Here is a 140,216-nt window from a genome sequence, read left to right on the forward strand (position 1 = left end):
AACGATTGACATGTTCAAAAGTGGATTGATGTTCCTCTCCAGTGAATAATGTAAATTCTGGCATTTTAAAACCTCTTGGATATGGTATAGTATCCATCCAATCAGGATATGGTTTTCTATAAACGTTTGGGAGGTATCCCATATCATGGCCATATCCCCTCATTACAGGGTCCACTACTAACTGATTTTGCACTTGACCCACGACAGGCGCAGGAGCTACAACATAATTAGGTGGCAATGGCTGATTCAAATTTTGATGAGGCAATTGGTAGAATGGCTGCTGTGGTAACTGTGGCTATTGTTGAGGTGGTGGGTGCATTGGCTGTGGTACGTTGTGAGCAATCATGTGTGGGTTGGCTGGCGGGTTTAACTGTGCTGATAATGGTTGCTGGATTACATTTGGACCCATAGGGGGTGGAAAATGCTGATTTACGTTAGGCGCCACAGGCTGGGGTGCCTGACGTGGTGGTTGGACGTTTATCTATTGGATCTGTTCTTGCCCCCTAGGCAAGGGTGTTGCAAGATTCTGAACATCTAGGACTACAGGTGGAGGATTTACTTGGATCACAGGGGGACCATGCACCTGAGTGACCTGATGTCCTCTTTAGAAGTTTTCATCGATCATCGACTGTCGAGCAATTCCTCCATTTGGGTCCACGTTAGCATGAGGTAATCCCTCGATGGGTGCTATTGGCAAAGCTTCTCCCCTTGGTAATATTCGAATGGGTGGGATCAGAGATATACTTTGCATCATTGTTCCAAACTGTATTGCAGGACCCCCTGATACTGAAGAAAGTCCTGTTCTCAATTGGGTCGGTGTGATGGACCCTCCATGTTGACCTTGCGTGTATTCATGATAAGTGTTAATAATCAAAGGCCTAACCACTTCAGTCATATGCCTTACCACATAATCAGCGAACTCGTTCTGAGTTTCTTCAATAATCCGCCTCATGGTAGAAAGTGCAACTGGTGTGAGCTCAGTTTGCCTTCTATCTTTAACATGCTGCCTCGATATATATATGACCTCCTCTCGAGATTGGTTAGCAACCTCGGTATGAAGAAGTTGAGCGGACGATGTCTCAGCACGGGCATTATCTTCCGCCATCGATGCAGCTTGCTCGTCAGTAGTATTATCCGAGTTGGTTCTACTCCGGGTGCGTGGCATATCACTCTCTCTACTTAACTCAATAGTGGTCTTACCGGGCGTGCCAAAATGATGTTTCGCCGGCTTTTTACTCCGTCGAAAATCTTTCACCGAACGCTACGTTTCGGATTTTATTAGAGGAGACCAGGGTCTTGAGTCAAGCTTGGACAGAGAATGCAAATGCGTTTGTTAGTCCCAATTTAGATCTTACACCCTGACTCGATATGATACCCAACTCGACAATACTAACAATGAAACGACAACTTGCAAATACCGAGACTAAGCTATGTCGGAATCTAATCAACGACACAGCTAATATGCGGTATTACTATTTAAGGTACGCCAGAATCTAATCAATGACGTAACTTGAGAGAATATAACTGGAATCTAATCAACAGCTATATTCCAAGCACAACGCTGGAATTTCATCGACGACGTTGAACTAATAGCACAACATTAGAATTTAATCAACAATGTTGAACCTGATAAAGACTCTTACCGGAATTGAATCTACGACGCAGAATCTGAAAATTATAGCTAAAACTACTCCTAATGTGCTAAAAGTAAAGCTTGATAAAAGATATGTTGTGTTGTTTGCGAAAGGTCCTTTCTTCGTTGGAAATCCTTGAGTATTTATAGAGCAGTTTGATAACTGTTGACCGCACTTCTCCTTGAAAGTCGTTTTCCACTTCCTTACGTTTCGCGTTTTAACCGCTTCCTGATTTATCGATGTTGCTTACGCTCCTTGTGCATCACGTAGTAGCTAATTTTCTTCCACGTGTCTCTTTATTTCTTCCTTGATCTTCACGCCCACGGTCATATCTTTACCTTTTGACACGTGTAAATGAATTTTCCGCCACATATTACCACGATTCCGTGCAAAGCTCGTGATCTTGGATTCGTTGACGTCACGTGCAAAGCTCGTGATCTTGGATTCGTTGACTTCACGTGCAAAGCTTGTGGTCTTGGATTTGTCGACGTTACGTGTAAAACTAGTGATTTTGGATTCGTCGACGTCACGCGCAAGGCTCGTGATCTTGAACTCGTCGATGTCACGTGCAAGGCTCGTGATTTTGAACTTGTCGACAATTACCTTACGTCTTCTTAACGCCTCTGGGCCTGACTTGCGGCCTTTTTGGATTTTCGCTATGTGGGCCGTACTTTATATCTTTTTTAACTTGTAAACGGCCCACTCTCACCAGGGATAATTTTGGGTGTCAACACCTTCATGTCGGTATGTTCTGGTCTCCCTTTCATGCACAAATAGGCTATGCATTGGACCCGCTTTCTTTTCCATACTTGCCAACAATTGTTGACGTTAATTACCAACCTTTTTCGAGTTACTTGCCGAATTTTTAGCTAATGCTGTTGCCAACTAGTAAGAAGTCGACGGCTCCCATATCGAATTGCCACCGTTCTTTGAGTAGCCAACTAATTTTCCAACTTGCCAACATTGTCGAAGTTACTTACCAACTTAGCTGGGTCAGTAACCCTACTTGTTTGAGATACTGACCAACTTTTTAACCCAATGATGTTACCAACTAGTTTGAAATTAGCTACACTAGTTTCAAATCGCCGACATTATTTCCGCTACTTACCAACTATTTTTTCCAACTTGCAAACTTTTGTTGAAGTTACTTACCAACGTTAATTACTTGAGTTACCTTACTAACTTTCTTTGGTTTCTTACTAACATTTTTGCCCATTATGTCGACAACTAGATTTAAGTTTAACAACTTCAATTTCATATTGCCTTGCCAACTATTTTTCCAACTTGCCAACGTATGTTAAATTACTTATCCGATTACTTCCGTTACTAATCGAGTTTTTTTAGTTATTTGCTTAATTTTTCAATACCAACTAATTTGAAATTAGCGACTCTAGTTATAGATTGCCAACATTGAGCCTACGGATTGGTTCATTAAACTAAAAAGAGGAGGAGTTTTGCTCCAATGTACTCTTGCTTAAACGAATTCATATTTCATGGTGGGCTAGCGAAACAGCCGCCGCGACGCTGAGAAACAAACCCCACGGTTGTGAAACAGCAGCTGCAGCTGAGACTCGGCTGTAGTGGCAAAGGTTCTGCTGCAACGGCTGAATCTCTTCTGCCCGAAAATTGCGTATGAATAGGCTCTCGATCCACCTCTTTTGCTCAGGTATTCTCTCTATGTTCATATTATCGTGGAATAAAGGTCACAAACTCAAGCCGAACAAAGTCGGAGGAGGAAACTATAAACAATCGGATTGAGGCAAGGCAGTTCCAAGAAGCTATTCTTAAGATAGTTATTTCCTGTTACGATGCAAACGCTTCAGCAGAAATACTACTTTGAGCATACAATGCCTCGCATGACCACCTAATGTATATCAATGTGTTCTTCAACAATGGATTCGGACCCAATGAACAAGATAAAAATTTTATAGCATTGAGGAAAAGAAGAAGAGTGACCCAAGAGGAATTTCCTCGACACTTTTTCCATCTTCTCTGAATCTATTTACAGACTCAAATAACGAAAGACTGTGGATTCGGAAGCTTGCGTCTCTTCAGTTGAAACTTGAAAAGTTGCGTGAACATGGACCGATGAGATTAAACTCGTTCAGCCAATTGTCTCTTTCAAACTCCACCATTCCAATAAAGGACCATTTCATTTTGTCAAAGCTGATCAAATTGTCCGGTGACCAATCAACGGTCGTGTGGCCGACGACTTCTTTCTATATGATATATTTTAAGCTACCTTTTGTTTATGAAGGAATACATATTAGAAAGGGAAAATGACACAAATAGTCCCTTCACTTTTAATTTGTTCAATGTAGTCTCTGAACTTTAACTCGATGTACAATCTGATCACTGTACTTTTAATTTGTTTAGTGTAGTTCCTGGACTTTTTGTGACATTCCGAATTTCGGCCCATTTTTGGGATTTATAAAACGTGTAATTCGTCAGTGTGCTTATAGTAAAATCTCGTCCGGGAACTGATCACTCTCGGTTATTGTTTTTAAAATTGAGATTTGGCTATAATCGCACTCGATCGAATATTGCCGTTATTTAGAGCCTGAACTTTGGTGTCAAATTTCTCGGAGTTTCGTGACGAATTTAATTGGACGGTGTCGATATTATTATGGCCAGCGTCAATATTGCCCGGGATAATTGAAAAGTGAAATTCGGACCGGGTGCGGATTTGGACTAGTAGACCTCCCTCATAGTGTGTTTTAGTTATTATCTTTTGGCCTTTTTCCTAATTTATAATTAGGATTTTTTGTGGGCCATTGGATCGTTTTCGGATTTGAACGAGGATCGTCGGCTCGCACTCAAGTGCGTTTGACTTCCTCTCTCTGCTCTCTCTTCTCTCTCTCTCCTCTCCTCTCCTTCTTTCCCGCTGCCCCACGCTGCCCCCACGTTGTTTCACTCCTTTTTCCGCTGACTTTCTCCACTTTCTCATGTGATTTCTGCTTCTGCTTTGCTGACCACTGACCACGCTGCTGCTGCCCATGATGCTTCACATGGCTGCCGCCGACTTCTTCTTCCTTCTCTTCTTTTCTTTTTGTTTTGTTGCCGCCGCTTGCTTGCTTCTTCGGCTTCGCTTCCTCCGGCTTTTCCGCTTCCCATTCCGGCCAACCATACCAGCTGCTCGTCAACCACCTCAGCCTCGCCTTCTCAGCCGCCGGAGAGATGCCGGAGCCGTAGACCGCAGCTGCTGCTGTGGCTGAATGTGGCTGTTTATGGCTGAGTGTGGTGGCTGATTTGCGGTGCAAACGTGGGCTAAATTGTGGCGGTTCAAGTGCCGTTTTGTGTGATGATTTGTGGGACTGATTGGTGCTCGAAGTGGGGCTTAAATGTGTGATAGTTCGTGTGTGAATTAATGTTCGATTAGTGGCAATTTGCATTGGTTGTTCGTTGTTGAAGCGAGTGTGTTTGAGTGGCGGTTTGACTTGTGATTTTTCCCCATGTGTGATTTTATGCCTAAATTGCGTTGGACGTGCTGTGTTGGGGGCCAGGTTCGATGGCCTATCCAGGCCTTTGTGCGCTCGATTTAGTATGGTGCATTTTGTGGAAATTGTGGTGGATTGGATGTAAGAACGGACTTGAGACGTGTTGACGGTGGTCCGTAGAATGAAAGTTAATGGACTTGAGACGTGTTGACGGTGGTCCGTGAAAGGAAAGTTAGACCTGGGACGTGTTGACGGCGGTCATTGGAAATTGATTGAATTGTGCGGCTTGTGTGCCTGTGAGAATGGACTTGAGACGTGTTGAAGGTGGTCCGTGAAAGGAAAATTAGACCTGAGGCGTGTTTACGCGGGTCATGAGAAAGAAAGAAATGTCCTGAGGCGTGGTTACGCGGGACGGAGCCCGGATTGATCGGAGGGCTGACCTAAGGCGTGTTTACGCGGGTCGTGAGAAATTGTGAAATGTCCAGTGAGGGACAGAGCCCGGATTGATCGGAGGGCTGGCCTGAGGCGTGTTGATGCGGGTCGTGGAAAGTTGGCTGGACACGCATGCGAATTGTGCTTGGTTGAATTGGGTGAATGTGCGTGTATGTGGCGCTCGAGTGGTTGTGTTATGATCGTGAGCTATTATTGCATTATTGTGAATTAACTAACGTGTAGAGGTGACGTGTGGATTGAGGCGAGGTAAGTGCGTGGATGTGAATTTTGTACGTTACTTGTTAGATTGCATGTAAGACTTGTCTGGGTACGCATTGGCCTAGGTAGGGTTTAGGATGTTGCTTATTGAGACTCGTTCTCATGGTTATTATATAACCATTTCAAACCCCCGACTCCGGCCATGAATGGTCCATCACAGCGTTTTGGGATCCTGAGGAAGAGCCGATGGAGCAAGATCCCGAAGATGAGCCCATGGAGTTGGTGGACCCTTTTTGTATAGCTAGGCTAACCTACCCGACCACTTGCCCCTTTTTGATGATGGTGGTTTTAACCCTAGTGGCCTTTGTATGTAAGGTTGGATTTTGTAAGTACGTGCCGTTAAATGAAGTGTGTGGTTTATTTGTTCAAGTGTTCTACTACCCTTAGTCTTTAATCTTGTCTGGGTGCTTTTAATCGTTTCCGCTTACGCTTTATGTTTTGATGTTCGCGTGGGTCGGCGACGAGCCCTGGTACGTCGCATTCGAAATATGCCCACGGAGGGATGTCGCAAGCCCATTGGGGTTCGGGGCGTGACATTCCCGTTGATTTGGTATGAGAGCAAGGTTAGCTTGATCCAAGTTGGTTGAAGCCTGGAGTGATAAGGAGCGATGACTTTGGGGTAGTCAGTTAGGGTGACTCGGGTGCCATGCGTACCCCAGACTGTTTGATTGTGATTGCTGAGTGATGTTATGCAATAACGTGTGAGGTGCAGATGCGTCAGGACTTGAGGTAAGTGCACGAACCTTGTTGGTTGTGATTGAGTGATGTTGTGATTGGCTGCCTGCTTAGTGAATTGTTGTGTGATTCACTGCCTAGGGCTTTAGACTGATATAGTTGGCCTAGGTCTTTAATTCCCGAGGGGAATTATAGCAGGTAAGTGAGTGATGTGAACTCTGTGAGTATGAGTAGCCGAGGAAGAGGTTGAGGTCGAGGTCGAGGTCGTGTAGGTCCGCAAGTTGGAGTTGCAGAGGATCCCAGAGTAGATGGAATTCCAAGGGCACTCAAGGAAGTTGAAATTTTAATGAGAATGATGAGAACCAAGGTTAAGGGTAAGTTAATGCAGTCAGACAGATGCAATAACTGGTTGAGTAATTTTTGAAATAGAAACCCCCGAAGTTTGTTGGGAAAAATGACCCCGATGCTACATCACTTTGGATATAAGAGTTGGAAAAAGGCTTTGAAGTATTGAGGTGCTTTGGTCGAGGCTTTCAATGGGAAATACTTTTCGGAGAGTGCGCGAGAACAGAAAAAAACAGAGTTTCTTCGGCTTCGCTAAAATTGGATGTTAGTTGATCAGTACGAGGTCAAGTTTGTAAGGTTGTCTAAGTACGCACCAAGGATGATCAAGGACCATGTGGATAGGACAAGGAGGTTCCGGGATGGATTGAAACCGGAACTCCACAGTCAGTTAGTACTCTTGAGTCTTAAGATATTACAATGAGCTGTATGAGAGGGCTCGATGGATGAAATGGATATGAGTAAAAGGGCTACCACTTCTGGATCGTGGTACGCGCCGGTTAGGGACAATAGCAACTTGGGAAGAAGTCTATAACAGAGAATATGAGACTTGTCCCTTCGGTAAGGAAGAACTTTGGAAAGCCGAACTACTATTCCAATGCCGCATATCGGTCTTGTGGGAAGAGACATAGGAATGGCTATTGCCAAGGTAGAAGTGGAGCATGTTGTGGATGTGGACAGCAAGGTCACCAAGTGAGAAATTGCTAAACCGACAGGTTAGACCACTGATGCAATCGCAGCGACCGCAGGTAGGACATTAAGCGAGAGCTGCCCCGAAGATTAATCAGAATCGGCTAAGGACGTAAGGAAAAGTGTATGTTGTGGCCGAGAAGGAAGCGAAGGATGTGCCTTGAAAGTCTAGATGCGTTATGAGATGATATTGGGTGCAATAGGAGATGATTTTGAAGTTATCGCTTGAGTGGTCATGAAAGACTTATAATCAATTTTATGGTGAATAGGTGCAATCGGTTTAAGGATTTATGGACTACTGATGATATAATTGGACGGGTTTGGAAGGATGAGTGTTGCTTGGAAATTTCAGATTTTGTAAAGAACCGATGTGATTTGTTTTTGGGAGACTGTTGGATTGAAATTGGATGGATTGAGCTTTGTCTTTGAGGTATAGAAAGATAATTATTTTGTGGCTGACTAGTTGGTTGAGGAACAAGGCTAAAGGACATAGCCGAGGTGTGTAATCTTCCCAATGTCTTTCCCCAGGAATTGCCGGGACTGCCACCTGATAGAGAAGTAGAGTTTGTGATTGAGTTAGCCCCAGGAACAGAACCGATCTTAAAAGCGCCCTATAGGATGTCGATGTCTGAATTGAAGGAATTGAAGGTCCAAATGCAGGAGTTGCTAGATAAAGGCTTTATCCACCTGAGTGCGTCTCCAATGGGAGCACTGGTGTTATTCGTGAGAAAGAAAGATGGATTCTTGAGGTTGTGCATAGACTACAGACAGTAAAACTAGGTGACCATTAAGAATAAGTACCCACTACCAAGGATAGATGATCTGTTTGATCAGTTGCAAGGAGCATCGATATTTTCAAAAATCGACTTGAGGATGGGGTACCATCAATTGAGGATTAAGAAAGAGGATATACCAAAAACGGCATTCAGGACAAGATATGGGCACTATGAGTTTACGGTAATGCCATTTGGATTGACTAATGCCCCGACAGCTTTTATGGATTTGATGAATAGGGTATTCAAGGAATTTCTGGATCAGTTTGTAATCGTGTTCATAGACGATATCCTAGTATATTCGAAGTGTTCCGCCGAGCACGAGATACATTTGGAAAAAGTTTTACGGACCCTAAGGGAACATGCGCTCTACGCTAAGTTCAGCAATTGTGAATTCTGGCTCCATCGAGTGGCATTCTTAGGACATGTGATATCCGGAGAAGGAATTGCAGTGGACCCGGCGAAGATTGAAGCCGTCACGAATTGGCCGAGACCGACAACAGTAACCGAGGTTCGGAGCTTCTTGGGTCTAGCAGGGTATTACAGATGCTTCGTGGAAAGGTTTTCGGCATTAGCGATGCCGTTGACGCGATTACTAAAGAAAGAAACGAGATTTGAATGGACGGATAAGTGCGAAAGGAGTTTCCAGGAGCTAAAACAGAGGCTAACGACCACGCCAGTGTTGACAATCTCGTCAGGTCCGGGAGGATATGAGATTTATAGTGATGCATCGCTAAAAGGATTGGGATGTGTGCTAATGCAACACGGAAGAGTAGTGGCATACGCATCGCGACAATTGAGACCGCACGAGCTGAATTATCCGACTCACGACTTGGAATTGGCCGCGATTATATTTGCCCTTAAGATTTGGAGACGCTACTTGTGTGGGGAGAAGTTTTAGATTTATACGGACCATCAAAGTTTAAAGTACTTGTTCTCCCAAAAGGAATTGAACATGAGACAGCGTCATTGGATGGAACTCCTTAAGGACCATGACTGCGAGATTATGTATCATCCCGGAAGAGCTAATAAAGTAGCGGATGCATTGAGCCGGAAATCGAGCATCGCACATATGATGGTCAAGGAGTGGACTCTATTGGAGGGAGTTCGAGATTCGGAATTTAAGTTTGAAGTGAGTCATGTCTCGAGCCTGCTTGCAGCATTGAGGATTGAACCTAAAATCCAGATTAAGATGAAGGTTTTACAATCGACGGACCCGGAGATTCAGAAGATTCTGAAAATGGATGTCACAAAAAGGAAATCGGATTTCCAGGTGTTCGAGGATGGGATTTTGAAATTCCGTGGACGGTTGTGTGTGCCTGATGATGCAGAGCTTAAGGGGGAGATTTTGTCAGAAGCTCACTATAGCAATTACAGTATTCACCCGGGTAGTATGAAGATATATCAGAACTTACGGCAGCGTTATTGGTGGAACAGCATGAAAGTGGATGTAGCCAAGCACGTGGCCAAGTGTTTAACATGTCAGCAAGTGAAGGCACAACATTGCAAGCCGGGTGGAATGTTGCAGCCATTGGAAATCCCCGAGTGGAAGTGGGAACACATCACGATGGACTTTGTAATGATATTACCGAGGAGCCAGAAGGGTCACGATTCGATTTGGGTGGTAGTCGACCGATTGACAAAGTCAGCACATTTTCTGCCGGTGCGAAAGGACTTCGCCTTGGAAAGGTATGTCGAGATTTACGTGCGACAAATAGTCCGTCTTCACGGAGTGCCAGTGATGATTACCTCATATCGTGATCCTAAATTCACTGCCGGTTTTTGGAAAAGTCTTTATACGGCATTAGGAACGAAGTTACAGTTTAGCATGGCCTATCACCCCCAAACGGATGGCCAGTCTGAGAGGACAATTCAGACTTTGAAGATATGTTACGGGCATGTGTATTGGATTTTAAAGGTAGTTGAGAGGAATAGTTGCATTTGGTTGAATTTGCCTACAACAATAGCTACCAGCAGAGTATCAGAATGGCACCATTTGAAGCGCTATATGGCAGAGCTTGCAGAATACCAGTTTGTTGGGACAAAGTTGGTGAGAGGAGCATCACGGGTCCCGAGTTAGTTCAGCAGTCAGTCGAAACGGTCAAGGTGATTCGGGATAGGCTTAAGACCGCTCAAAGCCGCCAAAAGAATTATGCAGACCGGAGACGTAGGCCTTTGGAATTTCAAGTGGGGGACCACGTTTTCCTCAAGGTGTCGCCGATGAGAGGATTGTCACGGTTTGGCAAGAAAGGAAAGTTGAGCCCGAGGTACGTGGGTCCATTTGAGGTCTTAGAGAGAATTGGCACCTTAGCTTATCGTCTCGCACTACCGCCGAATTTATCCCAAGTGCACAGTATGTTCCACGTGTCTATGCTAAAGAAATATGAATCGGACCCGACCCACGTGCTAAATTATGAAGAAATAGACGTGGACGATAGAGTGTCGTACGTGGAAAAGCCAGTAAGGATCGAGGACAGAATGGAACGAGTGTTGCGGAACAAGACGATTCCGATGGTCAAGGTGATTTGGGAGCACCATGGAACCGAAGGTGCGACGTGGGAAAGCGAAGAGTTGATGCGACACCAATACCCCCATTTGTTTGAATAGTTGGGTTAGATTGTAAATTTCGATGACGAAATTTTTTTAAGGGGGAAGAGTTGTGACATTCCGAATTTCGGCCCATTTTTGGGATTTATAAAACGTGTAATTCGTCAGTGTGCTTATAGTAAAATTTCGCTCGGGAACTGAACACTCTCGGTTATTGTTTTTAAAATTGAGATTTCACTATAATCGCACTCGATCGAATTTGGCCGTTATTTAGAGCCCGAACTTTGGTGTCAAATTTCTCGGAGTTTCGTGATGAATTTAATTGGACGGTGTCGATATTATTGTGGCCAGCGTCAATATTGCCCAGGATAAGTGAAAAGTGAAATTTGGACCAGGTGCGGATTTGGACTAGTAGCCCTCCCTCATGGTGTGTTTTGGTTATTATCTTTTGGCCTTTTTCCTAATTTATAATTAAGATTTTTCGTGGGCCATTGGATCGTTTTCGGATTTGAACGAGGATCGTCGGATCGCACTCAAGTGCGTTTGACTTCCTCTCTCTTCTCTCTCTCTCCTCTCCTTCTTTACCGCTGCCCCCACGTTGTTCACTCCTTTTTCCGCTGACTTTCTCCACTTTCTCACGTGATTTCTGCTTCTGCTTTGCTGACCACTGGCCATGCTGCTGCTGCCCATGCCTCTACTGCTGCTGCCCATGATGCTTCACGTGGCTGCTGCTTCCTTCTGCTGACTTCTTCTTCCTTCTCTTCTTTTCTTTGCTGTTTTGTTGCTGCTGCTGCTTGCTTCTTCGGCTTCTGCTTCCTCTGGCTTTTGCTGCTTCCCATTCCGGCCAACCATACCAGCTGCTCGTCAACCACCTCATCCTCGCCTTCCCAGCCGCCGGAGAGATGCCGGAGCCGTAGACCGCAGCTGCTGCTCCTCGCGCCAAACACCCCACCGAGACGCTTTCTCCCCCCTTTTCCCTCTCGCCATCACCACCACTCGGCCATCACCACCACCCACGATCAGCCTCACAACATCACCGACCACCTGAGCTGCCATCCGCTGTCCGCCCTCGCCGTTGCTTCGCCGGAGTAGCCGTTGCCGTGCCGAGGCTCTCTATTGCACCCGTTGTTCGGTTTTCTTGCTTAGGCTAAGAGTAAGTGCTCCCTAAGCCTTGGTTAGGATAATGGGTTACTAATGGACATGTTTAGGGGTGGATTAAGGCTGTGGATAGTTAGTTTAGTGGCTGGTTGTGCTTGGTTTGCTTGGTGGTGCTTGTTGGTTGATTTCCGGTAGGGTTGCTGCTGCGTCGCTGGCCTTTGCTATTTTCTCTGTGACTGTTGTGGGCCGAATTTGTGAAAGTGTTCTCCATGAAAGTTGTTCATAACATCTTGAAGTATGACATAATTTAATTTGAGAATTTTTGGAAATCATTGGAGGCCATTCGGAAGTCCATCTTTGGACCGAAATTAGTTTGCCGGAAACACTGTTCCTTGACCTTTGGGTCTGTTCGAATTTTTATAAATTTTTCCAGACCCATTTTCAAAATACTTCCTTCACAAAACTTGTTGGGGACATTTTTTTCTATGACATAAAAAAATTTCAAAGCTTTCTAAGGAGATTTGGTTACTGCTTGAAAATGTGTTTTGAAAGCCGGATAGCCTGTCCGAACGAAATATTTTATGTCCGATTTTGGGTGACAAAAAGAGGTGGTTCTAGACAGAAATGGGTTTTGTGTTCTGCATGAAAAATGTTCATCAAGATGTCTTCTATGACATATCCGAAATTCATAATTTTTGGAGTTGAATTACTATTTATTTTAAAAGGGATTCCAGAACTGTGCGCTGGCCCAGAATTGCTCCGAATCTGTGTATTCGGTTTTCCCTTGTTCTTTGTGGCTGAATGTGGCTGTTTATGGCTGAGTGTGGTGGCTGATTTGTGGTGCAAAAGTGGGCTAAATTGTGGCGGTTCAAGTGCCGTTTTGTGTGATGATTTGTGGGACTGATTGGTGCTCGAAGTGGGGCTTAAATGTGTGATAGTTCGTGTGTGAAGTAATGTTCAATTAGTGGCAATTTGCATTGGTTGTTCGTTGTTGAAGCGAGTGTGTTTGAGTGGCGGTTTGACTTTTGATTTTTCCCCATGTGTGATTTTATGCCTAAATTGCGTTGGGCGTGCTGTGTTGGGGGCCAGGTTCGATGGCCTATCCAGGCCTTTGTGCGCTCGATTTAGTATGGTGCATTTTGTGGAAATTGTGGTGGATTGGATGTAAGAACGAACTTGAGACGTGTTGACGGTGGTCCGTAGAATGAAAGTTAACGGACTTGAGACGTGTTGACGGTGGTCCGTGAAAGGAAAGTTAGACCTGGGACGTGTTGACGGCGGTCATTGGAAATTGATTGAATTGTGTAGCTTGTATGCCTGTGAGAACGGACTTGAGACGTGTTGACGGTGGTCCGTGAAAGGAAAATTAGACCTGAGGCGTGTTTACGCGGGTTATGGGAAAGAAAGAAATGTCCTGAGGCGTGGTTACTCGAGACGGAGCCCGGATTGATCGAAAGGCTGACCTTAGGCGTGTTTACGCGGGTCGTGAGAAATTGTGAAATGTCCAGTGAGGGACAGAGCCCGGATTGATCAGAGGGCTAGCCTGAGGCGTGTTGATGCGGGTCGTGGAAAGTTGGCTGGACACGCATGCGAATTGTGCTTGGTTGAATTGGGTGAATGTGCATGTATGTGACGCTCGAGTGGTTGTGTTATGATCATGAGCTATTATTGCATTATTGTGAATTAACTAACGTGTAGAGGTGACGTGTGGATTGAGGCGAGGTAAGTGCGTGGATGTGAATTTTGTACGTTACTTGTTAGATTGCATGTAAGACTTGTCTGGGTACGCATTGGCCTAGGTAGGGTTTAGGGTGTTGCTTATTGAGACTCGTTCTCATGGTTATTATATAACCATTTCAGACCCCCGACTCCGATCATGAATGGTCTGTCACAGCGTTTTGGGATCCCGAGGAAGAGCCGATGGAGCAAGATCCCGAAGATGAGCCCATGGAGTTGGTGGACCCTTTTTGTATAGCTAGGCTAACCTACCCGACGACTTGCCCCTTTTTGATGATGGTGGTTTTAACCCTAGTGGCCTTTGTATGTAAGGTTGGATTTTGTAAGTACGTGCCGTTGAATGAAGTATGTGATTTATTTGTTCAAGTTTTCTACTACCCTTGATCTTTAATCTTGTCTGGGTGCTTTTAATCGTTTCCGCTTGCGCTTTATGTTTTGATGTTCGCGTGGGTCGGCGATGAGTCCTGGGACGTCGCATTCGAAATACGACCACGGAGGAATGTCGCGGGCTCGGTGGGGTCCGGGGCGTGACACTTTTGATATATGTTTAATTTAGTCCCTGAACTATATGAAAATATTCAATACAGTCTCTGAACTTAAATTGAAGAAAAAATATTAAAAAATTCAAAAAATTAATAAAAATTGTCCACGTCAACGCCGGTCGTTAGCGATTTCCAGCCTAAATTAGCTCGATGGACTGAATTGGTACAAATATAAAAAGATTTAGGACTAAATTAGTCTAATTGAAAGGTTTAGGACTAAATTGATACCAATGCAATTGGTTTAGAACTTTTTTTGTACTTTTCCCATTATTTTTTAGCTTTCAAACACAGTACTTTCAATTTCCCTAGTTGTAGCTTTCAGATCCGCGTCGTCGTTTAAATTCCAGTGTGTATCTTTATCCCTATATCGCATCGTTGATTAAATTCTGGCGTGATAATTTGGTGTAGTTTGACCCTGTCGTCGATTAAATTCAGCAGAGTTTGTTTACATTTGTACCTACTGTACTTTAGGAGCTTTGTCATCGATTAAATTCCAACACATTTCAAGTTCGTATAGTTTCGATCAAAGTGAAGTTGTTGGTTCCATAGTTTGCTTGAATACCTCATATTCGGAATCACCACAGAACCCGGTCTCATTTTTTAAAAAACCTGAAGAACGACTTTCGGTAAAAGATATTTCGTTGCGGGAACCGATTCCAATGAACAAAGGTAAGACATTGTATTGTTTCTACTCTTAACGGAGTCAAATAGTACAATAGGTGAAATATATGTACCTGACTGTCTATTCTGAATTTATAACATAGCCTGGAGTCAGAAATTGTATTTCTACTTTCAGAAAACTACTCACTACCTATCAAAAGATTATGCTCAAGAAGTCCAAATTGATTTGAAGAAAAGACTCCAAGAGAAAGAGATGATTCCTCCATATCCAGTACTATGTCAATTAAAGATGTGGAAAAGCCAAGGTTATCGAGAACAGCCAATGTCATAGTTGAATCTTGAATGTCCAGTCATCTCAGTTCTTTGTTTTTGGCAGATATATGCCTCGAAAAGATTGTGATAGATTGTTAAGAAGCTACAAGGCAAGATGATTAACCTAGGATATGCCAGAAGATGTCAATAGAAAAAAATCAGAACTTTACCGATGATAAATTTCTCCAATTATTTTTGATCTGTTTTAATAATGAATTCGCAAGATAGACTAAATAGCTAATTAACCTAAAAAAATGAATAAGACATGGAAGGGAGAATCATTGAGTCAGAAGGAAATCAGGGGTTGGAACAAAGGAGCAAATCAGGCTTGGATCCAAGTAATAGTAAAGCAGCCGAAAGACATTATCGAGAGATAAAGCTTTAATGAAGATTTTCTACTATGCTTTTGTGCTCTCTGCTTTGGCCAACGAAAACGTCATTTCATGCCCACCCCAACCCCGCCCCACTGTCCTTTTGGTGCTATTACAAGTCAGGTTATCAGTGGGAGGAGAATCCAACTTTAAGCAATGAGCATCCACTATGTCTTCAAAATGTTAAGAAAAAGACAATGAGGTCGTGAATGGTTTCGTCGGAAAATCGTCTTAAGGTGTGAACTTGGAGCGAAATCCGTTCCAAAAGTAGAAATCATTTATCACTCGTTGTCGTTTGTGGAAGCATGATGATAGTAATACGAGAAAATGGTAATACAAACTAGCTCATACAAACACACTATTTACAGGCAACTTTCTCTTTTTCTGTCTATTTGTGAAGCTCTCTCAGCTTGCATTCCAAGGCTTTCCGATGCCCTATTTACAGGCACCAATCTACCGCTCAATTGGAGACTATGGCTCCTCCACTTACAGCTACATGAGGGCAATGTGCAGCCAATATTCTTGAACAGACATTCATATGTTCAACCACAAAGTCTGAAGCCCACAAATTTTGAAGAAACACAACGCTTAAACATTAGGAACCTTAGCTTCATGTTTTACTTCAAGAGCTCCTCATCTTCATTTTCTTGTGAAAGCATTTATTCTATGTCTACCTACTATTAGCCTTACCGTTTGCTACACGTTAGCCTAGTCTGCCTAGATAAGTAGAAGTCGATTTCTAAGAAATGTTTCGGTGGAAGACAAGAATTCCGATAAATAATTCAATGTAAAGAATCCCACCCACTTCGTGCAAAAGACTTGAATTGGAGGAATAAAGACAACTTTAGGCCGAAGATTCCGTGAACGTACTGATTGAAGTGGTTGCTTTGAGCTTTTCTCCTTTTTCTTTTCAACGCCTAAAGGCAACCAGCGTGTTTGCTCCCATTGACATTAAACAAAGGCAGATGTTCATGGCCTTTGGAGACTCGGAAAGGGAGTGGTAAGGACGGATGAGAAAAATGATTGACGAAGGCTTTTTTAGTAACGATGGCGATTGTTGTCTCTGTCATATCCCCAATATAGTTAGGAAGTTGGAACGGTTGATGGAACGGAACTTGTTATGCGCAGGCATTATGATAAGTTGTCTAATTTAAAAAATCTCGAGACCAATAGTACTGGGAATATATGGGCCAAAGATTAACGAAGAGAAGTAACAACATGAGTGTCCGATAACTAAATTAATTATTCTTAGTTATTTACTAAAGTTCGCAAGTTAATAAAACGCAAATTGTTGATGCGCTTGCACAACGAAAGAAAGCACGACTTCTTAGAGATTAGAAATAAGCTAAAATTAAATATGTCTCGTGATCTAAAGTAGATGCAAGGAATCTATGTTATTAGATAAATGTAAAGTGTTGCTCCAAAGCACTTTTAATGGATGGTTCACATGGGACGCTCTCCATGAGTGACATTTATCTCAACTTTCTATTGAAAAATATATTTTCTTTTTATTTTCTCACTTTAATGGAACTAAATATTTTTCCATTTTAGTTCAAGGTGCATATAATTACTTTCAATATTACGAAAATCTCTTGTTCTCATGACGATCAACTATACTTCCTCTAGAGTAATCATTTCATCTAATCTATTTCACAAGTCTTTTTCCCGTGCATCGCACGGGTCTATAGGCTACGATAATGGTAATTAATTATTATAGCTGCAATATAGCTATTACGATCTTTTCTTTCTTTTATTTCCTTGATTTCAGACACAATATTAATATCGTGGCCAAAAAGGACAACAATTTAAACGTTAAATGATCCTCCCATACTTAGCATGTTACTGACTAAATTGCTGGTTCGTAAATGATAAAATCAGCTAATGTCGGCAAGGACTAAGCACTTTGCCAAGTCCAAGTCAACTAGCCACTTTATTTCTCCAATTGCATCGTTTATGCAAGTTCATCGTAAGTGCCAGGTCGAGGGATCATGCTTTTCCTACTGCTTTCCCTTCTTCCTCTTACCAGCGACGCTATAACTGGGGCGCAAAGTTAGCCATTTAATCATTTCTTACTCAAAAACTATCCATAATAGTCGAGTCTCAGAGACAGGGAGAGAGACATAGAGAGGGCACTGCGATGGAAAATCATTGCTCGAGGCAACAACTCAAGCGAGTTGAATACACTGAAGCTTCGAGTCCGACCATGTCGAAGCGACTAAGACACGAAGAATCGTTTGAATTACAGTCGGAGGAGTGCGAGAGCGAACTGCCTCTTCTTCTTCCTTCTTCGGACTCGATGGAGAAGATCAATGTGCTGTCGGAGTCCGGGGAGAGTTCTGGGCCATCTGCTTCATCCACCTCTGTAATTGGAAATAATTACTATGTATTCTTGAGTTTTAGAGGCCCTGATACTCGCAATGGCTTCGTCGATCACCTCTACCACAGGCTCAAAGATGTGGGCCTAAGGTTCCAGCCAAACTTTGTGTTCAGAGATGATAACGACCTCCCCTTGGGCGACGACATTGCTGTAAATCTTATCAGTGCAATCACGCACTCAAAGGTTTCAATCCCAGTCATCTCCCAAAATTATGCTTCGAGCGAATGGTGCCTCCGCGAGCTCATTCGTATAATGGAGTGCAAGGAAAGCAGAGGACAAATGGTCTTGCCCGTGCTTTACAAGGTGAAGCCCAAGGATGTGCAACACCTAGGGGGTAGCTTTGGAGAGGCCTTCCGATCCCAGGAGCATCTTTTTGATGAGGAGGTCAAGCAACAAGGGAAGGAAGCGCTCAGAAAAGCAGCTTACTCTAGAGTATTCGAATCAGAGAAATATGCTAATGGGTACTAAGTTTACCTTCTTTTAGCCGATTTCTTGTTGGAAGATGAGTATTTATTCATCATCCTTAATTCTTGTTTTGTGGAGCCACTATTAAGTTCTCATGTTTTGTGTTGTGTTGCGTTGACAGGCGTGAAGCAGAATTAGTAAGTGAACTTGTAGAAATCGCAATGCGCGTGTGACATCCTGAAAATTTGGTTCATTTGGGATTTGTAAAATACTGAGTTTTATGAATGTACTCGTAATTAATTTTCGCCCGGAACTGATCATTCCTGGGATACTAACCATTAGGGAAAGGCTAACTGGAGATCTAAATTCGTACAACGAAGAGAAAATTCGATCGTGAATTGACTTTCGACCATAAAATCGCAGAGGTGACATTTTGAGCCACTGTTGGCCGATCCAAGGATAGTCAGGGGTCAGTACGCCACTGTCAGAGTAGTGGATCGCGGGTGATTATGCTGGACCACGAAATGAATTGACGAGCGATCCTGAACTTATACCAAACGATCGTGCCCCTCGGATCTAGTGATTGATCCTCGCGATTTAAATGACAACCGAAATCGTCACGAACCGAACGAACTTGCACGTGACTCGATTTATTATCAGTCACGGGTCAAATATGCGAATTTCCCCAACAAGCCGCCCGTTAGTTTGAGAAACGCTCGAGTTACGTTTAATAAAATTTAATTATTTAATTGAGCCCAAATTGGACATCGGAAAATTAGGAAGTCACAACGGGACGTTAGGACGATGTTGCGGTTGGAACGTGTAATTTTGGATTGTCCCGATTGCTTCAGAAAAATTCGAAAAGACACTAAGAATTTCACCCCTAAGAATTTCTAAAGGGCTAGTTTTATGGAGCAAGGGCATTTTGGTAATTTTGCCCCAAAAATTTGGAAAAGACACTTTTGTCCTTGGACTTCTTGAGAAATTCCAAGATTACCCTTGGATATTTTGGATGAGATTCGATCTGGGCCGTCGGTTTCAAGATAAGATCGAATCTGGGCCGTCGGATGAAAAGTAGAGAGAAGGGCATTTTGGTCATTTGGCAAAAAGTTGGTCAAAACTTGATTTTTAAGCCAAGACCTCTCTCTCTCTCTCCTCATTTCCTCTCTCTCTCATCTCACGGCATCTCTCTCCCTCTCCCTCACCCACCGAACCAGCTCCCTCCCCTCGCCGAGCAGCCGCACACCGGTCACCGCCCGACCGGATTGCCACCGCCGCTTGCCGTCGCCACCGCCGAGCCGCGCCGCCGCGCCGATCGCACCCGTTTCACTCTAGCCGCGTGAGTCTAGAGTCGGGTAAGTCGCAATCTAACCCTTGCCTAGGACATCAGGTATTGTCAGACTCGTTTAGACGCGATTTAGGGTAGTTAGGGGTTGATTAGGGTGTTGATCGTGGTTGTTGGTGGCTGATCATGGCTGTTAGTGGCTGTTGCGTGTTGGATTAGACGTCTGGGAATGAGTTTCGGTGGTTGAAATTCGGTAGAAACCAATTCGGGTTTGAATCCTTGAGGTTTGGTGTGATTCTCGGATTCGTGACTACTGTACCTGTCCGGTTTGCTATTTTTGTAGAGAATTTTGTGGGCCGAATTTGAGAAAGTTTATTCATAAAAGTTGCTCCTAACATCTTGAAGTATGACAGATTTTAATTTGAGAATTTTTGGAAATCATCGGAGGCCATTCGAAAGTCCATCTTTGGACCGAAATTAGTGTGCTGGAAACACTGTTCCTCCGACCTTCGGGTCTGTTCGAATTTTTATAAATTTTTCGAGACCCATTTTCAAAATACTTCCTTCACAAAAATTGTTGAGGACATTTGTGACTATGACATATAAAAATTTCAAGACTTTCCAAAGTGATTTGGGTACTAGATGAAATGCATTTTTATGGTCAGGTGGCCTGACCGGACGGGTTGATTTTCATCCGACTACAAGTGACAAAAAGAGGTGATTACAGTTGGAACTGGGTTTTGAGTTCTTCATGAAAAATGTTTATCAAGATGTTTTACGCAACATATACAAATTTCAGAATTTTTGGAGTTTGTTTACTATTTATTTGAATGGGATTTCGGTCACTGTGTAAACTGCTCAATTTTACCCCGATTCTTTGAATGTTCGTTTTTATGAGCGGAATGGCGGGGGTGTCGGGGTTGAATAATTGCTGCCTCGTGACCAGAATTTATGCTTGAATATGTGTTAGATGAGTCGATTTGAGGATGAAATGAGGATGTTTCGAGGCTGGGGTGAGACTGAATAGAGTGTCGGATGTTGTGGGATGGAATTGGCGAGCTTAGGGCTCGATTTAAGGACAAATGGTGTCGGTTTGGTGTGTGGTAGTACGGCTGGATTGTGGTGTTTAATATGCTTGGAAATGTCGAATTTATACCTATGAACGTGGCTGTGTTTGTGGGCCCATGAGTGGCCTTGTGTGTTTATTGAACCGTGATTTGATAGATTGAAATGTGCTTTGTTATGCGCACGCTTGGGCCAGACTGAATTAATTGCTAAATTGGCCATGTCAAATGCTTAGTGAGCATGAATTGTGTGTGAATTGGTGCGTGCACAAGCCACGTGTGATTTGCCAATTGAATGTGGCAAATGATTGTTGAGCATGTGCATGAATAAGAGAGTGAATGTGGTGTGGCATGTGCGATTGTGGGAATTGTGCCGTCCTGAGGCGTGTACTTCAACGCGGGACGATGCCCGGTATTACCGGAAGACTGCCAGCCTGAGGCGTGTACTTCAACGCGGGTTGCGCAGTAGGTGGTAGATGTTGAGCCTAAGGCGTGTACTGTAACGCGGGCAAGAGACATAGCCTGAGGCGTGTACTGTAACGCGGGCTAAGGAGTGTTGTGAAAATGAGACGGTTGTTTATGCCGTAGGTGGTAGATGTTGAGCCTGAGGCGTGTACGGTAACGCGGGCAAGAGACATAGCCTGAGGCGTGTACTGTAACGCGGGCCCTGAAGTGTTGTGATAAGTTAGTCGCAGTGAACCTGAGGCGTGTACTGTAACGCGGGTCACTGACGAGAGTTGTGGAAAAATATGTGATGAAACGGGAACAAATGCATGAAATATCATTAGAACATGCATGTGAGTGGAATAATGCTATTGTAAGACTAATGTGCATGTTGCGTGTATTGAGAATCCGGTAAGTACGATTGCATGGACGTTGTTTGTGTATTGCTTGATTCGATGTCTGGACTTGTCTGGAATACGTGGTAGCCTAGGTAAGGTTTAGGTTGTGAACTTATTGAGAAGTGTCTCATGGTTGTTTCAACCAAACCATTTCAGAGCACCCGCCCGAGCCATGAACCTTCCGCCGCCGTCGCAGCGTTTTGGAACTGTTATGCACTCTGATCATGATTTGGTAGAATTCTCGATCGAGATGGAGGCCGATTCGGAGTCGACGGATGAACACGTGCCTGATGAGGATTCGGATGAGGATTCCGAAAAAAGTGAGTCAGAGTGGACGCCATCTAGAGGGCGTAGGGATTAGTTTTGGAGCTGAGGAAGAGTTTGGAAGTGTCCCATTTTGGTGTAGCGTTACCCAGGCTACTAATCTTTTGTGATAACGGTGGTTTGCAGTTTAGTAGTCCAATGTGCATATTTTGCTTTGTGGTTTGTAAATTGGCGGTTGTGGCATACATTTATGTTGTAAATGGATATTGTGCTTAATTTGAGGTATAGTATAAGATTTGGTGGTTTGGCAATTTATTCTCCCTAGTACCCCAGGTAAATTATTGTTTGGGTGTTTGATGTTTCCGCCGCGATTAACTCTGATGGGTTAATTTGGGTCGGCGACGTTTCCTGGGATGTCGCACTAATTCGACCGAAGAGGGATGTCGCGTGCTCGATGGGGTTCGGGGTGTGACATCGCGAGCGGCAAAGAGATTTTCAACCAAGACTTCCCATGAACTTGGTTGGAATTGATGATCATGTGGCTAAGGTTATGAAATTGGCAGACACCGCTCACCCCGACACTCGAATTATTGGGATTTATGGGATGGGTGGCATTGGTAAGACAACTCTGGCTACGATCATTTATAACAAACTTTTTGACAAATTTAAGTGTCACTGCTTTCTCAAGGATATTAGAGAAACGATTAATCGCAAGGGTATTGAGCATGTGCAATCTCGACTTATCTCAGATATACTAAAAAAAAATTACCATCGAGTACCTGATTCTGATATAGGAATTCAAACAATCCAGTCCAATTGTACACAAAACAAGGTACTTATTCTTATTGACGATGTAGATAGACAAGACCACCTCGATAATTTGATTGGAGGTTGTAGTTTCATGTCAGGAAGTAGGATCATCGTTACATATCGAGATAAGGCCCTCTTGAAGTCTAAATATGAGTATGAACTCAAAGAAATGAATTGTGAAGACTCTTTGCTTCTGTTTAGCAAATATGCATTTGAAGGGAAACCACCTCCAAAAGAACTCGCGACTTTTTCTTGCGAAATTGTTGCCACCACAGGAGGGCTTCCCTTAGCTCTCATGGTTATAGGTTCACTTCTCAAAGGAGAAGAAGATCAAAGACTATGGAGAGAAATGCTGAAGAAATTGACGAAGGCACATAATATTACAGTACAACAAAAGTTGAGGATAAGTTACGATGCGTTAGAACCTAAAGAACAACAAATCTTTCTAGACATAGCATGTCTTTTTATTGGAACTGACAGGAGATTTGCCATGTACCTGTGGGATGATCTTGAATTTTACCCACTATTGGCATTGGCAAAAATGACTCAACGTCTGCTAATAAAATACGATGATAACAATAAGTTGAGAATGCATGATCAATTAAGAGATCTGGGTAGAGCTATCACCCGTCCAGCGGAGAAGAAGCCTTGGGAATGTAGCAGACTATGGGACGAGGAAGCCATGACAGTTCTAGGACGCAAGGTAACAATTATGTCTACTTTTGGCATGTTCTCTAATGGTAGTCCTCCATATTGTTATTGTTATTGTTATTGTTCTTTTTCTCTAGATCTTTGACTATTCTCAACATGTTTGAAAAATTTATTTATTTAAATATTATTCAAGTAAGATAATATCGTAAAACACTATAAAATGCATAAAAGTTTTGTATAATTTTATGCCGATTGTTTGTAATTTTCAACCGAACAACAAAATCTTTACAGTTGATCATTACTTTGTTGTCTTTCGTTCTATCTTCCCAAAATATATCAGCAATTTAGTTTTAAAGAACAGAGATGTGAGGATAAATACATGGGCTAGTAAATGTTAGAAAAGAATAAAGAACTACATGTTTAACTCAGATATCTACTTGATTCTTTTTTCTTTTTTACTAAAATGCATCTGCTTAATACATGAATCACATATAATATACCATTTTCACTCTTGAAATTTTACTTTTGTATCTTACATGCGATAGTCTCGTTATCCAAGAATCGAATACATCATTCAATCTTTAATTTCCAAAAGTTAATACGTGCAATTTGCACAGTCGGGAAAGTTCTACTTTATGGCGAAAAAAGAAACATTTCAGTTAAATTCTTTGCCCCTAATTATAATTGGCTTTCGACTTAAGGCTTTGAAGTAATTAGATCTTACGTAGTCATTTTATATTTATGAATTTTTCTTTTACAATTTGTTGTTTAGAATTTCTTGTGCATGTTCCCAATGGAAATGCATGTACTTATACATAATATATTTGAGAAAAGTGTCAAAAAAGTCCTAAACCTTTTGCATTTGTGCCAATTTAGTCCTAAACCTTTTTTTGGTGTCAATTTAGTCATAAACCTTTTGCATTTGTGCTAATTCAGTCCTAAACCTTTTGCATTTGTGCTAATTCAGTCCTAAACCTTTGTTTGGTGCCAATTCAGTCATAAAATTTTTGCATTTGTGCTAATTCAGTCCTAAACTTTTTGCGTTGGTGCTAATTCAGTTCTTCCAGCTAATAGCTATTCACGCGTCGAAGGACTAAATTGCCACCAATACAAAAGGTTTAGGACTAAATTGGCATCAATGCAAAAGGTTTAGCACTGAATTGACACCAAAAAAATGTTTAAGACTAAATTGGCACAAATGCAAAAGGTTTAGGATTGAAGTGACACCAATGCAAAAGGTTTAGAATTGAATTGGCACAAAAAAAAAAGGTTTAGGACTAAATTGGCACCAATGCAAAAGGTTTAGGACTAAATTGGCACCAAAAAAATGTTTAGGACTAAATTGGCACTAATACAAAAGGTTTAGGACTTTTTTGACACTTTTCCCCGATATATTTGGTGGAGGGAATACTTGGTAGTAATGCTACGTATGTTACAAATTTAATTTCAGAGCATTCAATTAACATATAGACTATAATATATTGGGCCAGATGTTAAAATCATTTTATTGTAGAAAACCCATTTATGGTAGAAAACGACCTTACAAAAATCAATAAGCATATCTGTCAAAAAGATCGCTTTTATATAGATAATAATATATTAAAGATTATAGATGTGCATAGTTAAATTTGTAAGTTAATTGATAAACAATTTTTATAACTTCTATTTAATAAGTGATGGAAACATTATAAATCAATAATATATAAGAGAAAAACAAATAAAGTTCATAATTGGCGAGTTTAGATTTATTGACTTACATATTAAATTGCATCCAAATTAATAAGTAAGGCAAATTGATGTTGATATTCCGACCAAAAATTTTTTTGATGTTGATATATTGTTCTAGAAACATTAGGGTAGAGTAAATGAGATGATTAAGTTTTTTTCCAATCAATATAAAGTAATGTGTCTAATGAATGTTATGAGAAGTGGGAGGGAATAGAGCTTTGTAATAATGTTGCTCAACCATAAACTTCTATTCTACCCAACTTTATACATACACATATATATCCTAGACTTTTTGTACTTTTTTTTTATATAGGAATTTTACATGTATATCATCAAAATTTGTGGCATACAAGTGAAAAGTGACATATTATATAATGATGTAATTAGAAAAAGATCACATATATTTTTTTCCTATAATAAGTGTAGAGAAAATGCATTGGCCAATATAACATGCGGGCAGATACTACTAACAAAAGGAGGTTGGGTGGTATGCTATTGCTAGTTTAATGACATTTTATTCATGTCAAGATTGGGGAATGCCTTGTGGTGATATTTACAACCCTCAATATCATGTAGGAGGAAAATGAATATATTGAGGCCCTACGTCTGGACGAAAATGGCTCAAGCAAGTTCATGAAGCAAGAGAGCTTTAAAAGATTGCCTAACCTAAAGTTCCTGCATGTGAGTGCAGCGGATTTTGCTGGAGATTTTAAGGAATCAATTTCCGAATTAAGATGGCTAAAGTGGGAGAGATGTCCTGACTCTTTTGAGGCGACCAATGTTCATTTGGAGAAATTACTGTTACTTGATTTATCAGGTGGTAATATTCGTCATGATTGGGGAGGATGGAGTTCAATCAAGGTAAAGACGAGAAACTTACTCTTTTGTTAATTTGATGATAAATCATTCTATTTCCAACAGCTAATTTGGGAACATGTTTCTTTCTCATAGATGGGGAGGTTGAAAGTTCTCAATCTTTCATGGTGCTTAGATCTAAAGAGAACACCTAATCTCTCTGGGTTTAAAAGTTTAGAAATGCTAATCCTGGAAAGTTGTGAGAATTTGGAGGAAATCGACCCTTCCATTGGAGATGTCAAGTGCCTCATTGCCTTGAACTTGAGGTACTGTGGGAGTCTCAAGAAGTTACCTGCACAACTGGGAGAAGTGAAGGGCCTTGTTTCTTTGGACTTGTGGGCATGTGAGAATCTCCAAGAGCTACCCGGCGAAATGGGCACATTGGAAGAACTGAAGGAACTTAAAATAGGCTGGACTGCTATAAAGGAAATTCCTCCATGTCAATTGGAAGAAGCTGGAGATGCTTGATGTAACATCCTGAATTTTGACCCGTTACCGGGACCAATGAAGTGTATGTTAATGCTCGTTTGATTTTAGTAAGTCGCGCCTAAACCTAAATTAGGTCTTCGGGTATCAACGGGTAATTTCGGACAAAATCAGTATGGAATTAGGTGCGGAATGGTATGAATAGGGAGTGGAAATTTTATGGCGGGCCTTAGGAATTAATTCGGGTAATATTTATTGGAAATTCAGAAAATTAGGGGCTGCGAATTACTGTTCATATGCCTCGAATCACTGTTCACTGGCTGTAGATTACTGTTCACCGAGCTGTGATGGTCCGATTGGGACACAAGTTGAATTTTTGGAGCCAGTATTTTATGGCGAGAAAGTTCTGTGAAGGATCGGAATTAATCCGACGCCGTTTGGTGGGAGAAAAATGAGAATTTACGGTTTTGCCTCTCCAAACTTTTGGACTTATTTTCGAAGGTTTAAAGGATGATTTTTAAGGATCCGACACCGTATTATGCTGGCCATGCATATATAGGACCGGTATGGCCAAAAATTGGAATTTCGGTTCGGGATCGAAAAATTACGAAAATGCCCCTACGGCCATTTTGGCTAATTCCGAATTTTGGTCAAAATTTTGGGGTTAACCAAGGTTAATTAGGCTAAACCAGGTCTGGTCAGCCTTTGGTTAGGGGCAAATGACCATTCTACCCTTGAATTATTGGATGAGTATGAATCATGACAATTGGATCAAGGGCAAAAGTGTCCAAAGGCCTAGGATCTTGACATGTGGAATCCACTAGCTCAAATTTGACCCATTTTGACCAGCCCTTTCTCTCTCTCTTCAGTCACTCACGCCAGCTTTCTCTCTCTCTCCCGTCCCCCCCCCCCCTTGAATGCCGTTCTTCCTCCTCCGTTCCTCTTCCGTTTCTGCTCAGCCAGCTACTGTTCACGCCGGAGCAAGCCACACCGCCGGAGCTGCTGGCCGTCTGACCACCACCGTCGCCCCAGCTGACCAGCACCGCCTCACCCTTCCTTTCTTTTCCCTTTTCTGTTCAGCCGAGTAACATCGTCGTTCCCGTCGTCGCCGTGACCGCCGGCTTGCATCCGGGACGCCGCCGTCGATCCTTACCGCGCGTCGGTGATCGACCGCCCGTTCTCGTCGTCCCGAGTCATTAATAGGCGAGTATAAATCCCTAAACCCTTAATTAGTCTAATTGTGCATTTTTAGGGGTTAATTAGGCCTAATTGGGGTTTAATTAGGCTTAATTGTGTGTGGGGTGATTTGTATAGGTCATTAGGACCTAATGAGATAGTTTAATGGTGGATTAAGGCCTAAACAGCCCCCTGTTCTGGTACTGTTCATTGAATACCGAATTTGTGCATATTTGTATAAGTTTTGCACAAATTGAATTCAATGATTCAAGGCTTGGAATTAAATAATTAAGGTGTTAATTAGGCTCATTTGAGGCTTAATTAGGTGTATTTGGTGGCTGGATGTTTAGGGTAAGTGATTAGGCCCTAATGAGATGGTTTAAAGGTGGTTTAGTACCTAAATGTGAATTTTTCCTGGTACTGTTCATGGGGCTCCGAAATTGTGTAAAATTGTCTAAGTGTGGCACTAATTAAGTTCAAGTACTAATGACTTGGAAGTGAACATTTTGGGGACTAATTAGGCTTATTTGAATCTTAATTAAGTGTATTTGGTTGTTGGGTGATTGGGGTTTGAGATTAGAGCCTAATGAGGGTGTTTAATTGTGGTTTAGTGGACAAAATGTGTCCTCCCCTGGTACTGTTCATTCAGTACCGAATTTGTGCAAAATTGTACAAGTTGAGTATTTAGTTGATTCATTGATTAATGGCAAGAATTTAGGCACTTGAAGGGGTCGATGGGGACTTGAATAAATTCTATTGAATGACCCCGAAATGGTGAGAACGACTATCGAGATTGATTTGCCCAAGGCGGGCCTTTAGCGCATTGAGTTACTTTGGAAAGAATGTGCGGAAATGAGTGTTGAACTTATTGAACTAGAGGAGTGATAAATTGATGGTGCCGAGGGTGTGTTAAATTCATTGGCTTGGTAAATAAATGTGTTCGGCATGTTGGCTTGGGTATTGGCATGAATTTCCGAGTATACAATTTGTATGTCATGTTGTGATTGATTGGAATTGAGTGCAACAATGTGCATACCTGAGATTTACTCAACTGTGGCCTTCGGGTCGGGCCTTCGGGTCGAGCCTTCGGGTCGGGATAAACTGTGGCCTTCGGGTCGGGCCTTCGGGTCGGGAGAAACTGTGGCCTTTGGGTCGGGCCTTCGGGTCGGGAGAAACTGTGGCCTTCGGGTCGGGAGAAACTGTGGTCTTCGGATCGGGCCTTCGGGTCGGGAGAAACTGTGGCCTTCGGGTCGGGAGAAACTGTGGCCTTCGGGTCGGGCCTTCGGGTCGGGATAAACTGTGGCCTTCGGGTCGGGAGAAACTGTGGCCTTCGGGTCGGGCCTTCGGGTCGGGAGAAACTGTGGCCTTCGGGTCGGTATAACTGCACGTGATTTGCGTTAATGTCAAATGCCTAACCTGCAGGGCTATGAGATAATGTATTGGGCTGTGAGCTCGGGTGAAATTATGTTGATGTGCTGGTTCATTGATTTATGTGTTTTATTTACCCTCTGGAGGTGCACTTTAGCCTAGTTTAGGATTAGGGGTTTTGTACTTGCTGAGTTTTATCTCACGGTTGTTGGAAAACCGATATTTCAGACCCCCGGCAGTAAAGATGGCGGAGCCGCTCGTGCGTTTTGGGATTTCCCACTTCATCGAGAAGACCATGTCGGTTCATCCAGTAGGAGAGGGGAATATGTACATTAGGTATTATACTTTAGTATGGGCTATATCTTTTTGACTGAAGCCCAGCTTAGTTCAGCTTAGTACCCTGGCCACTGATCCTTTTTGTTGCCCGTGGCCGCGACTCGTTTTTGTTGTGGCTCTTTGTAAATGGATATTGTATAAGCTTCTAAATGTTTATAAAAGAGTAAAGTTGTTTTTATTTAGTGATCGTTTATGTGCGGCTATCCTTGGTCCCTGTAAATTCTGTATGGGTGATATATATTTACTTATATATCGTTCTTCCGCATGTGACGTGATCTCTGTGTTGGGTTTTGGGTCGGTGGCGTAACCTGGGAGCGTCGCACTACTATTTCGACCTATAAGCGGGATGCTCATGCTTCGTGGGGTACGGGGCGTGACACTTGAAGCCTACGGCTGCAAATCATTGGTTGGACTTCCCGACTCAATTAGCCATCTGGAAAATTTGTTGACCCTTGACTTGAGACGTTGCTGCAGGTTATATAAACTCCCAGAGAACATCGGATCCCTTGTGAAATTGCAGCGCCTGTCACTAGGCGGAAAGAGTTATCCATATGGTATTGACGATGGCCGAGTTTTTTATTATCTCAATCATATCCCCAATTCAATTGGAAAGTTGGAATGGTTGACTGAATTGAACTTATCGGATATTGGCATTCGGGAATTACCTAAATCCATTGGGAATTTGAAAAACTTGAAAATTTTGAATATTTCAGGAAGTCAAGATTTGAGAAATTTACCTAGCACTATTAGCAAGTTGGGAAAACTTGAAGAATTACATGCCTCACGCTGCGGAAGTCTGGGAGGGGAAATTCCGATAGATGGGTTGTATTCACTGAAGATCCTTCAATTGTATAGGACTCGGGTTTCTGGCTTCCCCCACACACTTGATGAGCTCTCTCGTCTTGAAAGACTTGATTTAGAGGGTTGCGAGATGCTTCAATCACTGCCGCAAGGCATCAGTAAGTTGTCTTCTCTGCAATACCTTCAGTTAACTCATTGTGACAAACTTCAATTGTTGCCAGAGCTTCCTTCCTATTTGACAGTCCTGGGAGTCACCTGTCAGCATCACACAGTGCCTCAACTTTCTCACCTAATCCATCTAAAAGAGCTCACTGTTGAGGATTGCCGATTGCTGGAATCCGTGCCAGAGCTTCCCTCAGGAATAATGAAGCTTCGTGTCTGCAGGTGTGATAAGTTGAAAGAGTTGCCAACTTTGTCAAGTTTGGAATTCTTGTCGGAATTAGTTCTCGAAAAGTGCCGTGAGCTGACAGAAATCAAGGGTCTGGAAGCATTAAAGTCCTTAGCAAAACTAAATGTATCTGGATGCAGTAAGTTATCAAACCTTGACGGCCTTGAACGTCTCAAATCTTTGATACTTGAATATGGGTTGGTTCTCTGAGTCAGATGCTCCACTAGTGAATGATGATCTAGTTCAAGTTCGAGGCCTTGACAGATTGAAAAATTTGGAAGAGCTGTATATAGGGGGCTGTCAATCCCTTATAAGACCAGACCTTTTGCAATTAACACATCTGAAGCGATTAATCTTTAGCGACTGTCACAATCTAGTCGAAATTAAAGGCCTTGAGAGATTAACAAATTTGGAAGAATTGGATATCCATGGGTGCAGATCCATTGAAACATTACCAGACCTCTCGTGCTTTGATAACCTGAAAAGATTGTCGATTGGGTATTGTTGGAAGCTTCGTGATGTTCAGGGCTTGGAGAAAGTCGCATATGTGCAAACATGGTAAAGTGAGGGATTCAACAGCAAGGCCTCAGCAAATTGCCCAGTTCTGTTTAATCTCGAAGATTTAATGGAATGATGGGAGTCATTTTCGCATGAACTTGTCGAGATCACAGAGCTCCATGAAACAAGCCGTCTATTCTTCCAGCTATCGAAGGAAATTCTTGGGCTATTAGGCTGCTTGTCTCCTGAACACTGTATTACTAGTCTTCCCTTTATTTGAATTAAATTATTCTCCACATATAAACGTTATTTATTTGCCTTTATGTAAATTGTATAGCTCTACCTACAGCATAAGTTGAATTATTTCATCTTAGCAGCTAAGGTATGGAGCAGTGAATAGATACATGAGCAACACCATTGTTTTCGAGCACACGGGGAAAACATTTGTGACTGCAGAGAATTACATGCCTCAAGAAGTAGATATCTCCACGTTGGAAGCTCGTGGCAATTGGAACTTCGATAAAGATTGGAATCAACCTTTCACTAATCACCCAATGGTTCGATCTTTCAATATGTACAGTATGCCCTGACATTTATATGACTGATCTAATTTCATTGATTTGCAAATCATAATGTTCTACGACAGAAAGCGCCTGTATCGGGGGAGCTGGTCAACATGGGAATTAATGATGGGAGACCTTACTGTGTTATGGGCGTTATATCTGGTAATTTGCTTTATCTTGATTTCATGACATTGTCGCATTCTGCAATAAGCATTAAGGATAACACTATTGAGTCTTGAGATTGGTAAATTGCTTCAGCTGATGGGAAGAAACTCAATCATAAAGTTGATCTCGAGTTCGATCGGAGTGTTCTCAGCCATGAAATTGGTGTCATACATAGGTGAGCACTCTGATTTGGAAACATCAGACGGCAAGGATAGGGGTGATGCCACATTATGGAGACGCGAGTTCAGTCCGATGGTTTTATGTAGAATCAAGCTGCGCTGCCCATTTCACATATTCACCTGCTTTGAGGATGGTTATGAGGTATACGTTTCCTAGAAGCCTAATTTTTTAAGGTTAAAAATCTATTAGACTAGGCCTCAACTTGAATTATATTGCCGGACAAAGCAAGTTGTGGTGAGAGGATGCAGAGCTCCTACATCGGTGTCTCTGTGTCCCGATCAGGGTACGAACAAGTTGGATTGGTTCTCGAGAGGATTCGACTTCAGAGAACTGGTGGATGCAAATGCTAACAAACATGGAGATTGAACATGGAAACTAGGGAAGTTCAGGAGTCAAATCTTACGGGCACCGAATTCTCTATGGAGTTCCCTTTTATAAATGCCAATTGGACTAGCATGCGTAACAAGTATGGTTATGCTCAAGTCAATAATTGAATGTGGTAATGCAATGCCAATCAACTCTCTAGTGCATGTTCACTTGCCCAAAGTAACGCATAAGATCGGTTTCCTATTGCTAATGCATCACTTGTTTGATTCAGGAATGGCAAAATATGGCTGTCTGACTCTGACGTATTAGTGAAAGTTTTTCGAGTCATTCTAATTATCCATTGTACATGTCGAAATGTACCTTACTGCGGCCTTGAATTAGAGAGAGGATATCACGAGAACTTGACGAAGGTCAAGTACCATAATTTTGAAAAGCACAGCATCAGCAGTGGGTGTGTTTTTGTCCCTAAGACAGACGGTGCCGGAGAGGACAGTGGTTGGATTGTCTCTTGGGTACATAATGAAGAAACAGATGTGTCCCAGGTTAAGTTTAAGAGTTTCCATACAATAATCACGTAGCTTTGCCTACCAGTAATGACGATCCATATGGTTTTGAGATTGTGAAATTTGCAGGTTCACGTGATTGATGCAAAGAAGTTTGAAGGTGAGCCGGTGGCCAAAATCACTCTACCTCAAAGGGTACCATGAATGGATGATTGGGACACCAGATCTCATGTACAAAACATGGTAGTAGGCCTTACTTTTCTCATCAGATAATAGGTTTTTGGCCTTTAGTATGTGTTGTTTTTTCTAACTTTCTGAGTTTGGTTTTGTGCTAGCATTTCCTGCTTATCAGTGACCGCGTCCGCTCTGGAAAAGTAGAGAGTTAAAAGACTGGCTACCTCGAACCGCATCGCTCTTTAAGCTACTGTACCCTATAAAAGTCACGCAAGTGTTAGCATGGTATCGGATGTTTGAGCCATTAAGACTATATAGGCCTCTATCCACCAACTCTACTATAACGCCGTTGGCTGGATTTTGCCTACTCATCAGGTTCTAGAGAGCAGAGGTGGACGTTGTAATTGCTTTGTGAGAGTTTTGGTGTCAAGACAACTCTGGAAAGATGGAGCTTCCTCACTGGCACATTACGGCATGATTAATCAGTACAAATCTATTCAGTGGATAACAAGTTGATCTCATGATGTAGCATTGATTTGCAAGAGCTGTTGATGCCTTTATTAGTGATAGTCTTTCAGTTTGTTGAAGCAGCTATTTGAATTGATGCAATTTATGAAGGTTGCAATCCCGTTATTATTGTTCTGGACAGTTAAGGCAGCTTGAGACTCTGCAATTATATTCTTCCATCTCCTGATTTGTTGAAGGATTGACACTTGACAGCAATTTTCTTATGAACTTGAGGAAAATATCAACCATAACCACGTGATTCTTTACGCGGAAGATAGAACATCGTAACATTAGAAACAGAGGGCCTATATGCGTTGTTTCAAGATTTGGCTTAAACTAAGTCCATATTCAACGATTTGAAATTCTTTTGTTTTAGAGAGAATGTATTTTGATAGCTAGTATAGTTGCTGACTGGATGCCAAAAAGCTGTATGTCATCGATTCAAATGTCTTTCCTTGTCGCCTTTATGATAGAATCAAACTCGTTCGCCCTAATCATGAGATTGTTAGCATTTGTTAATTAAGTACAAAGTATAGACTAGAATGTTCAATTCGCATTATTTGGCGGTCTAAATTTGTATGCGGATCTTGGATTTTGAATTCTAATGCCACTTTAAGTTACTTGTTTCTGCAATTAAAATTGAACTCCAGAGTCAGTGTCCATTACTCTCCAATTCTATAGGAAAGGAAAACAGAGGCACTTTACAGTTTTCTTTTTTCTTTTTCCCATTTGTTTCAACAGAACAACCGAAATAGACAAACAGCAGGAAGAAAAAAAAATCGAAGAAGAAAGGGTTGATCACGAAGTGAGTGAAGGGATCCGAGTTGATATATCCGTCGAACGTGGACAGAGATTCAGGGCTTGTGGAGGTATCTCCCGGCAAGCAAAGCAGCTTCCATGACGACAGAGAGGACGTCGACGACATCCTCGACTTGGCATTTGCTTCCTTTAAACGTTCGGCCTTGCAAGTTCTTGAAGTTGGCCAAGCAGTTCAGTAAGTTTTGGCTGCACTCCTGGCTCAAATAGTCATCTGCACAACAACCCGCCCCGTCTCAGTGTCACGACTTCGATATGTCCATGTGGGCGATACAACCCAATCAATAAAAACAATCAAATTAAACGATCACATGATATGATTTCTTCATCATTGTCGTCGCTTAGTACACTTGACAAGCCAAAATATCTGTGTAAGTTATTGTCCCGGACCGTTCCATGAGAAAGAGACAATCTAGATATGCACATTCTGTTATAAAAGCAAATGTTGATATCATTGCCAACATCAGTGCATTTGCTCCCCCACAGTCTCCTTCCCCAAACCTCAGAACAGTTATTAAAGTTGGCTTATGAATGAAGTGATGTTTAGTGAACTTGTGGAACAACAGAGGCTTTGCAGGCACATTAATTTTACTCACAGACGTTTTCACCGCACTTGACTTGGGTGTGTCTTCGTTCTTTTGACCCATTAGTCCGTCGCACCGTTTTCTCTATATCCACTCCGTAATATACTTTTTCAGGAACGTGAATCCATGCATGTATAGACGTGTAAAGCCATTGTTCACAGGTGAAAAATGCTTCCACATTCATCCGCACAAAATGTCCATGCAAATGCTCCGGCCAGTGACTAATCATATCTATCGATTCGACAAAGAACAAGCTGAAAAAACCGATGTGCAAAACTCACTGTTTTTGGCTTGAACGCAGGCGTCGTGTTTCATGCAGCAGGCGTCGAGGCCGTCGCAGGGTTTCTCCCCCGGACATCCGCTGTACAGGAGCCCACAATACTTGCCATATCTCAGAAATGGAGGCACTGTGTCATTTTCAGTGATAATTCTTTTATTGCTCAATACTAATTAATCAACCACACACAAAAAAAGCTCCAAAATTAATCGACAATCCTTCATCGCATTATGCACAAAAAAAACTGATTTTCTTTTTCTAGAGAAGAGCAAGCAACGCTAGATACCTGAGCAGAACTCGGATTCGCATTTCCTGCTGCATTCTTTGCCCTGCCAAATCATCCATTCACGTAAGAACCAATGTGGGGTTTCCTCCTCTTTTCTTCGTTTTTCGATAGCCTCAAATCAGGGTGGTAAGAAAGATTCGAACTTACGACGGAAACTCCGGTGTCTGTGGCCTGGACACCGACATTGAGGGCGCGGACGGCGGGGATGCCAGAAAAACAGAGGACGAACAGTGGAATAAGAGTTATGACAGGAGCTAACTTCGATGGCTGCGGGCTAACCATCGTCGTGGCCGGCCTGAGAGAAGCAAGCACTTAGACTGCGGAGCTTCGTTTTTAGCTTCAGGGCACTGATTCACAGAGAATAGAGAGAGAGAAAGAGAGAGAGAGAGAGTTCGGTGAAGAAAGAGAGAGCTGTGCGTCTTTTGTCGTGTTACGGCTCGTGACGTTCTTTTGGAGCCTTGTTCACACTTGCAGAGCCAGGTTGGCTGCGTAAGATATAGAAACACGATCACAGAGTCTTGTTGTTGTCGGTGCTTGCTCCAACCGGGAACCTGTTGTGGCCGGTCTTCGGCTCTTCGCTTCTGAGTAAATTGGATTTTAAGCTTGAAACTATCAAATTGTCCTAAAAGTTTAACCGTGGAGGCAAACAAAAGTCTTCAGAACCTCCTACTCTAATATCATGTAAGATTTAATGACGCTATTGCTAACGGTTCTAAAAGCTGAAGTTGTTAAATGAAGGCACGATTTAGTACTTAATAATTTTATGTGGTGGCCACAGATCTCAGAGATGGGGGGACACAGATATGCTACGCCACCCTTGCCACCATCGGCGAGGGCGACCGATGCTTCCTTCCCTCTTGCTCTCTATCTCTCTTTTGATGACCTCAGCTGCATGACTTAGCTAAGGCCCAAAGGGCACTTCTTTTTTTTTGCTTTCTGGTAAATTTTTAAAAAACTATTCCAATTTCATACGACTATAAAAAAAAACTGTATGTAAAAAAAAACTACATATGAATTTATGTATCAACATTTCCATTCTGTGAAAGATTCACAAATTTTGAATTAAAAAAAAACTTAAAGTACATAAGTTGTAAAACTTAATTAAGCATAAAATTAAAAGTGAAAATCATTTCGGACGCTTCCTAAATTTCAGTATTCAAATTAATAGCTCGTAGTTAAAAGTGAAAACCTCAGCTGGCCAAACCAAAGAGGTGAAAAAGGAAAAGAAAGGAAAAACTTTTTAGAGAGCAAGAAGCTAGCAAGTTTCCGGTAACACATGTGATTTCAAAGGCCACGTGTTTCTTTATCATGGAAAGCGCACACAAGCGAGTGTTAAAATTGATTTTGACTAGCATTTCTCGTGTGGATATTTCTCATGTAGATCTAGATATTAATGGAATAATGTCGGGTTGGTGGCGGGTCTCATCTCGTGAACATGGCTTTTGAACCGACGCAATACACAAAAAGCAGAGGAAACAGAGGACCATCCGAGGTGCTTCGTAGATTCTTTAGCAACATCCGTTTTTAATACCCTCTGAATTTCCTGTTGGTGACCGCCGTGATTATAGAAATTGTATAGATCATCCTTCAGACTTTTTGACTTTCAGTTTATGGACAAGATCTGAGGTAAGATCAGCAGATGGATAATAAAGAAAGATCAGTTGATTGACCAAGATGAAGGTATTTTGAGCTGTTTTTGTGGAGTGTTTGGAAATTTTGGCTCTTCTAGGGAAGAAAAAGAGAGTAAAAAGCTGGCGAGGTGGACCTGTCTAGGTGTGCCGAAACTGGGCCTGGACATCGCCTAACCGGGGCATGATCAAGTGATAATCGCTTTGGTGCAATACTGAGTTGATCTCACGATACAGATGCTCTTTTGTAGTAGTCTCTTCTATTGGATCGCAGATCGTTCTCGTACCAAATAACTACCCGCTAATTTGCTCCTTTGAGTTCTTTAATGATGATGATTTACGTTTGAGGATGCATCGCGGAAAACTGAAATGACATTTTTCACACCATTCTTTTCGCAAATGGCTCAGTCTTGCTGATTAGTGTTTCTGTTCTTGAAGCAGCTATTTAGCATTAATTCAGCTTATGGAAGTTGTGAGTGTTGTTCACCTTACTTTGACATGTCAGTCAGCTTGAGACTGTGGATGTATATGCATCTGATTCCCAATTTGTCAAGGCATTGCAGCAATTTATTTAAGGTAGATCGGCCATGATTGCAATTTTTCCTCCTTCTGAAGATTGAGATCTTCCAAGCCTAGGCGCGTTTCAAGCAATTGCATAACATCAGCTGATCGTTGTCCGATAATCTTTATTCTGATCCTACAACTTCTGCAGCTACTGCTAAGCCCGAAACAACGCAACTTATTTTGTTGTTATTGAAAGTAGATGTTAGCAGCCTTTCGATTTCATAGTTAAAATCCATATATTGTGGAATGGATCAAATGACTTGCCGCAGCAATTAGAACTTGATTTTCCGCTTCAATTTAGTTCTGTGTGTTTACCTGATCGTGAAATCGTTACTATTTATTTATCGAGTAAAGAAGGTCATGCTTAAAGAGAGAGAAGCAACGGATTTATCTGTATCTATCCTGGACCCGGAGCATCTCAGATGTACACAGGTACAAAATTATGTCAATGAACGAAAAAATTGCAATGCCAATTTTGGTGAGAGCCAGTCTGACAAGTTAACTAATACGAATCCCAGGAATACCTGCAAGTAAGAAGCCACGAACAAATTAGCCAGAGGAAAACAATGCTCGAAGCTTGTAGAGCCTGTGATTTTCTGTCATGTACCTGGACCGAGCCAAGAATGTAAATCAGCGAAAACCGCCGACCATGTATTAGGATGTCTTCCAACATGGCGAAGGGTATCGTGAGGGAGGCACCTAGCGATGCCACAAGAGGAGTGGTCCAAACAACACCGAGCGCCCTATTCATAATTTACAAGTCCCACTAATCAGATTCAAGAAGGTAGAAATCATCATTCGTCAAGGTTTAGCCTCTGAACTAACCAGAAATAATCAGAGAGGAAACTTCCGACGAAGCAGTTGGCAAGAACAACTCCCCCCATGGCCGCAGACTGAGGAAAGGCAAATTTGGGCTCTATGTCTAGAGCAATGAGAGGCCAAACTGAAAAAATCCAAGCATAAAAATTAGTTAAGACACCATTGTTGAAGAACAGAAAGTACTCGGTTTCATTGCCACCGATTCTGATTTTGAAAATCATTATATGCATCAGCACATCATCATGCGAAAAAACTTGCGTTCATTAGGAAGCTCAAATTAGGGGATTGCTCTTACCAAGCCACCAAAGCGCGAGAAGCGAGAATAGTCCAATACAACCGAATAACTTTTGCATGTCCACCCTTTCTCCTTCTTCTCCAGCGTACTTTTTGAGAAGCACTGAAATTTTTCATATAGTTAACGATAGCTGCTACATCTCTGTTGAAAATTTCAACTGAAAGAGAATTTATTTTGAAGAAAAAGCAAATGCTGTACCAGCAAATAATCCATCAGTTGCAGCCGAGAGAATTGCGAAAAGATTTCCTAGAAGAGAGTAGGTTCTGTTGTTGAAGGAACAGATTGAACACAAAAGAAGACTTCATTAGTTGCTGGTGAGTAATTTCAATCAATACACCTAATAAAGTATGAATTAAGAGAAATGAAAGCGGAACCCATAGAAGAATTAAATATGCAGATGATAATAGGCAAGGATTACACATTTGTTTCATCATAACATCAACTTGATTTGAGTTCCAGAAGAACTCTCACAAGAATGCTCGATCTCTAATAGGAAACGAGTAGAATGAAACAAAATTATGAAGTCAAATGAATTTGGAAAACAAAGACTACATACACAGTTGTGTTGGATTGTGATTGATTGGTACTTGAAGTCTTCCCTAGTGTAGTCATGGCGACTCCGGCTATACTGATAAAGACCGAGATTGCTTTTACTACACTTATGGAGTCCTGTCCTAGAAATGCACCAATCAGAAGGGTGAAAAGTCCTGATGTCGAGAACAATATCGTAGTGCTGGCAACGCTTGTTCGTGCGAGTGCAGCATTCATGAAATACTGCAAACAATAATAACACCCTTCAATACTGTGCTATATCTAAAGAAAGTGCAATTTTATCTCGGTATTCAACATCATTGCTCATTAAGACTGTCATGGTTTTTAGATGATGCAGATCATAAAAAGATCATAGTAAGACCAGACGTTGCAATCAATTGATTCCAGTAGAGGGTGATAGATGAGTGCCAATATTATGTGAAATATGCTGAGAAAAGACATGATTTTGTATTGGTAGATTAGTACTTCTCTTGTAGGCCCCACAATGATACTTAAACCAACTTGAGAAGCTGTGCATATTACATGCTTTGTATCAGAAAATAAATGATCAGACACATGAAAGTGAAGTTGCAGTAAAGGATTTTAACCATAAAAACAAAATGTTCTCTCACCTCAGACACAAACCAAATAGGCGCAAGGATGCAGGCGACTTTGAGAATTTGCTTGCTGTACAACTTCTCCTCTTGTTCCACAATGTCATCATCTTTTGCTTCCAAAACAAAGGCCTTTCCTTCTTCAAGTAAATGAAGTTCTTTGCCTGTTGAATCCACCACAGTCAGCTTTTCTTGATTTTCCATTTCAAGATTACCCTGCTTCCCATTATTTTTGCCAGGAGAATCTGGACCTGCACAGATTGCATCGACTGTCTCCACACTATCACCACTTTCACTAGTGTGGGATTTTAGGGACTTCAGTAACCAGTCTTTGAAGAATGCTATGGGAAGATAGAACACCAAGAGCGAAGTCCCGAGATAGGTCACTGCGAATGGGTGCTCATAGTCCTCGAAAACACCCTGTTACACAAGTTGATATGTTAAGCTGGTAAAAGTCATTGCGACAGAGGAACTGATGTTCTACGAATTCATAAATTTTTCTCAGCAGGGAAAGAAAATTAAATTGCTACCTAATAGGATCCGCAATCGAAACAAGATAGAATAGGAACACACGGTTCACCGATTAAACAATGTAAATAACTAGGATCACCAAATGAAAACTCTGAAAACAACATCAAGGTGTCTCACTTATTTGGGCTCTGATTAATAACTCATTTGTTAAATGGATAGCACATGATGAAACCTGTACGAGGATAACGAACCACGCATGCTGAGTTGGCTCAATTTGGATGTATATTCTCATATTAAGGGATGCTTAGCAATGTGGAAAGATAAGGACACGGAAAATTATCTGATCAACTTTCCTCGCACCCAGAACTTCTAAACCATTAGGTAAGCTCCTGGATTTATACATTTACAAGATCAACATGCATTTTGATTCTTGACCAAATTAGCATATCTGTCCACTTTTTCTTAAAGGTTGAGCATGTTTTGCTGATTTTTATATTCGTAGTGGTGCGCCTGTGTAATCCCACTCAACCCACAGATCTACATCCCTTGATTGGAGGATTACGCGACACAAAAACATCCTCAAAAGGTTCAGCTGCACCCAGAAAAAGAAAGCTCGCCATAACTCAAGAAAGATTGAAGCCTTATCTACTTTTCTTTTTCTTCTTCTTCTCTTTACCCAAAGGAATGCTAGAATGAATTTTGCACAAACAGAGAGAGAAAGACTAACCTGAGTGACTTCTGCAGAAGTGACCCACATGATCACAACAGTGATGATGAGAATCAACCCACCTTTGTATCTCCAACTCATTTTTGACAATATTTGACAGGTATGAGTTTACTAGCAAAGAAGAACAAAGAAGACAGAACTTGCAAAAAGAATAGAAAACGATTAAGAGCAGAGAGAGTGAAGTGCCGGTGGGTGCTGGGATGGTAACGGTGGAGGGGAAAGATGTTGCTGAGGTTGCATGCGATGGGTACTTATAGAAGAAAAAATTGGAACCTATGCATGAACTGCCAAATTGAAATAAGTAAACTATTATCATTATTGAGACTATTGATCACCTTGCGGATGAATTAGATAGTTTCAGTTGTCTACTTCCGCCGACTGAGTCAACCTCGTCTGCTCCTTCCTCCGAGTTGCCACAGAGTCTACTACACTCGGGCCCACACCGCGTTTCCCAACTCTACCTGTCTCATGCCTAGCTGTGACACTAAACAGTTTCGCCCCATTGGTAAAACGACCGAGCTTTTGCAGCTTGATTTTACGGCTAACCATCCGAGGTTCCTACTCATTCCCTTCTTCGCGTACCCTCTTGAGGTCGTGTTATGATTAAGCGCTTATGGAGATCGAATATTTCGGTTTTTCGATTAGTGAAAACAATTATCGAAGCTCAGAGCATGTGTGGTTATTTAATCCTTAAAAGATATTAGTCATCCATTGAAGTAAAGTACTTCTTATCTAGCTTGACATCACCATTTTTAATAAATAAAAAAGATGACAAGTTGCGAAACGAGTGTGTTTTACTTAATCGAGTAATTAGTTGTTGTAATTCTCTGTTTATTCTTTACATTTGTCGAAAAATCCCTGTTCTTCTGCTTAGTGATTGCGATTTTACCCAATGTCATTATATTAAAAGCTCATAAAAAAAGTTACCTTAAAGTTAAAGCATTGTTACCATGGGTTGGTGGATACAGAACTGCCAAAGCTTACAAATGGAATGACATCCTTCCTGACGATCAGTCCATGGTTTGCATCAAATCTAATAACTGCCAAGGCTTTTTTTTTTTTTAATTTATCTCTTTTGGTTCACCAGAGGTGTAAACGAATGGACAAATTTCAGTTCATTTTGCCTTTGACTTCTTGGAGTTCTTCCAGAAACGCTCCCCCCTAAATGAAAATTCACTTTCTTATTTTTTTTCTGGCGAGATCTAGGTCCATATAATTTGGCTGAACAAGTTTGTGTATCAGATCCTTTTTAATGACAAAGTTTCAAAAAAGCACACATCCATATGTAACGATCAAACTCGTTTCACGAAAGTTAAATTTTAAATTGAGTACTTGATATAATCACACAAGACGATGACCAATTAAGGTATGTGTTAACTAATATATCACCTAATAGGGTCCCTCTCACTCGATGTGAGATTTTGGAATAGTAGAAACCCTCCATAATTAAAAACTAATGTCCTCATAAGTCTTCACCCCTATCCTTCAACGATACATTTCTTCTCTTCTCTCTCCACCTCATCCGAACCGTTTTTCCATGGCGATCCCTCGTCTCCTCAACCTCGTTGGATCATATATGAGCTTAGTCCATCCACGAACCACACAACCGAAGCTAAAAAGGGGTTCTATTTTGAGGAAAATTACCAAAAAAGTCTTAAACATATTACAATTGTGCAAATTCAGTAATAAACTTTTTTTTTTGTCAATTGAGTACTAAACATTTAGCAATTGTGCCAATTCAGTCCATCCGGTCAATTTTGGCTAGCCAGCAATGATGTGAACACCAGCCGTCCACTGACGCTGAAGTGAATAATTTTTATTAATATTTTTTGAATTTTTATTTTTATTTTCTTTTTTCCTTTTTTTTCTTTCTTTTTTTCTTCTTTCCTTCCATCTTCCTCCAGCCAATTGCTAGACCTCGGCAACTGACCAGAGGAGAGGCCGACCAGAGGCGAGGTCAACCTCACCGGCCAATGGCAAGGCCAACCTCGCCCAACCATTCCAGATCTAGTGAGGCTTGGCCTCACCCTGGCTAGGCGAGGCCAACCTCGTTGTCGCTAGGCAAGGTCGAACCTTGCCAGATCTGGGCTCCTCCAGAGATAGTGAGGCAACCTCGACGGCCTCGCCTCTGGCCAGTCGCCGGTCGTCAACCAACTAGAGGTAGAAGGAATTGAAGAAGAACAAAAAAAGAAAGAGAAAGAAAATAAATAAATAAAAAATTCAGAAAAATATTAAAATATTATTTAAAAATTCTCACATCAGCGCCGGTGACGCCTCGTGCCGTGCGGAACGTTTGGCGTCCACATTATCGCCGGCCAGTCAAAATTGGGCGGATGAACTAAATTGGCATAATTGTATAAGGTTTAAAACTCAATTGGTCAAAAAAAGATTTAGGATTGAATTGGGACAATTATAATAGGTTTAGGATTTTTTTGGTAATTTTTCCTCCTATTTTGATACCATTTATAATGATCCAGACTCGTTTTTCACATGGTCCATTTCTCCGAAAGACTTGTTAACATAGAGTCCCACCGGCAAATCGACATCCTTTTCTTACTCCTACTAGCAAATATCATTTAATTTCAGGACGGCTGCAGACGAGTTATTGTATTTTTTTTTTTTTCTGTCTTTCATGGGAGGTTAGAAAAGGGGAGAGAAAGAACCAAAAGAACAAGAAGTGGAGGAAGCCACGCCCGCCGAGGGGACCAACATGTGACCCCAACAAGAATCTGGAAATTGTAGGACGGAGGATTTTCCTTGTTCCTACGGGAGTCTCAAAAGAACTTTTTGGCTGTTTCAACTCGTACAGCACCCCCCGAGTCAAAAACAGTTGTGAACTCATTCAGTAGCCCGAGTTTCGGCTCCCCCCTTATGTCATTGCATCCGTCAGGAGTCAACTGTGAGTCGTACATGCATCTTCTTTCACACTGCATCTTCAAAAGGCAATTAGCATGATATAATAATAATAATCGAGCACTAACCTGTTTTTATCCGATCGTCTTTTGTTTTTCGTTGTGGAGGGTCTTTTTCCATCATTTTCTCCCCCTTCACATTGACCTAATCTTGAAAGCCGTGTTGCCCATCATCATAATTCACCCAATCAGTTTCTTTCTCGGTCATCGAGGTGCCTATCTATGTAATTTCTGTCAATGTGCCTAATGGGAAGCAATCTGCTATCTGATTTTTGTCACAAATTCCGGCGAAAAGATGAGTGATAATTATTAAACCAAACGGAAATAACACAAAAGACAAAAAGAAATTGACAACAGTAAGGCTTGAAGAGACACATTTACTTCTTTTATTTTTGGCCAGATAGCGATATGTATAATTGATCGGTGTGCTTGACATTATAGATCAGTGTGATCATGCCAACCCCACATGCTAAGCCATACAAAAAGAAAAAGAATTCATTAAGCAGACCTAGAGAATTAGATGCCCGCATATTTCTCTGCGTCTTGGCAAAAGCCCAAGTATTGGAAAACTAATTCTAGGAGTTTGCTCAATAATCAAGTGTTTGAATAGGAGTCCTAAACCTAGAGAACGCGGCTATACTTTGACCTATGTACTTAAACAATTTCCTATATGTCTTCTTTCTGAAGTTGTCCAAGTTTTGTCGGAGCATGTGTCTGTGGAGGTAGATTCGATTACTAGTAATACCTCAGATTGGATCGAGTACTGGCCAACTCACCTTGGGTACCTCAGCATCAGCATCAGCATCAGCAGAACAAAGTATAAGAGAGAAGAAGGAGATAACTTTGTTAGGTCCATTGAATCCAATTATTTTTTAGTAGTTGCTATTAAAACACAAACCCTAAAGCCAAACACTAGCAAGTTTAATCAAATCGTAGCATTCTTTTGTTGACCACTATATAATAGGGAAGATCGAACAATTTCGAAATACATTGTACATTGCCATATCATATGCGTGTGTCCGCTCGATTTATGAAACGAAACGAAATGAATGCGTATATTATTACATTGCTCATGGTAAAATCACTACAACCAAAAAATCCTAATGCAACAAATTTTTCGGTGACAAGATTAACTTCCGTCGCCTTAGGTTACCAAGAGCAACACAATACAGTATTTGTGGCCTTATCGTCCAACCAAAGGTGACAATTCATTAAGTTTTTTTTTTTGGTAAAGTAAGATGTATTTATACTTTTAACGCACCAAGTACAAAGAAAGGACGTCGTACTCAAAAACCTCGTACCCTAGGGAACAAGGATGGTGTTCTCACGGGTACAAGGTGTACGATTGAGAAAAGAAAAAAACCGCAAGGGCGGAACAAGGAGGCCGAACACTCCGGCTAAAGCAAGCTATACAACTGCTAAGCAAATACTATGAATCAAAAATGGAGGCAGAGATGCCCCAGTTTGCTTGAACTCTCCGGTTGCGGGGACTATCTTCGACGGGTTTAAAGGATAAACCTCTATCTCTCGTCACCTTAATAAGATGGTTGCGGATGGCCGGTATATTGAGTGGCTTGCTCCTAAAAAGGATATCATTTCTTACCGTCCAAATAATTAAGTTTGTTGCGGTGACAAATCATTAAGTTCGTCACCTTAGGATCAATCAAAGGTGACAATCAAAATTTTGTTGCCTTAAGTCAAACTAAAATGACAAACTTTGTACCTTTGTTGCCATTGATTCAATCAAAAGTGGGATAATTTTGAACCAACGGTGACATATATGAAATTTTGTCATCTTAGGTTAGACCTAAACAACAAAATCATGGTTTTGTTGCCTTATGTTAGGTTAAGCGACAAAATTCGAACTTGGTCGCCATTTAGGAGGGCAAATTTTGAACCTACGGTGATAAAAGTAAAATTTCATCGCCTTAAGGTAGAACTAAAGTGACAAAATCATTTTGTTCGTCGTCTTCGACTATGACCTAAGGCCACAAACTGAGTGTCTTTCTCCTTTGGTCGATCTAAGGCGACAAACTTTAGCATTTATCGCTTTTGGTTTACCCTGAGAAGTTTTCACCACCTTTGAGCATACCTAAAATGACAAAAGTTAGTTTCATCGCCGTTAACAGTAATTTAAGATGACAAACTATTCAATTTGTCGCCTTTGGTGTACCCTAAGGTACTTTTGTCACCGTTAGAATACTCTAAGGGGTTAATAACACAAAAAATCCCAAATTATATATTTATGACAAATTCACCTTAATTAATTTTTTGACCACAAAAAACCCAAAACTGGTACACATGTGATAAATTTACCCTCCGTTAGTTTCTGTTAAATTTTACCTTCAAATTGTTGAGTTGGATGACACGCGACAGTTGACGAGTGTACCAGTTTGGGGTTTTACCCTCCGTTTGTTACAGGCATACCAATTTGTGATTTTTCGTGTTATTAATCTAATTTAACGAAATTAACGAAGGGTAAATTTGCCACAAATGTACCAGTTTGGGGTTTAGAGGTCAAAAATTTAGTTTGAGATAAATTTATCACAGGTAAATCAGTTTGGGGTTTTTTATGGTCAATATTAGTTTATGGTAAATTTGTCACAGGTGTACCAGTTTGAGATTTTTCGTGCTATCAAACCTACTCTAAGGCAATAAGGTTGAGTTTTTCTTTGTCGCGTTTGGTCGAAATGTCAAAGATTTTTTTTTTTTGAACAGGGCACAAAATAGTATCAAATTTTTCATATGTAGGAGATATAAGTAGTAATTAATCGTGCTTATTATCACAGACAATTATTTTATACTAATACATAGGTTGCAAAAGAAATTGAATATTCATTTCTACTTTGTCAACTAATATGATACATGTTGTATCATTAGTAAAATGTAAATTTTATGTAGTATGATTGGATTTATTACAAGTGTTATTAAATATAGTTTAACTAATTATATTTATACATAAGTATAGCTGGAATATCTATTAATTCGTGTCATAAAAACTACTGGTAAATTTTCAACAACGAGAAGTCAAACAAATTAGTTTTCAAGTTATTTGGAAACCAAGGCAATCAATTGCATAAACTTTTTATCTATTGATTTGATAAAATTCTTTTCACTAGACTTGCAAGTTGATTATGAGCTTCAAATATCTCTTCACACTAGCTAATATGTTAGCCATTGACGTTGGCTAACAGTATCGGATAAAGAGGGATGAATAGGTAATTTCAATAAACTTGACAAAACATTGCGGAATTAAAAGAGTCAAGTTTGATTTAAACATAATATTGGATATGAGCAATACGTTGATATACATAGGAACATGTTATATCGGTTAGTACAGTGCGCTTCTATCAAACAATAATGAATATAAGCAAAGAGATAGAGAACGATGCACCCCGGAGTTTTATAATGGTTCAGCTTAGTGTAAGCTTACGTCCACTCTCCCAGACTAGCAGCCTATTAACTAGATTCCACTAGCAATCTTTGAGTAGTTACAATAGTATATGCCGCTTATACTCAAGCACTTCTTCCCAAAGCTGGTGCGGCTTATACCCAAGCAGATAGATCTCACTATCACACATCTAAGCATAAACTATAATACTGACGCATTTCTTGAGAGATTCCAATTCAGTATGCTCAAAAAGACAACATAAGAATGTAAAGCTTTCTCTGTATTTGGATTGGTTGTCACTCTAGATCTCTTGTCATTTTCGGCGTCTTGTTGATATCATTTTATACTCCTTAGCATCTAATATTCCCGTTGTATAATCTTGATGAGAATCAATCTCCAAGCTATCCGTGGGATAATTGTTGAGCAAATTAATTTAGCCGTTGAAGTCAATCAATTTGAGTTCCCGTAAATTTGGTTGCCCATGCAATCAAATTTTCTGTTTCCAATAATAAAGTAGGTCGAACTAAGAAAAGCAATTTGTCTTCAGAATGATTGTCAATCAATTAAGATATCACTCGTAATTAATCTTCCACGTAGAAAGTTTTTGAGACTGATGTTCAATCAATTTCTTCTAAAATGAGAATCCGCACCAGATTACTAGCTGTCAAATAATAAAATGAAATAACTTATCTTGGGATATTTTTCTATGAGCACGTGACAGGGTTGTTGTCCAAGGTAATGCAGTCGCTTTGCTTATATTAGTTGTCCCCAGTTACATATGGTTTCCCAGTGATATTAGACTCCTGCTAATATCAAAGTTGTGGTGATATTGGTCTCCAGTTATATCAGGTTTCTCGATTATATCTAACTGTGTCTCATCAGGTACTTCGAGTACAATGGTGATGTAGATTCTTTAGATAGTTCACTTTGGTATCTCCGAGTCTTTGTGAGCTTCCCATTCTTTTAGACTTGTTCACCTTATAATTTAGGTCCTTCCAGCTATCTCGAATCTTTTCACTTCGTACTTCTAAGTTCCTTATATACGGATATTACCTGAGACATAAACAACGCTTTCATTTATCAAGCTTGTAAGAAATAATAAATTGTTTTATCAACTTCAAAATATATTATGAGATTTTCTCGATAGCCATCACATTTCCTATTTTCTTATACATACATCTGTCTAGTATATTAATTAACTATTTTACTATAAGAAAATGAATCGTACTTGCCATTAGGGTCACGAAGCTTCGGTGTGAAGAATAAACTTATATGATTACAGCAGAAAAAGGGTCATATGGGAAACATCTGGGGTAGGGCTTATTACGCATTCTCACCCTCCTGTCTCTTTCCCTTTTTCTTTTTACCAGTAGTGTTTTTTGTCCTCGCTTGTGATTGTTTGCTTTATTTTATTGGAAGGTGTTTTGGATTTGTAAGGCTATAAGGAGGATCTCTATGAAGATGCTGAATTCTGGATCTCTTGCGTCAAGCCGGATCAAGAACACGAGTCAAACATCCGTTCCCACCCAGCGGCATCAACTAGGAAGCACGCTAAGACTGAACACGTCAATTCTATCATTAAATATAGAAGAGAACTCAAAAACCGAGATCTCCATGGCATTTGTCGATGGTATACACGAGCAAATTCAAAAACCGAGATCTCCATGGTATTTATCAATGGTTGCAATTGATCCGATCTTCAACGGGCTACTTTGAGACATGCAGATCGACTTAACTCTAGTCATTTCGATGAAATTGTCACCAATTGAGAGTACAAATAGAGTACATCTTATATGCCTTCGTGGGGGTAATTGCAGCTCGATCATGGATAGTGCGAATCTATCTTGTGGCGGTAGCCAATTTTTCAGCTCTTGATCCTCGGATATCTATACAAGATCAAGAAAACCCTCCTCGCATTCATTCGAGAAATTAATTTACATAGAGAACATTATTTACATAACTCTCCAGGAAATTTAATTGGGGAAGCTTTGAGAACAACCCTCACAACACATTCTAGGAGTTTCAATAAGGTCCATTTTACATGGACCAACGCGAACATTGGATCACATGGACCAAAACTTCGATGCCGCTCTTTGTGGGCCTCAAGAGTTGGGACTGACTCGGACTGATACCGCTCAGGCCCCGATTAAATCAATTTGCCGAACATGTTCAGATCGCCAATCGGTTCGGATTGAATCAGTTTCTTGTCGGATTGCACCAGCTGGTTCGAGAATCGCCCATTCTCCGGTTGCTTGTGGATTTTGATTGGAGAAGCTGGTACCTTTGTGTTGCTGGGAGGATTTTCAGTTACCATTTGGTTAGTCTGAAGCTAAGTGCAAGAAAGCTCTTCATTGCTTATACTTTGATTGAAGTCATGGCATCTTTGGTTCTATCTTTGCTAATTGTTTTTTTTTTTTGGGTAAGGCTATCTTTGCTAATTGTTAACGCCCCTATAATGATACAATGTTTCTTTTTATGTTAGTGCTCTGCTTAATTGTCGATATGGAGTTTGCTTGGTTCTCTAAAAGGGTTTTTCTATATTTTTGGTTTTTTGCTGGTGATTTTTTTCTTACCTTTTGACAAATTGTGCATCAATATGCTTTCCATTATCAGCTCCTCTGATGCAGTCAAAGTATTGACTGTCTATTGCTTTTCATTTTAATTCACTGCAGCAAGGATGAAGAGTGTGAGGGATTGGGTTTTTTCGCAGTTGTTGACCAATTCATTGTCCTCATCAAGGCCATTGTCTGTTAGAAACAGCTTTATCAACGAGGCAACAAATGAGGGGCTTCATGAACAAGGTATTGAACTGTCAATTTATCGACCTGGGCATGGAAATTGGTACTTAAATAACTGTTGGGACTGGCCAAAAGGAAAGAAGAAAGATAGTCCAGCTCTCTTTTAATGTTTGCACATAGCAACACCGAGTAGATTATACTTGAATTCATTTTCATAGCTTGTTTGATTATATTAATTGGAACATATGTTCCTTATTCTCTGAATAATATGCTCAAAAGCGGATTATTATGTCAAGCACTGGGCATTGAAGAGAGTCTAAAACTGATTTTTGCATTTTCACTTTAGTGCAGTGCTTGTTGTCCATCTTCTTTTCTGCCCTTAGTTTGAATTGTAGATTTAGATATCGAACTTAACATGGCCCGCCCAAAGAGTTTCTGAATTTTTCGTCATGGAGTGTTCTATCGTGGTATAAAAGTGGATGGAGACGAAATACCAAAAGGGAGGGAAAAACATGTATTATGTGATATATAGAGTTTGTGCAATTCCGAAAGTAAATGCTATAAAGTAAGAGGACTAGTGATGTGCACTTGACATGATATACTCATTGTAGGAAGGAAGGACTGCAAGATTAGTACGGCTTTCTTCGATACTAAGTGGGGTAGACTGAAGCATAAGATTGTGTTAAGTATTGTGGCATCTTTTGAATGTATATAACAGAATCTATACTTGCCCATGTCTTGTTTTGAGTGTAGATGACTCTCTCCCAGTTGATATTCCTGAGTCGCGGTCTTCGACAGGTTAGATATTTGTTTGTTTTTGTAGTAGACTACTTTACTATCTCCATTCCCAGTTTCCACTGTGATATGGAACTCATAATCAAGTACTGGAAGTCAATATGCGCACCTTACGGGTTACCTTCTTTCTGCGCATTTTCATGTCAAGCATCCGTGAGGGTTACGGTAGGATTAGATCCAGCATGTTGACCACAGCATCATAAAAATAGCAGGCTGCTAGCAAGCCCTTTCTTGTGAAGAGATAGCATGGCCAAACTTGACTTTTTTGCTTCATGAAAGGGGAAATCAAGACTCATCTTGCTTTTTATGCTTTCTCAGCCCCTGCAGATTCTCAGGAAGAGTGTCTCAAGCTTCAATTAATCAATCAGCTTCCTCTAATGGAACACTAGAGAGTCAGCATTATCCCTCTCAACATCAAGGTCTGGTCGAAAATTGTTCCCAATCTCACTCTAGCTCTGATAGAGGAAATTCGAATCCTGTGTCTAAGATCGACAATCTTCATATCAAGTTTTTGCGGATTCTCCAAAGGCTTGGGCATCAACAGGACAACCTTTTGGCGGCAAAGTTCTTGTATCGGGCTTGACTAGCAACCTTGATTCAATCCGGGGAAGCAGATCCGAAAGTGTTGAAGCGTATGCATGGTAAGGCAAGAGCACAAGCAGCACAGATAGAGGCTGCTGGTGTGCCTGAATTAGATTTTTCGTTTAAGGTAGTGCAACAATAAACTCAATTTTTTATCAGACAAAGGCAGTCACTAATGCATTTCAACCAGCCACGGATTCCATCAGAGAGGTTACTGGCACTGTCAGTGGGATGAAAATAACTTTTGTTGATACTCCTGGTCTTTTTCCTTCTACTGTGAACATGAGAAGAAACGGGAAGATTTTGCTCTCTGTGAAGAAGTATATCAGAAAGTCACCACCAGATATTGTTTTGTTCTTTCAACGCCTCGATCTTATCAACATAAATTACAGTGACTTCCCTCTTCTGAAGCTTCTTAGCGAAGTTTTTGGCAATGCAATTTGGTTCAGACACAATCCTTGTTATCACATCCTTCCTGTTCCCTCCCAGGAGAACCAAATGATTATCCGACCAAGGATTAAACAGTCAGATTCTAAGACCAAATAAAGGGTGCATTTGTTTCACGAAAAATGAGTGATTTGAAAAATATTTTTCGAAAAAATGATTGCTTATATTATTTAGAAAAATTAGTCAACGGAAAATGTTTTCATAATCGATAACAATCTATACCTTGCTATTTTCGTGAGCGATGAAAAAAATTTCCATTCATTTATTTTTGTAAGCGATACAAGCAATTATATTTTCCAAATCACTCATTTTCCACTAAACGAATGCACCCAAAAAGAGATATTAATTGTCGATTAATAAGCATATAACAAGTTACTTACATGGCAAACGTTATGAAAAAATTATATACGACTCCATGTGTTCTTACTTCGCCAATTTGCCAAAGTAAGAAAATAATAATACTTCGCTTTCGCATTTTGAGCTCGGCATTAAGAAATTAGTAGCCTTTTATGTCTTATATTGGGGGATTCATCTACTAATTTTGAAGTTTTGAATCCTCATTTTTTATTTTTTATTTTGGAATGGGCTCATATGTTAATAGTTTCTTAGTGGATCTAATGGGATTGGGCGGGCTTAACCAAAAAATAGACCCCGGTCCGGCCTTAGCAAGCCGAGCCCGACATCTAACCTTAAAATCATCACATCTATATCTACCTAATAACGTAATAACAATCTCAAAAAATTGACCATTTTATCATTTACCGTCTTTAAGGCAACGGGTATTCATACTTATCCTACATCGGCGCATCATGTGATATAAAAACATTTTCAAACATGAGGTTAGTAATTCAACATGGATAGAATTTCTCGGATAATTGAATACGGAAGTAGGTTAAAATCCTCGCGATATTCGCTCAATGAGTTACTGTGTTAAAGTTGACTACTCATTTTCCAAATTTAATCACTTGACCCTTTCTTTCGCCATTATCCATCGTCCATTGACACACTCCCTGTCCCAGACCCCATCCGTATCCGGAAAATTTGTTAGTTTATGTTACCGAAAATTATAAGATTCATCATATATGCTTAATTCTTCATTTTTTCTCGTGATTCTATTTTTATTCACGAGATTCTTTATAAATGTTTTGTTTCGTTTCTTTCTTTCGGATTAATAGTAAAGAATTTTTTTTTATATAAATTCAACGTGTGAGCTTAACATCCAATGCTACATTCCTGAATAATCTCAATTTCTTCAATTATTCAATCATCGTTTGCCAGATTAATCAAAGTTCTCTTTCCGATTAAAAAAATAAAAATCAAAGTTCTGAGGATGTAGATACATCTGATTCCCGATTCGTCAAGGCATTGCAAGCAATTTATTTAAGGTAGATCAACCATGATTGCAATTTTCCCTCCTCCTGAAGATTAAGAATTTTCCATGCCTAGGCGCTGCGTTTCAAGCATTTGCATAACATCAGCCGATTGTTATCCGACATTCTTCCTTCCCAACCATCCTACAACTCCTGCAGCAACTGCTAAGGCCGAAACGACCTGACTTCTTTCGTTGTTATTGAACGTAGATGTTTTAACAGCCTTTCGATTTCAAAGTTAAAATCCATATATTGTGGAATGGGTCAAATGGCTCGCCACGGCAAATAGAACTTGATTTGCCGCTTCAATTAAGTTCTGTGTGTTTACCTGATCGTGAAATCGTTACCATTTAGTTATCGAGTAAAGAAGGATCATGCTTAAAGATGGACAACCAATGGATTTATCTGTACTTTATCCTGGAACCGGAGTATCTCATATGGTCAGTCATATGCACACGTGTACAAAATTATTTCAATGCATGTGGAATGTCGGTGAGAACCAGTCCGACAAGTTAGCTAAGACGAATCCCAGGAATACCTGCAAGTAAGAAGCCACGAACAAATTAGTCGAGAAAAACAATGCTCGAAGTTTGTTGAGCCTGTGATTTTCTGTATCGTACCTGGACCGAGCCAAGAATGTAAATGAGTGAAAACCGCCGACCGTGTATTAGGATGTCTTCCAACATGGCGACGGGTATCTCGAGGGAGACACCTAGTGATGCCACCAGAGGACTGGTCCAAACAACACTAACCGCCCTATTAATAATCGACAGGTCTTATTAATCAGATTCAAGAAGATAGGAATCGTCATTCATCAAGGTTTAGCCTCTAAACTAACCAAAAATAATTAGCGAGGAAATTTCCGACGAAGCAGTTGGCAAGAACAACTCCCCCCACGGCCGCAGACTGAGGAAAGCCAAATTTGGGCTCTATGTCTAAAGCAATGAGAGGCCAAACTGAAAATATCCAAGCATAAAAATTAGTTAAGACACCATTGTTGAAGAACAGAAAGTACTCGGTTTTATTGCCACCGATTTTATACAAGATTTTGAAAATCGTTAAATGCATCAGCACACCATCATGCGAAGAAACTTGTGCTCATGAGGAAGCTGAAATTAGAGAATTGCTCTTACCAAGCCACCAAAATGAGAGAAGCGAGATTAGTCCAATACAACCAAATAACTTTTGCATGTCCACCCTTTCTCCTTCCTCTCCAGCGCACTTCTTGAGAAGCACTGAAAATTTTTCACATGATTATCGTTAGCTGCTACGTTTCTGATGAAAATTCCAACTGAAAGAGAAAATTTATTTTGAAGAAAAAGAGAATGCTAACCAGCAAATAGTCCATCAGTTGCAGCCGCGAGAATCGCGAGAAGATTCCCTAGAAGAGGGTAGGTTCTGTTGTTGAAGGGAACAGATTGAACACAAAAGAAGAAGACATTATTAGTTGCTGGTCAGTTGCTTCAACCAATACGCCTAACAAAGTACAAATTAAGAGTAAAATGAAAGCAGAACCCGAGAAAGAACAATTTATGCACACGATAATAGGCAAGGACTACACATATTTATTTCGTTATTACATCACCTTGATTTAAGTTCCAGAAGAACTATCTCACAAGAATGTTCAATCTCTAATAGGAAACTAGTAGAATGAAATAAAAATTACGAAGTTGAATGGATTTGGAAAACAAAGACTACATACACAGTTGCGTTCGAATGTGATTGATCGGTACTTGAAGTCTTCCCTAGTGCAGTCATGGCGACTCCGGCTATACTGATAAAGACTGAGATTACTTTTACTACACTTATGGAGTCCTGTCCTAGAATTGCACCAATCAGAAGGGTGAAAAGTCCTGATGTCGATAACAATATCGTGCAGCTGGCAACGCTTGTTCGTGCGAGTGCGGCATTCACGAGATACTGCAAATAATAATAACGCCCTTCAACACTATACTATATCTAAAGAAAGGGCAATTTCCTCTCGGTATTCACCAATATTGCTCATTAAGACTGTCATGGTTTTTAGATGATGCAGATCATAAAAAGATCATAGTAAGACCAGACATTGCAATCAATTGATTCCAGTAGAGGATAATAGATGAGTGCCAATTTTATGTGAAATATGCTGAGAAAAGACATGATTTTGTATTGGTAAATTAGTACTTCTCTTGTAAGACCCACAATGATACTTATACCAACTTGAGAAGCTGTGAAAATCACATGCTCTGTATCAGTAGATAAATGATCAAACACTTTAAAGTAAAGTCTCAGTAAAGAATGTAATTTATTCAAACAAAATGGTCTCTCACCTCACACACGAACCACATAGGTGCAAGAGTGCAGGCAACTTTGAGAAATTGCTTGCTGCTCATCTTCTCCTCTTGTTCCACTATGTCATCATCTTTTGCTTCTGAAAAAGAGGCCTGTCCCTCTTCAAGTAAATGAACTTCATCGCCGGTTGAATCCACCGCACTCAACTTTTCTTGATTTACCATTTCAATATTACTCTGCTTCCCATTATTTTTGCCAGGAGAATCTGGACCTGCACAGCTTGCATCGACTGTCTCCACACTATCGCCACTTTCCCTAGTGCGGGATTTTAGGAATTTCAGTAACCAGTCCTTCAAGAATGCTATGGGAAGATGGAACGCCAAGAGCGAAGTCCCAAGATAGGTCAGTGTGAATGGCTGCTCATACTTGTCGAAAACACCCTGTTACACAAGTTGATATGTTAAGCTGGTAAAAGTTATTGCGACAGAGGAACTGATGTTCTTCGGATTCAAAAAATTTTCTCAGCAGGGAAAGAAAATTAAATCACTACCTAATAGGATCATCAAGAATGAATTTTGCACAAACACAGAGAGAGAGACTAACCTGAGTGACTTCTGCAGAAGTGACCCACATGATCACAAAAGTGATAATGAGAAGCAACCCACCTTTGTATCTCCAACTCATTTTGCCTATTTTGACAGAAGTTAGTTTACAAGCAAAGAAGAACAAAGAAGACAGAACTTGCGAAAAAAAATGAAACGTTTAAGAGCGGAGAGCGAGAGAGAGAGAGTGAAGCGCTGGTGTGTGTTGATGTGAACGGAGCTTCGTTCCCCTTTGTGATTGTGTGTGTTGGTGTGTGTTGATGTAAACGGAAGCAATCTTTTTGTTCCTTATTCTCTTTCTTTTTAAGCTAATAATCTTAATCCTCTTTTCTCCATTTATGAATTGGCCATTCTCTTGCTTGCTCCCCAAATTAACCAAGACTCAAATTTATTGTGCCTGTCATTAGGGTCACGAAAACTTTGTGTGAGGAACAAACTTCTATAATTACAACAAAAAAAGGATCATGTTGGAAATATCTGGGGTAAGGCTTATTACACGTTCTCACTCTCCTGTCTGTTTCCCTTTTTCTTTTTACTGGTAGTGTTTCTTGTCCTGGCTTGTGATTTTTTGCTTTTTTTTATTGGAAGGGATTTTGGATTTGTAAGGCTATAAGGAGGCTCTCCATGAAGATGCTGAATTCTGGATCTCTTGCATCGAGCCGAATCAAGATCACAAGTCTAACATCCGTTCCCACCGAACCGCATCAAGCCAGATTAACCACAAATGCTTTTGAATAAACCACAGTAGACAATACTCCTGCCAGCAACTATACCATTTGAACCTAAAGTCTAGATAATTCCAAGATGGACTAGGATGTCATAACTTGAACAATTCAACCGTTTTCATTCCACATACAAAAAGGGATGTTATCTATAAAGCAACTGCCAGCATCTACTGTGATTTTACAGTGCATTAAACACAGTGTAATCAGTGTACATTCCCAAGTAGTTGCATATTATCATGCTCAGGAGCACTTTAGCATATCATGTTACTCCTTCACTCAAATATTTCCACCAGCTGCCACCTTTGCACTTTAAACCAACTGAGGTGAACTTAAAGTCCCTATCGCCTTTGTCTCATCCTTCATCTTTCACAAGCCCATACAGTTTCAAGTTTCTAAAAAATAAACAGTGCTCAGATATCTGTTTCACTGTTCAGAGTTTTCTCAGAGACCACAAACGGCTAATAGTAGAAAACCTGTTACATAGACCACAAACAGCGAATAATGGGGTCAAACTGCTAATTAAAGCGAGGATATCACTATTAAGATCTAAGTTTCCGGGTTAGTCATCTAACTGATGACCACTTATGCACAAGCTGAAATAGATGCATATTAGTAACATCGATCTTCACGAAGCACGGATCGTGTATTGTTCTGGAAAATCACCTTCCTATCAAGAGACGAGCATGGGGAGGAGCGAGGACAGGGATCACGTCCCCTGTTCCTGCCCCGGAGACGGGGCAGCTCGGCTGGGGCTTTGGTGGTGCCCTGCCCCCATTGTGGGCAAAATTACAGCCACAAGTTTCCATTCAGCCATGGAAGCTCCTTTTGCTTCATCTATACCACTTGTTTCATTTCTTGCCTTTTACTTTCACACTATCACGGAGACTCAGAAACCAACCCGGCGAAAAAGCATGGTTCCACAGTCATAATCTCTCAAAACTCAGAGAGACAAATCACACACTCACGTGCCAAGCTTCCAACTCTCCCACAAATTACACACACTCCACAAAAACAGAGAGGACCGGCCAACTCGCCCACGCTAGACATAATAGAGAGAGAACGACGAGATAGCGCACGAGAAAAAGAGAGAGAGAGACACGATCGGGTTGCCGGGTACCTGAGGTCCGGCGACAGACGACAAGCTGCGGTGGTGCTGCGTCGCTCTGCTTGTTGAGAGTTGCACGAAGGTGGCAAAGAATAGTGTCAACGCAAGCACACTCCACAAACTAAGTGGGTCTTCGTTTTTTTTACAATTTTTGGGTCGAAAGCGGCCTTCGAGGTAAGAGCGCGCAGTAGCCAAATTTGTTATGACCGGAAAGCGTACTCGTAAGTTGTAAAGTGAGGAAAAGATAATCCCACAAAAAAATCTCAAATTAGTAGGTACGTGATAAATTTATTTCAAATTAATTCTTTTATCATAAAAAAACTCCAAACTGATACAACTGTGACAGATTTATCTAATTTAATTATCACCAAAAATCCAAAGCTGGTACATTTGTGACAAATTTACCCTCTGTTAAATTGGATTAATATCACGAGAAACCACAAAATGGTACACCTGTGACAAACGGAGGGTAAAACCCCAAACTGGTCCACGCGTCAACTGACACGTGTCATTCAACTCAGAAATTTAACGGTAAAATTTAACGAAAACTAACAGATGGTAAAATTATCACAAATGTACCAGTTTGGATTTTTCGTGATCAAAAAATTAGTTTTGGATAAATTTATTACAAGCATACCAGTTTTGGATTTTTCACGGTATTAACCTTAAAGAAAATGGGCTCGTTTTAAAACCTATTTAAACATGTTTATCATAAGCATTTTAATTACAACCTATATATATTAATTTTAAATTGGTCCATTTATGAACCATTTCCATAATTTTGGGTTAATTATGAGTTTGTGACCTATTTTTTACCACCCTAGTGTTCGCGATCGATCTGAACTTCAACGAGCTACTACTTTGAGACATGTAGATCAACTTAATTCTAGTCATTTTCGACGAAATTGTCGCCGATTGAGAGTACAAACTGAGTATGTCGCAACTCGATCGTGGATCGATCGTGGATAGTGCGAATCTATCTCATGGCGGTAGCCGGCTTTTGACCCTCGATTATCTATAAAAGATGGGATAATAACACAAAAAGTCCTCGAATTTTAATCCAATGTGCAATTTAGTCTATGAACTTTTAATTTGTTCAATGTGGCCCCTAAACTTTTGGTACATGTTTAATGTAGTCCCCTGGGGACTACATTGAACATTTTCATATAGTTCTGGGGCTAAATTGAACATGTACCAAAAGTTCAAAAATGACATTGAACAAATTAAAAGTTCAGAAACCACATTGCATATTAAATCAAAGTCTTGGGGACTATTTGTATCATTTTCCTATGAAAGATCAAGGAAAACCTCCTCGCGCTCATTGTGGGCCTCAAGAGTTGGGCCCGGCCCGACCGGGCCCGCTCTCGAGAGCAACGCGAATCCGTCCAAGACTCAATTTTTCTTCGTCGTTTTCCCCATTTCCTGCCCATTTTCGCTTCTCCCGGAAATCGAATTAGCTGCTGGGACAGCATCATTAGGGCGCAGAATCGAAGAACCTTGGTGGGTTGTTGTGTTCTTTGTCGGCTTTCCCGGTCTTATCTTGATCCTCGAGGGTCGAGTTTCTCCCTCTCGAGTCCTCCGCCGCTCGTTCTTGTTGACGAGTTTCATCGGGTCGGTCAAGCAATTCGCCGAACACGTTGGGATCTCTAATGGGTTCGGATTGAATCGGCTTTCTTGTCGGATTTCACCGGCTGGTTCGAGAAATTCGTCCGCTGCTTGTGGGTTTTGATTGGAGAAGCCGGTACCCTTTTGGGTTGTTGGGAGGAATTTTCAGTTACCATTTTGCTTAGTCTGAAGCTGAGTGCAAGAAAGCTCTTCGTTGCTTGTGCTTTGATTGAATTCATCGTGTCTTTGGTTCTATCTTTGCTAATTGGTAACGCCTCTCTAATCGTGCGGTGTTTCTTTTTATGTTAGTGCGGGTTGCTTGGTTGTGAATATGGAGTTTGCTTGATTTTCGTAAATGGGTTTTTCTATATTTTTCGTTGTTTGCTGGTGATTAGTTTCTTGCCTTTTGACAAATTCTGCATCAATATGCTTTCCATTATCAGCTCCTTGTGTGCAGTCAAATTATTGACTTTTGGTTGCTTTTCATTTTAATTCACTGCAGCAAGGATGAAGACTGTAAGGGATTGGGTTTTTTCGCAGTTGTTGACCAATTCATTGTCCTCATCAAGGCCATTGTCTGGTAGCAACAGCTTTTTCCTCGAGGCACCTAATGAGGGGCTTCATGAACAAGGTATTGAACTGTCAATTTATCGTCCCAGGCATGGAAATCGGTACTTAAACAATTGTTGGGACTGCTCAAAAGGAAAGAAGAAAGATAGTCCAGCTCTCTTGTAATTTTTGCACATAGCAACACACCCATTGGATTATGCTTCAATTTAATTTCATAGCATGTTTGAGTATATTAGTTGGAACATAGGTTCCTCGTTCTCTGAACAATCTGGCAAGAACCAAATTATTATGTCAAGCACTGGTCATTGAGGAGAGTCTAAAAACTGATTTCTTGCATTTTCACTTTAGTGGAGTGGTTAATGTCCATCTTTATTTTCTGCTCTTAGTTTGAATTGTAGATAGATATCGAACTTTACATGACCTACCCAAAGAGATTTTGAATTTTTCATCATGAACTGAGTGAGCTATTGTGGTAACAAAGTGGATTGAGAGGAAAAACCAAAGGGAAGGGAAAAACAGTTCTTATGTGATATAAGGAGCTTGTGCAATTCTAGAAGTAAACGCTATAAAGTAAGATTTTTAGTGATGAGCGCTTGACATGATATAATCATTGTAGGAATGGAGGGACTACAACATTAGTACGGCTTTCTTCAATACTAGGTGGGGTAGATGGAAGCATGTGATCGTGTTTGTATTGTGGCATTATATGATGTGCATATCAGTGTCCGGCCTGCCCATCTCTTGTTCTAAGTGTAGTCCTGATAACACTCTCCCAGAGTTGATATTTTTTAGGGCTTAATTCTCTAACAAACCCCCAATTTTATTGTCTAGTCCCAATTCTGCCCCGAACTTTTCTTTTTCTAAGAAAAAACCCCCAACTTTAGGTCTAGTCCCAAATTTACCCATAACTTTTTTTTTGTCTAAGAGAAAAATCACCAATTTTTACTCTAGTCCCAAATTTGCCCCCCATTAGCCCTCTGTCGCCATTAGTCGTCCCTAATTTTCATATCCTAAACCGGACAGTTTCATTTTGGGGATAATTTTCCATGTCACCTTGTTGACGTGGAAACGCCATATCAAGTTGGGACTAGACCACGAGGGGAGATTTGAGAATATATTGAAAGTCAGTTTAAACAAAATTTGGGGTGGATTTGGGATTGGATTTAAAGTTTGGGGTTTTTCTGAGACAAAAAAAAGTTCGGGATAAATTTGGGACTGGACATAAAGTTTGAGGTTTATTTCCGAGACAAAAAAAAGTTGGGGTTAGAATTGGGACTAGACCTAAAATTGGGAGTTTTTTAGGGAATTAGGCCTATTTCTAAGTGGCGGTCTTTGACAGGTTAGATATTTGTTTGTTTTGGTAGTAGACTACTTTTCCATTTCCAGTTTCCACTGTGATATGGGAACTGATAATAGTACTGGAAGTTAATAAGTACACCTTTTGTTCTTTCATGTGTTACCTTCTTACTGTTCATTTTCATGTCAAGCATCTGTGAGGGTGACAGTATGATTAGATCCAGATTGTTGACCACAGCATCGTTAAACATTTGTTTTTTGAGTAGCAGGCTGCTAGCAAGTGCCTTTCTTGTGAAGAAATAGCATACTGTTGGTTGGACTTGATTTTTTTCTTTATGAAAGGGGAAAACAAGACTTGTCTCACTTTCTATACTTCTCAGCCCCTGCAGATTGTCGGGAAGTGTCACAAGCTTCTATTGATCAATCAGCTTCCATTAATGGAACTCTAGAGAGTCAGCATTATCCCTCTCAACAGCAAGGTCTGGTTGAAAACTGTTCCCAATCTCACTCTAGCTCCGATAGAGGAAAGTCAGATCCTATGTCTAAGATCAATGATCTCCAGATTAAGTTTTTGCGGATTCTCCAACGGCTTGGGCATCCGCAGGACAACCTTTTGGCGGCGAAGGTCTTGTATCGGGTTCAATTAGCGACCTTGATTCAATCAGGGGAAGCAGATCCAAAAGTGTTGAAGCATAGGCATGATAAGGCTAGAGCGCAAGCAGCACAGGAAGAGGCTGCTGGTGTGCCTGAATTAGATTTTTCATTTAAGGTACTTGTCCTGGGAAGGACTGGAGTTGGCAAGAGTGCAACAATAAACTCGATTTTTGATCAGACGAAGGCAGTCACTAATGCATTTCAACCAGCCACGGATTCCATTCGAGAGGTTACTGGAACTGTCAGTGGGATGAAAATAACTTTTGTTGATACTCCTGGTCTTTTTCCTTCTTCTACTGTGAACATGAAAAGAAATAGGAAGATTTTGCTCTCTGTGAAGAAGTATATCAGAAAGTCACCACCAGATGTTGTTTTGCTTTTTGAACGCCTCGATCTTATCAACATGAATTATAGTGACTTCCCTCTACTGAAGCTTCTTAACGAAGTTTTTGGCAATGCAATTTGGTTCAACACAATCCTTGTTTTGACACATGCTTCCTGTTCCCTCCCAGAAGGACCAAATGGTTATCCTGTCGTGTATGAATCATATGTTAGTCAATGCGCCAATTTGATTCAAAGCTACATTCATCTGGTTGTCTCGGATTCAAAAATCGAGAATCCTGTACTGTTAGTAGAGAATCATTCCCAGTGCAGAAAGAATTTCTTGGGAGAAAAAGTGCTTCCAAATGGACAGGTTTGGAAATCTCATTTTTTGCTACTATGCGTATGTATGAAAGTTCTCGGTGATGCTAACAAATTTCTGGAATTTAGAGACAGCATTGCTCTGGGACCACCAAATGCTAAGAGGCAGCCTTCTCTGCCTCACCTTCTTTCCTCCCTTCTGCGACATCGTCCTCCACCTAGTACTGGTGGTGCTGACTACGAGATTGGTGATAACATACTTTCAGACACAGAGGGAGAAGACGAATATGATCAATTACCTCCCATAAAAATTTTATCGAGATCCCAGTTTGAGAAGTTGACCAAATCGCAGAAGAAGGATTATCTTGATGAGTTGGACTATAGAGAGACGCTCTATATGAAGAAACAGTTGAGAGAAGAGTTGCGGCACCAGAGAGAGGTCAGAGAGGATAAGCATTTGCAAAAGGAGAGTTCAGACTGCAGCGACAGTTCTGACAACCAGGAAACACCTTCCGAGCCTTTTTTGTTACCAGATATGGCCGTACCTCCGAGTTTCGACTCAGACTGCCCACTACATAGGTATCGTGGCCTTGTCACTGGGGAACAGCTCCTTGTCAGACCTGTTTTAGACACCCATGGTTGGGACCACGATGTAGGTTTCGACGGAATTAATCTGGAGACGTCAATTGAAACTAAAAGCAATGTATTTGCCTTAGTCACGGGGCAGATGAGCAAGGAAAAGAATGATTTCAGTATCCACTCCGAGTGTTCTGCGGTGTACAAGGCCACTAGTGGACCTTCTTACTCTTTAGGTCTAGATGTTCAATCTGCTGGGAAAGATCTGATATATACCGTGCACAGCAATACAAAGCTGAGTAAGCTGAAGCATAACATTACTGAATGTGGAGTCTCTTTGACACGTTTTGGGGACAAGTGCTATACCGGTGCCAAGATTGAAGACACTATGCACATTGGCCGGAGAGTCAAACTTGTAGTGAATGCTGGTCGATTAGGGGGTGCCGAACAAGTAGCATATGGCGGCAGCTTTGAAGCTACAGTTAGAGGGAGGGACTACCCCGTGAGGACAGATAGCATAAGTCTGTCAATGACGGTCCTTTCTTTTGACAAGGAGATGGTGTTGAGTGGTGGTTTGCAGTCTGAGTTCCGTTTGAGCCGAGATACCAAAGTTTTGATCAACGGGAATCTAAATAGCCGGAAAATGGGACAGCTTTCTCTGAAAACAAGTAGCTCGGAGCACATGGAGATTGCATTGATCGCGCTGGTGTCGATTGTTAGGGGCCTTTTCCGTAGAAAGATCCCTGAAAACGCCAGCGCAGGAACATTAGAGAGTGGATGAGAATGCATCACTTGGCATGTGGCGTTTTTCTGATCCACAGTGCAAGGTATAATAATGCAGTTATTGAACAATCTTTGTTTTGCCTCACACAGGAGAAGGTTAAATGTTGGCGGGTTATAGGAGCTGTTACAGGCCCTCTTCCCCCAGCATTTTGTGGATGCAACCCATGGCAGTGTCTTCGAGTACTGTGGGTCAATTTTTTTCGGAGTATGACATCATCATTACTGCATGTCACTTGAATTATTGCGGTTGCCACTTGGTAACTTCAGTATGGATGTCTTTACCCACAACTGTACAGCGAATGGTAGCAAGATTTTCTGGCGGGAAATGTAATGTACAAACTAAATTTCTTGCAGAGTTATAGCATAGCAATCTTAGATGACTAATTTGTGTGTTTCACTTGTTCAAGTCCTTTATGTGACTCAGAATCTCTTTAGTATCATTCAAAATGAAAAACAGAGATATCCTTTATATACACTAAGCTCATAGGCAGGTGCTGGGATCCTCACATCCATCACAGGAAAAACTTGAAGCGGCTGCTTTCTGGACCGATTGATAATTGGCTGGATCAGGTGTAGAAGAAAGCATCTTCGTGGATGCACACGGCAGGGAATCTACTTAGCATCATGTAATTGGCGGCTATTTTGACTACAGCCTGTGTGATGGAGAAGTGATTGACACATGGTTTTAGTATTTTGCCGTAGAGATGGCACGGAAACTAAACTTATTAAAATGGGTCATAAATTCATTTCTTAATCAATATATGATGGGATGAGTTGTTATATAGATTAGTTATATTTAGTAAATGGGTTTAAACATGATATGGGTATTAAATGGATTATAAATGGGTTTCAAGCTTCTATTGATCAACTTACTTGAAAAACGAAACAAGCCGAAGAGAACTGGCATAATCTAGACATATATGCTATGGATGCATACGTTTTGTGGTGCGAGATATTACTTGGTGCAAATCCATCACCTTTAGAAATTGCGATTTTAGCTCGTGAATTTTTCAAATTCTCATAGGACTAGTCTAAAAACCCCTTATTCACTGACACATTCAGGAAGTTACTGATAAACTTAACAAAAGTTACTTAAAACACATTTGATTAATCATAATCATCTCCTAAAAATTACAATCGGATTCGAAAAATCCCTGATTAAGGAGAGGTTGATAAGTGGACATTCTTTTGCTATGAAACTGCCCACGAACTGCTGTTTTTTCCTTCTATTGGAAACAGACAACTTGCTGTTTGTTCGAGACAAAACCTACGACCAGCATGACCTCAGATTAGATTCTCTCGCCCAACTCCAGCAGCATATTCTAAGAGCCGATTCCCCTCAGCATCCTGGGCTCTACGCCACTTTAACGTTTTCAAAGAACCCCACGATCTCACCCCACCTAAACAATCATTTCCCGAACCTGATCCCCTCAAAGATCGCAAATTTATGGCATTTCATTTATACATCAGATGCTGAAACAGTAGATTTCACTGCTTCTGAATTAAAAAATCAATCTTGGCTTTCCCCATTATTGAATTTTCAACTAAAAGATTGAATCCACTGAACTATTTCCTTTGCCCTATACATCACCTCAACCCACATACATTAATTACAACATTGCCGCCGCCGCTGCAGCCATGCGGCTCGGAGATGTGGGGGTTGTGGCGGCGGCGGCGAAGAACCCGGGATCGAATACCCGGCCAGGAAAAAACTAGACAACAGCAATAACCCCCACTAAGCCTGGAATCACGTACACCTCGTCCTGTGTTGTGTTTCTGACCAACTCCTCATGTTTTTTTCCCTCAAGGTGAGGAGCCCCACAAGACCTCAGCAACAATGGTGGCAGCCTCAGCATCGTTCGCCGACACCTCCCTGACTCTCACCAGTATCTCCTGCTTGAATTCCCTCTTCTCTCTCTGCCTCAGCCCTTCTCCGACCTCGAGCTGAATCGCAAACCTCGCCACGCAGCTCGCAAACGGGTGGCTCTCCAAGAACCTCCTGCTCTTGCTCTTGCTCTTGCCTGCATTGGTCATGCTGTCGGTCTCAACCTCGCTCTGCTCGAACCTTCCCAAATCGATCAAATCGCCGCCCAACTCCAATCTCTGCAACTCCACAAGCTTCTTAACTATTCCTTCTTCGATCATGGCCTCGATCGCCTCCTTCCGCCCAAAGTACCCAATCTCGAGAATGCAGTCCATGGCCACCACCTTGACCTGCAGGTCCTCATGGTTGAGGAAATTTATGATTTTCGGTATTTGGCCATTCGATTGGATCTCGTCGACGAGCGGGGACTTGATCGATCTGATGAGTGAACAGAGCACCTTCAGGGAGTGCGCAGAGGCCATGGTGATCAATGCGCGGATGGTCGCCCCCATGAGCACTTGGCCCACGAAAACGTCCTTGTTGAACCGGATCAGAGCCGCGATCGTGAAACCGACGTGCTCTCTGACCCTTTTCGAGCAATTCTGATTACACAGAGTTGTCTCCAGCGACCCAAAGAGCTTCGACTTCAGCAACAAGTCCTGCAAGAAACATGGCCGTCAACTCCCTTCGGCGCAAGAGAAAAAGACTCGGAATACAATACGAATTGATCGACAAAAATTCGAACCCATTACGCCAAGAACACGGCTGATTCGAAACCAGAAAGATCAGACGAGTTTTGGTAGAAAAAACAATCTGTCGGCGCATTGAACTACTTCGGTAAACTGAAACTGACGCGCGACACGAACTCATGGCACCGTACCTGCAAGTCCCTCTCGAACCCTCGCAACACTCGGGCCTCGAGCTGACTCAGCAGCTTCACCAGCTCCTCCTCGTCCCCGCACCCCTTCTCCCGGAGGCCCGCCACCAGCTTCTCGACGGTCTCGCGGTCAATCCAGGCCTGGATTTCGGACTCGATCGACTCGGCGACGCGGGAGATGGAGTGGGCGGAGACCCGGCGGGCCAGGAACGAGCCGAGGCCGTAGCGGCCGCGGCACTCCTGGAGGGTGGAGACGAGGGACCTGAGGGCGGAGAGGTGGCGGGACAGGGCGGAGAGGTTGGGGTCCCTGGAGAGGAGGCTGTCGGACTCCGTCTCCAGCTCGAGGAGGGCCTTGACGGCGGCGGCGGGGGAGGCGGAGTCGGGCGAGCCGGCCGGGGCGGCGGCGGACTTGGGGTCGAAGTGGAGGTCGTGGGAGGCCTTCCTGAGGGCCTCGAGGACGCTGAGGACGCCCGGCGGCGCCGGATCGTTGGGGTCTTCCATGGCCGTCCGGCGGCGGCGGCGGCGGGGGGAAGGCGCCGGAGAACAAGATTTCGGTGACTGCGAATTGAATACGAGAGAGAGGAAGAGAAAACGTGTGTTCGGACAAGGTGAAGGTGGCGGCGGCGGCGTGGTGTGTTCTTGAAGCGTGAGGAAGTAACGAGGTTAGCGCGGAGGGCGATTTGGTAATTTCGGGCAGGAGACAACCGTGGGGGGCTCAACGACCAGTCAACGGGTGTACGCGCGCGCGCGCAGGGCTTGGCAAATCGCCATGCGCGGACGCAGCCGCTTGTTTTCTCTTATGGTATATTTTATTTTCGGTCCTCTGAGAAGTTGCTGTTGTGTAATTTGGCATTGGATTTTGCGATCGAGCCCCTCGGCAATCGAATCGCGATATGTCGAGGCGCGGCGCGGTGTCGACTGCAAAGAAAGAGGACAGAGGCGAGGGTCGCGCACTCTTTGGCAATCATAGCATGAGGTCCGGTGAAAGTCATCTTGGGGATAGCTGAGAGGTGAGATCACCTTGTAAGTCGAGATTACTGATAATTCCATCCTCATAATTATCTATATTCAACAATTGGTATCTTTTGATGGCATGGGAGCCTTTCGATGTATGTCTAACGGCATATGTACTTCTTTCACATTTATGCGCTTCAGTTTCAACAAGATGGAATGTTTCCATTCTTCTTTGGATAACTGAATGTAAATCAGGCAAAACTAAAAAGGACAGGAGCGTAAATTAGGTGTTTTTACGAATGCCACGTGATTGGCCAGATGAACCCATTCCATTCACATGTTCATATAAAGATTTGTAGGTAGGATGTGACCATTGGGTTTGGGCATTAATGCAAGTGGATAGGAGGGGATACGGATCTTGAATATGACACTATTGTAACGCAGCAAATTTGAGTTGCAAATGAAACTGGGCAAGTTCGACCAAAAAAAAAATTTGGGCAAGATATAAAATAGCCATTTTCCTCCTCCCTTATCTGATTCATTTTCATTGAGAAGTTGTCCAAAAAATCTTAAATCTAAGGCTGAATTGGCAAAAATGCAATAGGTTAATGGGTCAATTGGCAAAATTGAAAAGTTTAGGACTGACTTGGCAAAAGTGCAATAAATTTACGACTTTTTGGACAATTTTTCCTATTACCATTTGATTCTCCTGTTCCCCCCAAAGAATTCAATTGAACAATAAAAGATAAAAACTCACTGATCTTGACCCAAATGAAAGGTCCAAATGTGAACTATAAATAAACTATAAAGGAGAAGGAAAGACAAGTATCCAATTAATCAAATTTTGAGGGCCAAATCATATAGCCCTGAGCCCTCCAAATTCAGGGCAAGTATGATTGCTCTTCATTGGCTCCTGAACAAAAACAAGAATGCTGCTGGTCTACCGAAACCTAATCTTTCCTCGCAGGTTACGTGGTCAAACCCAGACATTCATCTGGAAAATTAGTAAAAGAAGACGAGAGGCGACCGACTGGATGTTGCCTTGCCCAAGAGGATTACGTAAGTCTCACTGGTCAAGCATATTCGAATCTAAAAACTCCGTATGTTCCGATGCGCTGCGTCACCCATGAAACACGTTCGAGTAATCATCGATTATTGCCGATTTCTTTTTGTGTTTTGGTGCTTTGAATAGTGCCTGGCCCTGGCTGAAACAGACGTTTTCCCAAAGAAGGACCCCGGACCCCTACGTGCATGATTGGATTTGAGTACGTAGGCCATGTCGATTGCCTTTTTTTTTTTTTAATTCTCGAGTGACATTGAAGTCCACATAAAACTTTTGTTCTCTCTCTTAGGAAAGAGAGTCTACGTTAGGTCCGGTCCCATCTCTACCGTTGGTTCGATTTTTTCCATAGTTTTGGCGTGTCGTCAATGAACACGAGCTCTTGATCTTCATTTGCTATCGCCTTGAACCGAGAGATATTGTGGATCGGGGTGGTCGAGGCAGTTATTAAAGCATATTTATTTAAGGAATGTTTATGGTTTTCGAAATGTTAATATCACATGGCACGAGGGTAATACGTTTCTAACCGTAAATTTTTTTTTATTTGGTTGCTATTAGTGCTTCAAGGCACTCGCTCGCGGAAATCCTCTTATGAACTATATAGTAAAATGGCAACTAAAAGTTGCACCATACATCTAGCAGAGCAATGATTGCGAGGCTGTCGGACTATTATTTTGGGTTCCTGGAAAGGAGGCTGTCGGACTCCGTCTCGAGCTCGAGGAGGGCTTTGATGGCGGGGGAGCTGGAGTCGGGCGAGTCGGGCTAGGTGGTGGCGGACTTGGGGTTGGAATGAAGGTCGAGGGAGGCCTTCTTGAGGGCCTTGAGGACGCTGAGAATGCCTGGCGTTACGGAATCATTGGGGAAAGTTACCAAAACAGTTCTAAACCTATTGCAATTGTATTAATTCAATCATAAATAATTTTTTTTTACCAACTCAGTCCTAAACATTTTACAATTGTACCAATTCAGTCCATCTGGCCAATTTTGGCTGACCAGCGTTGACATGGACATCGGCCGGCTGGTCAATAATAACATGACAATTTTTAAATTTTTTAAATTTTTTCGAATTTTATTTTATTTTATTTTTTTTTTGCTTTCCTTCTTCCCCTGGCTAGTCAGCGGACTGGCCAAAGGCTAGGGCCAACGAGGTCGACCTCGCTGGCCACTGGTGAGGGTGAGGCTCAACTTGGCCCAAATCTGGCGAGGCTCGACCTCGCCCAACAACGGCAAGGGCGAGTCTCGCATGGCTGGCCGAGCTTGACCTCACCCACGACGATGAGGTCGAGCCTCGCTCGTGACAACCTTGCCCTCGCCAGTGCCAGCGAGGGCGAGCCTCACTAGTGGTCGGCGAGGTCGACCTCGCCGGCCCTAGCCTCTAGCCGGTCACTTGACCAGCCAAAGGAAGAATGTAAGAAAAAAAATGAGAAAGGAAAAAAATAGGGAAAAAAATAAAATAAAAAAAAACATTTTAAAGATTGTCACGTCAGGGCCAGCCGGCTAAAATTGATAGATGGACTGAATTGGCACAATTACAAAAGGTTTAAAAATGAATTGGTAAAAAATATATAAATTTAAGACTGAATTAACATAATTATAATAGGTTAAGGACTGTTACAGTAATATTTCCCAATCATTGGGTTCTTCCATGGTTGTTCGCGGCGCTAGGCTGTAGAAACAAGATTCGGGACTGCGAATTGAAAACGAGAGAGAAAGAGAACGTGTGTTTAGACAAGGTGGTGTGTTCTGGAAACACGAGGAAGAAATGAAATTAATGCGAAGGGTAACTGAGTAAATTTCGTTTAGGATATGAGGGGGGCTCAACGACCAGTCAACGTGCGCGCTCGCGCCCCCCTGCGCAAATCCCCATGCACGGACGCAGCCCCATGTTTTTCACAGTTTATGGTATGTTAATGTTCGGTCCTCTAAAAGTTGTTGTCTAATTTGACCGTCGATTTATTGGATTATGCGATCAAGCCCTTCAGCAATCGAATTATGATATGTCCAGGCACGGCTCGACACCAACTACAAAGTAAGAGGATGGATGCGAGGGTCACACGCTCACTGGCATCAATTGCATGAGTGAGGCGACCCTTACAAGCGATGCAGATGAGGTGAGACGGAACGAGTTTGTGACTTCCCTCTCTCGAAGGCAAGGTATATTGGCCCTCATCGTGGCTAGGGCATGGTTGGCGATCTTAGCACGAGGTCCAATGAGAGTCATCTTGGGAATAGCCGTGAGGTGAGGTGACCTTTCGAAGCTACCGTAAGAGTAAATCGAGATTATTGATAATTACATCCTCATAAAATATTCACATTTGACAATCGGTATCTTACTAATGACACTGGAGCCTTACAAAATATGTCTAATGGCGTATGTTATACTTACTCTTTTTTATTCGTGTGCTTCGGCTTCGACAAGATGGAATGTTTCCATTCTTCTTTGGAAAACCGAATGTAAATTATGAAAAATAAAAACGGATAGGAGCGTAAAATTAGGCGTTTTTACAAATGACACGTGATTGGCAAGTATATAGATTTGTAGACATTGATGTGGCCATTGGGTTTTAGGCATTGATGCAAATGGAGAAGAGAGGATACAGATCTTGAATATGACACTATTGTAGGACTAACAAATTTGAGTTGCAAATGAAATTGGTGAAGAAATGAAATAAGCCATTTTCCTCCTCCCTTATCTCATTCACTACCACTTGATTCTCCTTTTTTCTCCCCAGAGAATTCAATTGCACAATGACAAACAAAAAATTCACTTGATCTTGACCCAAATGAAAGGTTCAAATGTGAACTATAAATAGACTATAAAGGAGAAGAAAAGACACGGATCCAATTGATCAACTTGTGGGCCAAATCATGTAGTCCTCCACATTCAGGGCAAGCATGATTGCCCATCATTGGCCCCAGGACGAAAGAAGATTCCTGCTGGTCTACCCAACCTAATCTTTTATCGCTGGTTCCGTGGTCAACCGAGACGTTCATCCGGGAAATTATTAAAGTAGACGAGAGGCAACCGACGGGATGTTGCTAGGGCAAGAGGATTAGGTAATTTTTTTATCATAAAAAACTTCAAATCGATATATCTAAAATAGATTTATTTGAAATTAATTTTTTAATTATTAAAAATTCAAAATTGATATATTTATGATAAATTTACCTTCTATTAAATTTAATTAATATCACAACAAATCACAAAATAGTACACTTGTGACAGACGGAGGGTAAATCCCAAACAGGTACACCCGTCAACCTTCACATACCGTCAAATTCAGAAATTTGATCGTAAAATTTAACGAAAACGAACAGAGGGTAAAAACGTCACAAGCGTACCAGTCTAGAATTTTTCGTGGTATTAATCCTATTTAAATCTAGCCCGTAAAACACACGTTTGAATAATCATCGATTCCTGTTGATTTTCTTTGTATAGCCATGTCGGATTGCCTTTTTCGAATTTTGGACCGACATTAAAGTCCACATTAACTTTTGTTTTCTCTAGAAAAAACGAAAGTCAATACATGCGATTTGATTTTCCATGGCATGGCGAACATTGTAACTTCAATTGCATGATTAATGAAGCATCATTTTGGGGCAAAGAACAAACAAACAAAAAGTAGTCTGAGCAGATGAGAGTTTCAGCAAGCTACCGTTTGTTGCGCCACCCACTTGAGGTCTCAACCTAGGAAAAATAATCTAAATGGTTTTAAACTTTTTGCGCTTTTGTCAATTCAGTCATAAACCTTTCAATTTTACTAATTGAATCAGGTATGATGTAACGCCCCCACCTCGGGGTCATTAACGTGACGCCCCGTTCATTATTATCTTTCCTTAAACACAAACGGAAGCATACCTCGGGACAATCACATTTAAAACAAACAGCGGGATTCAGACAAACAGCATCATCAGCAAACCTTATATTTATAGGACACGCAAATATATTTTACGGGCCAACTTAGCCGATTTTTGCCATTTATACAACAAACGTTAAGGCTTGGGTGTCCTAAGCCCATTACTTCGGATTCACCGCTCCTAGCTTTCCCCGAACTCCAACATGGCTCAAACTCCTCCTGTCGCCGCCGTCCATTCGACCATCCTATGGACCTGAAAGGCAAAAATGGGGGATGAGTCGGGGAGACTTAGCAAGTGAAAACACTAATGTCAAGTGAGGATAAATAGATCGCCGTTAACATGAGTCGGCCCTTACCGCACCGGCGTCGATGGCAGATCAATAGCAAAGTTCAAACAAGAGAACATCACGCATGGCCACATCGTGCACACTTTACAAACCAAGGCTCGGTTCTATCTCAAAACAACATCAAACATGAAACATGATCGAATCGAGAAATGAACCAACTACGACCAACCAAACAACCGAGAAACGGTCCAAGCAAACCACGTCACAACGCATCTCAACATCCTTTCTCGATATTAGGGAATTCACTTACTCAACAATTAAACAAGAACTAGAGAAAATGAGGCGTGTGAAGGACACGTGAGTCTCGGCGATTCACGCGCGATTCTTGGGCTTGAACACGAACACTCGGGCCTTGCATAAGGCTTCCTCACTCGATCAAACCACAAGAGAGAGACACGGGCTAGTCGGTAAGCTTTTTCTCTCTTTCTTTCTTTCTTTTTCTCTCTTTCTTTCTTTCTTTTTCTCTCTTTCTCGGTCATGAATACAAAGCAAGAAATAAGAAAGAAGGTTGGCCGGAGCTCTCGGGGCATGGAAATGGCGTGAGGGAGAGGAAGGGGGGGCTTCACGTGAGGTTCTCCCTCTCTCTCTTTTTTCTCTTTGGCCGAATGGCCTTCTTTCTATTTATAGAGAGACAAAACTTGGGGCCAAAGTTTGGATGAGGTAAGCGCACGTGTCATCATGGAGCATGAGGTAAGCGCACGTGTCATCCACCCAATAATGGCCTAAAGTCAAGAATAATGATGAAAATGGCCAATTATTCTTCCATTCTCTCTCCTCACCCATTGGCCGTCGGTCTCTCTCTCTCTCTCCCTAAACTGGCCGAATGGCCTTTCTCACGGCTTCCCTATTTATCATACTCCAAACTTGGTCATCACTCAAGGCCATTAAGGCATGCCATCATGATAGGGACTCCAAAGTCAAGATCATTTAATTAGGCTTCTTGAACAAGCCTCATTCATTTCCAACTTGGGCTTCAAGTTTTGATTTCTCTAGAATCCTCCAATTCCAAGCTTGCTTCTCTCTCTCGGTTTCCCCCTGGGCCGACCTCTAATAATAGCATAAAATATCTCATTTGAAAGCTCGGAACGTGTACTTTAAATAACCAAAAAACACCAAGTCCAAATTCCAACGTTCTCGTATAGAAAATGCCGAATCTTTGAAATCTGACAAAACCGGACAGCTTTGCACTGTTCACGAAATTGGACTTGAAAACATAGTAAATGGACTCCGAAAATTCTCAAATTTTAATATGTCATAAACAAAATTAAACTGTAATGCCCCGACCTCGGGGTCATTAACGTGACGTCCCGTTCATTATTATCTTTCTTTACACACAAGCGGAAGCATATCTCGGGACAATCACATTTTAAACAAACAGCGGGATTCAGAAAAACAGCATCATGAGCAAACCTTGTATTTATATAACACGCAAACATATTTTACAAGCCAACTTAGCCGATTTTAGCCATTTACACAACAATAACAAGTGGCTTGGGTGTCCTAAGCCCACTACTTCGGATTCACCGCTCCTAGCTTTCCCCGAACTCCAACATGGCTCACACTCCTCCTGTCGCCGCCGTCCATTCGACCATCCTATGGACCTGAGAGGCAAACATGGGGGATGAGTCGGGGAGACTCAGCAAGTGAAAACACTAATGTCAAGTGAGGATAAATCGGTCGCCGTTAACATGAGTCGGCCCTTATCGCACCGGCGTCGATGGCAGATCAATAGCAAAGTTCAAACAAGAGAACATCACGCATGGCTACATCGTGCACACTTTACAAACCAAGGCTTGGTTCTATCTCAAAACAACATCAAACATGAAACATGATCGAATCGAGAAATGAATCAACTACGACCAACCAAACAATCGAGAAACGGTCCAAGCAAACCACGTCACAACGCATCTCAACATCCTTTCCCGATATTAGGGAATTCACTTACTCAACAATTAAAAAAGAACTAGAGAAAACGAGGCGTGTGAAGGACACGTGAGTCTCGGCGATTCTCGGGCGATTCTTGGGCTTGAACACGAACACTTGGGCCTTGCATAAGGCTTCCTCACTCGATCAAACCACAAGAGAGAGAGACACGGGCTAGTGGGTAAGCTTTTTCTCTCTTTCTTTCTTTCTTTTTCTCTCTTTCTCGGTCATGAATACAAAGCAAGAAATAAGAAAGAAGGTTGGCCGGAGCTCTCGGGGCGTGGAAATGGCGTGAGGGAGAGGAAGGGGGGCTTCACGTGAGGTTCTCCCTCTCTCTCTTTTTTCTCTTTGGCCGAATGGCCTTCTTTCTATTTATAGAGAGACAAAACTTGGGGCCAAAGTTTGGATGAGGTAAGCGCACGTGTCATCATGGAGCATGAGGTAAGCGCACGTGTCATCCACCCAATAATGGCCTAAATCCAAAAGTCAAGAATAATGATGAAAATGGCCAATTATTCTTCCTTTCTCTCTCCTCACCCATTGGCCGTGGGTCTCTCTCTCTCCCTAAGCTGGCCGAATGGCCTTTCTCACGGCTTCCCTATTTGTCATACTCCAAACTTGATCATCACTCAAGGCCATTAAGGCATGCCATCATGATAGGGACTCCAAAGTCAAGATCATTTAATTAGGCTTCTTGAACAAGCCTCATTCATTTCCAACTTGGGCTTCAAGTTTTGATTTCTCTAGAATCCTCCAATTCCAAGCTTGCTTCTCTCTCTCGGTTTCCCCTTGGGCCGACCTCTAATAATAGCATAAAATATCTCATTTGAAAGCTCGGAACGTGTACTTTAAATAACTAGAAGACACCAAGTCCAAATTCCAACGTTCTCGTATAGAAAATGCCGAATCTTTGAAATCTGACAAAACCGGACAGCTTTGCACTGTTCACGAAATTGGACTTGAAAACAGAGTAATTGGACTCCGAAAATTCTCAAATTTTAATATGTCATAAACAAAATTAAACTGTAACGCCCCGACCTCGGTGTCATTAACGTGACGTCCCGTTCATTATTATCTTTCTTTACACACAAGCGGAAGCATATCTCGGGACAATCACATTTTAAACAAACAGCGGGATTCAGAAAAACAGCATCATGAGCAAACCTTGTATTTATAGGACACGCAAATATATTTTACAAGCCAACTTAGCCGATTTTGGCCATTTACACAACAATAACAAGTGGCTTGGGTGTCCTAAGCCCACTACTTCGGATTCACTGCTCCTAGCTTTCCCCGAACTCCAACATGGCTAAAACTCCTCTTGTCGCCGCCGTCCATTCGACCATCTTATGGACCTGAGAGGCAAAAATGGGGGATGAGTCGGGGAGACTCAGCAAGTGAAAACACTAACGACAAGTGAGAATAAATCGATCGCCTTTAACATGAGTCGGCCCTTACCGCACCGGCGTCGATGGCAGATCAATAGTAAAGTTCAAACAAGAGAACATCACGCATGGCCACATCGTGCACACTTTACAAACCAAGGCTCGGTTCTATCTCAAAACAACATCAAACATGAAACATGATCGAATCGAGAAATGAACCAACTACGACCAACCAAACAACCGAGAAACGGCCCAAGCATACCGCGTCACAACGTATCTCAACATCCTTTCTCGATATTAGGGAATTCACTTACTCAACAATTAAACAAGAACAAGAGAAAACGAGGCGTGTGAAGGACACGTGAGTCTCGGCGATTCTCGGGCGATTCTTGGGCTTGAACACGAACACTCGGGCCTTGCAAAAGGTTTCCTCACTCGATCAAACCACAAGAGAGAGACATGGGCTAGTGGGTGAGCTTTTTCTCTCTTTCTTTCTTCCTTTTTCTCTCTTTCTCGGCCAGGAATACAAAGCAAGAAATAAGAAAGAAGGTTGGCCGGAGCTCTCGGGGCGTGGAAATGGCGTGAGGGAGAGGAAGGGGGGCTTCACGTGAGGTTCTCCATCTCTCTCTTTTTTCTCTTTGGCCGAATGGCCTTCTTTCTATTTATAGAGAGACAAAAGTTGGGGCCAAAGTTTGGATGAGGAAAGCGCACGTGTCATCATGGAGCATCAGGTAAGCGCACGTGTCATCCACCCAATAATGGCCTAAATCCAAAAGTCAAGAATAATGATGAAAATGGCCAATTATTCTTCCTTTCTCTCTCCTCACCCATTGGCCGTGGGTCTCTCTCTCTCCCTAAGCTGGCCGAATGGCCTTTCTCACGGCTTCCCCATTTGTCATACTCCAAACTTGGTCATCACTCGAGGCCATTAAGGCATGCCATCATGATAGGGACTCGAAAGTGAAGATCATTTAATTAGGCTTATTGAACAAGCCTCATTCATTTCCAACTTGGGCTTCAAGTTTTGATTTCTCTAGAATCCTCCAATTCCAAGCTTGCTTTTCTCTCTCGGTTTCGCCCTCGGCCGACCTCTAATAATAGCAAAAAATATCTCATTTGAAAGCTCGGAACGTGTACTTTAAATAACCAGAAGACACCAAGTCCAAATTCCAACGTTCTTGTATAGAAAATGCCGAATCTTTGAAATCTGACAAAACCGGACAGCTTTGCACTGTTCACGAAATTGGACTTAAAAACATAGTTAATGGACTCCGAAAATTCTCAAATTTTAATATGTCATAAACAAAATTAAACTGTAACGCCCCGACCTCGAGGTCATTAACGTGACGTCCCGTTCATTATAATCTTTCTTTACACATAAGCGGAAGCATATCTCGTGACAATCACATTTTAAACAAAAGGCGGGATTCAGAAAAACAGCATCATGAGCAAACCTTTTATTTATAGAACATGCAAACATATTTTACAAGCCAACTTAGCCGATTTTGGCCATTTACAAAACAATAACAAGTGGCTTGGGTGTCCTAAGCCCACTACTTCGGATTCACCGCTCCTAGCTTTCCCCGAACTCCAACATGGCTCACACTCCTCCTGTCGCCGCCGTCCATTCGACCATCCTATGGACCTGAGAGGCAAAAATGGGGGATGAGTCGGGGAGACTCAGCAAGTGAAAACACTAATATCAAGTGAGGATAAATCGATCGCCGTTAACATGAGTCGGCCCTTACCGCACCGGCGTCGATAGTAGATCAATAGCAAAGTTCAAGCAAGAGAACATCACCCATGGCCACATCGTGCATACTTTACAAACGAAGGCTCGGTTCTATCTGAAAACAACATCAAACATGAAACATGATCGAATCGAGAAATGAACCAACTACGACCAACCAAACAACTGAGAAACGGTCCAAGCATACCGCGTCACAACGCATCTCAACATCCTTTCCCGATATTAGGGAATTCACTTACTCAACAATTAAACAAGAACTAGAGAAAACGAGGCGTGTGAAGGACACGTGAGTCTCGGCGATTCTCGGGCGATTCTTGGGCTTGAACACGAACACTCGGGCCTTGCATAAGGCTTCCTCACTCGATCAAACCACAAGAGAGAGACACGGGCTAGTGGGTAAGCTTTTTCTCTCTTTCAGTCTTTCTTTTTCTCTCTTTCTCGGTCATGAATACAAAGCAAGAAATAAGAAAGAAGGTTGGCCGGAGCTTTCGGCGCGTGGAAATGGCGTGAGGGAGAGGAAGGGGGGGCTTCACGTGAGGTTGTCCCTCTCTCTCTTTTTTCTCTTTGGCCGAATGGCCTTCTTTCTATTTATAGAGAAACAAAACTTGGGGCCAAAGTTTGGATGAGGTAAGCGCACGTGTCATCATGGAGCATGAGTTAAGCGCACGTGTCATCCACCCAATAATGACCTAAATCCAAAAGTCAAGCGTAATGATGAAAATGGCCAATTATTCTTCCTTTCTCTCTACTCACCCATTGGCCGTGGGTCTCTCTCTCCCTAAGCTGGCCGAATGGCCTTTCTCACGGCTTCCCTATTTGTCATACTCCAAACTCGATCATCACTCGAGGCCATTAAGGCATGCCATCATGATAGGAACTCCAAAGTCAAGATCATTTAATTAGGCTTCTTGAACAAGCCTCATTCATTTCCAAATTGGGCTTCAAGTTTTGATTTCTCTAGAATCCTCCATTTCCAAGCTTGCTTCTCTCTCTCGGTTTCCCCCTAGGCCGACCCCTAATAATATCATAAAATATCTCATTAGAAAGCTCGGAACGTGTACTTTAAATAACCAGAAGACACCAAGTCCAAATTCCAACGTTCTCGTTTAGAAAATGCCGAATCTTTGAAATCCGACAAAACCGGACAGCTTTGCACTGTTCACGAAATTGGACTTGAAAACATAGTAAATGGACTCCGAAAAGTCTCAAATTTTAATATGTCATAAACAAAATTAAACTGTAACGCCCCGACCTCGGGGTCATTAACGTGACGTCCCGTTCATTATTATCTTTCTTTACACACAAGCGGAAGCATATCTCGGGACAATCACATTTTAAACAAACAATGGGAGTCGAAAAAAACAGCATCATGAGCAAACCTTGTATTTATAGGACAGGCAAACATATTTTACAAGCCAACTTAGCCGATTTTAGCCATTTACACAACAATAACAAGTGGCTTTGGTGTCCTAAGCCCACTACTTCGGATTCACCGCTCCTAGCTTTCCCCGAACTCCAACATGGCTCAAACTCCTCCTGTCGCCGCCGTCCATTCGACCATCCTATGGACCTGAGAGGCAAAAATGGGGGGATGAGTCGGGGAGACTCAGCAAGTGAAAACACTAATGTCAAGTGAGGATAAATCGATCGCCGTTAACATGAGTCGGCCCTTACCGCACCGGCGTCGATGGCAGATCAATAGCAAAGTTCAAACAAGAGAACATCACGCATGGCCACATCGTGCACACTTTACAAACCAAGGCTCGGTTCTATCTCAAAACAACATCAAACATGAAACATGATCGAATCGAGAAATGAACCAACTACGACCAACCAAACAACCGAGAAACGGCCCAAGCAAACCACGTCACAACGCATCTCAACATCCTTTCTCGATATTAGGGAATTCACTTACTCAACAATTAAACAAGAACTAGAGAAAACGAGGCGTGTGAAGGACACGTGAGTCTCGGCGATTCTTGGGCTTGAACACGAACACTCGGGCCTTGCATAAGGCTTCCCCACTCGATCAAACCACAAGAGAGAGACACGGGCTAGTGGGTAAGCTTTTTCTCTCTTTCTGTCTTTCTTTTTCTCTCTTTCTCGGTCATGAATACAAAGCAAGAAATAAGAAAGAAGGTTGGCCGGAGCTCTCGGCGCGTGGAAATGGCGTGAGGGAGAGGAAGGGGGGCTTCACGTGAGGTTCTCCCTCTCTCTCTTTTTTCTCTTTGGCCGAATGGCCTTCTTTCTATTTATAGAGAGACAAAACTTGGGGCCAAAGTTTGGATGAGGTAAGCGCACGTGTCATCATGGAGCATGAGGTAAGCGCACGTGTCATCCACCCAATAATGGCCTAAATCCAAAAGTCAAGCGTAATGATGAAAATGGCCAATTATTCTTCCTTTCTCTCTACTCACCCATTGGCCGTGGGTCTCTCTCTCCCTAATCTGGCCGAATGGCCTTTCTCACGGCTTCCCTATTTGTCATACTCCAAACTCGATCATCACTCGAGGCCATTAAGGCATGCCATCATGATAGGAACTCCAAAGTCAAGATCATTTAATTAGGCTTCTTGAACAAGCCTCATTCATTTCCAACTTGGGCTTCAAGTTTTGATTTCTCTAGAATCCTCCATTTCCAAGCTTGCTTCTCTCTCTCGGTTTCCCCCTGGGCCGACCTCTAATAATAGCATAAAATATCTCATTAGAAAGCTCGGAACGTGTACTTTAAATAACCAGAAGACACCAAGTCCAAATTCCAACGTTCTCGTTTAGAAAATGCCGAATCTTTGAAATCCGACAAAACCGGACAGCTTTGCACTGTTCACGAAATTGGACTTAAAAACATAGTAAATGGACTCCGAAAAGTCTCAAATTTTAATATGCCATAAACAAAATTAAACTGTAACGCCCCGACCTCGGGGTCATTAACGTGACGTCCCGTTCATTATTATCTTTCTTTACACACAAGCGGAAGCATATCTCGGGACAATCACATTTTAAACAAACAGCGGGATTCAGAAAAACAGCATCATGAGCAAACCTTGTATTTATAGGACAGGCAAACATATTTTACAAGCCAACTTAGCCGATTTTAGCCATTTACACAACAATAACAAGTGGCTTTGGTGTCCTAAGCCCACTACTTCGGATTCACCGCTCCTAGCTTTCCCCGAACTCCAACATGGCTCAAACTCCTCCTGTCGCCGCCGTCCATTCGACCATCCTATGGACCTGAGAGGCAAAAATGGGGGATGAGTCGGGGAGACTCAGCAAGTGAAAACACTAATGTCAAGTGAGGATAAATCGATCGCCGTTAACATGAGTCGGCCCTTACCGCACCGGCGTCGATGGCAGATCAATAGCAAAGTTCAAACAAGAGAACATCACGCATGGCCACATCGTGCACACTTTACAAACCAAGGCTCGGTTCTATCTCAAAACAACATCAAACATGAAACATGATCGAATCGAGAAATGAACCAACTACGACCAACCAAACAACCGAGAAACGTCCCAAGCAAACCACGTCACAACGCATCTCAACATCCTTTCTCGATATTAGGGAATTCACTTACTCAACAATTAAACAAGAACTAGAGAAAACGAGGCGTGTGAAGGACACGTGAGTCTCGGCGATTCTCGGGCGATTCTTGGGCTTGAACACGAACACTCGGGCCTTGTATAAGGCTTCATCACTCGATCAAACCACAAGAGAGAGACACGGGCTAGTGGGTAAGCTTTTTCTCTCTTTCTGTCTTTCTTTTTCTCTCTTTCTCGGTCATGAATACAAAGCAAGAAATAAGAAAGAAGGTTGGCCGGAGCTCTCGGCGCGTGGAAATGGCGTGAGGGAGAGGAAGGGGGGCTTCACGTGAGGTTCTCCCTCTCTATCTTTTTTCTCTTTGGCTGAATGGCCTTCTTTCTATTTATAGAGAGACAAAACTTGGGGCCAAAGTTTGGATGAGGTAAGCGCACGTGTCATCATGGAGCATGAGGTAAGCGCACGTGTCATCCACCCAATAATGGCCTAAATCCAAAAGTCAAGCGTAATGATGAAAATGGCCAATTATTCTTCCTTTCTCTCTACTCACCCATTGGCCGTGGGTCTCTCTCTCCCTAATCTGGCCGAATGGCCTTTCTCACGGCTTCCCTATTTGTCATACTCCAAACTCGATCATCACTCGAGGCCATTAAGGCATGCCATCATGATAGGAACTCCAAAGTCAAGATCCTTTAATTAGGCTTTTTGAACAAGCCTCATTCATTTCCAACTTGGGCTTCAAGTTTTGATTTCTCTAGAATCCTCCATTTCCAAGCTTGGTTCTCTCTCTCGGTTTCCCCCTGGGCCGACCTCTAATAATAGCATAAAATATCTCATTAGAAAGCTCGGAACGTGTACTTTAAATAACCAGAAGACACCAAGTCCAAATTCCAACGTTCTCGTTTAGAAAATGCCGAATCTTTGAAATCCGACAAAACCGGACAGCTTTGCACTGTTCACGAAATTGGACTTAAAAACATAGTAAATGGACTCCGAAAAGTCTCAAATTTTAATATGTCATAAACAAAATTAAACTGTAACGCCCCGACCTCGGGGTCATTAACGTGACGTCCCGTTCATTATTATCTTTCTTTACACACAAGCGGAAGCATATCTCGGGACAATCACATTTTAAACAAACAATGGGATTCGAAAAACAGCATCATGAGCAAACCTTGTATTTATAGGACAGGCAAACATATTTTACAAGCCAACTTAGCCGATTTTAGCCATTTACACAACAATAACAAGTGGCTTGGGTGTCCTAAGCCCACTACTTCGGATTCACCGCTCCTAGCTTTCCCCGAACTCCAACATGGCTCAAACTCCTCCTGTCGCCGCCGTCCATTCGACCATCCTATGGACCTGAGAGGCAAAAATGGGGGATGAGTCGGGGAGACTCAGCAAGTGAAAACACTAATGTCAAGTGAGGATAAATCGATCGCCGTTAACATGAGTCGGCCCTTACCGCACCGGCGTCGATGGCAGATCAATAGCAAAGTTCAAACAAGAGAACATCACGCATGGCCACATCGTGCACACTTTACAAACCAAGGCTCGGTTGTATCTCAAAACAACATCAAACATGAAACATGATCGAATCGAGAAATGAACCAACTACGACCAACCAAACAACCGAGAAACGGCCCAAGCAAACCACGTCACAACGCATCTCAACATCCTTTCTCGATATTAGGGAATTCACTTACTCAACAATTAAACAAGAACTAGAGAAAACGAGGCGTGTGAAGGACACGTGAGTCTCGGCGATTCTCGGGCGATTCTTGGGCTTGAACACGAACACTCGGGCCTTGCATAAGGCTTCCTCACTCGATCAAACCACAAGAGAGAGACACGGGCTAGTGGGTAAGCTTTTTCTCTCTTTCTGTCTTTCTTTCTCTCTTTCTCGGTCATGAATACAAAGCAAGAAATAAGAAAGAAGGTTGGCCGGAGCTCTCGGCGCGTGGAAATGGCGTGAGGGAGAGGAAGGGGGGCTTCACGTGAGTTTCTCCCTCTCTCTCTTTTTCTCTTTGGCCGAATGGCCTTCTTTTCTATTTATAGAGAGACAAAACTTGGGGCCAAAGTTTGGATGAGGTAAGCGCACGTGTCATCATGGAGCATGAGGTAAGCGCACGTGTCATCCACCCAATAATGGCCTAAATCCAAAAGTCAAGCGTAATGATGAAAATGGTCAATTATTCTTCCTTTCTCTCTACTCACCCATTGGCCGTGGGTCTCTCTCTCCCTAATCTGGCCGAATGGCCTTTCTCACGGCTTCCCTATTTGTCATACTCTAAACTCGATCATCACTCGAGGCCATTAAGGCATGCCATCATGATAGGAACTCCAAAGTCAAGATCATTTAATTAGGCTTATTGAACAAGCCTCATTCATTTCCAACTTGGGCTTCAAGTTTTGATTTCTCTAGAATCCTCCATTTCCAAGCTTGCTTCTCTCTCTCGGTTTCCCCCTGGGCCGACCTCTAATAATAGCATAAAATATCTCATTAGAAAGCTCGGAACGTGTACTTTAAATAACCAGAAGACACCAAGTCCAAATTCCAACGTTCTCGTTTAGAAAATGCCGAATCTTTGAAATCCGACAAAACCGGACAGCTTTGCACTGTTCACGAAATTGGACTTAAAAACATAGTAAATGGACTCCGAAAAGTCTCAAATTTTAATATGTCATAAACAAAATTAAACTGTAACGCCCCGACCTCGGGGTCATTAACGTGACGTCCCGTTCATTATTATCTTTCTTTACACACAAGCGGAAGCATATCTCGGGACAATCACATTTTAAACAAACAGCGGGATTCAGAAAAACAGCATCATGAGTAAACCTTGTATTTATAGGACAGGCAAACATATTTTACAAGCCAACTTAGCCGATTTTAGCCATTTACACAACAATAACAAGTGGCTTTGGTGTCCTAAGCCCACTACTTCGGATTCACCGCTCCTAGCTTTCCCCGAACTCCAACATGGCTCAAACTCCTCCTGTCGCCGCCGTCCATTCGACCATCCTATGGACCTGAGAGGCAAAAATGGGGGATGAGTCGGGGAGACTCAGCAAGTGAAAACACTAATGTCAAGTGAGGATAAATCGATCGCCGTTAACATGAGTCGGCCCTTACCGCACCGGCGTCGATGGCAGATCAATAGCAAAGTTCAAACAAGAGAACATCACGCATGGCCACATCGTGCACACTTTACAAACCAAGGCTCGGTTCTATCTCAAAACAACATCAAACATGAAACATGATCGAATCGAGAAATGAACCAACTACGACCAACCAAACAACCGAGAAACGGCCCAAGCAAACCACGTCACAACGCATCTCAACATCCTTTCTCGATATTAGGGAATTCACTTACTCAACAATTAAACAAGAACTAGAGAAAACGAGGCGTGTGAAGGACACGTGAGTCTCGGCGATTCTCGGGCGTTTCTTGGGCTTGAACACGAACACTCGGGCCTTGCATAAGGCTTCCTCACTCGATCAAACCACAAGAGAGAGACACGGGCTAGTGGGTAAGCTTTTTCTCTCTTTCTGTCTTTCTTTTTCTCTCTTTCTCGGTCATGAATACAAAGCAAGAAATAAGAAAGAAGGTTGGCCGGAGCTCTCGGCGCGTGGAAATGGCGTGAAGGAGAGGAAGGGGGGCTTCACGTGAGTTTCTCCCTCTCTCTCTTTTTTCTCTTTGGCCGAATGGCCTTCTTTCTATTTATAGAGAGACAAAACTTGGGGCCAAAGTTTGGATGAGGTAAGCGCACGTGTCATCATGGAGCATGAGGTAAGCGCACGTGTCATCCACCCAATAATGGCCTAAATCCAAAAGTCAAGCGTAATGATGAAAATGGTCAATTATTCTTCCTTTCTCTCTACTCACCCATTGGCCGTGGGTCTCTCTCTCCCTAATCTGGCCGAATGGCCTTTCTCACGGCTTCCCTATTTGTCATACTCCAAACTCGATCATCACTCGAGGCCATTAAGGCATGCCATCATGATAGGAACTCCAAAGTCAAGATCATTTAATTAGGCTTCTTGAACAAGCCTCATTCATTTCCAACTTGGGCTTCAAGTTTTGATTTCTCTAGAATCCTCCATTTCCAAGCTTGGTTCTCTCTCTCGGTTTCCCCCTGGGCCGACCTCTAATAATAGCATAAAATATCTCATTAGAAAGCTCGGAACGTGTACTTTAAATAACCAGAAGACACCAAGTCCAAATTCCAACGTTCTCGTTTAGAAAATGCCGAATCTTTGAAATCCGACAAAACCGGACAGCTTTGCACTGTTCACGAAATTGGACTTGAAAACATAGTAAATGGACTCCGAAAATTCTCAAATTTTAATATGTCATAAACAAAATTAAACTGTAACGCCCCGACCTCGGGGTCATTAACGTGACGTCCCGTTCATTATTATCTTTCTTTACACACAAGCGGAAGCATATCTCGGGACAATCACATTTTAAACAAACAGCGGGATTCAGAAAAACAGCATCATGAGCAAACCTTGTATTTATAGGACAGGCAAACATATTTTACAAGCCAACTTAGCCGATTTTAGCCATTTACACAACAATAACAAGTGGCTTTGGTGTCCTAAGCCCACTACTTCGGATTCACCGCTCCTAGCTTTCCCCGAACTCCAACATGGCTCAAACTCCTCCTGTCGCCGCCGTCCATTCGACCATCCTATGGACCTGAGAGGCAAAAATGGGGGATGAGTCGGGGAGACTCAGCAAGTGAAAACACTAATGTCAAGTGAGGATAAATCGATCGCCGTTAACATGAGTCGGCCCTTACCGCACCGGCGTCGATGGCAGATCAATAGCAAAGTTCAAACAAGAGAACATCACGCATGGCCACATCGTGCACACTTTACAAACCAAGGCTCGGTTCTATCTCAAAACAACATCAAACATGAAACATGATCGAATCGAGAAATGAACCAACTACGACCAACCAAACAACCGAGAAACGGCCCAAGCAAACCACGTCACAACGCATCTCAACATCCTTTCTCGATATTAGGGAATTCACTTACTCAACAATTAAACAAGAACTAGAGAAAACGAGGCGTGTGAAGGACACGTGAGTCTCGGCGATTCTCGGGCGTTTCTTGGGCTTGAACACGAACACTCGGGCCTTGCATAAGGCTTCATCACTCGATCAAACCACAAGAGAGAGACACGGGCTAGTGGGTAAGCTTTTTCTCTCATTTTGTCTTTCTTTTTCTCTCTTTCTCGGTCATGAATACAAAGCAAGAAATAAGAAAGAAGGTTGGCCGGAGCTCTCGGCGCGTGGAAATGGCGTGAGGGAGAGGAAGGGGGGCTTCACGTGAGGTTCTCCCTCTCTCTCTGTTTTCTCTTTGGCCGAATGGCCTTCTTTCTATTTATAGAGAGACAAAACTTGGGGCCAAAGTTTGGATGAGGTAAGCGCACGTGTCATCATGGAGCATGAGGTAAGCGCACGTGTCATCCACCCAATAATGGCCTAAATCCAAAAGTCAAGCGTAATGATGAAAATGGCCAATTATTCTTCCTTTCTCTCTACTTACCCATTGGCCGTGGGTCTCTCTCTCCCTAATCTGGCCGAATGGCCTTTCTCACGGCTTCCCTATTTGTCATACTCTAAACTCGATCATCACTCGAGGCCATTAAGGCATGCCATCATGATAGGAACTCCAAAGTCAAGATCATTTCATTAGGCTTCTTGAACAAGCCTCATTCATTTCCAACTTGGGCTTCAAGTTTTGATTTCTCTAGAATCCTCCATTTCCAAGCTTGCTTCTCTCTCTCGGTTTCCCCCTGGGCTGACCTCTAATAATAGCATAAAATATCTCATTAGAAAGCTCGGAACGTGTACTTTAAATAACCAGAAGACACCAAGTCCAAATTCCAACGTTCTCGTTTAGAAAATGCCGAATCTTTGAAATCCGACAAAACCGGACAGCTTTGCACTGTTCACGAAATTGGACTTAAAAACATAGTAAATGGACTCCGAAAAGTCTCAAATTTTAATATGTCATAAACAAAATTAAACTGTAACGCCCCGACCTCGGGGTCATTAACGTGACGTCCCGTTCATTATTATCTTTCTTTACACACAAGCGGAAGCATATCTCGGGACAATCACATTTTAAACAAACAGCGGGATTCAGAAAAACAGCATCATGAGCAAACCTTGTATTTATAGGACAGGCAAACATATTTTACAAGCCAACTTAGCCGATTTTAGCCATTTACACAACAATAACAAGTGGCTTGGGTGTCCTAAGCCCACTACTTCGGATTCACCGCTCCTAGCTTTCCCCGAACTCCAACATGGCTCAAACTCCTCCTGTCGCCGCCGTCCATTCGACCATCCTATGGACCTGAGAGGCAAAAATGGGGGATGAGTCGGGGAGACTCAGCAAGTGAAAACACTAATGTCAAGTGAGGATAAATCGATCGCCGTTAACATGAGTCGGCCCTTACCGCACCGGCGTCGATGGCAGATCAATAGCAAAGTTCAAACAAGAGAACATCACGCATGGCCACATCGTGCACACTTTACAAACCAAGGCTCGGTTCTATCTCAAAACAACATCAAACATGAAACATGATCGAATCGAGAAATGAACCAACTACGACCAACCAAACAACCGAGAAACGGCCCAAGCAAACCACGTCACAACGCATCTCAACATCCTTTCTCGATATTAGGGAATTCACTTACTCAACAATTAAACAAGAACTAGAGAAAACGAGGCGTGTGAAGGACACGTGAGTCTCGGCGATTCTCGGGCGATTCTTGGGCTTGAACACGAACACTCGGGCCTTGCATAAGGCTTCCTCACTCGATCAAACCACAAGAGAGAGACACGGGCTAGTGGGTAAGCTTTTTCTCTCTTTCTGTCTTTCTTTTTCTCTCTTTCTCGGTCATGAATACAAAGCAAGAAATAAGAAAGAAGGTTGGCCGGAGCTCTCGTCGCGTGGAAATGGCGTGAGGGAGAGGAAGGGGGGCTTCACGTGAGGTTCTCCCTCTCTCTCTTTTTTCTCTTTGGCCGAATGGCCTTCTTTTTATTTATAGAGAGACAAAACTTGGGGCCAAAGTTTGGATGAGGTAAGCGCACGTGTCATCATAGAGCATGAGGTAAGCGCACGTGTCATCCACCCAATAATGGCCTAAATCCAAAAGTCAAGCGTAATGATGAAAATGGCCAATTCTTCTTCCTTTCTCTCTACTCACCCATTGGCCGTGGGTCTCTCTCTCCCTAATCTGGCCGAATGGCCTTTCTCACGGCTTCCCTATTTGTCATACTCCAAACTCGATCATCACTCGAGGCCATTAAGGCATGCCATCATGATAGGAACTCCAAAGTCAAGATCATTTAATTAGGCTTCTTGAACAAGCCTCATTCATTTCCAACTTGGGCTTCAAGTTTTGATTTCTCTAGAATCCTCCATTTCCAAGCTTGCTTCTCTCTCTCGGTTTCCCCCTGGGCCGACCTCTAATAATAGCATAAAATATCTCATTAGAAAGCTCGGAACGTGTACTTTAAATAACCAGAAGACACCAAGTCCAAATTCCAACGTTCTCGTTTAGAAAATGCCGAATCTTTGAAATCCGACAAAACCGGACAGCTTTGCACTGTTCACGAAATTGGACTTGAAAACATAGTAAATGGACTCCGAAAAGTCTCAAATTTTAATATGTCATAAACAAAATTAAATTGTAACGCCCCGACCTCGGGGTCATTAACGTGACGTCCCGTTCATTATTATCTTTCTTTACACACAAGCGGAAGCATATCTCGGGACAATCACATTTTAAACAAACAGCGGGATTCAGAAAAACAGCATCATGAGCAAACCTTATATTTATAGGACAGGCAAACATATTTTACAAGCCAACTTAGCCGATTTTAGCCATTTACACAACAATAACAAGTGGCTTTGGTGTCCTAAGCCCACTACTTCGGATTCACCGCTCCTAGCTTTCCCCGAACTCCAACATGGCTCAAACTCCTCCTGTCGCCGCCGTCCATTCGACCATCCTATGGACCTGAGAGGCAAAAATGGGGGACGAGTCGGGGAGACTCAGCAAGTGAAAACACTAATGTCAAGTGAGGATAAATCGATCGCCGTTAACATGAGTCGGCCCTTACCGCACCGGCGTCGATGGCAGATCAATAGCAAAGTTCAAACAAGAGAACATCACGCATGGCCACATCGTGCACACTTTACAAACCAAGGCTCGGTTCTATCTCAAAACAACATCAAACATGAAACATGATCGAATCGAGAAATGAACCAACTACGACCAACCAAACAACCGAGAAACGGCCCAAGCAAACCACGTCACAACGCATCTCAACATCCTTTCTCGATATTAGGGAATTCACTTACTCAACAATTAAACAAGAACTAGAGAAAACGAGGCGTGTGAAGGACACGTGAGTCTCGGCGATTCTCGGGCGATTCTTGGGCTTGAACACGAACACTCGGGCCTTGCATAAGGCTTCATCACTCGATCAAACCACAAGAGAGAGACACGGGCTAGTGGGTAAGCTTTTTCTCTCTTTTTGTCTTTCTTTTTCTCTCTTTCTCGGTCATGAATACAAAGCAAGAAATAAGAAAGAAGGTTGGCCGGAGCTCTCGGCGCGTGGAAATGGCGTGAGGGAGAGGAAGGGGGGCTTCACGTGAGGTTCTCCCTCTCTCTCTGTTTTCTCTTTGGCCGAATGGCCTTCTTTCTATTTATAGAGAGACAAAACTTGGGGCCAAAGTTTGGATGAGGTAAGCGCACGTGTCATCATGGAGCATGAGGTAAGCGCACGTGTCATCCACCCAATAATGGCCTAAATCCAAAAGTCAAGCGTAATGATGAAAATGGCCAATTATTCTTCCTTTCTCTCTACTCACCCATTGGCCGTGGGTCTCTCTCTCCCTAATCTGGCCGAATGGCCTTTCTCACGGCTTCCCTATTTGTCATACTCCAAACTCGATCATCACTCGAGGCCATTAAGGCATGCCATCATGATAGGAACTCCAAAGTCAAGATCATTTAATTAGGCTTCTTGAACAAGCCTCATTCATTTCCAACTTGGGCTTCAAGTTTTGATTTCTCTAGAATCCTCCATTTCCAAGCTTGCTTCTCTCTCTCGGTTTCCCCCTGGGCCGACCTCTAATAATAGCATAAAATATCTCATTAGAAAGCTCGGAACGTGTACTTTAAATAACCAGAAGACACCAAGTCCAAATTCCAACGTTCTCGTTTAGAAAATGCCGAATCTTTGAAATCCGACAAAACCGGACAGCTTTGCACTGTTCACGAAATTGGACTTAAAAACATAGTAAATGGACTCCGAAAAGTCTCAAATTTTAATATGTCATAAACAAAATTAAACTGTAACGCCCCGACCTCGGGGTCATTAACGTGACGTCCCGTTCATTATTATCTTTCTTTACACACAAGCGGAAGCATATCTCGGGACAATCACATTTTAAACAAACAGTGGGATTCGGAAAAACAGCATCATGAGCAAACCTTGTATTTATAGGACAGGCAAACATATTTTACAAGCCAACTTAGCCGATTTTAGCCATTTACACAACAATAACAAGTGGCTTTGGTGTCCTAAGCCCACTACTTCGGATTCACCGCTCCTAGCTTTCCCCGAACTCCAACATGGCTCAAACTCCTCCTGTCGCCGCCGTCCATTCGACCATCCTATGGACCTGAGAGGCAAAAATGGGGGATGACTCGGGGAGACTCAGCAAGTGAAAACACTAATGTCAAGTGAGGATAAATCGATCGCCGTTAACATGAGTCGGCCCTTACCGCACCGGCGTCGATGGCAGATCAATAGCAAAGTTCAAACAAGAGAACATCACGCATGGCCACATCGTGCACACTTTACAAACCAAGGCTCGGTTCTATCTCAAAACAACATCAAACATGAAACATGATCGAATCGAGAAATGAACCAACTACGACCAACCAAACAACCGAGAAACGGCCCAAGCAAACCACGTCACAACGCATCTCAACATCCTTTCTCGATATTAGGGAATTCACTTACTCAACAATTAAACAAGAACTAGAGAAAACGAGGCGTGTGAAGGACACGTGAGTCTCGGCGATTCTCGGGCGTTTCTTGGGCTTGAACACGAACACTCGGGCCTTGCATAAGGCTTCCTCACTCGATCAAACCACAAGAGAGAGACACGGGCTAGTGGGTAAGCTTTTTCTCTCTTTCTGTCTTTCTTTTTCTCTCTTTCTCGGTCATGAATACAAAGCAAGAAATAAGAAAGAAGGTTGGCCGGAGCTCTCGTCGCGTGGAAATGGCGTGAGGGAGAGGAAGGGGGGCTTCACGTGAGGTTCTCCCTCTCTCTCTTTTTTCTCTTTGGCCGAATGGCCTTCTTTTTATTTATAGAGAGACAAAACTTGGGGCCAAAGTTTGGATGAGGTAAGCGCACGTGTCATCATGGAGCATGAGGTAAGCGCACGTGTCATCCACCCAATAATGGCCTAAATCCAAAAGTCAAGCGTAATGATGAAAATGGGCAATTATTCTTCCTTTCTCTCTACTCACCCATTGGCCGTGGGTCTCTCTCTCCCTAATCTGGCCTAATGGCCTTTCTCACGGCTTCCCTATTTGTCATACTCCAAACTCGATCATCACTCGAGGCCATTAAGGCATGCCATCATGATAGGAACTCCAAAGTCAAGATCATTTGATTAGGCTTCTTGAACAAGCCTCATTCATTTCCAACTTGGGCTTCAAGTTTTGATTTCTCTTGAATCCTCCATTTCCAAGCTTGCTTCTCTCTCTCGGTTTCCCCCTGGGCCGACCTCTAATAATAGCATAAAATATCTCATTAGAAAGCTCGGAACGTGTACTTTAAATAACCAGAAGACACCAAGTCCAAATTCCAACGTTCTCGTTTAGAAAATGCCGAATCTTTGAAATCCGACAAAACCGGACAGCTTTGCACTGTTCACGAAATTGGACTTGAAATCATAGTAAATGGACTCCGAAAAGTCTCAAATTTTAATATGTCATAAACAAAATTAAATTGTAACGCCCCGACCTCGGGGTCATTAACGTGACGTCCCGTTCATTATTATCTTTCTTTACACACAAGCGGAAGCATATCTCGGGACAATCACATTTTAAACAAAGAGCGGGATTCAGAAAAACAGCATCATGAGCAAACCTTATATTTATAGGACAGGCAAACATATTTTACAAGCCAACTTAGCCGATTTTAGCCATTTACACAACAATAACAAGTGGCTTTGGTGTCCTAAGCCCACTACTTCGGATTCACCGCTCCTAGCTTTCCCCGAACTCCAACATGGCTCAAACTCCTCCTGTCGCCGCCGTCCATTCGACCATCCTATGGACCTGAGAGGCAAAAATGGGGGACGAGTCGGGGAGACTCAGCAAGTGAAAACACTAATGTCAAGTGAGGATAAATCGATCGCCGTTAACATGAGTCGGCCCTTACCGCACCGGCGTCGATGGCAGATCAATAGCAAAGTTCAAACAAGAGAACATCACGCATGGCCACATCGTGCACACTTTACAAACCAAGGCTCGGTTCTATCTCAAAACAACATCAAACATAAAACATGATCGAATCGAGAAATGAACCAACTACGACCAACCAAACAACCGAGAAACGGCCCAAGCCAACCACGTCACAACGCATCTCAACATCCTTTCTCGATATTAGGGAATTCACTTACTCAACAATTAAACAAGAACTAGAGAAAACGAGGTGTGTGAAGGACACGTGAGTCTCGGCGATTCTCGGGCGATTCTTGGGCTTGAACACGAACACTCGGGCCTTGCATAAGGCTTCATCACTCGATCAAACCACAAGAGAGAGACACGGGCTAGTGGGTAAGCTTTTTCTCTCTTTTTGTCTTTCTTTTTTCTCTCTTTCTCGGTCATGAATACAAAGCAAGAAATAAGAAAGAAGGTTGGCCGGAGCTCTCGGCGCGTGGAAATTGCGTGAGGGAGAGGAAGGGGGGCTTCACGTGAGGTTCTCCCTCTCTCTCTGTTTTCTCTTTGGCCGAATGGCCTTCTTTCTATTTATAGAGAGACAAAACTTGGGGCCAAAGTTTGGATGAGGTAAGCGCACGTGTCATCATGGAGCATGAGGTAAGCGCACGTGTCATCCACCCAATAATGGCCTAAATCCAAAAGTCAAGCGTAATGATGAAAATGGCCAATTATTCTTCCTTTCTCTCTACTCACCCATTGGCCGTGGGTCTCTCTCTCTCCTAATGCGGCCGAATGGCCTTTCTCACGGCTTCCCTATTTGTCATACTCCAAACTCGATCATCACTCGAGGCCATTAAGGCATGCCATCATGATAGGAACTCCAAAGTCAAGATCATTTAATTAGGCTTCTTGAACAAGCCTCATTCATTTCCAACTTGGGCTTCAAGTTTTGATTTCTCTAGAATCCTCCATTTCCAAGCTTGCTTCTCTCTCTCGGTTTCCCCCTGGGCCGACCTCTAATAATAGCATAAAATATCTCATTAGAAAGCTCGGAACGTGTACTTTAAATAACCAGAAGACACCAAGTCCAAATTCCAACGTTCTCGTTTAGAAAATGCCGAATCTTTGAAATCCGACAAAACCGGACAGCTTTGCACTGTTCACGAAATTGGACTTAAAAACATAGTAAATGGACTCCGAAAAGTCTCAAATTTTAATATGTCATAAACAAAATTAAACTGTAACGCCCCGACCTCGGGGTCATTAACGTGACGTCCCGTTCATTATTATCTTTCTTTACACACAAGCGGAAGCATATCTCGGGACAATCACATTTTAAACAAACAGCGGGATTCAGAAAAACAGCATCATGAGCAAACCTTGTATTTATAGGACAGGCAAACATATTTTACAAGCCAACTTAGCCGATTTTAGCCATTTACACAACAATAACAAGTGGCTTTGGTGTCCTAAGCCCACTACTTCGGATTCACCGCTCCTAGCTTTCCCCGAACTCCAACATGGCTCAAACTCCTCCTGTCGCCGCCGTCCATTCGACCATCCTATGGACCTGAGAGGCAAAAATGGGGGATGAGTCGGGGAGACTCAGCAAGTGAAAACACTAATGTCAAGTGAGGATAAATCGATCGCCGTTAACATGAGTCGGCCCTTACCGCACCGGCGTCGATGGCAGATCAATAGCAAAGTTCAAACAAGAGAACATCACGCATGGCCACATCGTGCACACTTTACAAACCAAGGCTCGGTTCTATCTCAAAACAACATCAAACATGAAACATGATCGAATCGAGAAATGAACCAACTACGACCGACCAAACAACCGAGAAACGGCCCAAGCAAACCACATCACAACGCATCTCAACATCCTTTCTCGATATTAGGGAATTCACTTACTCAACAATTAAACAAGAACTAGAGAAAACGAGGCGTGTGAAGGACACGTGAGTCTCGGCGATTCTCGGGCGTTTCTTGGGCTTGAACACGAACACTCGGGCCTTGCATAAGGCTTCCTCACTCGATCAAACCACAAGAGAGAGACACGGGCTAGTGGGTAAGCTTTTTCTCTCTTTCTGTCTTTCTTTTTCTCTCTTTCTCGGTCATGAATACAAAGCAAGAAATAAGAAAGAAGGTTGGCCGGAGCTCTCGTCGCGTGGAAATGGCGTGAGGGAGAGGAAGGGGGGCTTCACGTGAGGTTCTCCCTCTCTCTCTTTTTTCTCTTTGGCCGAATGGCCTTCTTTTTATTTATAGAGAGACAAAACTTGGGGCCAAAGTTTGGATGAGGTAAGCGCACGTGTCATCATGGAGCATGAGGTAAGCGCACGTGTCATCCACCCAATAATGGCCTAAATCCAAAAGTCAAGCGTAATGATGAAAATGGCCAATTATTCTTCCTTTCTCTCTACTCACCCATTGGCCGTGGGTCTCTCTCTCCCTAATCTGGCCGAATGGCCTTTCTCACGGCTTCCCTATTTGTCATACTCCAAACTCGATCATCACTCGAGGCCATTAAGGCATGCCATCATGATAGGAACTCCAAAGTCAAGATCATTTAATTAGGCTTCTTGAACAAGCCTCATTCATTTCCAACTTGGGCTTCAAGTTTTGATTTCTCTAGAATCCTCCATTTCCAAGCTTGCTTCTCTCTCTCGGTTTCCCCCTGGGCCGACCTCTAATAATAGCATAAAATATCTCATTAGAAAGCTCGGAACGTGTACTTTAAATAACCAGAAGACACCAAGTCCAAATTCCAACGTTCTCGTTTAGAAAATGCCGAATCTTTGAAATCCGACAAAACCGGACAGCTTTGCACTGTTCACGAAATTGGACTTGAAAACATAGTAAATGGAGTCCGAAAAGTCTCAAATTTTTATATGTCATAAACAAAATTAAATTGTAACGCCCCGACCTCGGGGTCATTAACGTGACGTCCCGTTCATTATTATCTTTCTTTACACACAAGCGGAAGCATATCTCGGGACAATCACATTTTAAACAAAGAGCGGGATTCAGAAAAACAGCATCATGAGCAAACCTTATATTTATAGGACAGGCAAACATATTTTACAAGCCAACTTAGCCGATTTTAGCCATTTACACAACAATAACAAGTGGCTTTGGTGTCCTAAGCCCACTACTTCGGATTCACCGCTCCTAGCTTTCCCCGAACACCAACATGGCTCAAACTCCTCCGTCGCCCGTCCATTCGACCATCCTATGGACCGAGAGGCAAAAATGGGGGACGAGTCGGGAGACTCAGCAAGTGAAAACACTAATGTCAAGTGAGGATAAATCGATCGCCGTTAACATGAGTCGGCCCTTACCGCACCGGCGTCGATGGCAGATCAATAGCAAAGTTCAAACAAGAGAACATCACGCATGGCCACATCGTGCACACTTTACAAACCAAGGCTCGGTTCTATCTCAAAACAACATCAAACATGAAACATGATCGAATCGAGAAATGAACCAACTACGACCAACCAAACAACCGAGAAGCGGCCCAAGCAAACCACGTCACAACGCATCTCAACATCCTTTCTCGATATTAGGGAATTCACTTACTCAACAATTAAACAAGAACTAGAGAAAACGAGGCGTGTGAAGGACACGTGAGTCTCGGCGATTCTCGGGTGATTCTTGGGCTTGAACACGAACACTCGGGCCTTGCATAAGGCTTCCTCACTCGATCAAACCACAAGAGAGAGACACGGTCTAGTGGGTAAGCTTTTTCTCTCTTTCTTTCTTTCTTTTTCTCTCTTTCTCGGTCATGAATACAAAGCAAAAAATAAGAAAGAAGGTTGGCCGGAGCTGTCGGGGCGTGCAAATGGCGTGAGGGAGAGGAAGGGGGGGCTTCACGTGAGGTTGTCCCTCTCTCTCTTTTTTCTCTTTGGCCGAATGGCCTTCTTTCTATTTATAGAGAGACAAAACTTGGGGCCAAAGTTTGGATGAGGTAAGCGCACGTGTCATCATGGAGCATGAGGTAAGCGCACGTGTCATCCACCCAATAATGGCCTAAATCCAAAAGTCAAGAATAATGATGAAAATGGCCAATTATTCTTCCTTTCTCTCTCCTCACCCATTGGCCGTGGGTCTCTCTCTCTCTCCCTAAGCTGGCCAAATGGCCTTTCTCACGGCTTCCCCATTTGTCATAGCAAATGGACTCCGAAAATTCTCAAATTTTAATATGTCATAAACAAAATTAAACTGTAACGCCCCGACCTCGGTGTCATTAACGTGACGTCCCGTTCATTATTATCTTTCTTTACACACAAGCGGAAGCATATCTCGGGACAATCACATTTTAAACAAAGAGCGGGATTCAGAAAAACAGCATCATGAGCAAACCTTGTATTTATAGGACACGCAAATATATTTTACAAGCCAACTTATCCGATTTTGGACATTTACACAACAATAACAAGTGGCTTGGGTGTCCTAAGCCCACTACTTCGGATTCACCGCTCCTAGCTTTCCCCGAACTCCAACATGGCTCAAACTCCTCCTGTCGCCGCCGTCCATTCGACCATCCTATGGACCTGAGAGGCAAAAATGGGGGATGAGTCAGGGAGACTCAGCAAGTGAAAACACTAACGACAAGTGAGAATAAATCGATCGCCGTTAACATGAGTCGGCCCTTACCGCACCGGCGTCGATGGCAGATCAATAGCAAAGTTCAAACAAGAGAACATCACGCATGGCCACATCGTGCACACTTTACAAACCAAGGCTCGGTTCTATCTCAAAACAACATCAAACATGAAATATGATCGAATCGAGAAATGAACCAACTACGACCAACCAAACAACCGAGAAACGGCCCAAGCATACCGCGTCACAACGCATCTCAACATCCTTTCTCGATATTAGCGAATTCACTTACTCAACAATTAAACAAGAACAAGAGAAAACGAGGCGTGTGAAGGACACGTGAGTCTCGGCGATTCTCGGGCGATTCTTGGGCTTGAACACGAACACTCGGGCCTTGCAAAAGGCTTCCTCACTCGATCAAACCACAAGAGAGAGACATGGGCTAGTGGGTAAGCTTTTTCTCTCTTTCTTTCTTCCTTTTTCTCTCTTTCTCGGTCACGAATACAAAGCAAGAAATAAGAAAGAAGGTTGGCCGGAGCTCTCGGGGCGTGGAAATGGCGTGAGGGAGAGGAAGGGGGGCTTCTTGTGAGGTTCTCCCTCTCTCTCTTTTTTCTCTTTGGCCGAATGGCTTCTTTCTATTTATAGAGAGACAAAACTTGGGGCCAAAGTTTGGATGAGGTAAGCGCACGTGTCATCATGGAGCATGAGGTAAGCGCACGTGTCATCCACCCAATAATGGCCTAAATCCAAAAGTCAAGAATAATGATGAAAATGGCCAATTATTCTTCCTTTCTCTCTCCTCAGCCATTGGCCGTGGGTCTCTCTCTCTCTCCCTAAGCTGGCCAAATGGCCTTTCTCACGGCTTCCCCATTTGTCATACTCCAAACTTGGTCATCACTCGAGGCCATTAAGGCATGCCATCATGATAGGGACTCCAAAGTCAACATCATTTAATTAGGCTTCTTGAACAAGCCTCATTCATTTCCAACTTGGGCTTCAAGTTTTGATTTCTCTATAATCCTCCAATTCCAAGATTGCTTCTCTCTCTCGGTTTCGCCCTGGGCCGACCTCTAATAATAGCATAAAATATCTCATTTGAAAGCTCGGAACGTGTACTTTAAATAACCAGAAGACACCAAGTCCAAATTCCAACGTTCTCGTATAGAAAATGCCGAATCTTTGAAATCTGACAAAACCGGACAGCTTTGCACTGTTCACGAAATTGGACTTGAAAACATAGTAAATGGACTCCGAAAATTCTCAAATTTTAATATGTCATAAACAAAATTAAACTGTAACGCCCCGACCTCGGGGTCATTAACGTGACGTCCCGTTCATTATTATCTTTCTTTACACACAAGCGGAAGCATATCTCGGGACAATCACATTTTAAACAAACAGCGGGATTCAGAAAAACAGCATCATGAGCAAACCTTATATTTATAGGACACGCAAATATATTTTACAAGCCAACTTAGCCGATTTTGGCCATTTACACAACAATAACAAGTGGCTTGGGTGTCCTAAGCCCACTACTTCGGATTCACCGCTCCTAGCTTTCCCCGAACTCCAACATGGCTCAAACTCCTCCTGTCGCCGCCGTCCATTCGACCATCCTATGGACCTGAGAGGCAAAAATGGGGGATGAGTCGGGGAGACTCAGCAAGTGAAAACACTAATGACAAGTGAGCATAAATCGATCGCCGTTAACATGAGTCGGCCCTTACCGCACCGGCGTCGATGGCAGATCAATAGCAAAGTTCAAACAAGAGAACATCACGCATGGCCACATCGTGCACACTTTACAAACCAAGGCTCGGTTCTATCTCAAAACAACATCAAACATGAAACATGATCGAATCGAGAAATGAACCAACTACGACCAACCAAACAACCGAGAAACGGCCCAAACATACCGCGTCACAACGCATCTCAACATCCTTTCTCGATATTAGCGAATTCACTTACTCAACAATTAAACAAAAACAAGAGAAAATGAGGCGTGTGAAGGACACGTGAGTCTCGGCGATTCTCGGGCGATTCTTGGGCTTGAACACGAACACTCGGGCCTTGCATAAGGCTTCCTCACTCGATCAAACCACAAGAGAGAGACACGGGCTAGTCGGTAAGCTTTTTCTCTCTTTCTTTCTTTCTTTTTCTCTCTTTCTCGGTCACGAATACAAAGCAAGAAATAAGAAAGAAGGTTGGCCGGAGCTCTCGGGGTGTGGAAATGGCGTGAAGGAGAGGAAGGGGGGCTTCACGTGAGGTTCTTCCTCTCTCTCTTTTTTCTCTTTGGCCGAATGGCCTTCTTTCTATTTATAGAGAGACAAAACTTGGGGCCAAAGTTTGGATGAGGTAAGCGCACGTGTTATCATGGAGCATGAGGTAAGCGCACGTGTCATCCACCCAATAATGGCCTAAATCCAAAAGTCAAGAATAATGATGAAAATGGCCAATTATTCTTCCTTTCTCTCTCCTCACCCATTGGCCGTGGGTCTCTCTCTCCCTAAGCTGGCCGAATGGCCTTTCTCACGGCTTCCCCATTTGTCATACTCCAAACTTGGTCATCACTCCAGGCCATTAAGGCATGCCATCATGATAGGGACTCCAAAGTCAAGATCATTTAATTAGGCTTCTTGAACAAGCCTCATTCATTTCCAACTTGTGCTTCAAGTTTTGATTTCTCTAGAATCGTCCAATTCCAAGCTTGATTCTCTCTCTCGGTTTCCCCCTGGGCCGACCTCTAATAATAGCATAAAATATCTCATTAGAAAGCTCGGAACGTGTACTTTAAATAACCAGAAAACACCAAGTCCAAATTCCAACGTTCTCGTATAGAAAATGCCGAATCTTTGAAATCTGACAAAACCGGACAGCTTTGCACTGTTCACGAAATTGGACATGAAAACATAGTAAATGGACTCCGAAAATTCTCAAATTTTAATATGTCATAAACAAAATTAAACTGTAACGCCCCGACCTCGGGGTCCTTAACGTGACGTCCCGTTCATTATTATCTTTCTTTACACACAAGCGGAAGCATATCTCGGGACAATCACATTTTAAACAAAGAGCGGGATTCAGAAAAACAGCATCATGAGGAAACCTTGTATTTATAGGACACGCAAACATATTTTACAAGCCAACTTAGCCGATTTTAGCCATTTACACAACAATAACGAGTGGCTTGGGTGTCCTAAGCCCACTACTTCGGATTCACCGCTCCTAGCTTTCCCCGAACTCCAACATGGCTCAAACTCCTCCTGTCGCCGCCGTCCATTCGACCATCCTATGGACCTGAGAGGCAAAAATGGGGGATGAGTCGGGGAGACTCAGCAAGTGAAAACACTAATGTCAAGTGAGGACAAATCGATCGCCGTTAACATGAGTCGGCCCTTACCGCACCGGCGTCGATGGCAGATCAATAGCAAAGTTCAAACAAGATAACATCACGCATGGCCACATCGTGCACACTTTACAAACCAAGGCTCGGTTCTATCTCAAAACAACATCAAACATGAAACATGATCAAATCGAAAAATGAACCAACTACGACCAACCAAACAACCGAGAAACGGCCCAAGCAAACCACATCACAACGCATCTCAACATCCTTTCCCGATATTAGGGAATTCACTTACTCAACAATTAAACAAGAACTAGAGAAAACGAGGCGTGTGAAGGACACGTGAGTCTCGGCGATTCTCGGGCGATTCTTGGGCTTGAACACGAACACTCGGGCCTTGCATAAGGCTTCCTCACTCGATCAAACCACAAGAGAGAGACACGGGCTAGTGGGTAAGCTTTTTCTCTCTTTCTTTCTTTCTTTTTCTCTCTTTCTCGGTCATGAATACAAAGCAAGAAATAAGAAAGAAGGTTGGCCGGAGCTCTCGGGGCGTGGAAATGGCGTGAGGGAGAGGAAGGGGGGGCTTCAGGTGAGGTTCTCCCTCTCTCTCTTTTTTCACTTTGGCCGAATGGCCTTCTTTCTATTTATTGAGAGACAAAACTTGGGGCCAAAGTTTGGATGAGGTAAGCGCACGTGTCATCATGGAGCATGAGGTAAGCGCACGTGTCATCCACCCAATAATGGTCTAAATCCAAAAGTCAAGAATAATGATGAAAATGGCCAATTATTCTTCCTTTCTCTCTCCTGACCCATTGGCCGTGGGTCTCTCTCTCTCCCTAAGCTGGCCAAATAGCTTTTCTCACGGCTTCCCTATTTATCATACTCCAAACTTGGTCATCACTCAAGGCCATTAAGGCATGCCATCATGATAGGGACTCCAAAGTCAAGATCATTTAATTAGTCTTCTTGAACAAGCCTCATGCATTTCCAACTTGGACTTCAAGTTTTGATTTCTCTAGAATCCTCCAATTCCAAGCTTGCTTCTCTCTCTCGGTTTCCCCCTGGGCCGACCTCTAATAATAGCATAAAATATCTCATTTGAAAGCTCGGAACGTGTACTTTAAATAACCAGAAGACACCAAGTCCAAATTCCAACGTTCTCGTATAGAAAATGTCGAATCTTTGAAATCTGACAAAACGGGACAGCTTTGCATTGTTCACGAAATTGGACTTGAAAACATAGTAAATGGACTCCGAAAATTCTCAAATTTTAATATGTCATAAACAAGACCTTAAAAAAAATTCTTCATGAGAACACGAAATCTTAATCTCTCTGTAAACCCCATTTTTAGTAGCTCAAAAACAGACTAAAAACTGTTCGCTGGAACAGCATTCTTGTTTCTCAAATTAAGCTATGTCCAGAATCCAAATCATCTCGGAAAATTCCCAAATTTATATACGTTATATAAAAGGACGTTCTCAACAACTGTTATGGAGGAAACTTTTCCAAAATCGGCCCAGAAAATCTTGTAGAAAATAAATACGTTGTGAACATCACCGAAATACCCATTCTGGGCAGTTTCACACGGTCCGAAAATCAGGCCATCGTACCACTCATATCAACTCCAAAAATTCTGAAATTAAAGTATCTAAAACATCAAGATGTTTGGAACAACTTTCAAGAAGAAAGTATTTGGAAATTTGGATCACAAAAATCTCCCCAAAAATAACAAAATGAAGGGGTACAAAAGATCCGAAACTGGGTTTTCCAAAACAAGAGTAAAAATTAGTTCCAATTGGAAAACCACCAAACTTAAACCATAGCCCTTTTCCCTAGAACTGAAATTGAGGATATTACAATTTACCTGCGGGTTCCCAGGCCCAAAAATCGGGATGTGACATAGGATGTCCGGCGTCCACGTCAGCAATTTCCGATTAAAATTAATCGAATGGACTCAATTGGCAAATCATGTTAAAATTGAAAAGTTTATGATTGAATTGACAAAAGTGCAATAGATTTAAAACTTTTTGAACAATTTTCCTCCTCAACTTATGATGTGGACCTGGATATTCTCAATTCTCGGGAAAAGTCGATTGGGATCTCATGCTCTCGCCCTAGACCGAGAGATACCATTGATGATGAGTATCGTCGAGATAATTGTTAAGCATATTTATTGTGAAATGTTTTTGATTTTCAAAATATTAATATCGCATAACACAAGCAGTACATTTGAAACCATAAAAAAAAAATTATGGGTTAATACTACGAAAAATTTCAAACTGATATATCTGTGGCAAACTTATCAGCGACAAAGAGCAATGATTAGCGATTACCACCAATCCATGTGTGGTCTTATCATTTGTCATAGTCCGATTTCTTTCTTGGTTATATAAGTGCTACAGTGATGCTCCGTCGTATCAAGGTGGATGTGAGGGATGTGAAAGGATAATGAAACTGGGTCAAGAGAATGGCGTCGCATTGCCTGTGCTTAAAATCTTGGGATGCGATGTGATGATGATCATTCTTTTTTCCTTTTTCGGGAAATCTTCGAAAGCAAAATCGGTGGATGGTAGGAAGTGGATACCGCTCTTCGGATGCTGGCACAGACATATATTTGTTTAGAAGCGTTCTGCATGTTTTACTCGAGGGATTGGATGTCCCCGCCTGTATAGCGCGTGGTACGATTGGTCACGACGACGCAACCTACAACGCTATATACTCGGGAAAAATCTAAAGAGAAAAGGATGGTATGGTATTACGGATTGCCGAGCAATTTGCCAGGGAAATCCCGGCACGTGCGCCCGCATCGACCGCCTCATGTTCCGGCGTACTAGGTGCGCCCCCGGTATCGAACCGGACACGGCCAAAAACCCGCGGCTCCAAGCGCTAACCTACGCCGCGCCACCTCATCTGCCCGCTAACCTACGCCGTCTTCAAGCTCCGACGTCCCTGTCTCTCCTCCTCCACTCAACAACCGGTGAAGGTGAAGCAGCTCCCAACATCCCGCAGGTTTTCTCTCCTCAGAACCCCCGCGCGCCTTCCTTTTCGCCGGATCGACGTTTCCCGATTCCGTCGCGCTCGGTCTCGCCGAGCTCTCCGGTCGCAAGGTAAGCAGCTCGCGCTCTCGCCTCGCTGTGTCGGCTCATCGCATGGGCATATCCATCCCCGGAAGTGATTTTTCATTTTGATTCTGGCAACGAACGAGCGTGTCATGTGTCGGATGAATCGAGTTCGGATCGTGCGTTCGTTGACTTGAGTTTGGAAAGATGCTGAGTCCATGGTCTCGGTCTTGGTGTGCCTGGGTTTGACTTGTGAGTTGAGGCGATTTGCTGGCGCGAGAGGATCGAGATATGGGGCATTGCGGAATTTGAAGGAGGAACGACGCGAATGTGGACGTTCTCATTGCTGAATTGAGCGTTCTCGGGTGGAGCGATGCGTGGATATGGAGAGGGAGTGAGGGAATTTGATGGTCAACCTGCTAACGAAGAGTAGACCTGGTTGCTCTGTCAAACGGTGGCTCTTGTTCGATTACCTCGAAACAAAATATCGTCTTTGACTATGTTCTTTTCTTGAATCGATCACGGTGGTGCGCTCGCACTAAGTATAGGGCGCTGCTGCTGGTAATAGTCTTGTGATATAGCGAGAACGGAGGTTTCTTTGTTCTTGTCTGAAAACTTGCTCTGGTGTTTACCTGTCGTAATGGATCTCCATTGCTGACCACACTAGTGGAGAATGGCGTTGTTGTTGTCGTCATTTTATCGGGACTAAAATAAGCTCTAAAGTGAAGAATGGACTTCCATTAGTTCTGTATATTCTCCTGTATAGGGTGACTAAGTAAGGTCTAAAGTGAGAATGTGAATCGTTAAACATGCAATCGACTCTAATGAATGTGCCTACTTGCGCTTGCTATATTGAATAAGAAATTTTCATTTTCGATAACCATGTTTCCGTCCTGCTTAAAAAAAGTTATGGAGATCGATGTTGATGATCGTAATGTGTGTCGTTATGGACCTATTTTTCCAGTTCATCCGGAGTGGCCTGAACGACTGATGCTGGTCAATCTCACTTCGAAAGGGGGGAAGAAAGGGAAAGGAGAATAATTTAACCTTCGAAGCATTATATGAGAACTCTGAGTAATTCAGATTTTGAGAGTATCCGAAAACTCTCTCTCCTCTTTTCTTTTGGTTTGTTTGGAGTGGATATGCTTTGATAATTGGCGCAATCTACTAAGAAACTTGATGATTGAGTAATACGTATTTAAATAAAGAGATTAAGCATTGCGGTTACCAGTGTTTATCCATTTTTTGACGAAGACTTCTAAGTCAAGATGCATGCTAATTATGAGTTTGGTACATAGCAGCAATTTATGATGTAAGTTAATTGTAAAATGTACTGCCTTTCATAAGGAATTTTAAGTTTAATTGCATGCATAAGAGGATATTTTTTCTTTTTTTTTTTTTTTTTGGGGTGGGGGGGTGTGGGGAGGGGAGGGGACACGTCGGATTCCTTAACCAGCATTCATTTCAAGGTTGCAATGTCATGTCTCTCATATACAATTTATTCTTAAGATTATTGATGGACTTTTTCTTTGATGGATCTTCTTTAGGATGCAATAAATTATACTTGTCAGCTAATTAATCATCAATTAAGCTGAGGACTTCTAGAATGCGGTCCTTCCTTCGCCTCATTTCAATATTCTTCGTCCTCCTAAGCTATTTGGAGAATACATTTGCTGGAATCACTAGTACTTTCGTTCGATCACAGTGGCCATCAGTTGACATTCCTCTTGATAATGAAGTTTTTGCAGTTCCAAAGGGTCACAATGCACCACAACAAGTGAGCATTCAAACTTTTGACGCTGTTTGACTTTTCTGGAAGTTTCTATCTGCAATTTCCTTTGAACATTTGGTAGTGTTGAGAAAAACGATGATCATGCGACAAGACAATGGTTCACATTGTTTATCTACATTGAAATCTCGTTCTTTCTTTGTTTGCATCTTGCCTACAGTAAATTCTTTTTGTTTACATACGAGATACGTTAATTTGATGAAGTTATGTCGAAACCTAAGCTGTGTTGAAGAAGAGAGGGTGAAAGACTTACTTTTAAGTTGTAGCTATACCAGAAAGATTCAGATTACCATTTTTGCAATTTTAGAAGTAAATTGAGTAAGCTCAGGCACCGTGCGGCACGAACTTTGGGCTTGAAGAGGGAAATTCAGTTTGTGTGTTGGAAAAAAACAGATTACTAAGCTGGTTCTCTCCCTTTCTTTGGCTCCTTGGATACAGAGGAACAAAAGGACATTTCAAGGAGTTGAATCCTCTTGGGTTTCTTTTAGGGATGATTGGCTGTACACTCTTCACTTTTGGTACAGCAGAAAAGTTCAATTCTACATCGAGTTTGTTGGCAATGTTAGTAAACAGTCTTTTGTGCCTTATTTGGAATATGGGTGGCTTCCACTTGAAGCCGTTTTGTGTAGGGGCGGTACCCCCTTGGTACCTTCTTAATGAAATCTTATTTATCATCATGAAAAAGGCGCTACTCACCTTGGGTCATCTTTATAAATTTCTGCGCTCAATTAGATTACGTTCTATCAGGATATTCCTGTGAAGAATTCATTAGCTTGTTCCGTTCACCTTGAATCGATTTTTAAGAGGATTTATTTAGCTTGTTTCAGTCTTTCCCATGTCATAACCCTTTTCCTTCTTTTGCAGGTTCATATCACCCAAGGTGACTATGATGGAAAGGCTGTCATTATATCATGGGTCACATCTGATGAACCAGGATCCAGTGAGGTACAGTATGGCACCACAAAGGGGCAGTATGATCGTTCTGCTGAAGGAAATGGTACAAGCTACACTTTTTACAAGTATAAATCTGGCTACATCCATCGTTGCCTGCTTGATGGCCTTGAGGTGATCCTCTATTTGATTATCTGTGAATTGACAATTTGTGGGATCATCATTTAAGTTTCATAGACCACAGGTTCAGTAAAGATTTTAATATATTCTAGTTGTTTCACTAGTTGGCGGACAATCTCTAATTTAAATTCTCTTAAAATTGTTTATTTGCTGCCTACAGTATGATACCAAGTACTATTACAAAGTAGGAAGTGGTGTTTCTTCTCGAGAGTTTTGGTTTCAAACACCACCAACAATTGACCCAGATGCTTCATACAAGTTCGGAATAATTGGTAAGCTACGCATCTGTTTTCAGAGTCTCAGTAGCCGTATTGGACAGAGGGAGATTGGTTTGGGCTTATATGGACTGTGTATTGTTTCAGTTCATCAAAAAATCAGAATCTTGATTAGTATTGATAATTAAAACAGCTCAATATGTAGGTTCTCAATCACAGAGTGGATTGTCACTTGATGTTGCATTAAGGTAGTATCTCCTAGACCGGACTGCGAGAGCCCTGAGTGGGAGAGGGTTGTGGGTGGGGGCTAAAATGACAGAGGCAAATTAGACACTCCTATGGAATAAAAATCCTACAGAGACTTTTGCTTATAAGAGAAACATTTTCCTGTTTATCACAATTTTTCTACTTTCTATTTTAAACCTGCCTTCCACTTGTAGGCGCAAATCTGTCAATCAATCTCAATTGTACGCATTTTCTAGTTCTTTGCTATCTCTGGCCTGTATAGAAGATATTGGAAAGTACAAGATTATATTATTTTGCAATGATATGCATGTCGCAGGTGATCTGGGCCAGACTCATAATTCGCTTTCAACTCTTCAGCATTATATGGTGAGTGGAGCACAGGCAGTCTTGTTTTTGGGGGATCTTTCTTATGCTGATAGATACAAGTACAATGATGTTGGGCTAAGATGGGACACATGGGGTCGCTTTATTGAACAAAGTGCGGCATTTCAGCCATGGATCTGGTGTGCTGGGAACCATGAAATAGAATATATGCCTGACATGGTAAAGTATCTTCACACATGTGCTTTTTTAATGTACCATTTTTGTGTCTCACTTTTCGGTTTGGGATGACTTCTACTTTTAACCATTAACTTTTTATGCATTTTGTGGCACTCATACTTCGAATTTTATATAACATGAAACACTTGAAACCTTTATTGACATGTAGAATCATTTATACTTCTTTTCCATGAGTTTTATCTTTCATTTTCAAATTTTGGAGGAAAAGTCATTAGTAGAGGTTATAAGTAAAAGAATATCTGCCCCAAGCAGCTTATTTATTTATCACGGAGGACTATAAGAAGGCAAACTGTGTATAATGTTCAGTGAAACTAATGTGCTGCTTTTTAACGAGATGTTCTTTTGTAGAAACAAGATTGTCATTGTAGTATATAAAAATGAATTATTAATGGGAACTCAAAGAACCATATAGGTCTTTCTGATGCAAAACTAACAATGTCTAAGAAACTCCTTGAGTGTTAAGCTGTATTCGGTCCTGCAACTTAAAAAAGCAGCATGCTTTTGGAAGACTCGAATTCCTAGGCTTTCTATAGTGTGTGGGAGATCATCTATGTCTGTAATATCTGCTACTAATCCTTTTTGCGATTCTTTCGTCCTAACATGCTTTTTCAATGTAAGTGAAGGAGGAGATTGATACATTCAAATCCTATCTGCATCGATATCCAACACCTTATTTGGCCTCGAAAAGCACCAGTCCTCTTTGGTATGCCATCAGACGAGCTTCTGCCCACGTAATCGTGCTTTCAAGCTACTCTTCCTTTGGTAGTTCTTCTTTTTCATTTCGTTCCCTACCTAATTTCGTTCTCATATAGCAAATTGAGGTCCTTTAATGTCAAGAATATAAACTTTGGCAAATAAAAAGGCATAAAAGAAACAGAATAACGAGTTCCAACACCAAAAAGATTTTGTGAGAGAAGTTAACATCTGCTAATTTGAACCGGCTAAACCAAGATGGTGGAAAATTCAAACTGTTTCCTCCAATAATTAATAATCCATGTTTAATACTACATCCGACAAATGCTGCTCTATTGCTACCTTTCTCTGCATGTTGGGACTGATTGATTGTAATTTTGAACAGTGAAATACACACTTCAGTGGATGTGGCTGCGAGAAGAATTTAAAAGGGTAGACAGAGAAAAGACACCTTGGCTTATTGTTCTGATGCATGTTCCTTTGTACAATAGCAATGATGTACACTTCATGGAGGGTGAAGGCATGAGAGCAGTGTTTGAAAAGTGGTTTGTTCGTAACAGAGTTGATATTGTTTTTGCTGGGCATGTTCATGCTTATGAAAGATCGGTAGGGTTCTTGTCTGGCGAGTTCATCTATTCATACTTACGTTTACTTTCAGATGCTGCAGATACTTGCACTGTCACAGTGATTTATAATGTTTTTATTTCTGAGGACTCCTTGTGTCTGTCAGAATCTGAGGTTGCACATGGGATTACAAACAAATTTACTTTAGATGAATTTTCTCCAGATCATGGTTGGATGGTCTGTCTGTAACCTTAGTAGTAATAGGAAATCACAGACTTCGGCAAAGTTACGTGTGTGAAGTAAAATGTAAAAAGCCTCATCGCTGTTCAAAAGCAAAATGACACAAGTATTTCTTGATGTGTTTATATTTATAATAAAAGCTGATTAATGTTTGTTTTATATGAGTTGTAAGATAGTAAAATTAATTTTTCTATACAATATTCTGTTATGCAATAACATTTCTTTTGGTTTCCACGATAAATTCGAATCTCTGTTCACATGGCCCCTACTATATACTTTGATGTGTAGTTGGTACATATGTAGGATTTCTGGTGAATAATCAAATGTGATATATCCCTCAAATAAGAACAGTTCCTTCTACTTTATTTAGTCGGACTTTCTACTTCCATTTGATGGCAAGAAATACTAGGTTTGTTGTTCTACGGAAGCCACTCTATATAATCTTAGTTGAGTGTGCAAAAGTATCTCAAGTGTTGTCCTTGACAAAACCGAAGACTTACTATTGTCCTTGAAAAAAAACAAAGACCTACTTTACTCGTGTTGATGTTTCTATCATACCGGTTTTGTACTACATCTTGTGTTTGCCTGTTTTACTGACTGAAGTGGATTTGTTGATTTTCAGTATCGGATCTCAAATATACAATACAATGTCAGTAGTGGTGATCGTGACCCTGTACCAGATAAATTTGCACCTCTATATATTACTGTTGGAGATGGAGGTAATCAGGAAGGCCTTGCTGGAAGGTAAGTTGGACATCTTATGTGCAATTCTTTTATAGATTGCCAAAGGTAGAAATTCTGATGATCATTTTCCAAGAGATTTCCTCCATTGCATATTCATTATGTAATTACATTACTATTACAGGTTTAGTGATCCACAACCAGACTATTCTGCATTTCGTGAGGCCAGTTATGGCCATTCTACTTTGGAAATAAAAAACAGGACTCATGCATTTTACCATTGGAATCGAAATGATGATGGGAAAAAGGTGGCAACAGACTCTTTCATATTGCATAATCAGTATTGGTGAGTAAATTTTAGAATGTTTGATTAACTTAAATTTGGCACGTAATGAATGTGACCTTGAAGATAATAATTGGACAAGCCCTGGAGCTGCTCCACTGGAGCACAGATTGTTTGTACCAATTACATTTTGTGAATCTTTTGCTGAGTACCATCTCCAAAGTAAACTATTGTATAGAGGTAACTTTCATTTATGCTTGTGGACCTTATTCACCAGTAACCAACAGCCAATGACCATTATCATCATGCATCTTGTCATAACGGATCACCGCTCTCGTTTCAATGTTTTTTTGGCATATCTTTCCTCATAACTTATGATGTCTTATTACAGTTCATTGACATGTTGTCCTGCAGGGTAAGCAGTTCCCGGCGAAGAAAACTAAAGAAGCGCTGTTCCAGGAGCATTGCAAAGGAGATTGTCACCGGCTGATTTGAGGTTCAGTTGAGTCACAAGACATTTAAGATTAGAGTTGGCAGAGGGAAGTACTTGATACATATGGTTGTTTATATGGGAGTTCAAGATACAAAGTAAAATTTTGTAGAAGATTTAGATGATCTTCATCAATAGTTTCATTAGCTCTAGCTAGCATATACGAACCAACATTAGATTCATGGATAACACATAGTTTGTATTTAATAATTTTTCTTCTCAATCATTGTAGTCCTCTGTATCCTTTCTTTTCAGTGCACTGTGTAATAAACTTAGGAAGGAAATATATATACTACTATGTGAGAAAAGTTTTTGCTCTCAAAATTTTCTTTGGTTAATCGATTCATACGAAGGACGAGCGGCACCAGACATGAGGTTACGTTTTGCTTATGGAACCTTTCTTCTTCTTTGTGCACAGCATGAAACGTGACATGTGTACCGCAGGTTGTCCAAAACTTGCAGATTTGTAAACCTCCACCTCAAGTATCTTTCTCATTGTGGAGTTACCATGTGACTAAACTAACAATTGTCGAGAAATTTCCTCTAGAAAGGCCTTCATTTCATATGGAACTGGAATGACAGCAAAGCTTATATTGAAAATTGATAAGGTATGTTTTTTTGAAACCCGTTAGACCAAATCTAAAGTTGCCTTGGCAGAGCCCAAAACTCATTTAGTTGAGTGTTAAAGCAGCACAACCATTTTCCACAGAAATCTGACTTATATAGACCTCCACATAATCTGTCATATCATTTAGTTTGGCAAAGTGATATTGGCTGTTCAAGTAACTCAAGCGTTCTCAACATACATCTCATTCAAATAGAAATTCAATTTAATTACAATTTGCTTAACAATTTTTGCATTTCACCAAATCATTTTAGGCTCAAGATCTTTGCATTTTCCCAAAGATTTTCCCCAAAAGTTGAACTAAACGCACTCTAGATATGGCTTTCTCTTTAGCCAACTAAGAATATGAGACGGCTCAAATGAAAATCAAGACAACCTCTGTTTCTTTTGGACAAGACATTCCTTAATTTGGTACGGGGATGCCAATTGGTCCTAATCTCCAAGAAAATGCTTGCCATGTTAACCCGGCAGGGAAACACAGCTGCTTTTTCAGATCCCCGATCCAATTGGTCACGTGAACAGACGAGAACCCAAAAAAAGAAAAAGAAAAAATAAGGAAAGGAAAATCATCTCCCTGTCCGAATCAAACGTGATTGGCTGAACCATACTGTCCGGCTTCGACCCCGCTTTCAAGAACCATGCTTTCTCGCCTGTAGATTCGAAAGGAAGCACCTTTGGCTCTCAGGGGCCTCTCCGTCTTGGTTTCGAGCCATTGGAACAAGCTTCCGCAAGACCGTAGAAGAAAGATCCGAAGCTCCGGGAGCCGGAGACTTGCCTTTTCTCTTGCTCCAAGGGCTGTTCTGTTTCGGATTTTACCCATCTTCTTGCTGATTCTTGAGGTGACCCAAGTGTTTTTAAGTGTTGGGTGTCACTGATTTAAGTCGAGGTACGGAATGTAGATCTTTTCGGTTGCTGAACTGCAGATTTTGGTGCTTGTCTATGGTTTTGTGGGTCTGTTTGTTTTGATTTGAGATTTGCTTCTGGGAGTTTTGGGCTTGCTGTTCTTGGTGATTCTAGCTGGTTTAAGAGGTCAGTTAAAGCTCAAAACTTCCTAGTCCCTTAATTGAGAGCTGCAACTCCGAAGTGAAGTGGGTTTGCAAGAATTTTTGCTTGAGATGTGAGTGAATGGAAACTCAAGAATGCGGAGGCAATTATATGTTGATTTCGATTGGCAGTTCACGAATTGTATGAGCACAATTGGCTTGGGATGGTGTCCTCAGGAAGGCAGAAAATTTGACCTTTTTTCAGTGCCAGCACGATAGGCTACAGGTTGATTTGTGTGTTTATCTGGTTGAGTTATTTGGGCTATTGATTCAGGGGTACTTAGGTGTTGATTTAAGATTCTTGCGCTAAAAAAGACGGCCAGGACTTCATTGTTGGTTCAAAGTAGTTCATAAAAATAGGGTCACATTAGATGGTGTTTGGTTGGTTGCAATTGCTCGTTCACGTAGCCCTTACAGGAAGCTGGAGATTGAAGCCATTGAACCTTTGACCGAATTTTCACTATGGCATCCATTAGAAGGACCTTGTCTCCCGTTCCTCGACCTGGAATTTCGCTAAATGGTGAAGCCTGTTCAGTTTCATCTCCATTGTCCAAGTCATCTTCTTGTGCCCTGACCCCGAATCAAACACCATCAGGTGGAATACTGTCAATTTTGGTGGGTTCATTGGATTCTCTGGCTTTTGCACTTAGAGTTTTCTCTCAACGACCCTCTAGGCCTTACGATAGACAAAAACCGAGAGGGCAAACTTGGAGAAGGGCATTATTTCATTTCTTCATTAGTTTCATCATTGGGATGTTCATTGGAGTTACCCAGTATGCCTCAATGAATGCATCGATGAACTTCATTTCGAAGCACCATGCCATATCCTTTGAGCTGAGCACAAGTTTCAGGAATAACCAGTTACACGATGATGCAGCTAGAAATGTGACACCATTTTACAGTATGAGCAATGAGAATGACTCTACCTTGCGGCTACAATCACATCAGCAGCTGTTGTATTTGATTGCCCAAAATGGCAGTAATAATGAATCGGCTACTAAATATGCACATGCGGAAATTCAGAAGCTTCTGATTGTGGTGACCCCGACACAGAGACACCTGCTTCAAGCCTATTATCTTAATCGTCTGGCGCAGACTCTGAAGCTCGTACCACCTCCTTTGTTGTGGATAGTTGTGGAGATGACCGTGCAGTCTCCAGAAACAGCTGACATCTTGAGGAAGACTGGTATCATGTATCGGCATCTCGTGTGCGATAAAAATCTGACCGAGGTCACAGATGTAAGAATTCACCAAAGGAATGTGGCGTTATCTCACATCGAAGCACACCATCTTGATGGAATAGTTTTCTTCGCAGATGAGGATAATATCTATGCGGCTGATCTATTTGATCAAATGAGGCAAATTAGGTACTTTCATTATTCTCGTCTACGAAAAATTCTGCATTTTTCTTTTCTAGCAGCAATACTTTGGTAATTCATGGTTCTATCAGGGAGATCCTCCTGAATTTGTAGTGATATGGCTATGTCTAAATCTAGAATTGGACTACTAAAGAAAGAGAAGCAAGAGGAACTTTAATGGTTGTTTGACCATCAAGATCTGCACCTCTTTTTGGACTGTTTATGTACCTCATCCACATTTAGATCCACATAGTTGTCCATAATAAAAGGCTTTCCATATATTGACTAGCATGGCAATTGGAATTGATGGATGAACTGTCTCTCTCCATCTTTTTATTAAGATGCTCCCTTTTGCAATGTCCTACTTTTATCTAAAACCCTGCTAAACTTTCTTTTCTAAGGTTGTCACTGCAATCTCCTTCTCCGTGCTCTGTTCTAGCTCAACCTTTTCCTTCCTTAACGTAGGCGCTTTGGAACTTGGCTGGTGGCCAAAGTAACAGATAGCAGAAGCAGAGCTGTATTGGAGGGTCCCATTTGTAATGGCACTACTGTACTTGGGTGGCATACAAATGAATCAAGAAGGGGATTCAAAAGATTTTATGCCGAATTATCAGGATTTGCCTTCAATAGCACAATACTTTGGGATCCCAAGAGATGGCACAGACCCACCCTTGAACCCATCAGGCAGTTTGACACGCCAAAAGATAAATTCCGGGTAATTGTCCTTTCCCTTCTGTTGCTCTGATCAAGTCATGTAGCACCATATTGCTATTCTTATGAACATGTCAGATACCATCTCCAGCTGAATCTCACAATCCAATGAAACAAAACTAGCCCCTATCTGGGTTCATGACATATGGACTTGGACTATATTCAAGTACAATTTCATATAATGGAAGTGTTGTTTTCTCGACCCCTAGAGTTCAAACTTCAAGACCGAAATTCCCTGAATGTATTTTCTTGACTCATCTGTGATGACCGAGGTTTTAAAATATGATCTACATGTCCAGGTGAGCACATTAGTTGAACAAATTGTGGAGGATGAGAGCGAGATGGAAGGCTTACTCCACAAGTGCTCAAGGGTGATGGTTTGGCATCTTCATGTGGATCCATCTAGTTACTTTTATCCACAGAGTTGGTTGACAAAGAGTTATCTCAATGCCACTGCCTCACTGACATAGCAGTTTGTGGTGGGAAAGTTGTTCAATTGATACTTCAAGGTAATGCAATTTCTACTATCTCTATTCTCCATGTACCTTTTCACGATATGTCTGGATGTATTCAATTGTGGATTGTTGTTCTGGAGATGAAAGACATCATTGGAATTGGTCCAATAAAGTAATTGGATGTTTTTCTTGACAATTAAACATAAATAAACTTCAAGTTGTCATAGCAGACAAAGTTAGATCGATGCATCCCACCATTTTAAAGGACAGAAATCTGCTGGGCATGGTAGTCATACTTATGAGCTCTTCATTTGAACTGGTAAAGAAGATTAGCTACATTTGTTCCTTGTGATCTATCTTGAGGATTAAGAAGAGACGAATTTTGGCTTTTAGGCCAGTGCTGTACAAATAAGAGGCACCTATCCTACATTTCACAGTTTTCTTTGCAATGTGATGATCAACAGAAAGGCCATTATTTTTGGCATGTTTTAAAAAGCCAGTTGTACCTTGCTAATGAGAAGGCTGTTCCAAATGAAAAAGATCTTATGTCAACACTATGTAGTGCTCATATCAGCTTCCATTATAGAAGCTTCCATTCTGCTTTCATTGTAGCGGTAAGAAATTATCTCATGAGTACTTGCAATTTTGCTGCAGCTGATGCATGTTTCAGAGGGATCTGATTCGACCGGGTCAGCATTTCAAAACAAGGACCATCTGCAGATGATTTCTGTGTACCATTTGACTTTTGCCATGTAGCAAATTCGTCCCCAGCGGTTTTATAATTGTACAGTCATACGAGTCTTTATTTCTGGATCCTCTTGGATTCTTTAAGCAAGGATAAATCTTAATTGAGCTAGATTCAGCTCTGCTTGCTTCAAACCCGCCTTCAAGTTCAGTCACTCCAGATTCCAGTTCCTTGTTTCTCTTCCATGCTCGAATTATTTTCATGTAAGAATTCACATTCTTTTCTCGGTTCCGCTGGTAGCTTAGAGGAATTTTTGCAGTCTACCTAGTGCTTTCATTTCATTGATGGTGTTCACCCACGAATCTTCAGAGTCTAACGGATTAAATAGATACATCTATACTTTTTATTGAGTGCTCTCTTGTTCTTGAAGAACACGAGCAACATGTTCTTCTATGCGAACACGAGTCAAGAATGCTCTTAAACACGAAGGTCAGAGAAACATATGTCTAATGAAACTAAGAAGGAACAGGCACTTCTAGTTTAGTTTGTGAAGACGAAATGGAATCGAAACTGGCAATGATCACTCCTAATTTTGTTGAGATGTTGCAGTTGCAACCAGGACATACAATTTGGAAGACAAAGGTTGACAAATTGATACCCTTTCGAAGGGTTTGCATGATCACTGCTAATTTATTAGGAGTAGAATGGAAATCACATTCCATGGTTTTTCACGTACAAATCCTTTTAAAGTCTACGGTCAATTTGGAAGAAAAATGTGATTGAGCCCATTGCTGGGAGGTACACTTTCCTTAATTTTAAATAATAATTTTTATTTCCAAAAGTAAAACCACACAGCGTCGATATGTCCGAGTGGTTAAGGAGACAGACTCGAAATCTGTTGGGCTTTGCCTGCGCAGGTTCGAATCCTGCTGTCGACGAACGTCTCCTTTTTCTTTACTTGTTTTTTGCCTCTGTGTCTATTCCATTTGTATAAAATTATTGAGGCAGTTCTTTTCCTTTCCTTGTCCCACCCTTCGCTAATTACTGTCTCGATTCATTATATACATTTTGTGGGCATGTTAAATGTTGAGTAACTCCATTTTGAACGACATTAGATTCTGGGATTGTTGAGCAATGGACATAACAGGAGTGGACTCTAGTTTTAAGCAAGGTTTGGTCTAATTTTTCGAATAGTATATGACATATTGATGAACATTCAAGATCCTGAGATTTGGTGCATCTATAGAGCTGATGCCGTGTATGTGATCTTGGCGCGAATAGAACCATATACTGTCGGATCATGTGAGGTTCGCATCGCGTTAGGCTGAGCCATTCATACAATATTATTAGCCACTTGACTCTTCTTATTGTGTGTTAGCTTCAATGGGTTTGACAGAAAATGAAGTACTGGAGGAGGTGGCAAGCTGAGTGTTGTACTTGTGCTCTGCCGCTATACATTTTGCACCGGTCCTCAGGGGCTTTTCTTGCCGATTCCTACTTGCAATTTTGAAATCCCTGAAGGCTCATTCGGCACATTCATGATCATCCGCCCAATCCTTTGTCTCTCTCTGTCTATGGCCGCCTCTTAGCACCTCTGATCTCCCATGTCAGTCAATCCGAGCATCACCGGGTGAAGCAGAGAATGGCAATCGGGCTTTCTCTCTCGAGCCTTCACGCGGGCAATATCGGCCATAGTCGAAAGCATCTGATGGAAGACCACGATCGATGCACGAGGAGTGGCAAGCATCTCAGCAATGTGGCCGGTCCCGCAATATCGTCTGAGAGGCGTGGTCCAGGTGTTCAACGCGGTTGCTCCAAACGAGTTAGTTCTACTACACTTGGCTCCCCAGTATCATGTCTAGCATTGCATCATCTCTGTATCAAATGGGGCTGCCTGCTTGGTTGGTGAGCCTTGTTGATGACACGGCAAGAAGAAAAGGTAGAGAGACGCGGGTGTCTCATAATAATACCAATAGGGATAATTTTGACCACTTTTATTGGGTTGCTGCTGCTTTGAGTCTTGCTTAAATTGTCCTTTACATTGGTTGTTGTAGAGCTTATGGTCCTTGTATGGGAGAGGAGGAAGCGTTATTCACTGCACAGAGTCTCCATTCATGTCTTGTTAGTTATCCCAAACAAGTGGTTGTGTCTGAGACATGAATCCAGACATGTGACTCCAATCATGTGAAAGTGTTGATATATTGCTGATAAGAAGTTGATATACATGACATATTGACTAATGGTCAAAGGAAGAAAGAAAAATCACTTCCTTTGCTAAATTTAGGAACTTGCACCAGTCTCTTCTTCAAGTACTCTACTTGAAGCACCATCACCACCTTCATTTTTGCAGGGTCCATAGGCCTTGCTACAAGCAAGAAAGTACACAAAATTGAGGGTGCTAAAACAAGTGATGACCCCAAAGTAGTAGTCATAGTGCCCCTTGTTGATATTATTCCCAACCCAACTCTCCATCCCTTCTCTCTCAGTAGCCAACTGCACAATGCTGATTATGAGGCTTGCGACCAAGTTCGCCACGGCCATACTGACCCCCAACAGAGTGGCGGCGACACTAGACATGGTCTTGGGCAACTCCGAGTAATAGAACTGGTTTTGCCCGATTGCATTAAAGCCCTCGGCGAATCCGATCAGAACATAGTACAGAAGCAGCCACATCGCTGACATTTTAACCACCCCTGTTCCGTCCAAAAGTCCTTCCTCTGTGGCAACTTTTCGCCTAACCGATTCCACTGCGGCTAAGGCTGACGTGGCGAAGATGGATAGAGCGAGCCCGGACCCCATCCTCTGTTTCAAGCTCAGATAGACTGGCTTTCCAATGATTGCAGAGGCGAGACGGAGGAATACACAGTTGTAGAAAGCGACGAAGGCTAGCAAAGAGACAACCATGAAAATGGTGAAGGAGCCTGCAGGGATTTCGAAATTTGGGGTGATGTGTCGGTCCATGGAGGCGACGAGGAGTACTATGAAGGAGTTCTGGTTGCAGGCCACCGCCATCATGATCCCAGTCGACCATAACGGGATTATGTTGATTAGCGATTTCAGCTCTTCGACTTGGTCGACTGTGCAGAGACTCCATGGATCCAGGGCCTTCCCATCTGTGAGGTGTAGTTGGTCAGTCTCTCTGATAATGCACGCTTTGTTCAGAAACCTGAAGAATTGAGTAACGAAAATTCAACGATACAATCACGAAATGTGATAGCCAGGAAATCACATTACAAGTATGCCCAATAGTACCGCAATTTTTCGCTCGGCACTTGAAGCATCGATCCTTTTCCAATATGATACAATTCGTCCGGGCGCAAGGATGACAGCTTGATGCTTCTGTTTTTAAAGGCGGCCACAACAACTTGGAAGAACCTCGTGAGCAGGCTTGATTCTACCTTCAGTTTGAAGTAAAAAGGTGACGCCAAGAAGAATGAGAAGGTCGATATGAACATGAGCACGACGGGAACTCCGAAGCCGATTTTCCAGCCCGCGATATCTTGAATATACACTATGCAGGTCATTGCGACCATCACCGCGGTCATGACCGAAACATAGTACCAACTGAAGAACTTCTGTAACAAGTTGCCTGAAGTTTTGGAGCTCGCTCCTGCTTCTAGTTGGTCAGCACCAAATGCTAAGGCAGATGATCTTATGCCTCCGGCTCCTATGGACATGAGGCCAAAGGAAGAATATAGGAGCAACAATTGCGCTGTGGTTGCTGATCCGCAAGTGTCCTTGTTGAACTCGTCACAAGAAGGAGGCCTTGCTTGTGGAAGCACCGTTGTTAACCATAGAAGAATCATTCCCTGTTATATGAAACATCGGTTATTCTTATCCAAACACTTGAATGTATCAAACTTTGCATGATTTCAAACCTGCTATACATAAGGCACATCAACATTTGATGTTGTTCTTTTTTATTCAAGATAAGATCAAGAACACAAAATCCACAAGAACTGGCCCTGCAGTGAAAAAGCAAAAAATCCACGACGTCTAACACACCCTCCGGTGTCTTACAGGAACCAAAAAAGAAAGAAGACAGAATCGGAATACTATAGGAAAGTACAGAAAATGTGAACAATACACAGGTTGGTGCTGTTAAAATGTTTTAATTCGCGCTCACATCCTTGACTCTTGCTTAGGCGACTTAGAGCCCGGTTTAGACTCCGTAGCGGGACAATCGAAGGCTTTTGGGACACCCGACTAATTTGCATTTGGATTGAGAGCCACTCTGGTCCTCCCATCCCAAGATGAGAAATGTTTGACCTAAGAGAGCCTATAGGCCCATGATCACCTCTAATTTGAGTGAAGGTGTTGAGCTAGGAAGATGACAAGTCAACTGAGACTTTATTCACTAAATGCACAAAAACTTTTTTCCACCTTTTCTGTTTGGATTAAAACATAAATTTCATCTGCTAAAATCAGCCCAACCACGGGTGAAGGGATCTCCAAACTTTGCTCGAGGCCAAAAGCTAAGAAGCTGGCTATGTAGTTAATTAAACCTGCTTAACGTGGATTCCAACAACAGACGAATCAAACAAATGCCCTGAGAAGGCACAGTATCATATGCATCCTTGATTAGGACGCGTGCTGTTTCATTGTTTCACAGGTCACTTTCCATTCACCAAAAAATAGACGTGCACCATATCGTTATCATCCACAATGACAGTGAGTGATTGGCCAAGGGAAAGAAATCCAGAAGCAGCGATGATGGCATTTGCCAGAAAAAAAGAACAAAAAAAAAATAAAAAGGTAAGATCCAAGCAATAATTTCAGGAAATGAATGAGATAATCTATAGGACCGTGAAATTCACTTGTTGATTATGTTAGGTGAAGGGCTTTCGTCGTACGAACTTATTGATTTACAAGATTATATTCATTAAAATGACATTGTCGACTTTTATCTTGCACATCTCTTTCTTGAATCAATTCCTGTGTCCTAAAGCATTAATCTTGTTTATACCCCTCTTTCTAATGGTGATTAGAGGGTTAGATTACAACACGAAAACAAGATTCACCATTTAACGGGTGATTGAGTGACTATTGATAAATTGAAAACACGAAGGATTACTAATGGTTGCAACTCCTTTTTTCTGGAAAAGAACGACATAACTTCATTATAATCGCAACTGACACGACATGATGAATCTTACCAGTAGACTGACGATGGAACCAAACCCGATCATCGGGTAGCGGCCGAAGTAGGAGTCGGCGAGGACGGCGCCGACGATCGGGAGGAAATTGGTGGCGGCAGACCAGAGGAAGAGGACGTTGGCAGCGACGACGTTCTCCAAGCGGTACTCTTTGGTCAAGTACACCACCATGTTGGGCAGCAATCCGTAGCTCGCCACATTCTCAAACGCCTCATTTGCTGCACATATGAACACACCCCCAGTACTGGAATGAACAAAACTACACACAGACATGAGTTTACAATGAACTAACATGTATATGATATGTGTGTGTATACAATACCAATTATGAAAGGGATGGTTCTGAGGCCACCCTTTGGGGTTGGGGTCTCCAGGAGCGGCTCTCTGATCGTCTTCTTGGCCGGTTGATCACTAGAACGATGACCCATTTGACTCATCTTTGCTCTTCACAGAGAGAGAGAGAGAGAGAGAGAGAGAGAGAGAGAGAGAGCACTACCTAGTCACGGTAATGTTAGCTGAGAAAGATTCAATGAGTTGGGTGAGAAGGAGAACATATAGCAGTGAAGGCTCGAATCGAAAGGGACTCGAGAAACTAAAAGAAAAAAACAATATCGAGAGGAAGTTGCGTGAACGTCGACACGTACGAGGGAGTGGCTTGACTGGTCATGCCGCTGCTCAACAGGTTGCTCCGAGATCTCCGAGGTGGTTGAATTCTGTACAAACACCGCCGCACCCACAAACAAGGCCACACCTCCTCATTACTTCTTCCACCTCGAAACCAAACCAACTTTTAAGGAATGAGGGTTTCAGAACCAGAATCTTCACGTCTGAAACCTTTTGTCCCGGAGTTGAATATTGCAAACATGAAGCTTTCACCGTCAGAATTTTCAATCCTTGACCAAACAGATCCCAATATCAAACTAAAACGAGGGAGAATAAAGGGGCTTTTAAGTTCGTTCGACACATCAGCCATTACGTTTTCTCTTCCTTTGTTGTCTTCCTTTTCGTCATTTGAGGTCAGACAGTGCATCATTATCAACGGTTCCGTAGTGTTTGCTCAGTCTTCTGCAATGCTGCTACAGGATTGGGTTTGAGACTTTGTTGTTAAGTTTCTCAGATGGGTTGTTTAGACCTGGTCCAATTAACATTTTGTTATTCAAGAAATGGAAGGGTGCTCTTCTAACATACGGTGATAGCGAGAGAAATTTCAGACTCTGCTAATTAGGTAACGTGCATGATTATATAGATATGTACACTATTGTACCTGTCAATCCCTTGTTGAACGGTTGTTGCTCAACTAGTGTTGCTCACCGAATTGAGATTTCTTCACTAACGATTTGCGGAATAGCATCTTACACGTAAAGATGGTTCTCTGATTGAGCCGGGAGAGACCGATGCTCCCCCCTACTGATGGCTATTATCATAGCGACTTCAAATTAAGGCCAGGACCAGGAAGAGATAGCCTAATGGTGGCCCGATTTCAAGCCTCAAGACAAATGGGTTTGGGTCTCTATCTGGAGCCACAGAATCATCTCCGGAAAGCCTACTAAAAGTCCATATCCCAAAAGCTACAAGGAATGCAAAACTCATTGTTCTTCCCTGACCCATTTGAAGGCTAATTTCACATTGCACTAATCATTCAGTTCATTTCTCATTGCTAAAGTCATTTTAAGACTCGGTGGGGTTCTTAGGATGAAATTCCCCTAACGCTCGAATCCCAAGGAACAAAATGGAACTCCTACTCATTTTATTGGTTCAAGTTGTGCCGTTCCATCGTAATCGAACAGTAGTGGGCGGCAGCGGCGGCTAAAGTGACGCTCATTTTAAAAATGTATATCTCTATGCGTCACTTTATATTCTGATGAGGTGCACCGGATGAATCTTTTCCTATATGAAGTGGGAGTCTTGACCTTCCCCAACAAAAGCAAGAATCTGCAGCACTTAGCAATCCGGCAGTAATGGCCGGCCTTCATTTGTATAGCCTTTTGTAAGGTAGGGTTTAGGAGAATGAGTACATATCCACTTTCCTAATAATCCATGTATAATCATATGATTCTCTCCTGTAATTATTTGGGTGGTAAAAGGTGGGATCCTCCAATGAGTCCCGTGTGCAGAATTTAATTTTGATTTTGGAACCATGATTAGAGTTAAACTGCAATCATTAAGGAGTCAGCACTTAAGAGCTAGCCCTACCCCCTCCACTTATGGTGCCTCTGCACTGAAGTCATAACCTAATCTTCAATCTTTTCTTTCTTTTTTTGTGGGATTAGAAACCTTTTAAAAATGTCTTGCACGAGTGCAAGTGGTCAGCCCCATAGCCACGATGAGATTCCAATTCTAGACTATCATCAAGGGTCCAATATCATCAGGAGCAATGTTCCTTTTGTCTACTTATGATATTTAATGTTGGAATTTTGCATGTATAATGTAGTCCCTGAAAATTCTTCCACTATGTGCGAGTGTATAGTCTCTATGCATAAATGCCATGTTCGTTCTATTGCCGTGAATGATCGAAAGATCCAAAGGAAGTGAACGTGCATATTTACTGTATCTGGCAAGTCAATAAGGGCCTGGCCAATTTTGCCTCAAATATGACATAGCTAAAGTGTGTGTGATTGGAATGGTTATTTGGTGCATGAAGACAAATTTATGGATTTTCAGGAACTATTGTAATTGAGGGCCTGTTTGTTTGTGTATTCTTAAAAAGTCGCTCTCTCGCGCAAAATTTAAGATGTCATCCAAATTTCAAAAAATTGTGTGAAAAATTATATGTAAATTTTGATAGTTTTAGGTGTTTTGGGTAAATAAAAAAAATCAAAACTGCGTATGCTACCAAATTTGGATTAAGCAACGGATAAAGTAGTTTCCTTTCTTATCATATGCTACCAAATTCTCGCGCAAAATCATTTTCATTGATGGTCACAGCCTGTCCCTTCATCAGTAGTAGTTTCCCTTATCATGCACTGAGGATTATTCCTATTATTTAGATCTGATCGTGTTCGAGCCCCAGAATTTGATATATAAATATTTTATTATGAGCAGGTGTAGGCAATAAATTGGAAGCGACCAAAAGAGGTCAGCCAACCCCAAATCTGTCCATTGGTAAACTCTACATTGTTGTAGCATAGTAATAGCTTGAGATTGTTGTGGCACACGCACTCCAAGTCGTATGTCGGATGGTGAAGGTCTTGCGAAATAATCATTAGTAATACCCATCCTTTAATGATCGTGGCCTTAAGAGGTAATAGTTAGATATTTCTTTTGGAGTTCGCCCCATCCAAAACGGGCTTGAAGGTTACAAATGATACAAAAGTAAGGCCACTCTCGATAGATATACGATTCATGGATGGACCCTAGCTGATTCGACGAGGGTGCAGGGTGTTCATTGGGACGACAGGGCACAAACAAGGTGCAACTCCCGACGTGTTTCTAAATCGGTAGAGTGAGAAGAAACGAATTATATCTCACTTCGGGGGAATACAACTGACCAACAATATGAGCTGAAGTAAACACTGTTTTACAGAAGGTTTTGCTGCAGTCATGCCGATTTCCCGGACACCACTCAGCGACAGACAAATTGAGCAGTAAAATTTTCGAATAAAGAGCCCATGTTTGAAACTTATGCAGTCAAATGAAAAACTAATCTGGTTTGAAAGTTGCGGGTTGAATTCAAAACCATCAACTTCAACACAAGTAATGCACTGTTTTGGACAGTGTGTAATCATTGAGAGTATCTATCAAGTTTTGCGTGCGGGCCCTCGCTTTGCTCACTTTAAATCATTTCAGTCTTCATAGTGACAGACGCAAGAAGAACCCCATGGCTATCATGAATCCCGCCGTTCAAGAAGGAATTCTTTAAACTCCTTTTATGTGCAAAGCACCAAAAACAGTGGAGTCCAAAAGCCAAAAAGAAGATGCAAATAGCAACGAGACAAAGTTGACCCCCCTTTAAAATGGGGTCTTCCCCACTAGCTACATTTTCTTTTGCCAATGAGCTTTAGAAACGTTAAATTGCAGAAACCACATTACAAATGAAGTATTGGACTCTAATTGGATGCTATAAAGCATATTTTTTCTAGGTATCGAATGTAATGCACTTATTTAGAGACTTGTTTACAATATACCACGTCATTTGTAATCGTTTGAAATAGTTATGATGTCAAGAGAATGTAACATGTGTGCTTGGTAATATGGACTCTTTTAAATTTATAGTTTCGACGAAAGCCAAAAGTGATTATCAAGATAGGAAGGCTTGGATAAAGTGTCGTCTTGGCAGGTTTCTAAGATAGTGAAGGATCACAGAAATAAATCAAATGGGAGGTGGGGGAGGGGGGGGGGGGGGGGTACATTTTTGGATTGTATATGTGAAACTAGAATTAACTCACAAGAGACACTTTTTGACATAATGACTCCAAGATTAAGTGTACTCAGATAAGAACATTGCCAGGTCAAGGACTAACAAGAAAAAAGTTCTTACTTGTACGACATAGAACACTCAAGACTCAGTATAAGATGAATTAAAGCGGACAGTTTTTCGAGTGAGTTAAACTAAAAGAGTCACAACTTCCTTAAAAGTTGGGTGGTACAATACCTAAAAGCTATTTTATGCTGTTGTAGTAGTGGATGCGCTATAGGTAAGAGATTTTTGTTAAGAGTTTGATTAACGAGTGCTCTCATGATGCTTATTAGACATGCTTATGAGTGAATATATAATTTAAGGTATTGATATATATTACGACAATAGTCAATGTTTCCTTATTTAGTTGCTTAATAAGTGCTCTAGGACACTTTCTAACGAAATCCTTTTACTAAACAGTAAACACAGTATCTAAGCTGCAACACCTCTTTATACGGTTAAAACTGCACCCTCAAAACTGAACCAAATAGTTTTCTAGTATATCTATAATGATTCTTTCCTCGATAAAGAAAATAAAAGGCCCTTCTTTGCCCACAACCCATTATAAGTACCCTTCAGTCATCGTATCGTGATCAGTCTTAACTAGCTTGTTCTTGCAGGTTCCTCAAGTCTTGAATGTGCAAAAAGTAAGCTCTGTCTCTTGAGGTAGAGCTCAATCTTGAATGAAAGACAGTTTTATATGAGACTAAGAATTATTCTCTTTTTGTATACAGTGACTTCAAGCAGCGTCAAGCAGAAGAAACTGGAGCATATCGACGAAAATGGCCCTGCAAACTTGTCGTCATTGCAAGCGTCATGTGTGACCCCTGAGACTCCAATTGAGTCCATGGAGTTTCTGGCGAGATCATGGAGTGTTTCAGCCATGGAGCTCTCAAAAGCTCTCAACACTACTCATGTCTCCGTTTGCAACGACAATAATAACAGTGCAGAGAGATCATCTTTTTCTTCGGTTGGCACTGATGCGACCGATGCGAATTCCAGGTCTCCAGGAGACTATGTAAGATTCATATTCCAAACTCTTATTTTGTACACCGTCAACGAAAGGAGAAGTTTCATAAACCTATGGTTGTAGCTACTCCCATAGACACTTGGATGGAGTGTAAGATCGCTTATGTGTAGCTCCAACTTTGTAAAATGGTTAGTAAATTTTCTGTGTCAAAGCTTTTCTAATGTCTTTTCTTGGTTGTAAAATCTTTAGCTAAATTTGTTATCTCAGGTCGGTTGTATGAATATCTGACTGCCACAAATAATTTTGGAGCTGAAGCTAAATTAGTTTCCCTGTAGAGATGAAGAATCCCACTTCTGTAGAATCTTCTAAGGACCTGCCAATTCTAGCTTCCAAAATTTATGTTCAGATCAAGCGATATCGTTTATGTTAAGTTGGGTCTCAAAAGAAGATGAAATTGACACCATATTACTCTTGAACGAAGCAAAGCAGAAACATTTACCTAGTTAAAGAGTATCTTTAAACACTTGTCAAAGAGTATCTTTAAACACTTGTCATCTATCCGTATTTTTTTTAAGGTATCGTCATCATTGCCATCTGCTTTGGTTGTACATGATTTTGACAATTCTTTCTTTCACCCTGCAGCCACCTCAGCGACCACCAACGAATGAAACCGAATCCATCTCTCCAAGAGACAGTGGTGAAGTCAAGGTAACTCACAGCTTTCCAATTTTTCTTACCCCACGCACTTGCCCTTCACTTGTCATCAAATGGACGAAAAGAAAAGAAGTTTTCAAGCACTTCAAATGAAAATGGCTGTTAATTTGTTTTCCAAGAATGTTCTGACTAAGTTCAGAAATTTCACTTTCAAAAAAAAAGTAAGTGAAACATACTTGACATTCTGCAAATCAAGTTTAACTCAGTAATGTTGTCTGTGAAGGAATTATTCCTACTCCATCAAGCACTCAACCCAGAATTCCTTTCCAATCAACAACTTCTCAGAAATGGGGTAAGCCATCACTCAAAATCACTACTTTCCTGAAACTCCAGAAACAATACTTCATCATATTGACATTGCTACTTTGTTCTGCAGGTCTACAAGAACATAATGAGGGGGAAAACAATTGGGAGGTGGTTGAAGGACCAGAAAGAGAGGAAGAAGCAGGAAACCCGGGCCAATAATGCACAGCTACACGCAGCTGTGACTGTGGCAGGGGTTGCAGCTGCCGTGGCGGTGGTTGCAGCATCCAATGCAACCATGACAGAACAACCGACCAATCACCAGAAGAAGCATTCTAGGACATCTGTGGCTATAGCTTCTGCAGCAGCTCTGGTGGCATCCCACTGCATCGACCTTGCAGAGGAAATGGGAGCCGATCACCAACAGATTACGGCTGTGGTGAGCTCCGCAGTCAGTGCGAGGACTAATGGTGATATCATGGCCTTAACTGCCGGAGCAGCTACAGGTACAAGCAATGCTTAACACAAAATCCACAGGATAATTAGGAAACAAAAGCCCAGTATTTCTCAAAGGGAAAAAGAAGAGGCAGAGTTAGCTTTAGTTGGATAGAATTGAGCTTTTATCACTGGAAAATCATAGTGCAAACCCTCTGCACTTTGTTTAACAATCCTTGGTTCAGAAATCTACAATTTGGCACCATATGTCAATTGCGTTCATTGCTCAATTCTTGGTGTTCTTTGAATGGAAATTCAATTAATATATCTTACAGGATAAAAGCACATCATAAGCTGATCAGTTCAGGTATCCACAGAAAATGTAGAAATATGGAGCTATAAACACTTGTTGAAGAGTGGAAAGGGTACATTTCTGGAACAGAGGGGGTGCCCAGCACCAATGGTGGTGACCTGGTGGTTTGGGCTTCTATTCCCAAACACTAGGTCACCACTTCGGATTGCTTGTGGTAGCAATGCGTTCCCTCACTTTGATCAATAGGATTTGGACCTCTTAACACTTTGGCGAGGCTAAGGTGATGGGGCTTGCCTACTCAGACCAGTGGTTCACTACTGTTGCTAAGTGACAACCTCTCTACAGTTTTAAATCTCAACATACGTAGGGCGTAGTGGGTGTTAGTAGAACCCTCATGGTAACGCCCAATGGGAGTACCCACGATGATTGCCCTTCCTCGCCTTTTTGATTTAGTTAAAAGAAAAAAGTAAAGGACAAAGGGGATACCTGTGTAATTTGACCTACCTTAGAGCTTACTATACTTTCTAATTTATCATCTCAAGGGGCACTGTCATTCTTGGTATTTTTCCTACAATAATCCAATCAAGTGTAACTTCTACAACTCAAACTGTGCAGCATTAAGAGGAGCTGCCACCCTGCGAGCAAGGCTTCAAAAGGGTTATGGAGGAGCGACATTTGCCATGGCAGAGGACAAGGGAGAAGCTGACAAGGAAAACTACATGTCAATGTCAAATGCATTAGACTTTGTGTCAAAAGGAGGAGAACTTCTTAAACGCACAAGGAAAGGTATACAGACAGCATTAGAAAAAAAAGAGCATCCGCTCATGCTTTTATGCTTCTGAGTTCGTTGTCTAACAAAAATGCTCTTATACTTCTGAATTCGGTTTCTAACAAAATGCTGATGACAGGAGCCCTTCACTGGAAACAAGTTTCTTTCAATGTAAATTCAAACTTCCAGGTACAAACCTATACATTTATGTTAAGAAAATTGGGGGTACATCAAATTTTACTGATGCACTTAAACTTTTTTCTTTTATCCTCCTTAATTTGCTTCGAAAGATACAGAGAGCTCCATGTGTTCATGAAAGAGCAACTTATTATCGTGCTCCATTGGACCCATAGATAATACATTTTTCTAATCTTCAATCCTAACAACTACTCAAAATTGGAGGCAGGTGGTAGCAAAGCTGAAAAGCAAGCATGTGGCAGGAACATTCACAAAAAAGAAAAAATGTAGGCAAATGCTTTTCATGTTAAACTCTTTCATCACCTTTTGGCTCTGTTTCATCTAAAGCAGTTTTCCAAATTACAGGTGTAGTCACCGGAGTGCTTAATGATATCCCAGCCTGGCCTGGAAGGGAAAGGGAAGACAGCGGCGAGAAGGCTTACTTTGGTATAGTAACGGCAGACAGGGTGGTTGAGTTTGAATGCAAAAGCAAGGGAGACAAGCAAATGTGGACTGAGGGGATCCAGCAAATGCTAAACTACTGTTCCAACATGATATGATCCAGAGGGAGAAGTGGTATGATTGGAATTTAGAAGTCTAGAAAAAGTTTATTCCGCATAAAAATTTCTGCATGGCGAGATTGATTGAAGGAGAAGACTAGCACTTAAAACGCCTGAAAGAGCCGTGGAGTAATCTCCAAGGTACCTCTGGAACAAATACTTGGTGAAAAGCAAGTTGAAAAAGCTAATCAAAGGTGAATCTGGATTACCTCAATATCTGCCTCCCAGCGATGCTTCAGTCACTCTAATTCTTTAAGGAGGTCAACATTATCAACGAAAACCTGAGTGAGAGAGATAGAGAGTCAAACGTTGTACCTGTATTTAAATGGAATTAGAAAATACAGTGTGTGTGCGCTTTCAAAATCATTTGGTACCAGAATGAATTCCACATGCATATCAAATCTTCATAATAAAAGATTATAAAGGTCTTACTGTGACAATACCAACACGAGCTGTGACATCCCAGGCCGTCATAAAAACTATTCGGCTTATTTATCAGGTTTGATTAAAAACGCAAGCGGAAGACAACAATACAAAACAGAGATATCAGAGGAACATAACGGACAATACATAACGGAGATATCAGAGGAACATAACGGACAGCTTTTTATTTATCTTTTTCTTTAGGCGATAAAGCATAGTTACAACACAAAGGAAATGACAACTGGGAGGCGAGGATTAGTCTACTTCTTCTACCAGCTACAAAAAGTCACATCCACGCCTGACTTGACGCTGTCACACCAAAAGTCCTAGGAGACTACTAGCCAGCGGCCATGATGCAGCTCAAACAAAAAGGGGCTACTGCACCAACACCTAGCCTGATCAACCACCGGCTGCGAACCTTCTCATACTCTCGCATGGGAGGGAACGGGTCCATACAAGCGACCATTTAAACGGAAGTAGTCTGCTACAAAGCGATACGGCAAACGACCCAAATGAGTAAAGCAATCGACCCAAACAGTGATGGAGTGGCGCTCCCACACCACACTAGGAACAATGGGATTGAGACACTCGGCAAATGATCCCTCGATTTCTAAAACTAAACCATAAGTGGAGATAGGTCCAGTCGACGGAAAGAAAGCCATGCTAACGGTCTGAAAAACATCGAAAGCAACAACAGTGAGATAAGCTTAGCAAGGAAACCAAGCCATGACTATTCAATCCAAATAGTTATATCACAATTAAAGGGTCTATCATGAGATCATTGATTGCCATCATGATATGAATAATGATAATATGCATATGAAAATGCATATGATATGCCCATGAATTCGCCGCGAATGCCACTCCATTCGTAACCATTAATTTTAAGAACCGATCTTCTGCAGACCACATAGCAGCAAGCATCTTGTTTCTACTCCGAGGTTATGCGACTTACTTGCGCATCTGCTATCGAGACCACAAAGCACGGCCTCAAGGTAGACGACCTTGAGCTTCCCAATTTCCCTCGCTGGCTTCCATGGGGCATCATCGGTTCGCCGTCCAATGGTCCTTACCGTAATCCTCTCAATGTAATGTATATGTATGAAATGACGGAAATGCAAAACACCACTTCAATGCTTGACAATAATTATATCAATATCGTCAGTAAGATATGTTCGACAATAGTCGAAATAACCACCATACAGAGCGTCCACAGCTACACTATTAACCGTACCATCTCGATCCCATCACCACCGAAAATTCTAATATAAATCACATCATTGTGATCATCACAACCAGCTCACTATACATATAGAAAGTTGTAGAAGCATGTAAACAGTGAAAGCCAACCATGCAAAGCAATTCACGTTCGTCTTTCACGTACATAATCATTACATAATCTCATCGTGCCAATTTAACTATGAAATGAGTATTTTCTCTTCCTCAAAATAAGCACCAGCCGCAACATCAACATGGTCGGCTACCAACGGAATTTCCGAATCGACGGAAAATCGCATCTTTCCTCCATCTCTAAAGCAAACAATCTCATTATCACAATTCACTTCATTTCGAAGTTTCCACCATCAATCACGAGTTCCGCACGACTACCGGTCGGCTTTGTTACAGAATTTTGGAAGAAGGAAAGCTACATAGTATGCAAAGAACTACGTTGTTCTTATTGCATTTTCATAAATCTGAATTTATCGGGCCCAAAGACCTTCTTCGCTCTACATGTTTTTCCTTTTGGAAACGGATCTCGATGTTGTTTGCCAACAACACACTCTTCACAAACTTGAGAAGGACTTTGAATTTGTGGAAGACCGGTTACCATATTCTTTTGCTGCAGCGTCTTTAGACCACCAAAACTCAGATGTCCATAGCGAAAGTGCCACAACCAGCTTCGTCCTTCAATCTCGCAGAGCAACACCATTGATTGGTGTCATCGAGATACAGTGGAAACATCCGGTTTGTTGTCATGTTGACTTGAGCAATTAAGCCCAAGTTTTCATCTTGAATTCGACAAACTCCATCTTTGATAGAGATCTCATATCCCTTCTCTTGTAATTGACCAATGCTAAGCAAATTGGTTTTCAAATCTGGAACAAAGTAAACATTAGAGATCACCGAGTAGAGTTTTCTTTGGTGTGAATCTTAACGTTGCCTTTGCCCATAACGAAACAGAAGATTTGTCGCCAAACGTAACCGTGTTACGGAACGATTCATCCAAGTCTGAAAATACAGACTTATCTCCACACATGTGATTGCAGCCGGTATCTAGATACCACAAATTTCGATGAACCTCTTCTTTTGTATGACAGACCATCAAAAGCGAAACTTCTTCTGCTTTCTCTGCAAAATTTGATTTTGCACCACGGTTTTTGTTAAGATTGGTTCTACATTCAGACTTGTAATGGCCATACCTGTGACATCTATAACATTCAACATTTGACTTGTCGAAGAACTTCGATTTGTTGCCGTTTGATAGTTGTTGTCACGGTTTTTCGCTTTCCATTTAGGATCGACAGCGTGATCCTCATTTGATTTATGATATGACTCTTTATCCTTCCATCTCCCTTTCCCACAATCAGACCTTTTGAATGGGCTTCGCCTTTAATGCTTGTTCCTCTTTATCTTGCTGGACAAATTTTTGCTCATGAACCAGCAAAGAACTCCGCAACTCATCAATTGAAAGATCATCAATATCTTTAGATTCTTCAATAGAACAAACAACGAAATTAAATTTCGGTGTCATTGATCGAAGAATCTTCTCGATGATGGTGACGTCCTCCATCTTCTCGCCATGAATCCGCATCTTGTTAGCGATCGTCATTGTTCTCGACAAGTAATCGGTAACAGATTCACCGATTTTCATGCGTAAATTCTCAAATTCTATCCGAAGCCCTTGAAGTTGCACGCGCTTTGCCTCGCGTTCCCCGATACTTGTTCTTCATTGCATCCCAAATATGCTTGGAGGTGTCTTTGCAAAGAATTGTCTCCAAGGTTGATCGATCGATAGCTTGAAAAAGGTAGTTCTTGGCTTTGAGATCCTTCAGCCTTCAATGCATCAAAGTCAGCCTTTGTGTATCCGTCAACACCACTCCAGCCGTTGGTTCGCTACGCAGTCGACGACATGCCGCATACTCTTTCGACCGCAAGAAATTCTCCATCAGCATGCTCCAATGATCATAATGACCATCAAAGCGAGGAATGGCAGGTGAACGAAATTATCGTGGCCATTGAAAAAGTTGCTGCTGCGACTTTTCACAAAGGTATCTCACGTTCAATCTCTCCTTTTTCAAACTCACTCTTCTCACAATTTGGCTCGATACCGATGTTACAGAATTTTGGAAGAAGGAAAGCTACAGATATGCAAAGAACTACGTTGTTCTTATTGCATTTTTCTCTAAAAAAACTTTACATCGATGCTCTTCTTAAAGAGCTGACACACGACGATTAACAGCATAAAAGAAAGTACTCCACTAACCCCTAAAAACAGCAACGTGCAGAAATCACCTATTGACTTGGTAAAACACAAAGCCATGTTCTACACCACTACAAAACAGACTTCTAATAACTAAGACGCTAAACAATTGACAATTAAATAATCCACGTGACTCAACAGGCTTCACACACATCTCACAACCCAAGCTCCACCTCTAACCATGACATAAAAGGTTGAAAAGAAGAGAAATTATTCTCGCCTTAAACACAAACGTAAACTCCGTCCTCCATCTTCCTCGAGGTACACCGGAATCCAAGCTTCAATGAGCGAGATTTTCAAGTAGCAAAAGACGAGGAAATGAGAGAAAAGGGAGAGCACAGTGGAGTGAGGGGGCTGTTCGGTGATGAAGAAGAAGACGTGAGGGAGCAAGAGAAAGAAGAAGAAAGATGAGAAGAAGAGAGCACAAAGTTAAATATCATCATAAATTACCCAAAACATTATCCAATGTAATATATCAATTGATATAAGACAAGAACAATGAAGGGGAAGGGATAGCTTCAGCCGAGTGAAAGGAGAAAAGAGAGAGAGAGGGAGAGAGGCAAAAACGCTTTTGGCTGTCTCTTCAATTGAAATAATGGGGAAGATCACAATTTAGAAGCTATAATCAAAGACAAGAAGAAGATGGGTGGTGGTAGAATCAACGTGAAGAAGGGGGTCAAAGGTTTACAAATGAAAATCAAATTTGACTTATAATTGCCTCTTTCCCAAAATACCCTTGAAGTTTCTGAAAATTACGATATTGCCACCGAGTCGATTTTTACAAGCTAATAAACACCATAAGCCAAAAATGCAAGGTGCCACCAATACTAAGCCCTTTAGATCACACGCCACAACAACAGAAATTATAAACAGCTCGTGTATCTTAAAATCACAATCATCGCAAAACCGATAATTCATAGAAGAAAGGAAATTAAATCAGGAATTAATTACTCAAGGATTATTCTTCGATAGCTAAAGCGAAATAGCAAAACCAAATGTTATTCTTTGCGCATTAAAAAAGGCGAGCCAGAATCAGGATGTCACACTTACTGTCAAACTTAGCTCTTTCCGTTTGATCAGCATTATCTACTGGGTAAAATTATAAAAAGAATATTGATAAGCCCGAGGAAATCACAAGGAAAAGACATACCGATTTCCAACCATCAGGGTCCAAGCAAGCAGTTATCTTCGTATTTATACCTGGCAACGGCCCAGGTTCACGGGCAATCATCCCATCAAACAATTTAATTGCCTTGGCCGTCTTATAAACATCATCAGTTCCAATTGCTATCTGATGAAAGACATAAAAGCTCAGTGTGTCACATGATTACCGAGAATAAGCACAAGGACCCCAAGCGATTGTTTGCTCAAAAATAAGAAAGACTGGTGGAAGCATAAGGGTGGAGACCTCACCTGGGCATAGCCGTCTCCCTTATCATATACCGTGACCCCATAATTATAAGTTAATTTCAGGACTGGGTTCATGTCTTCAAGACCATAACCCAGTGTAACTTCTGCACACTAAAAAGTGAGAAAAATCCTGAAAGCATCAGAGAATGAGACATTGCCATTTTAAAGAGAGATTATCTGCAGACCATAACAAATAAACTGCTTTAAGAAGGAACTAAGAAGCATCCCTGAATTAGAAAAAAGAAAAGAAGGCATCAACTTGCGCTCAGAACAGGGTCACTATGTTCAATGCATCAGATATCGAATGGAGAGAGACAAAAAACGACACATGATTTTGGTGCAAACTCTTCTTAAGACGTTACTAATCATCACTCACAAAGAAAAGGAGTGTGCCTACATACTTACACCACATGCCATGGGATACAGGATAAAGAACAGTAAGAAAAAATATTCGGGATCAAGAGAGATGCAGAATCCTCATTGCTACACAACCTTCCCACACAAGGATACACCCCACCTACCATATGACATGCAGGTACACGTTCCCATCTTTTAAGACTTCAAGGGACAGCCTAAGCTCAATGTTTTCAACAAAACAAATAAGCTAAGATTGGCTAAGATGAGAGACATTAAATCACCTTGTATTCAGGGTTGTCCTGTTTGCTTAGAAGGTCCATTCCAAAAGCCTTGCAGTTAAAAAAGGACAGCAATAATTATCTCAGGCACGTATACACGACAAGAGCTTACATGGTCTGGTTGGAACAAAGGAAGCACTTCATAATTAGTCAATCACCTTCCTGTAAAAGTTTATTGATCGATCGAGATTGCCCACACAAAGCATTACATGATGTAGGGGCTCAGGAGCAGTTGCTTCTTCTGACAGCTCGAATTTGTATCCATCTGGATCTTCCACATAGGCAACTACTTTACTGCTTCCATTAAACAGAACAGGTTCCTTTATCACTTTACCTCCCTTTGCCTCTACAAGATTCACTGCTTTTGCTACCTGCAAGGAAATCTTGGTACATAAGTCACAATATAGAACAGTGGATAAGAATACTTCATCTGGCAAAAAAAAAATTAAGAGACAAAAGAAGTAACTTTTAGAGGTTTCATAGCAAACTGTCAGACGAATAAAAGGATACTGTCCTTACCAAAAAAAATAAAAGTATACTGTCAATCTCATAGACACAAGAAAGAAAGAAACTTTAGACGAAGAAGGATTACTTACATTGTCCACTTTGATGCCAAAGTGGCGGAGGCCATTTCCTATGTTGTACTTGTCCATGCCATAATCTGTTCGGCATCAGCAAATTATGCCCAAGAATAGAAGTAATATCTGAGCAAAGATTTCAAATTCACAATAGGAAAAAAAAAAGAAGAAACAACTTACTATAAGTTAGTTCAACAGTAAAATGGGAATCTTCAGGTCCATATCCGAGAAAAGCATTCGAGTATCTCTCCTCTGGTATGTCCCGTTTTCTCAATAGTTTCATTCCGAAGCATTCAGTGTAAAATCTGCAATATCTTGTTGATTAGCTATTTGCATGAAAGGCAGATCACTGGATGAGGAATTGAGCAATATGAGCAATTCCAGGTCAACAGTTAATGGACATACTTTATAGTCTTGTCCAAATCACCAACACGATAAACAACATGGAGCATTCTTCGCTTGTCCTTCTTAGCCCACTGCAATGCACTGTCCTCAGTGAGATTACTGTTCATTGCCGCTACATTTCCGATGTTATTTCTTTGAACCATGCTTTCTGCGGGCCTAAGCAATTCAGATGCTTTTACACCCAAGACTTGTGACTGAGGAATAGCTGGAGAGAGTCCCCAAAAGTTCTTTAGATTGTGGGACATTGATAATCACAGAATGAAGCAAAGTTAACAAAGCCAACTCAATACAGAATAGTCCCACATAATGTTATCACTACATAATCCACTCTCATGAATTATTCATGAAAAAAGAGCTCTTTGACCACGATCTGCTTCCGGTACATTACATTTCCAAGCATCAATCTTTATATACTGTCTAAAGTATCACCGCAGAAGAAAGAGAAATAAAAACCATTAATCCAGTAGTGATCAGAATATATCCAATAAAAACCACTATGCAGAACCAGTCAGCTTGTTAAAGACAAAAAAGTGAACAATGCTATGAAGTTGAACTCTTCATCATCAGCCAGAACAAATACGAAGCCCAAAGATCCAAACTTTCCACATTATTTCCTCTTCTATGAGAAATTTACCTGTGCCCAGCTGGAAAAGAGCAAGCCTCCGAGAGAAATTCGAGCAAGAACTCTCATTGCTTTGGTCGTCGTGACAAGAGACCTTGAACGAGCATTGTGAAGAAAAATAATGCTTTTTTGGGAGAGAAAATGGCGATGGAACTGGCACCGTTATCGTCGTCAACATGGTGTGGCAATCTGCACTTGCTTGGTCACCAACGAACGAGAGCAAGAAATCATGAGAAATTGGAAGATGGAGATTGGGTGCATATAAATGGGCTTCAGCTTCAGGCCCATTTGATCACCTAATCTGTTCTTATGTGCGGGGGAAAAATAACACAAATGGCCGAAATTACCAAAACAGACCTAAATATATTGCAATTGTGTCAAATTTGTTCAAAACCTTTTTTTTTGTACCAATTCAAGACGCCGGCCGGCCAAAATTGGTCGGATGGACTGAATTAGCACAAATGCAAAAGGTTTAGAACTAAATTGCCGCAAAAAAAAAGTTTAAGATTGAATTGGCACAATTGCAATAGGTCCCAAAATTTGACCTAAAATGCAATATCGTCCATAAACTTTTAATTTGTTCATGTGGTCCCCAAACTTTAACCTAATGTGCAATGTCACCCTAAACTTCTAATTTGTTCAAAATAGTCCATGAACTTTTGATACATGTTCAATTTAGTTCATAAACTATATAACAATATTTAGTATTGTCCTTTCATTAATTCAAGTTTAAGGATAATATTAAATATTTTCATATAGTTCAGGGACTTGGTTGAATATGTACCAAAAGTTCATAGACTACTTTGAACAAATTAGAAGTTTAGGGACGGAATTGCACATTGGACCAAAGTACGAGGACTATTTGTGTAGTTATTTCTATTGTGTGGTTGATGGTGATGAGTAGTCTTGCTTTTTTATTACATCAGTTCATTTGACACTCGAAATCAAATCTTTCCTACGATAGCATAACAAAAACCCTTTCTTTTCCTTTTCTCATTTGTTGATATCTACGTTCATCATCATGTCAAAATTTTAATTCGTCTTTTGGGCAGGGTCGACGATGATATGAAGTAATTATATAATCTTTATGTAGAATAGCAATTAAATAGTGATTATTGGAATTCAATTTTGTGTAGATAATTCACTGGTCAATAATTGCTAAATACCGCTGATAACGAAAAATTATTTGGTAACTAATTACTTACACAGTCACGTGTCAGTAATCTACCAACATATTTTGACAAATACCAACATTTATTACCACTGATTTTAGTAATCTACAAACTTTTGTTTTTATGACTTACCATCACCGTGAAAGTTACTAACTTTTATACGTATACCAACATCCAGCTAATTTTAGTCAGTTACCAACTTTTTTATTTTACTTGGTTTTGAAAAGTACCAACAACTATTTCAATAATGTGGTAACGTTTATTATAATGGCTTATCAACACTTTTAAAGTTATTAACTTTTGTTTAAAATTACCAATCTTAATTTAATTAATGTACCAATATTTGTTACATTAAGATACCAACTAATTTTACTCACTTATTAACTTTTTATCATACTTCTTCTTGAAATTATCAATATTTATACTTACTTAGAAAACTAACCACTTTTTTTTTTTAGCTATAATGGGTCAAGAGGCATCCGAGCTAACTTTCGCACATCTCGATTGGTCTGCCTCTGTGACCTATCTTACTATGCACTCTCCCTCATTGGTTAGTGCATTTAGGATTTTAGTTTGAGTGTTCTCAACAAGATTTGAATCTAAGATCACAAGGATTTACCAATAAAAAAGTGTCACGTCAGTGTTTTCGTTAACCAAATTAACGGAGTTAATTGAAGAACTTTGATTGCATCAATTTGATAAATTTTAAGATTTGATTGTACTTTTTGAAAGTTTTAAAACTCAATCGCATTTTCGCTATAAGTTGTAGGACTTTTGGTATACTTATCCCTATTATCTTGCTTGGTTTTGAAAAGTACCAACATTTCTTCGTAATCCTAAAATTACCAACTACTTTAATAATATATCAATATTTGTTTTTTGTGGCTTACCAGTGCCTTTGAAGTTATAACTTCTATTCGAAATTATCAACTTTGATTTGAGTGATGTGCTTGCATTAAACTGTAAGTACTTTTAGGCTTCATTTGTTTAGGGGAAAATGGATGATTTGAAAAAAAATTTATAAAATGATCGCTCATATCTCTCTAAATAATTAGTCAATAGAAAATATTTTCATTATTAACAATAATTTATGTTTAAACATTTTCGTGGACGATGAAAATATTCTTCACTTAGTCATTTTTCTAAGTGATACAAGCGATTATTTTTAGGAAAATATTTTCCAAATTATTCATTTTCCATGAAACAAACGGAGTCTCTGTCACTTACCAATTTTTTTGTCCAATTAGGTGTTGAAAAGTACCATTTATTTAGACTTCCATAATTACCAACTAGTTTAACAATTACCAAAATCTATTCGTGTGGCTTACTAACGCCTTTGAAATTACTAGCTTTTAGTTGCGGTACTTCATTCGAAATTACCGGCATTAATTTGATTAAGGTACCAGACATTTGTCATAGCAATCTCTTATTTCACCATTAGTCTCAAAATTAATAATGGGATAATGACACAAACGGTCACTGAATTTTGGTACAACGTGCAATGGGCTTTCCAAAATTTTAATTTATTCAATGTGGTCCTTAAACTTTAGCCTGATATACAATGTGGTCTCTAAACTTTAAATTTGTTTAATGTGGTCTCTAGACTTTTGGTATATGTTCAATGTAGCCTCTGAACTATATAAAAATGTTCAATGGAGTACTTGATCTTGAATTAATGAAGGACTACATTGAACATTTTCATATAGTTCAAGGACTAAAATGAAAATGTACCAAAAGTTCAGAGACTACACTGTACAAATTAAAAATTCAAGAACCACATTGCATATTAGGTTAAAGTTCAGGGACCATATTGAACAAATTAAAAGTTCATAAACCACATTATATATTTGGCCAAAGTTCAGAAATCATTTATGTTATTTTCCAAGTAATAATCTTTACGCGTAATGATGGTGGTACGGTGAGAGCAGAAGAGTCTTCTTTCACCTTTGATCAAAGAGTGTCACCTTGTTTCGTGCTGTGTAAGCAATAATTATCACATTTTTCATTTACAGAATTTAATGCAGATGACCTAAATCTGGAGATGACAATAGAATATTGTGCAGATCGCCAATCACCAAGGTTTCATATACCGATATCATGTGCAAAGTTGA

At 41.6% G+C, this 140,216-nt stretch overlaps 12 protein-coding genes, 1 long non-coding RNA gene, 1 other non-coding gene and 1 pseudogene across 32 annotated transcripts in view; 8 read left to right on the forward strand and 7 right to left on the reverse strand.

Annotated features, from left to right (window-relative positions):
* Positions 1–17,542: 17,542 nt before the first annotated feature.
* On the forward strand, positions 17,543–18,505 carry LOC130134543 (disease resistance protein L6-like). The gene is made up of 2 exons (XM_056321053.1): positions 17,543–18,328; positions 18,454–18,505. The coding sequence occupies exons 1-2, from the start codon at positions 17,628–17,630 to the stop codon at positions 18,503–18,505; spliced, it is 753 nt and encodes a 250-aa protein (XP_056177028.1). The 5' UTR covers positions 17,543–17,627.
* A 3,703-nt stretch (positions 18,506–22,208) lies between these two features.
* LOC115661364 (disease resistance protein L6-like) lies at positions 22,209–32,164 on the forward strand (annotated as a pseudogene).
* A 539-nt stretch (positions 32,165–32,703) lies between these two features.
* Positions 32,704–33,309, forward strand: LOC130140773 (uncharacterized). The gene is made up of 2 exons (XR_008818757.1): positions 32,704–32,745; positions 32,838–33,309. It is a non-coding gene; the product is annotated as an uncharacterized LOC130140773 (long non-coding RNA).
* A 526-nt stretch (positions 33,310–33,835) lies between these two features.
* LOC115694403 (phospholipase A2-alpha) lies at positions 33,836–35,586 on the reverse strand. Its single transcript, XM_030621523.2, has 4 exons — positions 35,294–35,586; positions 35,147–35,189; positions 34,865–34,990; positions 33,836–34,213 (listed from the first exon to the last, which is right to left on the reverse strand). The coding sequence occupies exons 1-4, from the start codon at positions 35,426–35,428 to the stop codon at positions 34,038–34,040; spliced, it is 480 nt and encodes a 159-aa protein (XP_030477383.2). The 5' UTR covers positions 35,429–35,586; the 3' UTR covers positions 33,836–34,037.
* Positions 35,587–37,501: 1,915 nt separating this feature from the next.
* On the reverse strand, positions 37,502–41,850 carry LOC115694407 (uncharacterized vacuolar membrane protein YML018C-like). 3 transcript variants are annotated; one of them, XM_056320764.1, is made up of 9 exons: positions 41,745–41,850; positions 40,796–41,271; positions 39,616–40,017; positions 39,009–39,226; positions 38,651–38,715; positions 38,453–38,554; positions 38,164–38,281; positions 37,946–38,081; positions 37,502–37,862 (listed from the first exon to the last, which is right to left on the reverse strand). In XM_056320764.1, exons 2-9 carry the CDS (start codon positions 40,874–40,876, stop codon positions 37,779–37,781), a joined length of 1,206 nt encoding a protein of 401 aa, XP_056176739.1. In that variant the 5' UTR covers positions 40,877–41,271; positions 41,745–41,850; the 3' UTR covers positions 37,502–37,778. The 3 variants fall into 3 exon arrangements, with proteins under 3 accessions (XP_056176739.1, XP_056176740.1, XP_056176738.1); XM_056320765.1 differs by having other exon boundaries at positions 39,009–39,121; positions 40,796–41,279; XM_056320763.1 differs by having other exon boundaries at positions 40,796–41,279.
* Positions 41,851–53,407: 11,557 nt separating this feature from the next.
* On the reverse strand, positions 53,408–57,908 carry LOC115694409 (thiamine-repressible mitochondrial transport protein THI74-like). The gene is made up of 9 exons (XM_056321014.1): positions 57,746–57,908; positions 55,905–55,990; positions 55,340–55,741; positions 54,733–54,950; positions 54,364–54,428; positions 54,164–54,265; positions 53,869–53,986; positions 53,651–53,786; positions 53,408–53,568 (listed from the first exon to the last, which is right to left on the reverse strand). Exons 2-9 carry the CDS (start codon positions 55,983–55,985, stop codon positions 53,503–53,505), a joined length of 1,188 nt encoding a protein of 395 aa, XP_056176989.1. The 5' UTR covers positions 55,986–55,990; positions 57,746–57,908; the 3' UTR covers positions 53,408–53,502.
* A 1,310-nt stretch (positions 57,909–59,218) lies between these two features.
* On the forward strand, positions 59,219–64,243 carry LOC115694406 (translocase of chloroplast 90, chloroplastic). Of its 4 annotated transcripts, none has more exons than XM_030621531.2 (3): positions 59,219–59,233; positions 59,841–59,969; positions 61,585–64,243. In XM_030621531.2, the coding sequence occupies exons 2-3, from the start codon at positions 59,846–59,848 to the stop codon at positions 63,855–63,857; spliced, it is 2,397 nt and encodes a 798-aa protein (XP_030477391.2). In that variant the 5' UTR covers positions 59,219–59,233; positions 59,841–59,845; the 3' UTR covers positions 63,858–64,243. The 4 variants fall into 4 exon arrangements, with proteins under 4 accessions (XP_030477391.2, XP_030477389.2, XP_056176857.1 ...); XM_030621529.2 differs by lacking the exon at positions 59,219–59,233 and adding an exon at positions 59,240–59,606; XM_056320882.1 differs by lacking the exon at positions 59,219–59,233 and adding an exon at positions 59,240–59,522 and having other exon boundaries at positions 59,845–59,969.
* A 1,051-nt stretch (positions 64,244–65,294) lies between these two features.
* LOC115694415 (uncharacterized) lies at positions 65,295–67,240 on the reverse strand. The gene is made up of 2 exons (XM_030621545.2): positions 66,604–67,240; positions 65,295–66,382 (listed from the first exon to the last, which is right to left on the reverse strand). Exons 1-2 carry the CDS (start codon positions 67,099–67,101, stop codon positions 65,663–65,665), a joined length of 1,218 nt encoding a protein of 405 aa, XP_030477405.1. The 5' UTR covers positions 67,102–67,240; the 3' UTR covers positions 65,295–65,662.
* Positions 67,241–103,853: 36,613 nt separating this feature from the next.
* On the forward strand, positions 103,854–111,093 carry LOC115694404 (bifunctional purple acid phosphatase 26-like). 2 transcript variants are annotated; one of them, XM_030621525.2, is made up of 10 exons: positions 103,854–103,981; positions 105,482–105,713; positions 106,590–106,790; positions 106,957–107,068; positions 107,574–107,800; positions 108,442–108,580; positions 108,897–109,117; positions 109,938–110,059; positions 110,181–110,342; positions 110,694–111,093. In XM_030621525.2, exons 2-10 carry the CDS (start codon positions 105,543–105,545, stop codon positions 110,767–110,769), a joined length of 1,431 nt encoding a protein of 476 aa, XP_030477385.2. In that variant the 5' UTR covers positions 103,854–103,981; positions 105,482–105,542; the 3' UTR covers positions 110,770–111,093. The 2 variants fall into 2 exon arrangements, with proteins under 2 accessions (XP_030477385.2, XP_056176808.1); XM_056320833.1 differs by having other exon boundaries at positions 103,855–103,984; positions 105,484–105,713.
* Positions 111,094–111,870: 777 nt separating this feature from the next.
* LOC115694405 (probable beta-1,4-xylosyltransferase IRX9H) lies at positions 111,871–115,987 on the forward strand. Of its 2 annotated transcripts, XM_030621527.2 has the most exons (4): positions 111,888–113,804; positions 114,261–114,510; positions 114,806–115,015; positions 115,616–115,987. In XM_030621527.2, the coding sequence occupies exons 1-3, from the start codon at positions 112,900–112,902 to the stop codon at positions 114,974–114,976; spliced, it is 1,326 nt and encodes a 441-aa protein (XP_030477387.2). In that variant the 5' UTR covers positions 111,888–112,899; the 3' UTR covers positions 114,977–115,015; positions 115,616–115,987. The 2 variants fall into 2 exon arrangements, with proteins under 2 accessions (XP_056176809.1, XP_030477387.2); XM_056320834.1 differs by lacking the exon at positions 115,616–115,987 and having other exon boundaries at positions 111,871–113,804; positions 114,261–114,516; positions 114,811–114,923.
* A 515-nt stretch (positions 115,988–116,502) lies between these two features.
* On the forward strand, positions 116,503–116,584 carry TRNAS-CGA (transfer RNA serine (anticodon CGA)). Its single transcript has one exon. It is a non-coding gene; the product is annotated as a tRNA-Ser (tRNA).
* Positions 116,585–117,831: 1,247 nt separating this feature from the next.
* Positions 117,832–122,180, reverse strand: LOC115694413 (protein NRT1/ PTR FAMILY 1.2). Its single transcript, XM_030621541.2, has 6 exons — positions 122,067–122,180; positions 121,447–121,934; positions 121,125–121,317; positions 120,803–121,020; positions 118,899–119,455; positions 117,832–118,812 (listed from the first exon to the last, which is right to left on the reverse strand). The coding sequence occupies exons 3-6, from the start codon at positions 121,237–121,239 to the stop codon at positions 117,927–117,929; spliced, it is 1,776 nt and encodes a 591-aa protein (XP_030477401.1). The 5' UTR covers positions 121,240–121,317; positions 121,447–121,934; positions 122,067–122,180; the 3' UTR covers positions 117,832–117,926.
* Positions 122,181–125,707: 3,527 nt separating this feature from the next.
* Positions 125,708–129,745, forward strand: LOC115694410 (VAN3-binding protein). The gene is made up of 9 exons (XM_056320965.1): positions 125,708–125,845; positions 125,933–126,216; positions 126,811–126,876; positions 127,106–127,174; positions 127,259–127,631; positions 128,489–128,659; positions 128,782–128,831; positions 129,049–129,106; positions 129,186–129,745. Coding segments are annotated over exons 1-9 (1,266 nt in total). The 5' UTR covers positions 125,708–125,844; the 3' UTR covers positions 129,380–129,745.
* On the reverse strand, positions 127,171–137,168 carry LOC115694411 (probable lactoylglutathione lyase, chloroplastic). 12 transcript variants are annotated; one of them, XR_008818715.1, is made up of 11 exons: positions 136,946–137,168; positions 136,312–136,516; positions 136,087–136,211; positions 135,925–135,989; positions 135,487–135,699; positions 135,332–135,379; positions 134,697–134,804; positions 134,434–134,574; positions 130,758–130,884; positions 129,589–129,660; positions 127,171–127,519 (listed from the first exon to the last, which is right to left on the reverse strand). XR_008818715.1 is itself a non-coding variant. In XM_056320969.1 (10 exons), the coding sequence occupies exons 1-9, from the start codon at positions 137,109–137,111 to the stop codon at positions 129,619–129,621; spliced, it is 1,113 nt and encodes a 370-aa protein (XP_056176944.1). In that variant the 5' UTR covers positions 137,112–137,167; the 3' UTR covers positions 127,171–127,519; positions 129,589–129,618. The 12 variants fall into 12 exon arrangements, 6 of the variants coding, with proteins under 6 accessions (XP_056176944.1, XP_056176945.1, XP_056176941.1 ...); XR_008818714.1 differs by having other exon boundaries at positions 127,171–127,559; XR_008818713.1 differs by lacking the exon at positions 127,171–127,519 and adding an exon at positions 128,357–128,575.
* Positions 137,169–140,200: 3,032 nt separating this feature from the next.
* Positions 140,201–140,216, reverse strand: part of LOC115694401 (E3 ubiquitin-protein ligase ATL42-like) — a 1,142-nt gene continuing 1,126 nt past the window's right edge. The window contains exon 2 of the mRNA XM_056321054.1: positions 140,201–140,216. This exon is cut by the window's right edge and continues 628 nt beyond it. Within this exon, the coding sequence (XP_056177029.1) occupies positions 140,201–140,216 (16 nt within the window).

The sequence above is a fragment of the Syzygium oleosum genome, unplaced genomic scaffold, assembly GCF_021117445.2.
Source record: "Syzygium oleosum isolate NSW1041296 unplaced genomic scaffold, Sole_v2.1 Sole_v2.21, whole genome shotgun sequence".
In the NCBI taxonomy this organism is placed as follows: domain Eukaryota; kingdom Viridiplantae; phylum Streptophyta; class Magnoliopsida; order Myrtales; family Myrtaceae; genus Syzygium; species Syzygium oleosum.

Excerpts from the sequence above, each read along its gene's own strand:
- LOC115694405 (XM_030621527.2), top strand. The coding sequence starts at position 112,900 with ATGGCATCCATTAGAAGGACCTTGTCTCCCGTTCCTCGACCTGGAATT. Across the intron at positions 113,805-114,260 it reads GATCAAATGAGGCAAATTAG|GCGCTTTGGAACTTGGCTGG; the intron begins GTACTTTCATTA and ends TCCTTAACGTAG. Across the intron at positions 114,511-114,805 it reads CGCCAAAAGATAAATTCCGG|GTGAGCACATTAGTTGAACA; the intron begins GTAATTGTCCTT and ends CTACATGTCCAG.
- LOC115694411 (XM_056320966.1), bottom strand. The coding sequence starts at position 137,111 with ATGTTGACGACGATAACGGTGCCAGTTCCATCGCCATTTTCTCTCCCA. Across the intron at positions 135,700-135,924 it reads TTGGCATCAAAGTGGACAAT|GTAGCAAAAGCAGTGAATCT; the intron begins GTAAGTAATCCT and ends ATTTCCTTGCAG. Across the intron at positions 130,885-134,433 it reads ACCCTGATGGTTGGAAATCG|AGGATTACGGTAAGGACCAT; the intron begins GTATGTCTTTTC and ends CATTACATTGAG.
- LOC115694403 (XM_030621523.2), bottom strand. The coding sequence starts at position 35,428 with ATGGTTAGCCCGCAGCCATCGAAGTTAGCTCCTGTCATAACTCTTATT. Across the intron at positions 34,991-35,146 it reads CGAATCCGAGTTCTGCTCAG|TGCCTCCATTTCTGAGATAT; the intron begins GTATCTAGCGTT and ends AAAATGACACAG. Across the intron at positions 34,214-34,864 it reads CTGCGTTCAAGCCAAAAACA|ATGACTATTTGAGCCAGGAG; the intron begins GTGAGTTTTGCA and ends GTTGTTGTGCAG.
- LOC130134543 (XM_056321053.1), top strand. The coding sequence starts at position 17,628 with ATGGAAAATCATTGCTCGAGGCAACAACTCAAGCGAGTTGAATACACT. Across the intron at positions 18,329-18,453 it reads TCAGAGAAATATGCTAATGG|GCGTGAAGCAGAATTAGTAA; the intron begins GTACTAAGTTTA and ends TTGCGTTGACAG.
- LOC115694409 (XM_056321014.1), bottom strand. The coding sequence starts at position 55,985 with ATGAGTTGGAGATACAAAGGTGGGTTGCTTCTCATTATCACTTTTGTG. Across the intron at positions 54,266-54,363 it reads AACTGATGGACTATTTGCTG|TGCTTCTCAAGAAGTGCGCT; the intron begins GTTAGCATTCTC and ends AAAAATTTTCAG. Across the intron at positions 53,569-53,650 it reads ACATTCTTGGCTCGGTCCAG|GTATTCCTGGGATTCGTCTT; the intron begins GTACGATACAGA and ends TCTTACTTGCAG.
- LOC115694404 (XM_030621525.2), top strand. The coding sequence starts at position 105,543 with ATGCGGTCCTTCCTTCGCCTCATTTCAATATTCTTCGTCCTCCTAAGC. Across the intron at positions 105,714-106,589 it reads GTCACAATGCACCACAACAA|GTTCATATCACCCAAGGTGA; the intron begins GTGAGCATTCAA and ends CTTCTTTTGCAG. Across the intron at positions 109,118-109,937 it reads TTCATGCTTATGAAAGATCG|TATCGGATCTCAAATATACA; the intron begins GTAGGGTTCTTG and ends GTTGATTTTCAG.
- LOC115694407 (XM_056320764.1), bottom strand. The coding sequence starts at position 40,876 with ATGAGTTGGAGATACAAAGGTGGGTTGATTCTCATCATCACTGTTGTG. Across the intron at positions 40,018-40,795 it reads CTTCTGCAGAAGTCACTCAG|GGTGTTTTCGAGGACTATGA; the intron begins GTTAGTCTTTCT and ends CTTGTGTAACAG. Across the intron at positions 38,282-38,452 it reads TCTCGCGCTTTGGTGGCTTG|TTTGGCCTCTCATTGCTCTA; the intron begins GTAAGAGCAATC and ends GGATTTTTTCAG.
- LOC115694413 (XM_030621541.2), bottom strand. The coding sequence starts at position 121,239 with ATGAGTCAAATGGGTCATCGTTCTAGTGATCAACCGGCCAAGAAGACG. Across the intron at positions 119,456-120,802 it reads GTTCCATCGTCAGTCTACTG|GGAATGATTCTTCTATGGTT; the intron begins GTAAGATTCATC and ends TTCATATAACAG. Across the intron at positions 118,813-118,898 it reads GTGCCGAGCGAAAAATTGCG|GTTTCTGAACAAAGCGTGCA; the intron begins GTACTATTGGGC and ends TCAATTCTTCAG.
- LOC115694410 (XM_056320965.1), top strand. Across the intron at positions 127,175-127,258 it reads AACAACTTCTCAGAAATGGG|GTCTACAAGAACATAATGAG; the intron begins GTAAGCCATCAC and ends TTTGTTCTGCAG. Across the intron at positions 128,832-129,048 it reads ATGTAAATTCAAACTTCCAG|GTGGTAGCAAAGCTGAAAAG; the intron begins GTACAAACCTAT and ends AATTGGAGGCAG.
- LOC115694415 (XM_030621545.2), bottom strand. The coding sequence starts at position 67,101 with ATGGAAGACCCCAACGATCCGGCGCCGCCGGGCGTCCTCAGCGTCCTC. Across the intron at positions 66,383-66,603 it reads GGTTCGAGAGGGACTTGCAG|GACTTGTTGCTGAAGTCGAA; the intron begins GTACGGTGCCAT and ends TGTTTCTTGCAG.
- LOC115694406 (XM_030621531.2), top strand. The coding sequence starts at position 59,846 with ATGAAGACTGTAAGGGATTGGGTTTTTTCGCAGTTGTTGACCAATTCA. Across the intron at positions 59,970-61,584 it reads TGAGGGGCTTCATGAACAAG|CCCCTGCAGATTGTCGGGAA; the intron begins GTATTGAACTGT and ends TATACTTCTCAG.